The following is a 144,179-nucleotide window of genomic DNA, read 5'->3' as shown; positions in this document are numbered from 1 at the left end:
TGTTGTGTAAATAAAAGGCATGTGAAGTAGTTACAGCTTAATCCAGGAATGGAAAATACGCTCGCAAAAGGAAGGTAAGAGCAGAAGGGTTGTAACAGCTAACTAACAGCTGTCAGACCCTGGGGTGCTTTTCAGCCTTCAGCAGAGATCTCACTTCTTAAAGTTATGCCACCCCCCAAATTCAAACTCCTTTTGCCCTCCCTCTGGAACCAATGTACATTTGGGAAAACATTTTTGCAGGTGAATTTACCTAGTCCAAATTTGCTTAGGAAAAGAAAAATATCAGGTAAGCTAAATTAATAGTTTGAAATGGCTTTTGTCATTACACACGGTGTTAAAGTTAGCATTTTTTTGGGGGGGGGGGAGGAACATGCCACAGAATATTGAATGTGGCATGCAAATAACATGCCTGCCTTATGATTGTATCAAGAAGACTGAAAGTTAAGGTTTCATTTTAAGGCGTACTTGAAATTGGAAAAAGTTCCCATTTTGGAACCAGCAAAAGGGTTCTGTCTGCTATGTGGACCCCAGCAAAGTGTTCTTCTTCTCTTGGGGTTCTGTCTGCCCATTGTGGCATTCTGTAAATTCCACTTCCATCCAGGGTTAACAAGCCTATCAAGTGTCATAGGCAGAAGTGTGGGCCCACTCCAAAATATAGTCCTTTCTGTTCGTATTCAAATATCTGGGGATATGTAAAGGAGTATTCTGAACAAGGTCCCTGACATGGGATTAAACTTGCTCCTGGGCTCTAATGACTTCACTTTATTGGTGGCGAATGGTTTTTGCCCCTTCCCAGCAGTCTTGCCTATCATAGACCATGGACCTTATTCTTTGGGGGAGGACTGAAATTATTCATCAAATGGTAAAGCAGACCTTAGCACCTTTGCCAACACCAAAATAATCAAGATTCAACCTTATAAACAGAATGTTGTTATGTAAACTTAAATCTCCTCTTCAGTCTTAAAGCAGGAAGCTATGTAAATATTTTGCTCTTAGCATATATGTAGGGATACAATCTGAATTAATGCAATTAATTTGCAGTGCAAGGTGGGAGCCTCAGTCTAAGTATATTGGTAGAACAGAAATATACACTGGTAGATGTAATGCCATATTTGAGGGATAACTGTACAAATTGTCAATTCACAGGAGTTTAATAAATGCATCTGACCCAATCAGGCACATTAGGTAGGGGGCGAGCCCAATATGTTCCTGCAATAGAAAATAGACTTCTGTGTGGCTGAAATGTAGCCTACTATACAACGATAGAGGGGACATGGGTGGCACTGTGGGTTAATCTACAGAGCCTAGGACTTGCCGATCAGAAGGTTGGCAGTTCGAATCCCCGCGACGGGGTGAGCTCCCGTTGCTCGGTCCCTGCTCCTGCCAACCTAACAGTTAGAAAGCACGCCAAAGTGCAAGTAGATAAATAGGTACCGCTCCAGCGGGAAGGTAAATGGTGTTTCCGTGCGCTGCTCTGGTTCGCCAGAAGCGGCTTAGTCATGCTGGCCACATGACCCGGAAGCTGTACGCCGGCTCCTTCAGCCAATAAAGTGAGATGAGCGCAGCAACCCCAGAGTCGGCCACGACTGGACCTAATGGTCAGGGGTCCCTTTACCTTTACCTTATACAACGATAAGAACCACTGACCTACTTGTTTTTGCCTTTGCTACCCTTCCCCATTCACTAAGATTTTGTGCCTCTCTATCCCTCTGCAGCCTCTGGAAGATTGTCCATGAGAAAATGCAGTCCTTAGGATGAAAAACATTTGTTCTTCTGCGTTCCATTGACAATGGAGAAATGAAGAAGAGTCCTTATGTTACCAAAAACTCACTTTGATCTTACATGATTCTCCTTAACAGCAGTATCATTGCCTTTGGGATAACTTTTTTAAAAAAAACAATGCAGCACAAAACTGCTTTGCCAATATCCTCATTTGACTCAAATGAGTCCTTGTAGCATTGAATATATTGAACACAATCCCACTGGAAAATCCAGTTGAAGATTGTTGTCATCTAGGTAAGAGTGCCATAGGGGTAACATCTGTTTGCAATCATCTTCCCTGGGAATTAGGAACAGAATGTGCCAGCTGTTGGGGATCCAGCACAGCGACTAGCTTGGGGCACTACAGATCTCGATGGTGTGGTCCCTTCTCAGCACACCTGCAGCATGTAATAACGGCATCAAATATTATGGATGAAATATGGATTCCTTTGAAATTGTGGTTAAAGCTCTTATCAGCTCCAGCGGAGCCAGGGCTTCACCCCAAGAGTGTTGTGGGAGTGTCAAGCTGAGTTTCAGGATACGCTGATATAATGAGCCTTTTGTTTACAAAGCATGGGGTGAGTTGCCCTGAGCTAGGAACCAGCTTGACAGAAGCTGTGAAATTGTCTACCCACATCAGAGGAAAGGAATTGGCATTAAGCAGGAAGTGCTGCAAGGCTCAAAGCACGGGCATGAGAAATTATACGGCAAACCAAAGATATGCTGCCAACTGCATAAGCCCCTGGAAGAGCTCCCACAGAAACCTCCCTCGGGTTATCAGGAAGCTGAAAACCACAAAGCTCTCGGGAATCTAATCTGTCACCAGCCAGATTGCCAAACTGCTGATGCCCTGAAATTTATCTAGGTGAGCAACATTTCCATGGTACTGAATAACTATGAAGAGAAGAAGCAAAAGGAAAGAGGACACAATTGATGGCTGAGGAACGCAAAGGCAAATGTCTAAAAAACTGGACAAAACCCATGTTTTTTCTCCATCAAAGCTATCTGTGCACTTCTTAGAAGCTTGATATTTTAGTACCACAGTGTATCCGTTGCATATGGCTGCTCTGGTACACTTTTCCGTGTTAGCCTGATCACCTAACTCTGAAGGTCAACACATCTCATAAAAGCCAGCGCCTGTTCTGCATTCAGATTAGCTCTTTCAATAAATCACGGAGGTGGGCTAAAGAAGACTCATTAAATAGTCCCAATCTTCAGCTCATATGTCAAAGCTCTCCCTCCCCAATTGCCACATCTCCTCTAGCCCATCTAAATTTCTGATATCCATCACAATACAATAACCCTGCCTATTAAGTTCCAGAACATGAAGGGTTTTTCTCCCCTCACTGGTCTAAAGTGCAGTGGCTTTCTTCTAAAAGGCTTTGTGATGTGGTTGCTGGCACAAAGTAGGGGGGGTTATAGGGGGTTTGCTAGGAGCTTCAAGGTGGGGCTGGCTCCAGATGCACGGGTGCTCTTGGAAAAGTGATTTCTGGTGTGCTCCCTTGAACATTTTTGGGCATGCCCTGGCTTAGATAGCACTGCCTGTAAACTGGCTGTTACCATTTCAATGCCTCTAAATTAGGATGCCTCTAGGACCATAGTCTTCAGCCCTTTCAGACCTGAGACCCACTGTTATCCAAACCAGCATTTGGGCACCCATTTCTTTTTTACCATATGTTTGCATGGTGGAAATGACACCCACCTTGGATCATGCCTTAACCCAGTAATGGCTCTCGAACTACCTGTTGAAGATCAGTGCTCCAGGCCATTGTGGGGGAAGTGACAGCCGCTGGACCCAGCCACCTTCAGCAGTGGGACTTGCCTCAACATTGTGGCCTCAACAGCTGCCCGGCAACAAGTCTCTGTTTTACACTTTGCAATAGCTATAAGCTCACTCAGAGGTCTTGGGCAAACCGCTTTCCTTTGATCTCTCCCCAATCTGCACAATGGGACCAAAGTTCTTGCCAACCTTACAGGAATTCTGGAAGCATTATGAGCAGCATGATCCTATGCATGCTTACCCCAAAGTCAGCCCCAATGAATTTAATGGCACTTTCTCTCAGGCAAATGTACACGAGACTGTGCTGTGAACTCATTAATGTACTGCACTTTGAAGCACTATAGAAATAGTAAATATTATCATTATTACTGGTAGCAGTTGAATCAGACTGACAAACCCCTTCCCATAATCTTTTCCTCTTTCATGTTTTCCTGCTTTACAGTGTAGTTTAATTTGCTTTCTTTCATTCCCAGATAGCAACGTCATGTGGCACCTAATATAAAGATATCAAAAGGGATTTGCAATCTAAAACTATTAAAATTCTGCAACTGCATTAATTTTTGTTTAAACAGTGGCTTTCCATAGATATTTCACATACTAGGGAAGATGTTTATTCAGCAAAAGCTATCTCTGCATTAACACAGGAACAAAACCTTGGGCTGCTTATCCCCATAGAAATAAACCACACATTCTTTCCTTTAGAGGGTTTACTCCGTATTCATCTTTCAGATTTTGAGTCAGTGGCACAGTTTTATAAATAAAAGGAAAAAGTTGCTTCTGGTATTATGCAATCCAAAACCCTTTAACTCAGAAATGTGACTTATGTGCCAAAACATTTTCATTTTTACTTCAGGTAGCTGCTTCTTATTACAAAACATTTTCTTGCACACTGAGGTTTTTTTTAAAAAAAAAAAACAAAACAATGTTACCAATATTTGATTGAAGGTAACCAGTTGGGCATCTGGAAGACATGAAATCTAAAAAATCCATTCCGATACCCATTTCAGACTGATCTCAATGATATTCTCCTTCAAAAATAATAAGGCAGGGATGAGGAAACCCGTGGCTGTCCAGACCTTGCTAAGCCATAATTCCCATCTTCCCTGATGACTGGCCATGCTGGATGGGGATGATGGGACTGCAGCAGCTTAGGGTTATGGGTTCCCCATCCCTGTTAACACATCTATAAGCATTCTATTTACGTCTCAGGACAGTAACTTGAAATATATTTAATCACTAGTCTGCATATTTGACTTCCGGTTTTTCCGCCTTCCAATTCGGGTATGCCTCGTGGAGTCTCCCCGGCAAAAGCAGCTGCCAGACGGTGATTTAGGGGGCAACACGGAGGCTACACAACCCCCCAAAGGCTTTGGGGGTGACCCAGAACCAAACTCTCAACATGGAGAATGGAAAATATTTAAGGATTTAAGGATTTAAGGATTACTTAAGACTATATTGTACTAATCCTACCATATTAGCAGAACTTGAATGATATTTGTAAGTGAAAACAGGTAACAAATATTTTATTGACTAGATGGAAAAGATATAAAAGAATATAAAACTGTGTGAAAAAATAACGTCAGTACGAACAGTATAATGAGAACGATTGGAAGTTTTACATCCAGAATTTTTATTTAAGTGTTATTATAGAAGATATTGTTCTTTTCTATACATAGCATTTTCTTTCTTTTTTTCTTTTCCCCCTTCTTTTCTTCTTTTTCTTCTTTTTTGGCTTCTTCTTTCTTTACTTTTCGTCACTTCTGTTGTAATGATTTTGTATATTTTTGCATATGTTTGTATTTTAAATCAATAAAGAATATTTAACAAACAAACAAAATCACTAGTCTGCATATTTTACCAGTTTTCAGTAATGTAAGCAAAACTCATCCTTTGGACCTCAACAGAAAAGCATATATAGGCAGAGAGGTAGCAGCTTCGTCTTCAGTTGTCAATCAAGAAGACTCAGACCAGCCTGTGGCTTTTTATAGGGTCAGACAAAAACCAATTGGCCTCTTGTGTCACCTAAGAGGGAGCAGTGATGCCTACATTTGCCTCCCTCATCCTTCCACAACCTGGTACCCTCCAGAATTTGTTGGTCTATAGCTCCCATTACACTGGTCAACAACAAATTTGTTGTCTGTGTTTTTTCAGCTGATTTAGGATGAATCTGATGCGCTGAATCCAAAAATCACATTGGTTTTGCTCAATCAGGTCAAGTTTTTGAGGTATGACCACATTTTTTTTACGTTTTTGTTCACATGTACGCTTGTGTGGAGCATTTTAGAAGAAGTTGGTGGGGGTAAAATGCCATGTCGAATAATTGTTTTGATTGGAAATGATTATTTTAGTATTCAGGTCCGATAGTTCTGGGTGATTATGTCGAAAAGGGATCAGTTTGAAGTCATAAAACCTCGAAATCTTCCTTAAATTGGTGCAGCAAAGCATAAAGTTGGGGGATCAAAACTAAGTTAAGTCACCCCACGAAGTGTAAAGCTTGGGCGCCACACATGGTGTGCAAGGCATACACCGAGACTCTACGTGGGTGGACCAATGGCAAGTGGAGTCTGAACTTTGGAATTCCCATGGTTTGGAGGGAGCCGACAAACCATGTCACTGACTGCTACTTCTGCGCTGTTGATGTGACTGGGATCAACAGAAAGAACCGGAGCAGCCTCAAGTATACTGATCTTCAATCAGCACGTCGTCCTGTAGCTCATTGTGATGAAATTCCAGTGCCTATCTTCGGAGAACTTCCTGACATTAGTGACAAAGATGCCTCCAGTGTTGAAGGACATGAAGAAGAAGAAGAAGTGGTTCTTGAAGATGATGCTCCACATCCATTTTCCCAAAAGGAGTTGAATGATCTAGTTCGCGACCTCAGCTTGTCAAAGGACTCTGCCGAACTGTTGACATCCAGATTGAAGGGAAAAAACCTCCTGTCTGACAGTGCTCGCATCAGCTTCTTCCGCAACAGGCATCAAGAGTACCTCCGTTTTTTCTCGGAAGAGAAGGTCTTGGTGTACTGTGCAGATATTGCGCAGCTTCTGCTCAAGCTTGGAGTGCCACAGTACGAACCCAAAGATTGGAGACTGTTCATTGACAGCAGCAAGCGATCACTGAAATGTGTTCTGCTACACAACAGCAACCAGTTTGCCTCTATACCCCTGGCTCACTCGAGTACACTGAAGGAGAACTATGAAGCGGTGAAGTATGTGCTGGAGAAAATTGGTTATGATCAGCATAAGTGGTTTATTTGTGTTGACCTGAAGATGGTGAACTTTTTGTTGGGACAACAGTCTGGCTTCAGCAAGTACCCATGTTTTCTGTGCATGTGGGATAGTAGGGACCGTGCTCAGCATTACACAAAGAAGGACTGGCCTGTGCGGGAGGAATTGGTGCCTTGCAGAAAAAGGAACGTCATCAACGACCCTCTGGTGGACAGAGGCAGAATACTCTCCCCACCACTGCACATCAAGCTCGGCTTAATCAAGTAGTTCACCAAGGCTCTGGACAAGGATGGTGACTGCTTCACTTACTTGTGCCAGGCTTTTCCAGGATTGACCATGGAGAAGTTGAAAGCTGGCATCTTTGACGGTCCTCAGACCCGTCAGCTCATCAGAGATCCAGAGTTCGGAAACTCAGTGAACGAAGTGGAACTGGAATCGTGGAAGGGATTTGTTCTGGTAGTGAAGAACTTTCTTCGCAACAATAAGGCCAGAAACTACGCAGAACTTGTCAACAACATGCTGACTGCTTTCAGAAACTTGGGCTGCAACATGAGCGTCAAGATGCACTACCTATTTTCACATATGGACTGGTTTCCTGAGAACCTGGGTTCAATGAGTGATGAGCAGGGGGAGAGATTCCATCAGGACATGAAAGAGATGGAGACCAGGTATCAGGGTCGCTGGGATGAAGTCATGATGGCTGACTACTGTTGGACTCTGAAGAGAGACCTCTCTGCCGCTGAGCATTCCTGGAGTTCCAAGAAACGGAAGTTCAAGCCCTGAAGTTTGAAAAATGGTGAAGCAACATACAATTTACTTGTACTTACCTTTATCAATGCCCACCATTCAGTTTACAGTAAACCTGACCTGATGGAGAGAAACGGATGCCATTTCCTGATTCAGCACTGCAAAAATACCCTAAATCAGTTGTAGAAATCTAGACAACATTCAAAAAGTAAAAAAATTGTTGCCCAGTGTTATCCATGCTGGCTGGGACTATTACATTTGGAAGGCCATAGGTTTGCCATCCTTCCCCATCTAGGCGACAGGAGCCAAATTTGACAGGTAGATGGGGCAACCCAGCTGTCAATCACTTGATGTCACAATGATGTCAGGTAACCCTTTTTTTGCTTGCATAGTTTGAAATCAAACTGAGTGGGGAAATGCACAACCCACAAGGCACCTTTAAAATCTTTCTCTAAGACATGACCATCCACTGATGGCAAAGAGTTCTTAAAAAAACTAGCCATGATATAATAAAGGACACCTGCAGTTCATAGTCAAAAATCCCAAAGGGCATGCAAATCTTACACAGCTCTTTCGAACCTAGCCACCTGGTGAATAAATTCAGATGCCATACTGTGCTATCATTTACATGAACCTGAGCATTGGATTTGTATACTCTCTTCATCATTCATCCTACGGTGTGGCCACAATGAGGATCCTGGCAGCATGCTTTAACACCAGCAATGCTGTAATCTTTTGTGCATAGATACTGGAGTGGTAAACTATGGTTTATTGACAAGCTAGGATCATAAACTGTAGTTTAGACTAACCAAAATGTGTCCTTATTAGACCTAATGATATTACATGATTGATTCTTTCATCCACAGCTTTTTTTTTTTTTTTTTTTTGAACATCCCAGAATGACAAAACATCTTGGGCATTCTGAGAAAACAAAATGGTATCTCCTATAAGATGGCTGCTGAAATCCATAGCTATGAGAAAAGGCAAGCTCCCCCCATCGTTCATACTTTTACTCATGGCTTTAGTCTTGTACCATAGTAAAATTGAACTTAATGAGACTCATGTAGTTCAACTTTCCATTTGTTATTAAATTAATACCCTCAATAAATATTTTTTTTTTTTATGTGGGAATGGCAGTATAGGCAATGAGTGACTTAATATGGAAGAAATTGAAAATTATCATCTCAAAAAAACGTGAGTTTTACATCGAGTTCTTTCTTTCTTTTGCAAACTGAGTGCTTGGAACCTTCACCACTATGGCTGGTGAGAGCAAAGGATATTGTCTGAACTCTTTGCAGCATCTTTCATTGATTGCTTGTTTGGAGAGCACAATGGATTCCACAGGAGAATTATTATCCTTACAGTGAAAGGCTGACACCACTGCTAGACTATGGAAGGAAAAAGAATGCTGTGCATTGACCATTTTTATCTATGTCGGTAGCAACATACAACTCCAGGGAACCCCATTAAAATCTGCTGACATTATTTTGTTTGTGGGACTGCAGCCAAAGGAAAAATACAACAGGGTGTGAATATTTGAAGGCAAGAAAAGAAAGAACTATAAGAAACTGCAGACAGACAGCTGTGTTGTGGTCTCCAGCTGCCTGTTATTGGTCCTTTCCCAGAAACAAACACCTGGTGAGACCCGATAGAAAATCAGTCTAATATTGTGTGTAGCTTAGTAGCAGGAAAACTGCAAGGTGTTTCAAATTGCTACACCCCTGACAAAAAGTTTTCCATTGGTGCTTACCTCCACCATATCGCTTTCTATGGTCTCCAGATTTTCCTATGAAAGAAAGCCAAATGATTTTTCATTTCATTTATTAGCTGGAAAGAATTTGACAGAAAACGAAATACCAGCATAAAATAGATTTCCAGTCAGTTTTCTGGCTGCCTTCTGTAAAAGTGGGAAGCAAAACCGTATATGATCTATATGATGTATACTGTATATATTAGATAGACAAAAAACCTTATGCTACAAGCCTCAAATTGGTTGGTCAGGTTTTGCATACTATATTGTTTCACCCCAATTAGCAACAAGGAATGTTCATTTATCACAGCTTTGGGAAACCATGGAAGACTCAGATTTTGTGATGTTGCATTATCTCATGGTTGGCGGGGGGCGGGGGCCCAGGAATACTACTTCAAAGGGAAAATCACAACTTTCAGGGTCATATTTTATGCAACCCCAATGGAAACAGTGAGCACAGACTACAAATTTCTCCAGTACAAGCCTGAAGGAAATGAAAAAGAGCTGTTCAAGAACTTGAAGAAGGAAACTGTCCCCCAACGGCAAGAAATGAACAGTGCAATCATGAGAAGGATGCTGGATTGAATTCAGTGGGCCTTATCCCCAGGAAAGAAGGTCTAGGACTGCTGCCTAAATCTCCCTGGTTTCAATGGAGCCTGGGAAGTGTTAGGCCACTGTGCTTTGGATTGTGCAAAGTCACCATACAGTCTTCTCAAACACCCACTCCAAGGTTGCTGCCAAACATTGTGCCATGTTCAGTCCAATTCACTAGTCGACCCAAAATATTTTAACCATGTAAACAGGGGCGTATAAGACAAACAATGTTCAGGAGTTCAAAACCAAGTTAAGTGAATAATGTGCACAGGAAAAATGGTTATGTTGTAGTCACAGGTGGGAAATTTCAGTTCCAGGCACAGACTGTGACCACCCAGGCCTCTCTTTCTAGCTCTACCACCAAGCCACATGCCTCTCAAGCCCTGCTTTGAACACTGGATGTTTTTGCCTGGCTGGAATGTGTCCTTGAGCTTTGATGGTGCCTCTTTGTTATGTACTGAGTTGAATAGGATCCAAAATGCAGCAGTCTGATTGATCCTAGAACGATAGGATCCAAAATGCAGCAGTCTGATTGGTCCTAGAACAATGCAGCAGTCTGATTGGTCCACAGGAGCCACCCAATCCAGCTCCAGGTGGAAGTGAATCCACAACCTGATTGGCCTACAGGAGAATCCCGGAATTAGCCAATCACGTGCAGCCCATTGTGTAAACAATGTATATAAAGCAGATATTTGGGGGGAACTTTCATTCCTCCTCACCACTATGAGCTGAATAAAGAGCATGAAATCCACTCTCAACTCCGAGTATATTTCACTCTTGCTCCTCCAATGTGTTTATACACACTAGCCTACTATGCAAAGGTAACATTTGCATTCATTGGTGCACTCACTTTGGCCTCTGGCCCTGCCTACCATTGGGAAGTGGCTGCCTAGAAGGGAATGTGGTTCAGGCTGCAAAAGGTTCTCCACCCTGGTCTAAGCTGATTACCTGTTAGTGCTGAAGGCAATGTAAGGAACTGATCCAAGTGCTCAGTGGCGTAGCGTGGGGGGTGCAGGGGGGGCCAGCCGCACTGGGCGCAACATCTGGAGGTTAGGGTTAGGGGGCGCAAATCCACGGGTTAGGGGGCGCAAATCCACGGGTTAGAGGGCGCAAATTACTTGCCCCAGGTGCTGACAACCCACGCTACGCCACTGCAAGTGCTTGCTTCTTTCTGCCACCTTAAAGGCAACCAGCACTATAAGAGCAGGGACACTAAGCCTGCATTCTTGCATGCAGGATGCAGGGGCTTCCAAACGTAATATGGAAATATGCTTGAGGATGTGGTTTTACAGCACTGGGAGGATCAAGAGAAGGCAGCCAGCATTTTTCAACTTTCACCTATACAAGTCAGACTTCTCTGTTACTCTATTTCCATATCTGCATGAGTCATTTTTAACCTCAAAAGCTGCTGTGAATTCATAAATAGGCCCAGGGACGTTGGAGGCAGTCTATTACCAGTGTTTTATTCTTGTTATAGCAATGCAGAAATGGCAAATATGTGGTTCTCTCTCTCTTCCATGTGAGGATCACGGTGTTTGCCTGTTTCTTTTTTGTCTCTCTCTGCTCTGTTGTGTCTTGCAAAGACTATGCAAAGGCATAGTCTATATTTCCAATTACTTAGGGCTCGAAACAACTAGCCACTGTTTTGACTCATCAGGGCTGCAGCAAGACATTTTAAATAGGCCTCAAAGCTGCTAAACATTTATGTGTGGTTTTCAAAGGAAATGGCCCAACAGCTGCATGGTGAATGATGTACACAGCAGAAACCCAAACCTCAGGAGTCTTTTAGGGGTGTGGCTGGTAAGGCATCCAAGTGCAATTTTTACGCTTACAGATGAGAGACGCATAAAGCCAAAATCTTTATCTAGGCTTCTAAAGTATGGGTTGTGCAGATGAAAAGAGACACCACCTGCAACAACTGTTCCTGGTCCCAAAAGGGAATTGACCAGACAGAGCCACGTCCTGGCTCGTTTTTCTAAAGAGGGCAGCAGAGAATTTTCTCATGGTTTGAATACAATTGCTTCAACAGCAATCCCAGAAGGACAAACACTTTGGCTGTAGAGCAAGGAGCGCGAGAATGAAAGGAGTGAAAGGGCTGGTTTGTACCAAAGCAGCAGCAATGACCGATTGTTGTAAAATCATACCGCATGACTTTCAAGCACCATTTTTTATAAGCTGCATCAAAATCCAGTTCTTTAAGCAAAAAGACCTGTTGCGTAACCCATCCAGGTGCTAAAAGACTTAGACATGAGTTTGCTTAAAGCAATCTGTGTTATGCATTTTGAGGTGATGCAAACCCTATTCAGAAAATTCTCATCCACACATAGGACTAATAACAAACAGGCAAAGTGGGGTCATAGCTCCTGGTTCTGGCCCTACACCTTTTGTGCCTCTCTGGGCCCACACCCAATGTCCATGAATGGACAGTGGACATCTGAAGGGGGTGCCTACAAGCATTTATTTGAACTCACACAGATGCTTGCTTGGCATACAAGAAGCCTGGTTGTGAGCATGTGGAGCTGAATGCAAGCTATTTCCCTCTATGGACATTCTCAATTCAGCACATGGATACCAGGGAGAAGCTTTCAGGGCCTGGAATAGCAGTTGTGGTGCCAGAAGGTCATGTGGACCAATTTTAGCCCTGGGAATCATCTCACACAACATCTTCCTACCTGGTTGGATAGCTCAAAGAGAAGCAAGTGGGTAGCAGATGACAAAGATGTCCATACTGGTTTCTTTCAGTTTCTGATTTTTCCAGTCTTAAATTTGGTTCTCTACATGTCCAGTTTGTGACTTTGGGGGGGGGGATTTCCTCTCAAAAATTCATCAGCATTCTAGCATAAATCTCTTCTAATATATGCATTTTGTATACATTTTCCTAACAGACATATTTTTGCCAAGCAATTTCACTCAACATAATGCATTTTGGTGTGCTTTTTCACTACTGTATGCTTTCATACACACACTTTACCCTAGTATATGGATTTTTGTGTGTGCATATTGCTTGGCTGAATAATTGCATTTCCAAATCTGGGGAAGTGTGGATTTTGAAGAATAGTTTTGTTTTGATCCTCGTATTGTTTCAGAAAGTGCAGATTTGGTAACTTCATCGTTAAATGCAAACTTTATTGAATTTCTCCCCTTGCCCTGCATGGCCCTGAGGCATTTCCTATCTTCAGGTATATCCTTGAACATGCACAGGATGGGGTGGGGGTGCACACACACACACAAGTCCCGCCCCCCAAACATCCCTGAGGGCACCAGCTGCTATTGTGATGTTTGTGCAATTAGTACAAAAGTCTGGAGGTAGTTTTAAGTATGTTTGAGTGAACATAGGTGGGAAGACAGTCAGTTGAATGCACTTAAGAAGACAATCACCTTCCTCAGGTGTCACAATGGGCAAGTGCATCTGGATGTTAATCAGAAGGTTGGTAGTTCGAGCCCACCCAGGGCTGAATGTGGGCGGGATTCCTGCATTGCAGGGAGTTGGACTAGATGACCCTCAGGATCCCTTCCAACTCTTTTATTCTATGATCTAAGTAGCCAGTGTACATGGGCATGTTGGAGGTGGAGTTTATGTTTGATTTATTGCCCAAATACCTGACCACAGCCATTGCTTTAATTGGTTCCTGGTTAGAACGTCTTCCATGAGATCCTGATAACCAGAAGCTATTCACTCAGAGGAAACTGTTGCTAGCATAGTCTCTCCCTCCATCTACCAGATTCTCTTAGCTCCAGCTGGATGGGAAGGTTTGGGGAAGAGAATGAGAGGGAACGTGCTCTTCTTCCCATTCTACACAAAACCACCAACAGCTTTCATTCATTCTAGAATTGCACATTCCCTGTACCCCGTTTCCTCTATGGAACTTGGGCTCATTTACATAATTTTGAATCTTTAAAGTTAACAAATTCAGTGTCGTCCTAGGGCATTAGCGTTTGACATTTCTCAAATGGAGACGAAAAATATTTTAACTCTATGCTTTGGTTTCTGGTTTGCCGTGGTCATGCCTTTCTCTTGAATGACCATTTATTTTGGTTGGACTCATGGCATGCCTTTGCATTTAAGCAGTCAAGGAATTCCAAACATTTATCATTCAGAGTGGTGCCTGGCTCTCATCTCAGTTGTGTGGCACAGCTTTTAACCCTATGGTAACTAATTGGACAAGACTAGAATTGATTTCAAATTTTAGCTCCTTAAGTGATTCTGAGAGTTGGATATTCCCCATTAACTTCCATTGAGGAATAATTATCACAGAGGCATCACTCATGCCTGGCACATAATTCCACAGAGGTGCTCCTCATTAAACACACTTTTAAAACAATAATAAAAAATACCAATACATGCCTGCCATGTCTGTGCGAAGATATACCAAACAATATTCACAAGAGTACTGTGAAGATCTGTGTTTGGGAAAGTATCTAATCTCCCCAGAGCTATTTTTCTAGAACAAGAGATGCTGGAACTCAACATAAATGATGGTGTTGGTGGTGTTGGTGGTGATATCTTTATTGTCATTGTCCCATGCAGAGCAATGAAATTGAAAAAACTACATAAAACATCCAAAAAACCCATAAAAACTCTGAAATCCCATTTTAAAATACACTATACTATAAAAAAGGTAAAGGTAAAGGTACCCCTGCCCGTTCGGGCCAGTCTTGCCAGACTCTAGGGTTGTGCGCTCATCTTACTCTATAGGCCGGGAGCCAGTGCTGTCCGCAGACACTTCCGGGTCACGTGGCCAGTGTGACAAGCTGCATCTGGCGAACCAGCGCAGCACACGGAACGCTGTTTACCTTCCCGCCAATAAGCGGTCCCTATTTATCTACTTGCACCCGGGGGTGCTTTCGAACTGCTAGGTTGGCAGGCGCTGGGACCGAACGATAGGAGCGCACCCTGCCACAGGGATTCGAACCGCCGACCATGCAATCGGCAAGTCCTAGGCGCTGAGGTTTTACCCACAGCGCCATCCACATCCCACACTATACTATAGAGACCCCTTATGCTGTGTTTAGAACCAGAATTGCATTTGCGTAGAAATTGTTTGTCTCTCAACTCCATTCCCAGAAATCGAAACACCGAGACCTGTTCCACACACTTCCCCTCAATAATAAGGGGAATAAATACCTCCCTTGTTTTCTTTTAATGGCAATTGTATTCACCTGAGGTGCCAGAACTGAGTTCAAGTGGGTTCCAGCTGAAAAAAGCCCTGAATCTCCCCATGTCAACATCCTTACCACCCACCCAAGGAAGTCAGAGAGAAGACAGTTACACAACAAGTAATCTTCAGGCTTAAATTGCCTGAAATGTCATGAGATTTTGAATTTGCCACAGAGCCACCTGAACTTTAGAGCAAGAGGTGGGAACAGGAACAATAAAAGGATGTTTTTTCATCTAATCAAGTCAGTTGGGGCAGACTGGAAGTGCAACACACACTCACTTGACCCCTTGGCCATAGGCCACCCCACTTGGTCTATCAGCCACCACTGCAAGGGATCGATGCCTCCGTGTAACAACTGTTTTGCAGAGGCATCAATTCCAGTTCAAATTTCAACTCGCCAAATGGCTTTCATCAAGCTACTCTCTTTCAGCCTTGATCTCTGCCCTACCACCATCACAACTGACTTACCTTACAGAGTTGTTTTAAGGATTGCAGCTAGATAATGCATGTGCAGCGTTCTGAACACTTGGGAACACTAATGACTATAACACACTAGTGATAATGCATGTAGAGCATGTTCTTACAATTAAGCATGGCTTGTTGGATACCAGTCACCACTTTCCACCCATCCCTTTTGCAAATCAAAAGTGCAAGCCTAAAGGAGGACTTGAAGACTGTGTATAATTCACACATGCATTAACTGCAATCTAATATTGTGTGGAAAGGACCTGCACTATTCTACCAACATACCCACAAATGCTTAGCTCAAGGTTAATTGCAATTTCATAGTACAATGGATGGTGCATTAATCAGCAATCCTTCACTGGCGCCAGCAGAATTGTTCTAATCTGCATCAACCAAATCTGTTCTTAAAGATCTCATAGCTAATACTCTTTTTGTTTTAAAGCTTGGAGAATTTAAAACCTTCAAGTGGATGGAAGACAACTTGGAACTGCTTCAAAAAGAGAGAGAGAGAGGCGGGGGGAGAGAGAAGCAAATTACAAATGATGGCTAATTTTAATTGGCTGCATAAAGCATTTGATATCTCTGCCATCAAACACTAAAAACATTCATTTTATATGAAAGCACTCTGTGGGAGCGGTTACATCCCTGTAAAAGTGTGGATTCTAAATATCCATTTACTTGTAGTACACAGAAGGTGCAAAATGAAACTGCTGCTTATGTGAAGTGGCTAATTTGAAATCTAATCCAGCATTTCTTAAATGGTTTGATCTTGCGGCCCTTGCTTAGGAACACCTGCAGTTTATGTCATGCAACCCCCACCCCCATTCAGAACAATCTGTAAAATTGTTATAGTGTAGTCCAGTACCATGTCACATTGTGGCAGTACCTTTGATCTCTGCCCTTGGGAAAGATTTCTTCATGTGGGCAGCAGCAGCAGCAGCTGTAAATACAACAGTTAATACTATTGAGGTATTGAATTTCCCATCTATTTTGCAGGCTGAAGTCAGAAGGCTGAACTGCATTTCCCATACCGCTTGCTTTCAAGTTTCTGAAGTTTGAAGATAATCTAGTAAATGGATGGTTTTAAGATTTTTTTTTTCTTTTCCTCCAATGGTGCTACAAAGCAGGGAAAGCCCTCCTGGTTCTTTTTTTAGAGCTAGGGAAATAAACTCAGGCAATAAATCATTATCTTCCTATAGATTTTGACATTTTGATCCTTGTCTTGGTCGACTGAGAATTCACAGCTTTTCATCTTCAGCTTATCTGGAAGTAATCTGTGGTCTAAAGTTTTAAGACCAGTCAGTGTTCTGTGCAAGGCTTATCCAGTCTTATCCCTTCTGTCCAGGACGCTTTGGGCAAACTTGTATACAAGAAACCAGAATCAAATACGCTACATGGTTCTGAATTGGCTATTTCATTCTTAATAGCGCATCCTCACCATACTGAATCTGCCCCGTATTGGATCATTACTACCTACATGTCTCCATCCAATCTGGATTTCCATTCTCATAGCACCCATCAGCAAGTAGTCCCATATTGAAAATGCAGTCACTATGCTGCAATGTTTGCTCTGGCCTACTGGGGTCCCTGTTATGTGAGCACAAAGGGTATTGCTTTAGGCTGACCTCTTTTGGGGGGCAATTAGGATCCTGGACTATGGAAGCCTGCTTCAAGTAGGTTGTTTGGAGGATTCCTGTGAGACCTTCCTGTCCATTCAGTAAACCTGAAGGAAGGTGGGATCATGTGGGCTGGCCATGTATCCCTCCCTCCCTCCCTCCCCCCCCCCCCGCTAATAGGCCCACTGATTATGTTACCCATTCTTTATTTATTTATTGTAAAAGGGATCCTGCAAACATACAACTGCTTTATGTAGGGTTTCTCCATGCCACCAGGACTCTGGTTCCAATTGTGTACATGAACCATATATACAAATGGGGACCATTTCACACCCAAGTTGTCTGTGCAAACTGGTGACACAGCTGGTTAAAAATCGATGTAGGTGAGCATAGCCTTCAGGTGCCATTTTGCTTCTCCCTCAGGGCTTTTACTTGTTTGCTGATCACATGGAGAGGGGCCTCCAGTACAGATCTCTATGGTTAATATAAACAGATAAAAATCAATTACATGGCATTAAAATGACTCCAGATGATGTTCAGAACTTTGTCCTTACACCACTTTGCAAGACTTTACATTTCTTGGAGGGTGTGTGTGAGGAAAACTCCAGGTACTAGAAAATAGGTTTATTCCAAGCCTAATCCATTTCAGGGGAGCAAAACCCTTCAGGAGCACTATCAATATATTATAAATAGGAGGTAGCATAGAGGTCACATCCACACAATACATTTGAAACACTTAGACCACTTTAAGAATAATGGAATTGTAGAGTTGGAAGGGACCAGAAGTAACGTGCATGTTACTCAATTGCATGTTAACCATGTCATAGAGAGATATTCATGCTGAAAAAGCTTGCATTTCACAATAGAATTCATCACGTCACACACTGCCATAAACACAGTTCTTCTGCACAGAGATCTGTCTGTTCAGAAAATAGTATCATAACCAGCAGACCTTAGCTGCCAGTTAGTTGCTTGAAACATGATGTAGGAAATGGTCATGTTAGAAGCAACTCTAGCACAGCAACACAATAAAGGAAGAAAAAGCAATGCTGTTCTCTTTTGTTAGCAACAGAAAATAGTTTGGGTTTGAATTATGTACAACAATGGTGTGTTAATTATTATAAGTGCCTGTATTGCTTCAGTAGATGCATAGTCAAAAGAAAAGAAAGTTTGACGACAGCGATATTTTTAGAATAGTTTGTGAGCAACTGCCAACTTCTGAGGCATTGTGGCCTCTAATAACCTGCCTGAATGAATACATGCATAGTTTTGAAGTCTAGACTTTGCATTTAAAAAAAAACAAAAAAAAAACCAGCAAATTTCAGGCACCCATTTATTATCAGCTTTCTAGTTATAGCTTTTTGTTCTACACGGGCATATTATATGGCATGGCTCCTTTGATATAAAACTGTTTGTTTACAAAGTGCTTCTGCCATCTTTGGCTAAGCAACAAAGAGTGCATTTCTGAGATGAAATCTGCCTTCATCTGAAACATGCCCCTTCAGTTCTTACTGATGCTTTCATCTAAGAACCTCTCTTTTTCCTTCTTTCAATTCTGAAATAAATACAGGCTAATCAAAATTTGCATTACTACCATGTTTTAACCCTTGAGCGCCTATGAAGTAGAATATTTGTGAGAGTCATGAACATGCACCAAGCTCAAAAAAACAAAAACAAAACAGTTTTTGTAAAACTGGAGATGAACCTAGTATCTCATTTCTAAGACCCAGGTTAGCACCAGTGTCGGAAGTAATCCTCTCACTTACTCCTTCCATATGTTCTCAGGTTTCATCCATTACCAGAACAGTGTGGAAAACTAGGTGTCCCCCTTTAAATTTACATTTTAAAGCTGTATTTTAATTGAGCATCACATTTTAATTAATTTGTTACAGTTTTTTATTGTTTTATTCTGTAAGTTTAATGTTCGTTTGGTTTTGGGAGCTACCAGGGAAGTCTAGTTATGGGGCTGCTATATAAAGACAGTTAAAAATAAACAAATTCTGTAGAAAAGATGTTCTTGTGTCACTGACATAATATAAGAACTGGTCGGCAGCCATAAACTATTCAGGAGAACCCTGGATATCATTGTAATTATGCAACTACTGTAGAGGTTTGACATCAGGTTTGCTGTTTTCAGTGACATGTCCTGTATCAATCGCCTTCCCCGCCTCTTATAATCTTGACATTGCATATTTGAATATTACCTACAGCCCACATTACCATATTTCTTATTGCCCCACTTCTCCCTGTTTCCATCAGGATTTTATCTGTCATAAAATATGGCAGGGCGCCACACTTCCAACATGTTTCCCGCGAGATTGAGTTATTGGCCATTGATTTGTTTGGCAGGGATGAGTAAATTTCCTGTTCTGCTCATTCCTTATTCATAGGCATATCCCGACCCACTACAGTGTATGTAGATTTGGCCCCCTGAAGACACAAACATACAAGCACAGCCACTCACAACTCTACTGACCCAGCCAAACCTACCTCACAGGAAGGAAAATGTACACAGCACTGAGCTCAAACCCTCCAAGTGTTCCTATTTTCTGGGGATGTCACTGATTTAGAGAAGCCATCCCGGTTTCTGATTTAATTCTGGTATGTCCCATTTTTCCTTAGGATGCCTTTATTTTCATTGGAGAAATGTTGGAGGGTATGGAGTTATCTGAGCCCTGAGCTGTTTGAAGGCAATCCTGTATAGGGAAGTTTTTTAAAAAATAAATAAATGTTTTATTATGTTTTTTATATATGTTGGAAGCTGCCCAGAGTGGCTGGGGCAACCTGGAAAGATGTGTGAGGTATAAACAGCAAAATTATCATTATGGAATGGGATGTCCCTATTTTCATCAAAGAAATGTTAGAGGATATGTGGGCTCCTAGTTGGAAACATAAGAATCAAATATATGTAACACAGCACATAGTTAAAACAAATATTTTATTTCCACAAGAGGCAGCTATGGCCACCAACTCGGATGGCTTTAAAAGAGGTTTAAACAAATTCATGCAGTGTAAGGCTACCAATGGCTACTAACCATAATGGCTATACTCTGCCTCCACGTTCAGAGGCAGATGCTTCAGAACACTAGTTGTTGGAAACAGTAGGAGGGGAAAGTACTGTTGCCCTCAGGTCCTGCTTGTGGGCATCTAACTGGCCACATTGAGAAGAGGATCGTGAAATAGATGGGCCGTGGGCCTGATTCAGCAGGACTTCTTATACAATGTCAATCAGAGATAATGTAAAGCAAAACAGAAAAGCAGCCTCCTTGTTTTAATTGCGGCATTTCAATATATTTACAGCAAAGTAGTGGCTTAGTCCTGCTGGCCACATGACCCGGAAGCTGTACGCCGGCTTCCTCGGCCAATAAAGCGAGATGAGCGCCGCAACCCCAGAGTCGGTCACGACTGGACCTAATGGTCAGGGGTCCCTTTACCTTTATCTATCAAAACCAAACAAAAGGTTTGTCAACTGTGATGAACCACAAGCAAGAAAAAACACCTCTTAACTATGTGCAGCTTCACAACGTTGATGTCTGAAATGCAAACTCTTGGCCTAGCCTACTTTAACAGGGTTGCTGTGAAGACAAAAGAGAGAAGGGGAAGACCATGTGCACAGCTTGGGTTCCTGGGAGGAAAATTAAGATACAAATATACAACAAAAAGCATCGACTATATGCATTTTCACAACTCTCAGCAGCACACACACACACACACACACACACACACACACACACTTGATAAGCCAAAAAAAAAAAAAAATCCTTATGTTAAAGTAGGTAAAGGGACCCCTGACCATTAGGTGCAGTCGTGACCAACTCTGGGGTTGCGGCGCTCATCTCGCTTTATTGGCCGAGGGAGCCGGCATACAGCTTCCGGGTCATGTGGCCAGCATGACTAAGCCGCTTCTGGCAAACCAGAGCAGTGCACGGAAATGCCATTTACCTTCTCGCCGGAGTGGTACCTATTTATCTACTTGTACTTTGACATGCTTCCAAACTGCTAGGTTGGCAGGCGCAGAGACCAGGAAACGGGAGCTCACCCCATCGCGGGGATTTGAACCGCCGACCTTCTGATCGGCAAGTCCTAGGCTCTGTGGTTTAACCCACTGCGCCACCCGTGTCCCTGTTAAAGTAGAGTCAATAGGAATTTTCACTTGCTGCAGCTGAAAGTTGTCTAATTATTTTATGGTTATATTTAATTATTCATTTTGTGTTTCACATTTTGTTTTATAGTTACTGTATATTAATAAAATAGCAGCCCGGTGATGACAAGGAGACTAGTAGTGGCTATGCAGGGGACATTTTAAATCAAACCAATCACATGCCTATGGGAAGCAGGCAAGCTGTATTTGAGTGCCACAGCACTCACCGTACCTGGGTTTCCCAGAAACTGGTATTCAGAGTCGTATTGTCTCTGAAAGTAGAGGGAGAATGTAGCCTTTATGGCTAGTGGCCACTGATAGCCCTATCCTCCATGAATTAGCCTAATCTGCTTTTTAAAGTTATCTAATTTGGTGACCATCATTACATTACATGAGAGTAAATCCCACAGTTTATAGAATTTTTATTTATAGTGTTTAGTAACTTACCTTATGGAAGGCATCCTTCTTATAGGAGTCGTAGCCCAGAACTTTAAGCCTGCATGATATTTCACTTTAATGTTTATACATTTGTGTGTAGCAGCATTTGGGATTGTTAATCTGAAATGAATGTTTAAAACAACCCTACAGCATAGATTCCACTCACAGCTACCTTGTATTTCTCCCCCCCCCCCCCAGTTTCCCGAAGACCTTGCATCATTAGTTGAAGATGTCGCGATCTTCCTGGGTCAATGTCGATTGAATTTATTACCAAAAAATATATACCCTAGAATGCCATTTCAATAAGCTAGCTTTGTTGCCTGTAATTTAGCTTTAGTTAAAAGCAGGGAAGACATTCCAATCATTCCATTTAAAAAAAATAATAATTACTTAAATCTTGCCCAGGAGCAACTTTCAAGTGGAAGTAGCTGTTGATTTATAATTGATGTGTAAAATTCAAAGGGAGAAGTAAACTGTACCTTCCTTCTGCTGAGATCAGCTTACTATCACTTTCTATGAGAACTGCCTTCAAAACATTATATTATCCCTCCAAGGACTCTAGCATACAGACGGTCAACTGGAAAACAGAACTGATTTTAATATTGTACTTTTATATTAGAGGGACGTGGGTGGTGCTGTGGTCTAAACCACAGAGCCTAGCACTTGCTGATCAGAAGGTCCGTGGTTCGAATCCCCGCAACAGGGTGAGCTCCTGTTGTTCAGTCCCAGCTCCTGCCCACCTAGCAGTTTGAAAGCACGTCAAAGTGCAAGTAGATAAATAGGTAAGGTAGGAAGGTAAACAGCATTTCCATGCGCTGCTACGGTTCGCCAAAAGTGGCTTAGTCATGCTGGCCACATGACCCAGAAGCTTTCTGCGGATAAACACCAGCTCCCTCGGCCTATAGAGCGAGATGAGTGCGCAACTCCAGAGTCGTCCGCGACTGGACCTAATGGCCAGGGGTACCTTTTCCTTTTCCTTTTATATTGTTGCAACCTACTCAGGGACCTTACTCAGTCAGACAATGCATCCTAGATCCATGTAAAGTTGCAGAAAATTCTGGGGCACAACCTCCATTTGTGGCAAAAGCTGAAAAAAATGCACTGAAGTGACCAGCAAGAACCAACATGCACAAACATTTCTAGGAAAGTCATTCAACCAGCAGTCTATCATGCCCTCTAGCACATTTCTGGTAAGTAATTCACAAGGAGAAGATGCAGGGGAATATTTGTAATGCCAGTAGTTTCAGATTCTCTTTTGCTTCTAGTGATTTGAGAGTCTATAAAAAATTTCAGTTCATTATATGATTCCAGTGTGTAATCGGACTTGCACACATTGAGTACATGACATTTATCCAATTCTGTTTCTTCATGAGTATGATCATGATCATCATCACATCTTTATGCTTTGTTGAAACACCACACAAAAAGAATACTCTTATTGCTGATAGTACAATCATATCAAAAACTGCTGCTTTTTTGCCATTTTCTTAAGGTAATTGCCCAACCCTGGAATGAAAATTTGAACCATGGAGAATTCCTAATGGATTGATTTTGCTTCAGAAATACAGTCATAGAGATGGAGGGGAGCTCTAAGACCATCTAGTCCTATTTCCAAAAAACTGACTGCTACTATATTGCCAACAAGCAGCCATCCAGCCTTCTTCTAAAAACCCGCAATGAAAGTGAATTTGCCACCTCTTGTTCCACAGTTGAATAGCTCATACTATTAGGATGTTCTCCCTAAGGCTTAGATGAAAGCACCTCATAATGTAAACCCATGTGGTTCAGGTCTTATTCTCGAACTACATGAAGTAAACCTAATCCTATATCTAATCCCTTCCATCACATATAGTGTTTAAATATGGCTATTTGAATTAATTTAAGGTGACTAATATTTTGTTCAAGAAGAACCCCACAAAACTCCTTCAACATTTCCTCCTATGACCTGGCTAGCAGACCCCTCATCATTGCTGACACTACCCTCTGCCCATGTTACAGTTTGTTCAGATCTGGGGGGAAATATTCCAGATGAGATCTGACCAGGTAAATAAGGCCAGAATTGTTAACATTTTATCAATCAATCAATCAATCAATCAATCAATCAATCAGTCTTTATTTTGGTCAAAGACCAGACAGCAAAGTTAACAACATATGCCCTATCCACATGAAGAAGCAGATGCAAGTACAGTCGTACCTTGGTTTTAGTTCTGGACGTTTTGGCTCCCAAATGCTGCAAACCCGGAAGTAACTGTTCTGGTTTGAGAACTATTTTTGGAAGCCACACGTCCGACGGGGCTTCTGCAGCTTCCGATTGGCTGCAGGAGCTTCCTGTAGCCAATCAGAAGTTGTGCTTTGATTTCCGAACGTTTTGGAAGTCAAATGAACTTCCGGAATGGATTCTGTTCATCTTCCAAGGTACGACTGTACTCTAAAATCTGGAGAGAAATGCAAACATGCTCTCCCTCTGCTTACGTAACTTGATACAGTATACACTGCTAGAGATAAGTACATTTCTAAACAAGTCCAAATATCTTTAGCGGATATTTTAACACGCCTTTCAGAACTTTTGTTGAAGCATGAATGCTATTCGAATGGAATGAGGACCAAACACATTAGAAGAGATGGCTGGCCACAGCCGTTGACCATCCATCATGGCTTTACAGTAATTTCTCCCCCTCCCTTTTGTTTCACAAGCTATTCTACTTTTCACAATATATATTTTGTTATAAAGAGAAGCAACATAGGTGGGATTTGACAGATCAAAGCCATGCCCAAACCTTGAGTTAATGCTTGTTGGATTTATGGATTTGCTTTGGTAATCTTTACTTTCTAGGCCAAAAAAAGCGACTAGGTGTTGTAAGAACTATATCGTTTATAGCAATTAGATTACAGGTGGTTTTTCATTGTTCATTCTTCACTAATAATCACCAAGAGATATAATACATTGAAAGACAGAATGACTTTCTTTGACTGTGATCTTAAGCACACGTACTTAAAAGTCAATTCCATGGAAACAAATGGGATTTACTGCCAATTAAGAATCAAGGTAGCAGCTGTAATCTTCAAACCATTTACCCAATGTAGCCCCATTAAATTAACCCACAGTAAATGGTTTCAGGACAACAGCTCTGAGCAAGTCCCAAATTAATGGGCTCTTAGCTGAGACTACAGGCTAGGAAATATTTTTGAGACAACCAGTGTTTGTAGTGTTTGTAACAAAATATAATATTACTTTAGTTCATGTTATATGTTAGATATAGGCATGTACTCTGGCTTAATTTAATGGGGCCACCTTGAAGTTTACAGCTCTTATCTTGAAGCATCCCTGTTTTTCCAATATTCTTGTAGAGTGTACAAATTATTGTACCTAATAATACAGCACGCTCTACAGCTTTCTCACACTCATGACATTTGCAGGTGATGAACCTGAAGAGACTATTTAGTCTTTCTTCAGGGAATGGAACTGAAATTGCATCAGGCACTAAGAATGCAGTGGCGGCAGCAAGGCAAATGGTGGTGGCCTTCCAGATGTTGTTGAACTTCCATCATCCCCAGTCATTGGCCATGCAGCCTGGGGCTGGTGGGAGTTGACAACATCTAGAGTGCCACAGATTTCCCATCCTGACAGCTGAAAGTTGCCCATCGTACCCTTTTTGCACACTGTGGACACTCATCACCTGCAGTGATCAACTTTCATCTTAACAGTATACCCAAGCGTGGTGTTTCAGTGTCCTTCTTTCCCTCCAAGGTAAATTCCTGATACAAATAACACCTTAGTCTTCATGGGATATTTTCTAGCCTGGTTTGTGTTAATCCTAATTAGCTCTTCTGCCCTTCCAGCCTTCTCTTCCCCTGGTATTCCACACCTCCCTTCTGTCTCTGTTATTTTTAATTTTTATTATGTTTCACTTAAGGGAATGTACAGCCTTGTAGCCTCCCCAAAGCCTCTACTTAGGAAAGCATTTTATGGCATAAGGCTCCAGCGATGTGCAGCATTCCACAGGTCCCCGTGTAACTATCACAAACAACTAAGCCAATCTATCAGCATATTCCCTTGAAGAATCATTTCCCCCTCTTTTCTTTAGGAGAAGTAATATCTGCAGTTTGGTTTTCTCTTTCGTACTCTGTTTTTGTCTCTCTAATTCCCCGAGTAAGGTAGCCATATGTGATGAAGGGGCGGGTGAAATGAGCTCCTGGGTTCCCTTAGAATCAATTTAATAAGTGGCTTTCTAAGTAGAAAATGCACCAAATATTAAACTGATAAGAACAGTTCAATTAAGAAAAGTGTTTCATGTTACAAGTTTACAAAACGCCCATGCAGCAGTAGCTACAATTACATATAAAGCAACAATTGCAGACTTTGATCATTATAGATCAGAGTCTTAGTTCCATGTACAGATACACCATAAACTACAAGCATGAATTTGTAAGCCCAAGCCCAGGTTCGGAGAAGAAGAAAACCAGCAGGACCTGAAGCTCAAGTATTCTAACATACTGTAAAATATGAATGTAGACAAATAATATTCAACCAGAACGCTAGGCATGCTCATTTTAGGTTAAAAAGAAAATGCTCCCCTAATTCTATTACAATGTCAACAGTAGTAATATTAGGAAAACAGAAAGGCTTTTTACTCCACACAACTCTGGCCTAGTTTATCATGGGTGCTTTGGGACTGGACCCTTGACGTGAACTTTTACATCACTCCAAAAGTCAAGCAGCCCAAGCTAATCCATGTAGGCTTCAGTTAAGCTCTGTTACAAAACCAATATCCATTGGCCCAGAAAACTCATACGCTATCTTATCTCCAGTGCTGATTAATATCTACATGAAGCCACTGGGAGCAGTCATTAAGAGTTTGGAGGCAAGCTGCCATCAGGATTCTGATGACACTCAGTTCTCTTTCTCCATAACTTCTGAATCAGGAGAGGCTGTGCAGTCCCTGGGCCATAGCTTGGATGCAGTGGTGAGATGGATGAGGAAAAACAAGCTGAGCTTGAATCCTGGAAAGACAGCGACACTGTGGGTGAGTAATTCCCCTGTCCAAGAAATTGGTCAACTGCCTATCCTGAAAGGGGCTGCACTCCCCCTAAGGGACAAGGTTTGCAGTGTGCTGGTGTTTCTGTATCCAGCTCTGACACTGGAGCCTTAGATAACCTCAGTGGCTAGACGTGCTTTTGACCAACAGCAATTGGTTTGACAGGTATGGCAATTACTGAACCAAGAAAGCTTGGCCGCAGTAGTTCATGCATTGGTTTCCTCAAGACTGGATTAGTACAATGTGCTCTATGTGGAGCTTCCCTTGCATTGGATCTGGAAGTTGCAGTTAGTACTGAAGGCTGCAGCATGATTGCTGTGCTCAAGAGATATGCACTGGCTGCCGATCGCCAATCTTCTACCATGCCAAGTCCAAGGCATTACTATTAGTATATAAAGCCCTTAACAATGGGGCCAGTTTACCTACAAGATTTACCACATATATGCCCACTTGACTGCTTTGATTGGCAAAGTGGATAAAGGTGCCACAAAATACCCGTTCTGCATTTGTAAGAACTCAATCTTTTAGCATGGCAGCACCTTCACTTTGGAACTCCCCAACTATTGAAATTATACAGACACCTTTGCTACACTCTTTGCAATGCAAGTGTTTAGATATACCTACACAGATGTCATTGGGTTGTTGTTTTTATTTTGGTTAAATATATTGTGGTTTTTATGTTGCTCTTTTCTGTGAACCACCCTGAGACTTCCTGGTATAGGGTGGTATATAAATTCAATGATGATGATGATGATGATTTTAAAAAATAATGGAAATGTTTAATGTTCTTAGTCTATTGTTATTTTAACTTTTTCAAAATCTCATTGTTGTTAATATTTCTTATTTCTTATTTGATTGCTTTATTGTTTTTGTAAAACGCTTGAGGATTTTTACAATCAAGCGGTGTATTTCATGAAATAAATGAATAAAACATACATTGATAAATACTGTTTTTATGACGCATTAATGGTCAGGGGTCCCTTTACCTTTACTTAAAGGTACATTAAATCAATGCGATTGTGTCATTGATCTTCATGAACCATAGATTTTGCTCATGACAAACTGGACTATCCTACTGTACATCAAATCATTCTTCCAACGATCATTTCTGTGAGCAGCATGTTGATAATTATGAAAATTCAGCTAACTGGTTACCATTTCCCAAACCATCATAAGCTCCAACTCCTGACTTCTGAATGAAAACCAAAAGACTAAGTGTGCAATCCTTACCCTTTGAAGTAAATAAAAATCCAATTGATTAACACTGTTTTGAATTGCACCCTATATTTTTTTTGTTTTCTGTGTTCTCATTTTCCATTTTGGAGCAGAATTGCATGGAAGTCATTGGCAACAGTTCAAATACTATCTTTCCTTCTAGAAACCTGAGCCAGGTTGAAAAATAAAGGTGTGATTTCACAAAGGATTATTTTTCTAGGCACAGGTCTTTTACTATCATGTGGCCGCCCTGTAATCTCACATTCTTATCTTTAAGTTTTAACTCTAGAGTAATGATTAACAAAGCAGATACACAGAACAGAAGGATATTGCAAGCAAAACTGAAGAAAACCCTTCTGCAGCTATCAGATCACAAACATTACCAGGTAACTGAACACTCAAATTCTGTCGTCACCCCCCTCCCCAGTTAAGGAACAAAAAAGAAAGAAAATAATTTCCAGTACTAATTCATAACCCCTTTAAAGTTTATTTATTTCATGGCATACAGCTGCAAATTCATTTTAGGCAAGTAAATAATATTCAAGAGTGTGCAGATCATTTGCAACATTGTTGACCGATTCAAAAAGTTGTTCTTACCTGATAACTGTTCTAAGAGCTTTCTCTTGCAATTCTGCATTCACTGGCTGTTAAGCTTATGTATTGCTAATGTAGATAATTGATTTACATTTGAGCAATTCCCCCCACCCCCCAAAAAATATTTCAAATAAAGCTAAGTACTATGATGCTAAGTATGTTGTGTCATGAACTGGCAGCACAACAGGGAGGAGGAAGAGGTTCCCGGTGAGGGGTGTAGCTAGGACTGGGAAACACCAGAGCAAGCAGGGGATGGCAAAGGAAAGACTCACGGGGTGATGGATGTTGGCGAGGGGATGGAGGTCAGTGCACAGGAACCAGAGAAGCAGGACCCATCAGCAGAACCAGTGGCATCCCTGTCCCCACAGCGGACTTTGAGGTGTAGGGAGCAGCGAGAGTGGCACTCTAGGAGGCTGAGGCAGGCAAAGGTCCACAGTCCAGCTCTCTAGCTAGCCAGGTGGACCTCGCTAGCTCTAGGAGGAGAGGTGTGATTCCTCAGCTGGAGGAGGCTTGGAACAGGTGAGGGTCACATATCTCATCAAGCCCAGATGCTGGAATCCCCAAGGCAAGGTACAAAAGGGAAGCAGAGCTGAGGTGTTGTGTTAATGGACTTTGGCTTGGATGCTCCTGGACCTCTAAGGGATTAGGTTTGGCTCTGTACTGTATCTGCTGAACTTCTGACTTGGCTACTTGGATTGACCATGGACTGTGTTTCCTGACCTCTGGACTTTGCTTGTGTGGCTTGACCCCAAGACTTGGACTTTTGTCTTGACATATTGACTTGCTGCTAGGTAGGCCAGGGATTCAGGACATGCTGCTTTACACCGTACCATGTTTGCACACATGCTGATACTCAATCCTGAATACATAATTGGCAAGTTTTTTGAAATCTGCTTCCTAAAAAAGCGGAATAAGCAGCATTTAATTACTGGACTGCTTTAACTACTCTCCTGAGAAATGCAGTATGGAATATTTTGATACAGTTAAGTTTTACTGCCTTTCATAAACAACAGATACAGTGCAAGAATAATTGTTTCTTTCTCATTTTGTAGTTTTCTCAAACCATGAGAAAAGCTGTATGCTGTGGCCTTCATGATTATGGAACGAAAGGGAGGGCACAAGTACAAGGACAATAAGAGATGAGACCTCAAAGATAAGCTAAAAATGTAGATGTTCTCAAGGGAAAAATGTTTAATCCATTCAAAGGGTATATAAAGTTGTCTTCTATGCTATCTCGGAGATCACAAAGTAGCATTTTTAGAAGAAATAATCTCATTTTAGAACTCCACTCTTCTTTTCACAATGACATTCCCAAAGAAGTCTATCAACTTTACTAAATAGATAGGGCACTTCAATAAATTGTTAATTACCAAATGTGAAATTGTGATGATGCTGCAGAAATGTTTCACTGTATTGCAGGCAGTTATATCAGTGCAGGTCTTCAAAACTGCAGACAAATCTTTTGCAGATCCAGTAGAATTGGTACATTTGCATGCATCACTTCTTAGCAGCATTTAATACCTAAACATCATTTTTAAAAGAATCTTTAATACTTAACTGCCATTCACTTTTTAAAATATATATTCAAAATGAATGGGTACAAGTCTAGCTCCAGTGAAGACAGTAAAACTGTCTATGATGGTTTGCACAATCATATTTTGATAATTGGCATAGGTTTTGAAGATAGGAATGCTGAAAGCCCATTGTGATGGCCATGCATTCATCTTAGTGCAGAAAACAGAGCAACAAAAATCTCCTACACATATTTCAAAACATTTCAGTATCATATTTCTCCATATCAGCTGGTTTGTTACTCATCAATTCTGGGAATAGTTTCCCATGATATTTTAAAGCTAAATCATATATATTACTTGCATATTGACACTGGGATGATTTAAATTATCAAACAATTCATCACAGGTCACTGGAACAATGAAAGCACAACTCGTCAATCCTAAACAACACATCATTAATGGGAACAGCATCTGGACCACATCTTTCTTTTTTCTTTAAAATAACCCTCCAAACTCCACTGGCATTACTAACATGTGCTCCAGATTTCTGATTTGGGTGAATTCTACGTTTTGACAAAGGCACCTTATAGCTCCATGGAGATGTAAATATATTGAACCAAGAGCCCACTGTTGATCTGCATTCATCCTTTTTTGGGACAAATGTTCAGCCCTCCTAAAATAATGAGTACAGAACGAAAAAGAGTGAAAATACTGAGGTCTGCAGAACATATCAAGAAAAGAATGACTACCAGATTCTAGCTAATTCTAATACAAAACATCACTCAGAGAGGAAGGCTAGATATGCGATTACCACAAAGACCAAATAACCTGCACTCCACACAGTTAGCATCTGAACACAGGAACTCTTTTCACTTCTTAGGCTGCATTTCAATATGGGCAACTTTCTAGGGGTAATAAGCCAGGAGTGTGGGTGAATACTTCGTATAAGTATAGGGAATGGCTAAAATTTACTGCATGAAACCCTTTTATTCCATCAGCTTTGGGGGGAAACTTTTTTTTCTTAAGCTGAAGCCCATGGAGCAAAGGGCCAAAGTCCATGCCTGTTTCCAAGCCAGATATATTTTGTCACCAGCAAAAAGGTAAGCAGGAAAATAGAACTCATTACACAACAATATCATGCATGGAGATGGGGGGAGGTGGTTTTGTATGCACCCTAAAAAGTCAAACATTTAAGGGCCCAAAACTGTAAAATACTAAAGATTTCTACTTGATGTTTTGTCTTCTTGAAAAGTTTTAATTTCACAGAGGCTAAAATTAAGATGCAACAATAAACTATAAAAGCAGCAGCAGCAGCAGCAGCAGCAGCAACCTTCTGTATGTTTCCATTTAGGAATTTGTACCATTGGTAAATATCTAAATGAGTACTTTGTATAAGTACAGGGAATGGGTGAAATCTGTGGCATAAACTCCTTTGCATTCAATCAACTTTGGAAACAACATTATTTTAAGCTGAAGGCTCACCTAGCACATGGAGCAAAAGCAAATGTTTGTGCAATTATGAAGATTCTAAGAGTACCATGCTATGTCTTAATTTTGTAATGCTAATCTGATACCCATTTATTAGTACAGCATTAGCCAATGTGATGCCCTTCATATCTTGTTGGACTACAACTCCCATCAGACTCTGCTAGCATGGCCAATGATCAGGAAAGATGGAGGTAGCACACTGGGGCTGCCCCTGTATTAGGCCACAATTCCATGAGAACCATACAATGCTGTTCTGTTTTTACAATGTTAGTCCGATATCCATTTTTATTCTTTAACAAGCATATGGAAGTTCAGAAGACTGGACTGTTAGATAGTTATTAAATGCCATATAGGGATATGGGAAGTATTTCTTCTGTCTCCCAATGAGCACCATTACTTTGTAGAATCATTAAATACATAAAACAATACACAAAAACACAGAACACTGGACAGTATTAAAGCATTTTACAAGCAAAATATTTTACTGCTTTTTCCTAGTTGGGCAAAGGGTGGGATAAATGTGCTGGTTTACATAAAGACTGTACATCAGCAAAACCACATTTTATCAAAACTGTACTTTACATCATTAATATATTGGAAGCCCACTGCCCTTTACAAGGAAATAACTGGCATTCTTAACATAAAAAAACCCTTACACCTGCAGCAATAAATATGTGCGACTTGTTCATGACCCCATTTTATTATGTATGCAAGAACACACTGAAATGACAGCAGTGGTGGTGCTCTTGTCAAGATCTTTCACCTTCTAATTTAACAGTGAAATGTTTACTAAGAAGTAAGTGGTCCCATTGAACTGGACATCACTCTGAATATATCTGTTTAGGGCCTCTCAGTTTTGGATTTATGACTGTTTTGAAGAAACCCACATTGTGATCCATCACTAGTACGTGTAAAAATGATATTTATGCATAAATTACTGCATCAGAATGCGTGTTTGAATGCACAAAAATATCCAATCCATTGAAAATAATGCAGTATGGACAGGGAACATCTGCCTTATGATGCTTATCAGAATTATGCCACTTGCCCCTGATGCAAAATGTGATATGTATGTATGTGCAACCTTGTTTCTGTGCACATACCTCCTTATTTGGATTGAGGCACTAGGTTATGATGAAGAGAGTTTTAACAGCTAATATGTTTACTTTTTTTATCCCAGCATCATGGAGCTAGTAACACACACCTGTAAATTCAGACTAACCTGTCTTGTTTATCTTTTTACGTGCAAATGCACCTTTTAGCTCCTTGCTCTGCAGAAACAGAATTCTATATTCCTTCCCCCTTTCTATAACTCTGATTCCAAAGCCTTACAAAATAAAAAAGCAGTTTATCTAGGCTGCAATAATAATAAAAAAGAATATTAAATACCTTTGGCAAAAAATAGATATATTTAACAAGATTAGAAAAGCAAATAGTTATGCTGTCAAAAAGAGTATAAAAATGTACACAATAAAAAATATAAACAAACGCAATACTTGCAGGTCATAGTGAGAAGGATAAAGGCACTTCTTGGTTTCTGACCCTTTCCTCTTTTCTCACATATACTGACCATTCAGGTTTTCTAAACAACAGACACTTTACTGGAAGAAACCAAGAGAATGTGTCCAGTCTTTTCGACTTGCATCAGTGAAAAATTGAGTTTAACTCAGAGTAAGACAGTCTGTAGGACAATTAACACTTTGATTTGAAATGTACAGGAGTTGCTGAGCCGAGTTAAGAGAGATTCCAGATGTTCTGAACTGTAAGCCAGAAGTAAGAGACTTGCAGAAGCAAGACCACCAGGAGAGTCCAGGCCTTGCCTAAGCACTGTCTTTTCCTATACTTCTAAAACTTAAACGTTTTAAATTCAATACAAGTAAGAGAGATGATATTATATCTATATATCTATATCTCTATATAGATATAAATATAGCTATAGACATAGGTATAGAATTGGGGTGGGAGAGAAATCCCTCAATGAAGCCTTCTGTTCATCCTTAGTAACAGGTAACTGCTGTTATATGGCATACATCTCAGTTTGATTTCTTCTTTCTTTTTCTCCCCCAGAACTGTCAGTCCTGAACACTGAAGATTCTCAAAGCAGACAACTGAGATTACAGAAGGAGATTAATGCACAAGCCCCAGAAGAGAATCAGCCACTGAACGTGCTGTAAAAGAAGCACACCAAGTTCCTTTTATCCTTCTGTATTCCCTTTACATACACAGTCACACTCCTCGTGATGGTCCAAAGGTACATCTGTCAAAGATTTATGCAATCCTTTTACGCCGCTCCTGGGCTTCAGCTGCAGGACCTGCAAAAGAAGGGTTCAATATAATCTTTTAAAAATCCATCAAGTTCCTTCATTGTCAGAAAGAATCTATTCCTTATTAGTAAACTGGAAGCCATCAGTGCATAACTGACAAACTCATGCTGCCTCCACAAACTCATGCTGTAACCATTACATGGTGTGTCACCTATGGGTGTTTCACAGGCTGCTTCTAAAGGTCAGAATGTCTCTTGTTCACAGAAACGGGTCTGCTGAATGCTTCTGATATATGTCACATTCCCCAAACAGTGAGGCTTCTTCACTGCTTCTTGCAGTTCTCTATCAAAGCCAAAAATTACAATACAGTGGCACCTCCGGTTACGAACTTAATTCATTCTGGAGGTCTGTTCTTAAGCCGAAACCATTCTTAATATGAGGCACACTTTCGCTAATGGGGCCTCCTGCTGCTGCCACGCCACCAGCGCGTGACTTCTGCTTGGATCCCGGGGCAAAGTTCGCAACTAGGGGCAACTACTTCTGGGTTAGCGGAGCTCGTTACCCGAAACATTTGTAAGGAGGAAGGTACGTAACCCGAGGTTCCACTGGAGCTGTGTAAGGCACAGTTCTTATCTACACAAGTCTGCAAAAGCTTCATCAATGCCATCTTAATATGGAAACAACCGACAAGCTTAAGCTTAACCTGAAGTTAAGCACGATGCGACCATGACTGGACATCCACCAAGGCCCATGGCCCAGCAGGAGGTGTTAGGTGTTACCACTGCTGCTGTTTGCTGTTGCCACATGTTTACACATCCACCCTCTGCATACCTAGAAGGAATGTGCAAATGAACAGTGACAACAGCAAGGATGAACAGCAACAGTTGTCACCGCCACTTACTTTCTGGCTATCTTCCTAGCAAGCAAACAGCATCAAATGAGATGAGGAGTATGAAAGACCACTAAAGTAGAAGGGTACATGTTGACAATATCTTGCCTAAAGATCATGAAAAAATGGAGATGACACTGGCTTAATACCACAGCTGTACTGAGAGATCTTTTTTTTATAACCTCTCTGAAGAGTTGTTTGTGGCTTGAAATCTCAGCAGCTGCAATGTAAACATTTGTCCTAATAAAATTATTCTGCTAGTGTGTGTGTGTGTGTGTGTAAAATTTTAAACATTTTAAAATAAGAAATAGCACTATACCTCATGGTATTTTTTGGTAACCTTGGTAGGGACACACTGGCACTCACTGCAAGCATGCTGACAGCAGCCACAGTTTCCACCGCAACGTTTAACCAGCAGGCAAAGTGGCCAAAAGATGGTGTCTGTTCGCTTCAGCTCTTCCCGTAGTGACACTGAGTAGTTGCGTGGAGTACAGCTGTACATTCGTACCTCCTCCTTCAGAAGATTCAGATCTACAACTGAAGCATTTAAAAAGGCAGACATTTTTGTCACTTATTCATCAAGTTTCAACAATAAAAATACCTGCTGCTAGTGAAGAACATCAAGCTCTTTTTAGGAGACAACAACCTGTCCTCAATGCCGCCAAACCTTTCATTGAGTTACTGGACTAGTGGATTTACATTGCAGAGTTCATAAAGTCTAAATTCTGGTAACACAAATGTTTTTCTAAGTTAAGCTCTATAGGTCTTAAGGTCTATAAAGTCACAATACACAGTATTGAGTATATGTTCACCTGCCTAAGTAGTTAAGCCTTTTACTGGGATGAATGGAAACCTCCAAATTACTAAGGGCCAACTGCAACTTTTAGAATTAGGAAACAACTTTCCTTCCATTTAAAAATGGTTAGACACTCTCATTGAGTGTTTCAAGATTTTACTTGAATCATGCAGCTTTGAGGCCAGTGTTAGAAACTGAGATACAAAAGCTAGGAGCTAAATGGCACCTTCAACCTAGGTTATGGGTGCAACAATTGAATGTCTAGGCACTTTTTTTATAACAAGAATACAAAGCTGAAAATGAATGAACTGCAGCTAAAATATTATGTTCATTTGCTCCATGGTCTAGTCTTTTCCCTGCCTACCCCCCTAACATTCTTAAGAGGGTCTCTTCTCCAGTCTTCAGAGAGTAGGTGTAAGTGGGGAGGCAGAAAAAGGTCCTCCTTTCCTTCCACTTTGCACTTTTAATCTAGCTGACAGTTGTCTGTCTGACTCTAATTATTCAGCATGACTTTGATTAGATCGCTAGTCATATTCTAAACGTTAAACTAAGCTTTTTTGGCTATGCATTTTATGAAAATTGTAATAACCTTAACAGAGCTTAAACCAATATACAGACTGCATTATACTATTTGTATTTGGAAAACCAGATGTCATCACCTTGTCAAAGCACATTATTATAATACAATATGCACCTTTCTATGATACTACACTTTACATGAATAGGTTACCAGCAGTTTCACATTGTGAATGTATAATCAAGTCTTTGAAGTGAAAAAATTCCTGCATCCCTCTTTTCCTTTCCCATATCTGTCTTGCTCAAACTATGCTCTAACACAGTGTAGGGCATAAGGCTAGTTGAAAAAGTGTGTGTGTGTGTGTGTGTGTGTGTGTGTGTGTGTGTATTCCTTTACAATGTTTACTTAACCAAAAGAAAAGGTTATATGGATCTATTAAGTGAACTGAGCTACAAAACCTATTATAATTTGGAAATTTAAACACCCTTTGAACTGGGCTTCCATTCATTCATCAACTTTGACACAGTAGTCAAAAGAACGTTTCAGAAAAACCTCAGAAAGAACACAGGGTTGTTTGCAATGGCAAAGTAACTTCATGAATCAAAGCTATTACCTGAAAAACAAATCCAACCCAAACAGGGAAATGCTTAGACTGGGTGGCTTCAAATAAAAATGTTTGTCACTAACGCTAATTACTAAAAACAAATTTCTGCAAGTGGAATACATAAAAGCTTTGGCACACAGAAAAAGCTTTAGTAAGAATAAACTAGTAAGATTTGCAATAAGGTTTATTTTTTTGCAATGCCCTTAAAATGGGAAAAAATGAAAAATGAAAAGTTAATTGTAACTAACAGTTGGTATCCACAAGAGAGCTTCTATATGATGGTGCTTTTATTGCCATGCAGGATTCTAGCCTACTGCATATTGTATTTCATTACAAGTGTGGGAAGGAAACAGTTGCATGTTTGTTTGTCTTAGAACTTTCTGATTATCCAGTTATTTTCCAATGAAGCCTGGGAATTTGCCTTTACAGGATTTTGCTTTCATTCCAAGGCAGAAAACTTCCTCCTTGCATAATGGGTCAAGGACTGCCTCCCTCATTAAACATGGTAGCTAAATGAAAAACAAGTTACTAATCTACTTCTAAAAGTCATAGATCTTTAAGAGCTCCGCAACTCCCAGAATAATAGAAACAGGAAAAATAAAAACGTATGTGTCAGGGGCTCAGGAGCAGAAGCGCAGGGAAGGGAGGAAAGGGAGAGCGAAGGGGAAGAATCTGAGGGCAGCGTAGGAGAAGATGACAGTGGCCCGAGAGATTCCATGAGCCTCTCCAGCGAATCGGAATATTCACAGAAGGGGGCGCCGGTGGCCAGGGCAAGGGGGGTCCCAAGGGGGACACTCCAGAAGCAAGGGGCCAGCGGGGACTCCCAGAGCAGTAGTTGGAGATCAGGGCCAGCTTCCCCACCAGAGCATAGTGGGGGGGAAAAGTCCCAGGTATCGGGGCCAGCGTATCCCCCAGCAGGGAGAGAAGATGGGTCAGGGCTGACCACGCCTCCATCGGAGAGTCAGGCAACGGAGGGGAGGTCAGGTCCAGCCAGCATCCCAGAAGAGGGAAGCAGTGATAGAAGCAGTGTAACGGTCAGGAGGAAGGTCACTGGGTTGGCGCGAGAGCCAAGTTCAAATGTGCAGGCGCGCGGGACAGCAGAGAACGAGGATTGGGAACCAGGTCCTAAAGCCTGCCGGAGGCAGGGGGAGGAGTCAGGCGACTCAGCGTCAGAAGAGTCCAGAAAGGGGAATGCCTCAGCGGACAGGAGGACCCAGAGGAGGAGAGAGCAGAGGAAGAGGTGGAGCAGGGCTAGAATCTTAAACTGGTGTCAGGGGGGAGGAGATTCAGACGGAACTTCGGCGGTCTAGGGTTTAAGACGTAGAGCTGCGCGCTACGGCTTTGAAATGGAAACTGAACTTCAATAAAGACTTTTGTATATAACGACGACCTGGCGTTGGTCCTCTGTGAGCTGGGACCTTGGGGCAGCTCTGACAGTATGCATCATGATGACTTCTTAAGAATATGCTAGTCTTACCATGAAATATACCCCAAGGGGTGATATTCTCACTGGGCAAAGAAAAACTATAATTCAAGGTACAGGAATCACTAAATCCAAAACTCTGTCAGGCTTCTGCTACCAGGGCAGAAGATGGGAAGAGAAGGAAGCAGTTGTTCCTTTGCCTCATTTCCCTTGATGTTTTTTTTTAAAGGTCCCCACTTGGAACAACCTTCTTTTTGCCCCCTATGCTGTTGGAACATTGGCAGTGTAAGAGCCATAGTTGCAGACCCTCCTGGGGCAATTGGAGGAGGCTTCCAAATGCAGGTATCCTGGATTGTGCTCTTAGTGCAGCTTGACCATGGCATTCTTCCAGATATAAAGAGGTAACAGCTGATCTGTGGCTGGGCACAGGACTTTCCACCTTGATAGGATTTAAAGGATGTAAAGAGTCTGAATCCATGGGCATCTATCTTACAAGTTCCATGGAGTATTGCTGACTTTTGAATTAGACAAAGCATGCAATATCTGAAAGAAAACCATCCCTCCTGTCCCTATCCTAATTCCATTCAAACTGAAAGAGAAAGGGGATTTCTATTAAGGCTAGAATTAAGGTATTTTGATATTAGTATTTGTGTGAACTTATATAAATCGTGTCCTCCCTAAAAGAGGGCATGTGTTGCAGTGAGACCTGGAGACCGGACTCCTGTGTTGTGGGTGGGTAAGATTGGATAGCCACAACTCCTGATTGGTAGGTCCCTTGATGTTGGGTTCAATCTGGCCAATGGGGTGCAGTCCAAATGGATCGAGGGACCTATATATACCCATGCACGTGCCCAGAGCTTCCACTTTCGGCTTGTGCATTCAGAACAGCTAAACAGCATGTCCTCTGTGCAACCGAGAGAGAGACTTACCCTCGATGGATCGTCTTGGTGATATTTTTCATCATCTTTCTTTTCTTTAACTTTCTATAATTTAACTTTCTATTATTTATTTCATTCTTTATTGTTCCCCCCTTTTTAAGTTGGCCCCTTCCCCTTCCTTTCCCTTTCCCTCTTGCTAGCAGGGCTTGCCCCACAGGGCTTCAGCCCCTGAGAGCTCCCGGTTGCAGAGCCTGCCGCTGTCCTCCTTTTCACAGTGGCTTCTGTCCCCTTTCTCCCGACAGTGCAGGCGAAGGTGTCTGTGGAAGGCACGCCTGCGGCAATGGTAGTGCAGCTGGGAGAGAACGATTTGCCGGAAGCTCCCGGCCTGACCCTGCAGACCCGCACATAGGAGGACTTGGAAGAGTTGAAGACAGCTCTTCCTGGACTCAAAATATTTTGGTTGCAGCTGTTGCAGCGACGTGTGTGGTGAGGTAGCCAATGCCCAGCTGCCACCGAGAGGGCCAGGAGGTGCGTGCAGAGCACAGTGGCCAACAAGGTTCTGGCCTTGGGTGATCCGTCACCTGGGCATTACCTTCCATGATGCGTCCCTTTACAGGCTTGATGGGGTTCATCTGTCCGTGATTGGGAATGATTTGTGGCTGACCTCAGTGTCAGTGGGGTTAAGGGATTGGTTACAGGTGTGAGTGGTTGGCGGCGAGCGTGGTGCTCGTGTGGCAGATAGACACTGGTTCAGGTAATAGGGTTGGGAGAATGGTCTCGCCATCCCTATGTGAAGGGTATTCTGTCAAAGGAATCCAAGGACTCAACTGGTTTGGTCAACCCCCAGGAGGGCATCTGGGTGGTGAACATAGTCTGTTCCCGGCTGTTTGCCTACCCAGGTGTTCACCCTTGGCTGACCTATGCTGGTGCCCTGGGTCAGCGCTGCCTGCAAGGGTGCAGGGAGCTAGTCGAACCAGAGCCTATGCAACCACTCACCTTCTGTAATCAAAAAAGTTGTGGCCTAAATTCTGCCAAAAACCAAAACTAAAATTTGAGTCAAGTGTGACTTTATTTAGTGGGGAGGTCTCTGGGTCTGAACACGCAACTAGGGAAACACAATGTTGTATGGACCTGAACTTGTTATGGTTTCTGCCAGAAGCATCATAATATAATCCGTTGCTTGGATAATAGCAACTAATGAAATCTACAGCATTTGCAACAAAGATGGGTGTACACACCCTGTATAATTCATCCAGGTTTATTTTCACTGCTGCCAACAATAGTTGCTATGAAATTATTTACTATATCAAACAATAATGTTTAAAGCTGAAGTTGTATTTTCTGTTAAATAACATTTTCCACTCTAGTGAGATTTTTAAAAAAGGCATCACATGGTATTAAAAACCAAACACTGCATTTCTGCAACAATTATGAATGTCTACAGCAAATACCATGTCATCTCAATGGGACACATTTTCTGCCTTAGGCTGTTGCATACTCTCGTAATGCAATCTGAGGGTGGTCCTTTTAAGAGGGATATGACTATACTCAGTATGTCTTTATTTAACAGCAATTCTAATTTAGTGTCCAATTAAAAGTCTTTAAAAAGTTTTATGCTGATGGTGTTTTCTTTGTTGGGGTGGGGTGTTCACAGTTTTCCTGGATTTGGTTTTGTGTAGATGCCATCCAATGATGGGATTTTGATTTATCTAAGGTTTTAATATATATATATATTGGGGGGAAACTAGAAAGATGAAAATGAATATTCTAATCCTAATAAATAAATAAACAGAAAATGAATATTCTAATCTTAATAAATCCTATCGCGTGTCCACACATAGGATACTGTAGTTATATTTTACATGCTGCAAGCAAAAAAGGACAGAGGCAGACATCTATGCTGTGTTCTAGGGATCAAATCAAACAAATGAAATAGGTTCTTGAAAGATTCTGCCTAGATCCAGTCTTAGCATATCCTTGCAATTATCAAAACCCTATATTTAACTCTATTCAAGCAGTCATAGTTATGCTTGACTATCCTCCATGATCATGCATGAGAAGGGCAGGAATATTGTCTATTCCCTATCATTAAATATCAAATGCATGTAAATTATAGCAGTTAGTGCCTAACAGCTAAATCAGATTTAGTCTGAAACTAAATTCAAAGGGAAGTGAAAGGAAACTCTTTTTCAGTACCACTCTCATGTAAGAAAACAGGTTCTAACACGAAAATTCAACTCTACTGGTTAAACAATTTAATTGCCCACTATTGTTTTGATAAGATAGAAGAGCAGCACTAAATAAATCAGCCCATGAGGTTTAATGCAGCTGTTATTTTACCTTTCTCCCTTTCTACCCCCAGAAAGGTTAATTGCTTCACTAGTCAACAGAGCTTTAATTGGCATTTAGGAGCATAAGAGTTGCCTAGCTGGATCACAGTACAGGGGGTTTTAGTCCATTCACAGCACAATCACAGTATATGTGGAAGTAAGTGTCACTGAATTCAATGAAGCTTATGCCACAATGTGGGTACAGGATTGCAGTCTACTAGATCTCAACCACAAAATGGTTTTCAACAAGCCATGCAAAGCAGTGACCATCACCTACTACAGATTACATAGGAAAGGGCAAGAATGCAAATACATTCACTGGCATTCTGAATGAGCCAGAACTATATTCATTAAAGGACCACTCCTGTTGTTTTCCAAAATACTCACTTTTTAATCTTATTTTCTACTTGCTACAGCAATCACACTAGAAGCTATGAGTGATCATCACAACTAGTCTCTGCTGTGCCTATACAAAACATATTTTAGCTCGTCCACCGGTATTTGATATGAGGATAGCCCAGTTTCCCAATCACATTGAGCTGATTTGTTTAACCTCCACTCTAGTAAATGTTGGTGAATCAAGAACACCCAGTTAAAAGAGTAAAAGAAACGTAGTTCCAGAAAGTCCACAAAGCAATTTAATACTTGCATGCAATTTAATACTTGCATCAGCTGCTGGGTAAGGACTGTGCAAGTGTAATCACTACAAATAAAGAATACTTCATGCAAATTCCAATGAAAGATTAACATTAGCATGCCAAAACAAAGCACAAGAGATAAATCTGCTGGTTACCTCTAGATTTTCTTCCATGAATGTATGCTTTTCCAAGGAGCTGCCAGGTTGGTCTGTACAGGTCTTCCAAATCTAATTGCCATCTGTCTGGTTCAAGGTACTTGATAAGTTCCTCCACAGTACTAAATCCAGCAACAGCATTGTTTAGCAACTCTAATGGTAAAGCTGAAGGTGGTAATATTGTTGGGCTGGCAGATTCTGTCTGATGTTGTAAGGAGAAAAACAAGCATCTTAGGTGCATATAATGATAGAGGTTAATCTCTCTCTCTCTCTCACACACACACACACACACCATGATATTTGTTGAGACCAATATACCTTTAATCTCTGGAAAAGCCTTCCTAGAGAAGTTTGCCTAGAACCATATTTATGATATTTTTTGTCCCCAGGTGAAGCCTTATAATTCACCAACACCTTAAAAACTCCTGGGCTTTTCATTCTATGGCTTGTGTTTTGTTCTATATCTGCCAGAAATAACATTTGTTATGCTTTTTTATTGTTCTATATTGTATTTTGGTCTTTAAATTTCTACAAGGCAATCAGACAACATATGTTGGGGGGGGTTTCATACAAATACTGTCAATAAATGCAAAGTCAAGTGAAAAATAGTGATAATCTAGGACTAGTCTGATCATATCCATGTTTTCTCGGGCATTTTACTTTTCTCAATGGGGCTTACTCCTAGATAAATGTGCATAAGATGGCAACATATTTATTTTGCTTATTACATACAGTTTCCTCTTATTTTCATCACACAGTTCACTCTTACCAAAGCTGGGTTATAAAACAAACTATTGTACAACTTTGGCAAATATACTCAATAGACTGACACAAAGTGATAAATGGTATGTCAGTAAACAATTAGAGTTAATGGCACTCTGAGGCTTTGAAGGAAAAACATAATTCCATTACATGCAATTAATCCCTGCAAAAATGCCAACACATACATTTCTCATGTATTTAGCATTAGTAAAAGCTGTTTTGATGAGTGAGCAGAATTGGTCTATATATTTTGTTGAGCAATTATATGAAAATACCAGCAGTAAGAGAGACAATATTCTCAGTAATAGAAACCTAGATTGCAATATGCCAACAATTGAAAGCAACCGTGGCTCATGGCTCCTACAGTTATGAATGATATGCATTGAAGATTCCCCATTCCAGTTTCAAAAGGGCTGTTCAAAATCTCTTACTGCCATCAGAAGTAACCATCTGTACAGGCATGGTTCTGGATCACAAGAACTGCTACTTCTACCATTAGAGCCTGACATCCATTTTTGCCTGGTCAATGGCAGTTTGATTTCTGTACTTCCAGCTCCAACTCAAGCCCAACTAAAGGACAAATCTCAATCCATAGCTCCAGGTTGAAGAATACACATGCCATGTCTGAATTCTGGTAGGATTCACCTACACTAAGCCTTGGAAAAAATCCAGTGTTTCTGCTTTCAGGATTCTTAAATATAGAATATTGCTTTGTAAGGATTTTCACATAACTCTATGAAGATATTAAGGGACGCGGGTGGCACTGTGGGTTAAACCACAGAGCCTAGGACTTGCCGATCAGAAGGTCGGTGGTTCGAATCCCTGCAACGGGGTGAGCTCCCGTTGCTCGGTCCCTGCTCCTGCCAACCTAGCAGTTTGAAAGCACGTCAAAGTGCAAGTAGATAAATAGGTACTGCTCTGGCAGGAAGGTAAACGGCATTTCTGTGTGCTGCTCTGGTTCTCCAGAAGCAGCTTAGTCATGCTGGCCACATGACCTGGAAGCTGTACGCCGGCTCCCTCTGCCAGTAAAGTGAAATGAGCGCCGCAACCCCAGAGTCGGTCACAACTGGACCTAATGGTCAGGGGTCCCTTTATGAAGATATTGAATATTTGTTTACACACAAACATGCATGCCTTATGTGGGCACCCCTAAATTTCAATGACCCAGCCTTGCCCAGGAAGGAGACCGATTTCTTTCTTTAAGTTTCACTTTACAGTTTGGGAAATATTTGATCACAATTCTCTGTTATTGTCATCACTGAGAAGACAGATAGTGGAGATCATAGTGAGAAGAAGCTCACTGGATGAGTCAATTCAGTATGTTGTGGGGCCAAAAGATGCAAAGCCTGTGATAGAAAAGTCTACAGGAGAGCAACTGAAAATAAAGCAGTAGTCAAGAGGGCATCCTGATTTTGCCAATTAGGGCAGGATGCAATAAAAATATATACCCAGAAATCTATTTACATTCATTTAAAACATCTTTAAATACTAGATAGTTCTGAATATTTTATCTCTGCCATAGTACTGTATGGGAATAGGAGAGCAAACTATAACTCATGTATAAATACTTTAGGTCTGCCGCTGCCTTATAGTGAAGCCAAAAATGACAATTAGTATTGGATCAAGTGGAATTTCCTGTTCTGCTATTTATACAGCATTTTCCTGCACACATTTGAAGCTATCAAAATATAGTTGGCTTCAATGCAGAGAAAACCTTTTCCTGCAAGACCTTTGTGCTTTCATTGAGGGCAATAAAAACTATGCTCCGAAAACCTAAATGGAGCAAAAATATTAAAATAAAGATTGTCTTGATTATTTGTACAGGAAAACCCTTCAGAGCAAATAAAGATTCTGCCATTAGCAGCTTTTAATGAAACAGTCAAAGGACAAGGACATAATTCATTACTCCACCAATTCTGTAAGTCATATTGAAGACACCACCACTATGCTAGAAGACATTATTAGGACAAGGCAACTATGTATCTTGGAAACTTAGTTTTTTATTTCAAAGAGATGCAAGCATGATAATATTCCTGTATTGCAGGAGCCTGGACTCAATGACATTCATAGTCTCATCCAACTCTACAATTCTATGATTAAATGACTCATTTTGTAACACCTCTAAGACCCACTCCTCTGCCTTTATTGCATACTCAAGTAGCTGTCTAGCTGAACTTTTTGTATTGCTCGGGTTTTAACATTTAGTCCAGAAAATGGAGTTTTAGATCTCCCTGCGACTCATTTACAAGGCACTTTGAGGGCAAAGTTGCTTGCCTCCCTAACAATCTTGATGCCATATTTACATTCACTGCAGTCTCCAGTGAGGACTAGCACAGCATCACATTGGAGTAGATCAATGTACTCCACTGTTGGGCTGCCCTCAGGGTTGACCTAGAAGCTGCAGCTAGTGCAAAATACAGTGGCACAATTGCTCACTGGGACAGACAATTACCCCTATGTTATACCACTGCCAAAAGAAGTGTACTGGCTGCCAACTAGCTGCTGAGTTAAGTTCAAGGTGTAGGTGCACAAAGCCCTACAAAGCTTGGGACTAGGATAGCTAAAAGATGGTCTTGCCCCATATACACCCAGCTGATCAGTACATTCTGCAGGAGTCAGCCTTCTACAGATGACATCTCAACAGTAGGTCAGCTCCTTATGATATATGAACTGAGCCTTTATTGTGGCAGCACCTGCTCTTTGGAACTCCTTGCTATATATCAAACAGGAGGTGACTCTATTGCTTTTTGGTACCTAATGAAGACCCTCCTTGTTCAACAAGTGTTAAGTAGAGAACTTTATCTCAGCCTGTATCTGTACTGGATTTCATTTCATTTATTTTTACATATGATTTTTAAAAAGGTTTTATGGTTGATATTTTTACTGTGAAATCATGCCAATATATTTTATCTGCAGCAAATAATAAATGAATTTAATATATTTATAATGGTAAAAATTGGCTTTTTAATCTGGAAAGAGCCACTCAGTAGCATACCTAGATGTTGGCAAAGTGCATACGAAAAGAGTTTCTCAGCATATAATCCTGAAAGCTGAGAATTTGATCTATGTGATCCCAGCTGCTATCCTCACCTGGAAGCAAGTCCCATTGAATTCAATGAAGCTCACTTCTCAATAGGCATGTATTTAATGTCTCTGTAAGGTGGTAATATGTAGTTCTTAAACTGACAAACAAACTGGTGTAAAAAAGATAAAAATAGGAAGCAGTGCTGCCTAAGGTCAAATTTCAGTGGCTTCATTGAAGAGAGATCGATGCGATCATGGCCGAAAATAGACTTGAAGAAATATATCAGTGTTGTAGGACTGAATTAACAAAGATGCTTCCTGCCATTTTTCATTTAAGCTTTTTATCACCCAGAAGTTCTTCAACAGTAAATTGCAAAAATTAATTACTTAATAAATATATCTTGATTCTTTAATGAAAGAGCCCAATTTTCTATTTGCAGCTAATAATATCTGAATTATTACTGCTTTCAAAACAGTTTTGCTTATCTTCTGGTAAGTACATGGCCATATATTAGCTATTTTCTTGCCAATATAAATTCAGATATTTCTCATTTACAGTGAGTCGTTCTTTCCCGCTCCAGACTCTCCTTAGAGAATGTAAATTTACCTTGGGTGTCCTAGCAACACATGCAAAATATTTTAGTCTCTGAACTTCAAAAAGAAAAAAGCCTCAACTTTCCTAAGCCAAATATATACAGCAAGTTAAAAACTGATAAGATGCCTTTTCACCCAGCACATAACTCCAGCATGGTTAGTTAGGAATGTTTATAGCGCTTACTGTACTTTTATACAGTAAGAAATATTAATGCAGCATGTGGGAGGGGGAGTGTCTTCCAAGTTCATCTTAATGATATATATATATATCCCTATTTAGCTATGCCAAAGCTTTATGCATTAATCTGTATGTTAAACAATTTAAGAAGATGGAGAACTGGCATTTCTGGCAGGAACAACATTGCTGGACACACTAATGCCCTGGAATAATTTATTTAAATTGGGTTTTTTTATACTCACAACTCAATGAAACATTTCATTTAGAAAAGCTTACAATAAGGAGTTGCTTTATGCTATTCCTTTTAAGTAAGAGTGATGGGAGGAGGGAGGACTGGATATATGCTCTGCTTTTATAATGGAATATGGAGGACCTTTACAGAAAATGCACACTTATTCTAAGTAACAAAGTGAAAGGATAACCTAGAAATAAAATCTGTGACAAGGTTGAAACTGCAGGAATTCTGTGCTTATAAAATGCATCCTAACAAGCCTTGGCACTGTCAAGTACAGTTCACTCAAAGTTCTAAAGAGGTTCAAGTAAATTGTGATCTCATAAACCAAGCCAGATACCCTCTTTTTCATTAGAAATCATTATATATCTATGCATACAAGAATTAACATGCAATTTGAGCACAAAATTCTTATTTCACTTGGAATGGGGGTAAACAGGCTGTTATAGCCATGTAAATCACATCCCATTAAGATGGTGGAGTCAACCTCATAAATAGATTTTAAACAAATTCTGGGCTGGTGTCTAAGCAGAAAGCTCCAGCTGTCTATGCTCAGGCAATGAAACATATCTAGACAATCACCTCTTAGTCCAAACCCATGCAGGAGAATTTTGTTACCAATGTTGTTGGTAAGAAGGCTAACAACCCAAGGAGCTAAGGAATACTAAAATTAAGTACTTTCTTAAAGTATCTGTAAAGCCATCAACTATTTGCTCAAATAAGAACAATTATAAAGAAGCAAAGTATGGATGGAATAAAAAACAGGATTAATGCCAAATCATCGGGATAAAATGTGCAGCAACTGCACTCAGGAAACATGCCATTTATACACACACATCTCAGGCCCAGAACATATCTTTAGATACCAGCCCCATCTCTATTACCATTAACACATAAATTCTTTTCGCAACATAAACAAGCCATTCAGTGCTTCCCTTTCACTTTCCTAGTGGAAAACAATTTTTTTTTTTTCTTTCACAGCTGCCCCTCCTTCTTGCTATAGCAAAAGTTCTCCATCCCAAACATTTCCTAGACTTAATTTATGCTAAGGCTCAATAAACCTCAGCTCAGAAATCTGTTTTCAACATCAGCACTGAGTTCTGGAATGGGGGGCAGTACTTATGAGCATGTGCAAAGTGCTTTCCACTTTCCTCCAAACTACTGTCTATTGACCCATTTGGTATTTAATAGTCAGTTGTCGTCAAGCTTGTTCTTAGCAGCAGTTTTCATGAAAAGGGGGTGAAGCCACAATAATTCTCCTCAGTAATGTAGCACACACTTCAACATCCCAATTCATAAAATAAAGATGCATTTCTCTCTCTTTTTAAACATATTTTATTAGCACAGTGGAAGGAAGAACTTTTTCATTTTAAAATGTTCACCGAGGTGAAGCAAGGACTTCCCTTTTCTAGACTCCTCTTCCTTCTATGTCCCAGCCCTACAAGTTTCTGCTGCAACTTCCTTCCTTCCCTTTAACCAATTAACAAATCAGTTATCTCTTATCACCTGCCTCTTCCACCCCCTCTTTTTTTTAAACAAACTTTGTAAATTTTGAAGAAATAAAGACAATTAACCAATACTCAATGCATCTATTTTGCATTAAGTACTTTGGGAAGCTTTGAAATGAAAAGTTCAAAGGAGAATTTGACATTTGCTTTTAAAATAACACATTTTATACCAGTCTCAGGGAAGTATATTAAGAATGCAGAGGTTTGTATAGAACTTTTGTAGACGGTGTCTTCATGATGCTAATTCCTGGGCTACAGCTTTAGCTAACATAGGTATGTATTATGGTGGGGGGGGGGGACTTACAGTTGAGGCAGAAAAGTTTATAAATATACCGTATTTTTCGCTCTGTCAGAAGCACCAGACCACAAGACACACCTAGTTTTTGGAGGAGGAAAACAAGAAAAAAAATATTCTGACTCTCAGAAGCCAGAACAGCAAGAGGGATCACTGCGAAGTGAAAGCAGCAACCCCTCTTGCTGTTCTGGCTTCTGGGATAGCCTGCATTCGCTCCATAAGACGCACACAAATTTCCCCTTACTTTTTAGGAGGGAAAAAGTGAGTCTTATAGAGCAAAAAATACGGTAAATCTTTATCTCTATTTCACAGAGAACATTTAAAAGCTTACCAGAACAAACAATCCAAGATACCACTTTATTATCCTAGAAGGCTATAAATGAGCTGTACCCAGTAGTAACAAAGTCTTTGTGTACTTATATGATGGGGATGTGGTCAGCCACAATTAAAGGATGCTTTCCTTTCAAGAGCTTTAAAGAAACTACTCATATGAATCAAAATATGGGAAACTTTATCAAAGCTAAACCAAAAGTAAGTGGCTAGCTGCAATGTGCTTGGAGTCTGAGAACGTGTTTGTCTTTCTCAGATTTCACATAGCAGCCTGCTTGTGAACTGATTACTTTGCAGTGCCACTGGGAGAGAGTGATCAGTGTATCATAAACAACAGGAAGGATGCAGTCATCTCTGAACACTCATCTCAACATAAAATTGAAAATTAATTGCACTTGGCACATCCTTCTAAGACAGCCACTATATGTCGAGTTAGGCATTAATCAGCTCTAACCGTAAATCTATTTGTGAAATCCACTTCACAGAACTGTATCAGGGAGCAGGCGACAAATAGTTTATGAACTATATGTGATCTTTGGTGTACTTTCTAGAACTACTGAGATTCTTGAAATCATACTTTTATTTGTTTTTGTTTTTTAAATAATGATTGGTTTTCAAGTACTGTATTGTGTGTTACTGTTGCTTTAGCAATGGAATATGTTTGTTGGAAACAACCCTGAGGTAACTCTGTGTTATGAATGGCGGTCTGTTATTTGGTAAATAAATAAATAAAAGTATAGTGCAGCAGTGCAGGGGGGGAAAGCCCTGAAACATTAAAGAGCATCAGCTGATTTCATCCAAAGGCCCAGGATAAAAGGTATGTATTTACTTGGTGGTAGAAGTTAGTCAAAGGGAATTCCATAGCCAGTGGAAATCTCTTCAAGACTTTCATTTCCAGGACAGATAACCATATATATGCCTATTGTACATAACACATGAAAGGAAGAACAGCCTCCATTTGTTTCAACATCTGCTACTGTGCATTGAGGTTTCACCAAAATGGTTCAGAGCCACTGTTAGATCTATCTTCCACAAGTTTGCCTGCTGTTCCCCCCCCCCAAAAAAAGCAATCTAAATTACAATGAATTCCATGTATTAAATTCTCCCTCTCTTCTCCTCCTACCAATTCCATTGGCTGATCACAAGTTCCCAGAGTTACGTATGATTTAGGAGCGTTTCTCTGTATCCACTCTTTCAATTATCCACTATTAATTTGTCTAATATTTTTTCAGAGCCATATTTGGAACTGAAATCAGAGCATGCAGTGGAAATGAATTTTGTAAGTTAATTCTTCACTCAAGCCTCTCTTTTCCCCTCCCTTGAACCTACTACCAATACATGGATAACCTGGATTTCTAGTATCATAAAAAGCATATATGTAAATCATATGTAATCAAAACATTTAGCTATCTTCTGTGCCAACTTGCTCCATTTCACACTTATTTTGAACTTTAGCTGCTATTTTTGTTGGCCATATCTTTTTGGAGCTCAACAAAGTCTATTAGAATTTTACAGTCCTGAGTTATCTTGTCTTCTGTAAAGATCCTTTATATAGCAGTAATAAATATTAAAGCTTTTATTCACAAATTTTTAAAATTGGCCATTCTTCCATTTTGCTAATCTAAACTAGCAAAGTGTGGTGTAGTGGTTAAGAGTGGCAGTCCTGTAAACTGGGGAACTGGGTTCGCGTCTCCGCTCCTCCACATGCAGCTGCTGGGTGACCTTGGGCCAGTCACACTTCTTTGAAGTCTCTCAGTCCCACTCACCTCACAGAGTGTTTGTTGTGGGGGAGGAAGGGAAAGGAGAATGTTAGCCGCTTTGAGACTCCTAAAAGGGAGTGAAAGGCGGGGTATCAAATCCAAACTCTTCTTCTTCTTCTTCTTCTTCTTATACTAACAAAATTGAAAGACTAACTGGAACACAATAAAAAACCAGCTCAGAATTAATGTTCTGGATGATGTAACATAGTGCAGATTAACACTAATATTCAGGAACTCTTAGGCAAGGATAAGGGACTTCAGATCAGCCACTGTGTAAAAGCAGGAGAAAAGGTGCAAAGCCCAAGTCTCCTACCCTTCTCCAGCTATCTTTACAGCATGAAAGGACAAGAAGTTTAAAAGGATCTGGGGACTACTGAAAAAGTTTGAAAGGAAACACACGAAGGACTTTGTTTAAAAGATCAATTTGAATGTTATTGTGTTTGCCTTCCTAGGGTAAAAGAAAAACGATTTATGAAGTCTTGAGCAATAAGGGTCTGGGTCATGACATATTTTCATTCAGAAACTATTCTTGATCATCGTTCATAGAAGACTTTTTCTGTCCCCCCCCCCCCCCGCAATTTGGCTGTAAAAGCTGAATGTTTCTAGTGGTTTGGCACTTAATTCTAAGTATAGTAGTACACCCCTAGTGATATGGCTTCCTATGGTCTTGTTGTTTAGTCGTTTAGTCGTGTCTGACTCTTCATGACCCGATGAACCAGAGCACGCCAGGCACTTCTGTCATCCACTGCCTCCCGCAGTTTGGTCAGACTCATGTTTGTAGCTTCAAAAACACTGTCCAACCATCTCGTCCTCTGTCGTCCCCTTCTCCTTGTGCCCTCAATCTTTCCCAACATCAGGGTCTTTTCCAGGGAGTCTTCTCTTCTCATGAGGTGGCCAAAGTATTGGAGCCTCAGCTTCACGATCTGTCCTTCCAATGAGTACTCAGGGCTAATTTCCTTAAGAATGGATGCGTTTGATCTTCTTGCAGTCCATGGGACTCTCAAGAGTCTCCTCCAGCACCATAATTCAAAAGCATCAATTCTTCAGCGATCAGCCTTCTTTATGGTCCAGCTTTCACTTCCATACATCACTACTGGGAACACCATGGCTTTCACTATACGGACCTTTGTCGGAAAGGTGATGTCTCTGCTTTTTAAGATGCTGTCTAGGTTTGCCATCGCCTTTCTCCCAAGGAGCAGGCGTCTTTTAATTTCGTGGCTGCTGTCACCATCTGCAGTGATCATGGAGCCCAAGAAGGTAAAATCTCTCACTGCCTCCATTTCTTCCCCTTCTATTTGCCAGGAGGTGATGGGCCCAGTGGCCATGATCTTCGTTTTTTTGATGTTGAGCTTCAGACCATATTTTGCGCTCTCCTCTTTCACCCTCATTAAAAGGTTCTTTAATTCCTCCTCACTTTCTGCCATCAAGGTTGTGTCATCTGCATATCTGAGGTTGTTGATATTTCTTCTCCTATGGTCTACTTCCATGCAACCCAGTATGCGTCTCTCTACACTGAGGCACCTCTACACTGAGGCACGTTAAAACACTGCTTCTAAAAACATACATGTATTTTTAAGATAGTTTAAAACAGTTTTGGATCCTCAGTAGACTAGATGTGTTAATTCACATTTGGTGTGATTGTCCGTTGGCCCTTCACTGTCTCACACATCCCTGCTTATGCATACACTATACATGTAATTATGGATATGCAGTACTCACACGTCTTTCACATACCACAGTTGGCCAACACAGCAATACTGTTACCTACTCCCTTCTCTACTGAATCACTCTCCATTGTACATGGTCACATTTGCTTCCTAGGCTTCTGTTCTCACAGTTGTTTTTTGAGGTTCTGAGAAGCAAGCTCAAATGTTTGTTTCTCCCTACATATTCTCAGACTGGTAGCTGTACTTCTACCCCTGGCAGGAAAAAGATGCTTCATCAAGGCCTAGAGAGTGCCTGCCGCCACATACCCCTGTATTGTCCCAATAAAAATTACTTGTTCTTGGGGCAAAGGAAGCCAGTAGGAGACTCTTTGGATTTTTGAAAGCATCTGTATCTAACCACTATTGAGACAGGCCTTGCATGACATTTGAGCCAAAGTTCTAAGTGAGAATGGGACCCCTAAACCAACAAGTCAGTTGGTTTTATAGACTATTTACTATATACTGCTCTGAGGTTTTAATGAACTATCCCTGCTGGTTCTTATTTTTGCCAGTAAAGTTGAACAGTGATTGGCCTGGAATAGAAATGAATTATTACCACATCTTTTCTGAACAAACTTAGCATTATTATGACCAAAATGAGAAACAAATAACCTGGGTGAGGGCTTAAAAAAACCCTCAAAAACAAATGGCAACTGCTTTACAAAATTAACTGATCTATTTCTGGTTATCCTTCTGTCTCAACTTTCAAGTTAAAACTTTTTTTTCCACAACAAAAATGCTTATACATTCAGTATACCCACAGACTTATTCCTAATGACCTTTAAGGCATATGCTCCAAGAGAGTTGGATATTTTAATGCTAGTGCCATTTCCCCCTATTCAGGTCATAACATGTTCTGTAATGTGTAAAATTTTATAAAGCAATGAGTCGCCTAGTAAAATTTTCTCCTTCACTGAATACCTCAAGGCATACTCCTTCCCTCATCAGTACCAATATCTGGTCTTGTTGTGTTAGCTGAACCCATTTATTTCTTTAAGGTATTATTTCTTTTAATTTTATGCAAACCACCTACTGATTTTTTTTTATTAAAGGGGCTTAAAGGGGAGAAGGCCTGTAGCTAAGTGGTAGAGAATTTGCTTCGCATGCAGGAGGTCGCAGGTTCAAATCCTGGCATCTCCAGGCAGGGCTGTGAAAGGCCCTCTGTCTAAAAGTATTTTAAATAAATAAGTACAGTGGTGCCTCGCAAGACGAAAAGAATCCGTTCCACGAGTCTCTTCGTCTTGCGTTTTTTTCGTCTTGCGAAGCAAGCCCATTAGCGGCTTAGCGCTATTAGCAGCTTAGTGGCTTAGTGGATCAGCTGATAAGCGGCTTAGCGGATCAGCTGATAAGCGGCTTAGCGAATCAGCTGATAAGCGGCTTAGCGGATCAGCTGATAAGCGGCTTAGCGGATCAGCTGATAAGCGGCTTAGCGGCTCAGCTGATAAGCGGCTTAGCGGCTCAGCTGTTAAGCGGCTTAGTGCCTTAGCGGCTCAGCTGTTAAGTGGCTTAGCGCCTTAGCAGCTCAGCTGATAAGTGGCTTAGCGGCTTAGAAAAAGGGGGGGAGGAGGAAAAAACCCCGCAGGAACTTGCAAGACATTTTCGTCTTGCGAAGCAAGCCTATAGGAAATTCGTTTTGCGAAGCACCTCCAAAACGGAAAACCCTTTTGTCTAGCGGGTTTTCCGTCTTGCGAGGCATTCGTCTTGCGGGGCACCACTGTATTTCAACTTCAGAAGTGCCTTAAAGACTTTAAAAAATAAGTGTATAATTAAATTAATCATAAAATGAATGGTCTAGCAGTATATACAGAACTTGATCAAGGACAAGAAGTAAAAAAGTAAATGTACATAAAATAAAATAAAATTATAAAACTCACACAAAATACACTGAGGAACTGAGCATCTTTACGTGTAACACTAAAGATACAACAATACAGTTTACCTTGCAGACCCAGGCCAAGGGAAGAAAAAAGAGACAGGACATCAGTATTGGATGAAATAGGTCACAACTATTATTGATTACGGGACGCGGGTGGTGCTGTGGGTTAAACCACAGAGCCTAGGACTTGCTGATCAGAAGGTCAGCGGTTCGAATCCCCTCAACGGGGTGAGCTTCCATTGCTCAGTCCCTGCTCCTGCCAACCTAGCAGTTTGAAAGCACATCAAAGTGCAAGTAGATAAATAGGTACCACTCCGGCGGGAAGGTAAACGGCGTTTCTGTGTGCTGCTCTGGTTCACCAGAAGAGGCTTAGTCATGTTGGCCACATGACCTGGAAGCTGTATGCCGGCTCCCTCGGCCAATAAAGCAAGATGAGCGCCGCAACCCCAGAGTCGGCCACAACTAGACCTAATAGTCAGGGGTCCTTTTACCTTTACCTTATTATTGATTACAGATTTAAGTAGGCTTTGGCAAAGACACTAGGAATGTATGTGGCATCAATGTATCTGGCTGATTGATAAAAAAAAAGGCTGGGTCAATCCTGGACTGACACTTGCTCTATGACATACATCAAATTGGGGCAATCCCATCGGGATCCCATTTGGAAGGGTACTATGGCCCATCAGTCCTCATGTGGATTCCTAGAAAGAGACACCCCTTTCTGGACCCCTTTAGTGGGGTAACCAAGAGGCTAAGGATCCAACTCAATGCTTTATTCCCCCCCCCCAAGTTGTGACAATTGCTACGAGGTGGGCTAAGACTGACTTATTTTGATCCTGTTGATCGCAGCAGGTAGCACAAAAGCTCAGTAGATTTAATATTATCTAGAGAAGTAGTTACTAACCTGTGGCCTTCCAGGTATTGTTGGGCTCCAAATTCCATCAGCCCCAGCTACCATGACCAATGGTATAGCATTATGGCAGATGTAACCCAGGAACAGCTGGTGGGGGCATAGGTTAGCCACCCCCTTTTTTCTAGGAAGAAAACAATTTTGTTACTACAACTTTTACAAATACCTCTCAATATATTGTAGTAACACAATTGTTTTCTTCCTAAAAAAACGACAGATTTTCATGCCAACAAAGTACTACATTTCAAAAATGAATTGTGTAAATTAAGCAATTAAAATAATTTCTACTGATTCATATTTCATGAAGAATAATCAGGGAATTACTGAAACAAACAGAAGAGACATTCTTGGCTGAGACATCTCCTTGGAGTTTAAACACTTTTTTTGCTTTTTCAAAACACCCTAGTATTCCATAAGAAGAAATATCTATAATGTGAAATAAAAACATGTTATGAAATATTAATCTATTTTCATAGACAAGTCTGCAAGAGCTACATAAAAAATATCCATGTTCAGAGCCATTTTAACAAATATTTAACATGTTCTATTATGCTTACATCCCTGCTCTCAGAGCACTGAACACATAACTCTAAAGTACATCAGGGATGCTTTTTAAAATTCCTAGTAGCCCATTTTCATTGGGATTACAGTAGTGAGGGATGGTTTAATGCTTTGCTTGTGAACCATAATCCCAACAAATTTATTCCTTCCTTGTTTATTATTAGTCATGGAAAGGGATGCTCCCTTTGGCACTAATTAGAGCTTTTGCCCTTGGGTAATAGCCGTGTGTGTGTGAATTGGACTAGAAATATTATATAATATCAGACTGATACATCTAACCAACTTTTTAAAAAAACATGAGGAAAATGCATATACCATGTTTGTGTTTATTGGACTTGGCAAATCACATGAATTCACAAAGAATTCACAATGGCATATGGCATATAAACTTATAAAAATGCAAATAAAAGTTGTTTAATGAAGAAGTGTATATCTTTAAGGCAAATATTTTCTTTTGAGAAAGAAGACAGTTCCACTGCCTTAAGTTCTAGTAGTAAGGAGTGACTAATTAGCTTTATACTGAATATCTGCATTAAACTACAGCTCCTGTTGCCTCAGGCTGCGAAATGTTTCTTAAGCCAATAATAACAACCCAGTGCAAATTGCTATCTTTCTAAGTGAATGTCTGGTACATATACAAAGCTCAAAACATTTCAGAAAATACATTTCAAACTAGGGTGGTCATTCAGAAGCTTCTTGGATTTCCATCTTCCATCTCAGCTTCCATGCAAGAAGGGTAAAGTGAGTTTCTTGTAAAGAAAATTTGGCATGATCTTGAATGACAAATGACATACTACCAGGTGCCAAGATAGACTGGGGGGGGGATCTAGCTGCCCCCCCAACTTCAGCTTCAACTGGAGCTGCTTTGTTCTCAGTGCCCCGAATAATTAATAACTCCTTTGGCAATCAGTCATGCATTCCTTAATGGCACTTCAGGCATCAAGTGTCCCATTCACCCGCTCCCCCCCCCAAGTAACAATAGACTTTACTACACTGGGTGTTCTATGCCAAGCTTGTAACTGACATAATTTAAACTAAACAAGTCGCTAGAAGGAATATTACCCAGACCCAAATTGGAATTTTTTATCACGTCTGTTTACATAGCATACTGTTGCTATGTAAATCATATCAGTATCGAAGAGACTTGGGCTAGACTTTCATAACGTAATTTTTTGGCAAGTCACTTCCTTTACTGCATACCGAGGGAACCTATGTACACTAATGCTATTATGTACCCCAAGACTTAAAATGATTGCGTGGATCCAAAGATGAGTGATATGTCACCATATTTTTTGTCAATATATAAAATACTGTTTCCAAAGACTTTATATTCGAAGTGATGTTTTCAGGAATGCATAACCAATGAAATGCTAGGATGAGCTTGTGGTAGAAAATAAAATGTTTCTATTTCTCATTTATTCACAATATTATTATAAATGTCAATGTTATTAGATCGGGTGGGTTTCCGTATAAGTGTAAATGCTTAGAGGAGAAAGCAGTGAAATATTGTTGCAAAATAATGACCAAAATTTAGTGACCTCTGCTCTGCTCATTTTCCTTTTGTCTGCACTAAGTTGGCTGATTTACCAATTATCCTTCAGATGCTTAATGGACTTAGAAGTTGTTCTTCAAGAACAGTTTACTAAAATTAAAAATATTATAGCAGATACTTTTCTTTTTTAAAAAACCCACACATTCCAGTTCTGAAAGTGGTGGTAGATGTTCTTTTCACTGTGTGTGGTCTCCAATAACAAATAAAAATGCACACTGTTCAGGTTCATTTTTCTTAGTTTGTCTTTAGTCTATTTTCTCTCAATCTATTCTGTCTTTTCATCTTCAAGAATTTAAGCAGGAAGTGATGTTTTACCAGTTAGGGACAATTCATTAAAATATGTTTCTTTTTTAAAAAAAAAACATGTTATTGACTTCAGTTTAACATTTCAAAATAAACATTTTACATAATACCATATATTCAATGACTTCCCTCATTCCCCTTCCATGGTTCATTTTGTTTGTCTATTACACCTGCATATTTTAATATAACCATTTTAGTCAATTCTCCAATTGTACAACACTCAAATATTAATTAAACAGTAAGATTTATCTTAATGCTGCCAGCATTTCCAACTGTGTACAGTTGTTTTCCACATACTCAACAAAAGATTCCCACTCTTTAAATACATGTTCTTCTTGCTCTCTTATTCTGTACATTAGACCTGCTATTTCTGTATATTCTATCATCTTAAGTGGCTAGTCCTCCTTACAAGGGACCTCCCTCACTTTCCATTTTTGGGCTAACAAAACGAGAGCTACTATTGTTGCATACATAAATAAGTCTTTCTAACACTTGGGAACTTCTGACTGAACTAATCCTAACAAGAATGCCTCTGGGCTTTTTGGGGAAGTTATTTTAAACATTTTTTTCATCTCATCATAAATCATTTCCCAGTACTCTTTAACTTTTTTACACGCCCACCACAAAATATGTTTCAAACACTTTATAATGAGTTGAAGAAAATGTTAAAGATTCATTCTGTGAGAAAACCAAAAACTTTTCTTTTAGGTATAATGGGTGGGGATGTACCTATTAAACAGCGGGGGGGGGGGAGAGATTGTTTATGTATGCTACCACAGCTGCTCAAATGATTTATGCCCAAAGATGGAAGGAAGAAACAGTTCCGACTAAGGAAGATTGGCAACTAAAATTAATGGAATATGCAGAAATGGCAAAACTCACTGGAAGAATAAGAAATCAAGAAGACTTTTAAAAATAGACTGGGGAAAGTTTATTGATTATTTAAGGACATATTGTAAATAAATTAAAACATTAGCAGGATTGATATAAACATGCGCAGTAAAGAATAATTAAGGGGATAAAGGAAAATGTATAAATATATTTGAATTGGATATGCAGCAATAAAAAGATGTGAAATAAATAAACGCTGAAGGGAGAGGAGGAAAGTCAAATTAAATTTGAAATAATTTTGTTCCTTTTGTCTAAAATGTTTGTAAAAATTTAAAATGAAAAAAATGTTTCAAACACACTTCAGCTCTCTTTAATCATAATTCTGTGGTTCCTGTGTGGGGTGCATATCCCAGAGGCCATAGGATCCATCAGATCCTCTCAGAGAGAGATGGGTCTGCCCTCTGAAACAGAGATCCAGTGTAAGATGCCTGCTATGTGAAGCTATAGAAAGGTCCACCACCAGTTCCCCTCTACTGTTGGAGGTCTGACTTTGGACAGGGTGGAGAGAACAAAGAGGATGCGTTCTAGAGCCATGCCTAGAGAAAGATTCATAGTTCTCCCTGGAATGGGGAGCATAGCAGGCTGGAGATACTGTAGTTTACACCCTTTCAGTGAAACTGGCTCTCAAAAAATTAAAAACCTAGACTGCAGAGCATCACACACACACAACCTAATTTTTTGCTCTGCTAACATGAGTCCAGTGGCGGATAGGAAAAGGTAGTTTGCCTGCCATTCATTTTCCCTCCTCCTTCCATTTTTTGATTGCTCTGTTCTTAAAAATTTTATCTTTACAGCAGTTCTCAAATGTTGTTGTTCTTTCATTCAAGTCCTTCCTTGTAAAGTTACTCCAGCTTCTGCCCCATTCCTGAGGCAGAAGCACTTCTAAACGGATTACAAGAAACATTATACAGCATATAACGTTGTATTGTTACACTTATTATTATTTTTCTTTATCATTACATCTTGGAAGTCTAAGAGCTAGAAATACAAGAGGGGGGCGGGAAATACTTACTGGTACGAGGAGAGTATAATGGATACAGAATCCAGGTTCAGAAGGAAAATATTCATCAGAAACGAATCGTATTCTGATCTGGTTTCCTTTGGAAATCTGTTTTCCTGGAACAGTAGTGGAGCCGCACCACCGTCCTAAAATAGTGCCATCACTGGGCTCTTGAACTTCTACAAAGTCATATCTACAATGAAAAAATATACACTGTTTACTCAGTGATTTACTTTCTATAGAATCTTTATACAACAGAATTACATAAGAAGAAATACATAAGCTAACAATAAAACACACTACTCCACTTTCCTGGGAAAGTTGGATCTTATCTCACCAGAGTCATACAGAAGAAAAGAAGAGTTTGGATTTGATATCCTGCTTTATCACTACCCGAAGGAGTCTCAAAGTGGCTAACATTCTCCTTTCCCTTCCTCCCCCACAACAAACACTCTGTGAGGTGAGTGGAGCTGAGAGACTTCAGAGAAGTGTGACTGGTCCAAGGTCACCCAGCAGCTGCATGTGGAGGAGCGGAGACGCGAACCTGGTTCCCCAGATTACGAGTCTACTGCTCTTAACCACTACACCACACTGGCTTTAATCACCATACAGGCTTTAATCACCTCCATGCTTTATTACTGTGTGGTCCTAGCTACTGTGGGGTCCACTACTGAAAAGTGCCCATAAACTTGGAACTTGTACACATTTCTGCTGCCAAGTCGTTGGCTAGAGCTGCTTGGTTGGGTTAGAGCACATCAGCCCATTTGTTGTTGTTGTTGTTGTTGTTCTACATTAGCTACCTGCTTGTTTCAGGTTTCCATTAAAGGGCCTTAGATGGCTTGGGGCACCTTGTTGCGTCACCTCATGCCCTGCTTTCAACACTAGAAATATTGCTACATGTGCATCCTCCAGATGTGCAATGCTGTCCACAGGATTTGTGCTCAACTGCTACACAGTTTTAGTACCAGATGAAATGCTGACACTTTTGGGTGACTCTGTTAAACTGAATTTGCTTCTGTCTTTAGTTTAGCCTTGTTTTTGTTATGGCTAGCATTATGGATATTTACCCTGTTATTTATTCTGGCTTTTTTGTTTTGTTTTTGCTTATGTTTGTAGTTTATCTTTTCCTCTGCTGATTGTAGCTTAGATTCTTTTAATTGATTTGTTCTTGGTTGTTTTAATATTTGTATTTTGTAAACTGCCTTGAGTTATTTTTAAAAACTTAGTAAGCAAAGCTGTAATTTTGTTTTTAAACAACTCTGAATAAATCAAATGCAACTAAACTGAGGATTCCATTTTTGTGTTTTCTGTCTTCCAAAGAGAAGGAAAAGACTTGCAGAACAATATTAGATAAGACAAAGGAATTCTGCCACAGCATGTGGGGATGGTCGAGTAGATGCTTTGCATACTCAAAGTCCAAGGCTCAATTTACACAACTCCACCTGGAAAAGGATCTCAGGTAGTAGGACTGGAAATACCTCCACCTGAATTAGAGTAGTTGACTACATAGACAATAGTCTGACTTGGTATAAAGCAGTTTCCTGTGTTCCTAGTTCCATTGCAATTAACGTGAAATGAAGCGCAATAGCAATCAGCAGTTATTAGTTGTGCCTCACACCCTGCAATTTCAAGAGACTTGCCCTTCTCACCCTTTGCATTTTGCAAAGGATGCAATGTGGAAAAGGCACAAGAGCTGCGTCCCAGAGTTCTAGGAAGCAGAAATACTTAGTAAATCTTTTAAACTCCATTTTTTAAATAGTATTATTTTTGATTTAATAAACGACACCAGTGTTTTCAAAATAGTGGTAGTTCTGAGGGCTACAGAAGGTGGGGTACAATGACTTGAAAACACACCTTTGTTCCCTATATACATAGGACACAGTAGCTTTGGTCCTCACGTTTATTCCACCAATGGAATAGGGTTCACATTTGTGCCTTCTACATATGCCAAAAATCTACTCCTGAATATTGGAACGTCCTTGGGAATCATTTTAGCTATGAAGAGGGGGTACAGCTGGTGGAAATCACCCCTACCCTTTACATGAACAAAGGAGAACTCTGAATCCTAGCAAGTTAATGTAATATTTCTTCAAAGATTACAGATGTCTGGCAAAAGTTTTCTTTTGAAAATTGCAAGAAAATGAATGTATTGATTTGAAAATAGTGATTAACTAAAATATTGTAAATATAGATTAATGTTATGCATGACAAATGTGCCTCTCATTATACTATTAACACTATTAATTTCAACAATACAGATTACAGGACATAAAACATGAATAACTCAAATAAGAAAAGATAGCAAAGTATATTGTCAAGCAAAAAGAAAGTTGAGAACTGTTAAATATGCAAAACTGGCTCACGAGCTAGTCTTTGCCTGACTTACAACACTACTGGCAAAAATAGTTTTTGATTATCCATGTAAATTATTGTTCTTTATTCATTGCAAATCTGCTTTTCAAAGTAGCATGTAGAGATCAAACACACATTGAATCAATAAAAGTCCAGGGAAATGGAAAAGTGATATGACAGAACACCTGACACACGAAGTGAAATGAACTATCACTGACAAGAGAACCCCACATGTCCCCAGGTGATCATTTCAGAGACTTTGTAATCCCTGTAATATACCCACTGGTATTGTATTGCACAGTCCAAATCAGCATTTAAAGGATTTACTAAACCTGCTTTATTGGCTAATCAAATGTGAGTTTCTCACAGCAACATGATACAGTACATGTATAACTAAGTGGCTTATAATGACTACTTCTCAGACTTATTCTTGGGAACTTACAAAGGATTTATTTTTCTTTCATATTTTACAAACAAGTCTGTTTTTTTAAATTATAAGCACAGTGTTTTTTGTCATTAAGCACATTTATGCTTCTGGTTTTGCCTTAATAAAGCTCTAAAAAAGATACTAGGTCTACCCTGTCAAAAGTGCCTCCCAGAGTGTCCATCAGTTAAGAACAATGAAACAAAAGCATGCTAAGCAGCTGCTTTTGAACTCTTGATAGTTTTTCATCCTGGGGGTACACTACCATGAACTGCAGAATTTTGCAGGGGGAGGGATCATGTTTTTAATGGCCTGGTAAATTTGTAAATTTTGGGTTCCTTCAGTTTCTCATTTTCCCAAACTTAAGTTCAGTTCTCAATATTTCATCATGAGTTTGTGTGTGTGTGTATTCCTCATGAAAGTAGTTCATCAGTATTTTAGTGCATTTCCCCCTAATTTACACATTTTAATATTTTAAATGCAACTGTTTTCTAATAAGTGCATGCTATTTTTGCCAATTATATGCACTTTAATGCATACTTTACCCTAACATATACCTTATAGTACATGTTACTTGGCAGGAGAACTACACTGCAAAATTCAGAGAAGTACAAATGGCTGTGTTTTGATTCTCATTGTTTTGGAAAGTGTGAATCAGGTAGATTTGTATTTAAATGCAAACCAAATCAGGTCTCTAACTCATTCCTACAGATGACCAAGCCATACAGCTGAATATTTCTATTTTAAACTCTGTGGTACATAAATTAAAGTGACTGTTGTGCTCTCTGTAACTAACAGTGAGAATGAAAATAAAATTAAAAGAAAAAAAACTTTTACTTGTGGTAGCTGGCACCTCCAAAAATTAGGATACTACAAGTATCCATTGCACCCTTCCATCAGCTCCACCCATTCAAGCCTGATTGGTCCTCAAGACTCAACTGGAGGAGCAGACAAGGAATAATTCCTAGAAAACCCACATTGCACAACCTTACTAAAACTCTGGTCCATATGTATGTCCTTAGTAACAACTGAAGGGCAAAAATCTCACAGTAAGGTTTTCAAGATTTTTGCTCTTCAATGTGGTTAGTGTGCTGCACACACTGAATGATATGATGTAAGACATGAACTGTCTATTTCACAAGAAAATGCATTTACAGTATTAAGTGGCACTTTGCCCATTCGCTAAATGTATTTTGACAGCCTGCCAACTGAATCAGATGTCCACCACAACTCTCCTCGTACTGCACATGCTGACTGAAATCTAAGCTGCTGTGAAAGATCATGAATCAGGTGAAATTGCAAAGGTGCTCAGGTGTTTACAGAAACCCTGTGATGCTGGTTAAAGCACAGCATAGAAGCTAGATATGACTGGTCAGAACAACAGACGTAGTCAAAAAATACATAGTAATCAAGAGACAGAGACTTGTCAATCAGCAGTAAGTGGTAAATTCTTTATTGCATTATCCTGTAGCTTATTTTATATAATGAAAATGTATAGTGAATGCAGGGTTGAGTGCATCAATCAATATATGTCATTGTCTAGTACATATTTCGAAAAGTTGTTTCTTTGTACGTTCACTATGCATTTAGACACAACACATTGTAGCCAAATTTTGAATGAATTTTCCTGAGTTCAAAAAGCAGGTTTTGTCTACGTTTGGATTTAATTTGATATCATTTTGAATCAAGATGGTGGACCGAACCTTTCAAAACTGCACTGATTTTTTTGGTTTCTTAGAATTCCCAAACAATGTTAGGTATGAGGTTGCTAATATGCTATAGAATAATTTCAAGTTCATCACTTTATTTCCCCTTCTGCTAAGAGAGACAATATAAGGAGAGCTTCTTATATTGTATTTGTTGCTGCTGCCAAGGAATAGGTTTGCTTGACTGATCACCTGAGAAGAAACTATTTCTCCATAGCATGGAAATTATCAAAAATGCCTCAATGTCTCTCAAGAACCTTCCTCTGTCTCATAAAACTTAAATCAAATGATGAACCATTAAAAGTACTTTTCTAAGATATAAACTTTCCTCCAACCTTGAATTTTATTTATTTCATTTTTTAAAACATGGTTTTCATTTGTTAAATCTGTTGGGACAGACTGCTTACCTTGGCTTGCAGTTCAATATGCATTGTGTAACATTAACCTTCTATGAACTTAAAAAGAAGCTAATGGATATAAAACACAGGAACTCACATATAATAGAATTGTTTACATCCAAAGCTATGTTCAGATAGAACAGAAACTATATTTAGGTTCATCCCAGTTTAATAATTTGAAAACTCTGCCTCAAAGCACAGAGTTGGTGTAATAAAAGGCCATATAACTACTTCATCTAGGTTGCTGCTCCTGGCACACTTCACTAGGACTTCAATGGAATTTACTTCTGAGTAGACATATTTAGCTAAAAAGACATTATGGTCCAACCTATACTTTGTGTAGGACTGTACTATCAGAACTGCCTTGTATATAGTAATATAGAAAGGCAGCATGAAAATTAAAAGTGAAATGAAATGAAATACAGAGCCAATCATTTAGCAGTTGTTGTTGGCATCTCTCTGTATCAAGAAATAATGGAGTGCACCTCTGGGGTTGAAGTCAAACTGCTGCATTAGCAGCACCAAAGTAACTTCCCTGAAATGCAAGACTGGGCAGAGTGTAGGGAGGTCCTGGGCTGCCCAGATGACAAGGCCTCGCTGATGTGGTCCAAACAGAGCATTACCTCTGGCACCAACTTGGCTACAATAGTTGCCAAAAGGATGCATAGAAGGCACCACAGTTGCTTTGTTCCTCCCCAGTACTTTTAGTTCAGTGCAATGTAGCAACCAAACCAAGGTTTAGCTTAGCACATTGTTTGATCCAGGATTGCAGTTAAGCATTCACTTCCTTAACCATAAGCTGTAACCAAGCACAAAACATTAGCTACAACTTATGGTTAGTGAGGAACAAGCTTAACAACAAACCCATCACCCTTGACTAAGCTAGTTACAGTTGGTGGGAGTTGAGTTCAACCATAGATGGAGGGCCACGGGTTCCCCACTATTAAATTAAATGACACATGTCAGGTGGGTCTTCTTGCTAGTGACATCAATTATGGAAGTTAGAATCAGTTAGCTTCCTAACTCTACTATACACCAGTGATGTTTTAAAGGTAAGATATCCCAATTTACTATTAAAAATCAAATATTCAGATCGTTTAAAAACACCCTGCTTCATTATCTACAATCTCTGAGGACTTCATATCAGATTCATACTAATAAAATTTACCTTAATTAAATTCACTTTCACATAGTTCAAGTCTGGGTAATTTGCCTTAATATCTAATTTACTCAGTTCACGTAATTTGTTTCCTCTGTCTTTGTATAAATGAAATTAAAATGAAACCCAAACTAATTTAGCAGAAACTATTATGTTAGTCATTCATGCAAATAATCTGCCCTTCAGAATGTGATTCATTATCAACCAATCATAAGTATGTAAATACATTATGTAACACCAAATATGAACTCAAAATTCCACTTCATTTTGTCATCTCAAATTGAAATGTTTCAGCACATTCTCTATTCATATTAAAAGAGCTTGGTTTGCACCATTTCAATCTGCTAACTTACCAGTGAGTCTTTCACGGTCTAACAACTGTTACATTATTGCACTCCCCCTCTCCTCTGTATCCACATGTTTTCTCAGAATTAAGTCCTACTGATTTCAAAGCAATTTACTTCCCAGTAAATATACTTAAAATTGTAGCCTTAAGCAACTGTTTGACATTTCAGCTTTTTTAAAAAAAAAAATATGTGCAGTGTTAGTGTATTATTTGTTATTTCTGTCTAGTTGCCAAGTAGAGAATTGCCCTCAATACCAATGACACCATCATGATATCCCGCCCCGCCCCCCCATTTTTAAAGCAGCCTTCCATTTAGCCAGTCACCTGAGGCAAATAATTCCTTTTGGATGAGCATCCTTGGCAGACCCAGGAATGAAAGTGCACTGCAATAAACAGGAACAAGGAAGTAGGCAGTTATAAGGTAAATGTGATTTAGGGTTTGGGAAGCTTTTAGTTATGTCCTGCATTACTGCATTAAAAGGAAGATTAAATCTTAACAAGCCATGAGAGAGACCAACACCAGTACAAACAAGGAATGAAAGTGGGAAACTGAATGCTTGAGAGGATCAGGATTAAGTAAAATTAACAAACATGGATGATTTACGCGAAGGCGAAGGGTAGGGAATCTGTGGCCCTCAAGGTATTGGATTCAAACTCCCATCATCCTCAGTCAACACTGCCTGGTTAGGAATTATGAGAGCAGCAGTCCAACAATATATGGAGGGCCACAGTTTCTTCATCCCCACCTATTTAAAGTTGAGGGATATTCATAAATACAATACAGTGGAACCTCTGGTTACGTACTTAATTTGTTCTGGAGGTTCGTTCTTAACCTGAAACTGTTCTTAACCTGAAGCACCACTTTAGCTAATGGGGCCTCCCGCTGCCACCGCTGCACAATTTCTGTTCTCATCCTGAAGCAAAGTTCTTAACCCGAGGTACTATTTCTGGGGTAGCGGAGTCTGTAACCTGAAGCGTCTGTAACCTGAAGCGTCTGTAACCCGAGGTACCACTGTACCAGATAGTGAGGATGGAATCGGATCCAAATGACAAATTCCTTCACTCTATTACACCAAAGGCAAAAAGGTACTATCCATGAAAGCTTGGGGCAATAATGTCACCCTTATTCTGGGTTGCTAGTGTACAACACCTCTGTCTCTCATCTGGATTAAAGTTCAGCTTCTTTGCCCTCATCAGCTCCAAAACTGCCCAGACACCCATTCAGAAGAGAAGAAGAGTTTGGATGTGATATCCCGCTTTATCACTACCCAAAGGAGTCTCAAAGTGGCTAACATTCTCCTTTCCCTTCCTCCCCCACAACAAACACTCTGTGAGGTGAGTGGGGCTGAGAGACTTCAGAGAAGTGTGACCGGCCCAAGGTCACCCAGCAGCTGCATGTGGAGGAGCGGACATGCGAACCCGGTTCCCCAGATTATGAGTCTTAACCACTACACCACACTGGCTCTCAGGGAGCAGCCATCTAGAGGTATCCTGCCTCTCTATGGCTGTCTTTAATGGAAAGGAACTGCCACCCAGAAACCACAAATCTTACTTCCTTCAAATCCCTGAACCCCAGAAACTCTTTTGAACAACCACATATACCCAACTCCATTGTAACTAAGCCAAAGTCAGTTTAAAAAGTCACATATTTTTCTTCTGTTTACTGTAGTTTCCTTGTACGTATATGCTTTTAGACTGTATTCCCCTCAGAGCAAGAACACTGCACCATGTAAAACAACATGTACCTTGCAAAGCACCAGGTACATAAACAGCAACATCCAACCACCACCACCACCACCACCATCTTGCTTTTACAGATGCAGAGATAACCTGAAGGACATGTTTTGAGTTTAGACATTCTAAATATTATTTTATTATGTGCATAAATTCATACAGACTCCTCTGTGAAATAAAATAAAAATGATTCGACAGCACCAAACCCTTACTCCATATTGAACAGATTTTCTATTTACACAATATTCTGCCCCCATGGCACGGTGTAGCATAGCAGCCTTAGAAAATATTTTAAAATCAAATAAATCTAGCTACTGTTATTTTCTTAGATTACTTAACCTGAGTTTAAGAGGAAAAATAACACAGAAATCTAATATGCCACTGCATCTTCTTAGCTCCCTATGGTGTACTCTTGCACCCACAAGTACCAAAAATGACCACTAAATAAGCTGGCCTAAACATTCCATATATTAAATCAATATTTAATTAATCGTGCAATGGGGGTTAAGAGCATAAAAGGGCTCTGCTGAATCACACTGACAGTCAAATCCATCATCTTTCTGACAGAGGCCAAGAACTTTCATGTCCAAAGTGAGAATTGTGCCTAGTCTTCTTCAATCTCATGCCTTCCAAATGTTTTGGATTATAATTTATCCCTGCTGTTGGCCATGCTACTTGGGGCTGATGGGAGTTGGGCCCAAAACATCCAGAAAGCACCAGGTTGGGGGGAAGGCTGTTATTGAAATCTGATGTTGAATATATCGTAATATTTGGTGCAAAATTTAACATTCCAGACTGGAACTTTTTTTTATGACTAAACTAGTTCCTGGCTTTATGCCATGCAGACACATATTAAATAAACCTTTAAAAGACATTCATATGAGGAAAATTTCCAGTGCAAACAGGGGCCCTGAAAAGCAAACAACTCCATATTAACTTTTAGTTAAGGATATCTCCATGTTTCATTATGAAAGATCATCATTACTAGCATCCAAATTATTTTAGTCCTGCCCCAGTATAGTCACTATATTAAGAAGACAGCAATGATAGTTCTATGCAACTAGAAAAGCAGTGCTGAATATTGGAAATAAGAGAAGTGTTTGTAAGAAATGAAAAGTAAGGGGGGGACCTGGGAATGGGACAGGAAACAACTGTCTCTAGGACTAGGTGCCTGCTGTTTATGCTAATTAAACAGCAGAACAAACTTACTTCTAGAGGTAAATCTGCTCGTGGTAGGATATTTATACTATAATGAAAATATAGTGCCCAATATGTGCATAAATTGTGCCTAGAGCCCATACATAGGTAAAGGTAAAGGTACCCCTGCCCGTACGGGCCAGTTGTGTCCGACTCTAGGGTTGTGCGCCCATCTCACTTAAGAGGCCGGGGGCCAGTGCTGTCCGGAGACATTTCCAGGTCACGTGGCCAGCGTGACGAAGCTGCTGTGGCGAGCCAGCACCAGCGCAGCACACGGAAACGCCATTTACCTTCCCGCTATAAAGCGGTACCTATTTATCTACTTGCACTTAAGAGTGCTTTCGAACTGCTAGGTGGGCAGGAGCTGGGACCGAATGACGGGAGCTCACCCTGCCGCGGGGATTCGAACTGCCGACCATACGATCGGCAAGTCCTAGGCGCTGAGGTTTTACCCACAGCGCCACCCGCGTCCCTAGAGCCCATACATAGTGTGCTTTTATTATGGCTCTTTCTATGAAACTGCTTGCTTTTAACTCTTTCCTTCACCATTTATGAATTCACCTGAATTCTTGGTTACAGACCTACGTGTTCGGGTTTGCAGTGTACAACTAAAATACATAACCCAGAATAGAGTGTGGGTTTTTGTCCCTTTGCTGCACTCATGCTACTTTTAGTAACCAAGAAGGAAAATGCTCTATCAACATTAATTTTCCCCAGAATCCTCTTGACAGAAACAAGATCTGAGAGTGCACCAGTCATTTCAAAGGGAAAATAACCCTATTAAAAACAAAGTCAGCAAAAGTAACATGAAACAATTTTAGAAGCAATACAGTTTGGATTAGGTTCATTTAGCAAAATATTTTGATACTGAAAACTAGTTTACTTCATTTGAATGGGCTGTTCAACAGAGAACACTCGAGTGATGTGTTTTAAGAAATATAAAACATTATCCAAACCAGATCTGCAGATACAGATCCTGCAGATACTGTAAAAAAAAATAAAACACTAACAGTACAATCCTATTCATGTCTACTCAGAAGTACACTACTTCCAAACCTACACGGTGAAGAGCAGGATACAATTTTAAAAAATAAGAAATAAGGGGGGGGGGGGAAACCCTATTAAGTTCAGAGGGACTTGCTCTCAGGTAAATAAGTACAGAACTGCAGCCTATCACAGTATAACCCTTGCTGACCTAGATGCTAACCTTACATTGGCTGTGAGAACAGTTGTTCAAATAAATAAGGCACAGCTGTGAGCAGCAAGCTTTTAAATATTGACAGTGACGTAAGTGGGTCACTAAAATGTCTCTCTAAAATTAACCTTTCTGAAAATGTAAGTGATCTTTTCTTTAAGTTTCAATTCTGTTTATAGACATTTTTAATTTTGCTTGTTTGTTTATGGATTGGAAAGTTGATTACGTTATGAAGACTGCATTACAAATCAGCACAAAATTGACTGGACTAAAAATTAACTAATGACAAAGGTAGGGGCCTGGATACTTAGGAAATATTTTCTGTCTCCTCCCCAGAACCCCATTAGGGCTCACCATCAAGAATCCCAAGAATCCCAATCTCCAATCTATCAGGGAGTGCCGAACTCACAGCCACCTGAGAGGTGATGGAACTGAGTTCCAGGGAGTTCCAGATGCACAAAAGCCCTGCTCAGGGTTTCCAAACTTGAGTCTCCAGCTGTTTTTGGACTACAACCCCTATCTTCCCTAGCTAGCAGAACCAATGGTCAGGGATGATGGGAAAACAGCTGGAGATCCAAGTTTGGGAAACTGCACGATCTTCCACTTTTTATATGTATGTTACCACTTCAAACTTGGTACACAGCTTGCAAAGTATGAAACCTCTGTGTACAACTTGATTCATAGGACCTACCAAATAAATCTAACCCCGAAACTAAACATCTTCATCCAGAAGATTCTAAAAACATCAAAGGGACTCTTTTGAAATTTGAACACTGATTAGGTAAAGGTAAAAGATAAAGGACCCCTGGATGGTTAAATCCAGTCAAAGGTGACGATCGGGTGCGGCGTTCATGTCGCTTAAGGCTGAGGGAGCCGGCCTTTGCCCACAGACAGCTTTCCAAGTCATGTGGCCAACATGACTAAACCGTTTCTGGCACAACGGAACACCGTGACGGAAGCCAGAGCACATGGAAATGCCGTTTACCTTCCCGCCACAGTGGTACCTATTTATCTGTTTGCACTGGTATGCTTTGGAACTGCTAGGTTAGCAGAATACAATGATTAAACACTAACAACATGGAGGGAGGCTGTCTGAAACTATATCTTTTTAAAAAAAAAACTTTAAAAAGCAGTATATGGAAAGTTGGTTATAAACCCCCTCATCTTTTCCTAGGCATTGAAGGGCCACTTCATTCATGACAATCCCAACATGAGATCCTTTGAAAATCATTTCTCAAAGGCATATGTAATACTCTTACTACACTTTGAGGCTTCATTACAATCAAGCAGTAGTTTATTGTTTAAATATTCCCACACATTAAAATGGACATTCTATGAAGAGTTCATTAAATATAACAAAATATTAGATGAATTAACTCAGTCTAAATATTGGACTGGCACTCACGTAATCCATTCTAATCAGGTATTATACATATGAAGCTACCAAAAACATTGTCCTTTGATTCCTAGGTTGTGCTTTCAAACTAACCCTTTGCTGCAGATACTATACAAATCTAATCTTACTTTTATCTGCATATGACTAGGAGAATCATACAAGGGGGTGGGGGAGAACCACCACTTCGAAGCAGACACATGGTATTCTCCAAATCCCAGGATAGTTGGTCCCTAAATCTAATAAAATGTCTTGGTAGCTGCTGGTATAAAACATCAATCAAGACAGCATATGCTGTAAGGGGCTAATAAATGTTATAACCCTACATGGAGCACTGCCACATGAAAGCAGTTTTTGGCAGACTTCATATGGAGAATATAATACATGAAACAGCCCTTTTTCCATTTTAAAAATCCAGATAAAAATCAAAATTAAAGAATTAGAGCTGAATGGGTCTAGGAGACAATCAAACAGAGACCCATGAGAAATACATTGAGAAATACCTTCCTAACTTTTTGGGAATCTTCAAAGAAGTGAATTCCATAATCTCCTTGAGCATCTTATTCTATTACTAAACTACTATTGTAATCAGGACACATTCTTTAATCCTTAATATATGTCTACATCCTGCACTCTAAATATCATTGCTTTATTTTCTTTTATCCATGGATAAAGGCACTCACTCTCTGGAATCCTTTTCAGTAACTGAAAGCTGGCAGTATGTTAACACTTAATCTTTTCTTCAGGCAAAGAATATTCGCCTTCATCACTCTTGGCTATGAGCATCTTCTATTATGACTTTTATACATTTTATCAGATGTGTCATTAGCTCTTCACCTACACACCTGGGACATACAGCAGTTGCCACAGATGAGATGTAGACAACGGAGCCCATAGTTGAAAAGGCTACCACAGCATATGGGTTTGATAGTTTTACTGGCATTATTTATTCACAGCAATGGAGAGTTGTATGTCTGGTAGGGATGTACAATTTCGATCAAGAAACCTGAATTTCCCAATCCAGAGGATTGGCTTTAGAAAAACAGAAGCACTTGGGATTCAACTAAACATGTGTATACACACACACACACACACACACACACACACACACACACACATTATGATATGCAATATATTGCCAGGTCAAAAATCATGAAACCAATATTACGATATGTACTTCAAACCAGTTTTGGATGATATATCAATATATCACCCAGCCCTAGTGCTTGCACCAGTGGAATGATTATAATAGTGCTGTGCTGAATATTCCTCCCTAGAAAAGCCAATCATGGATCTACTCCTTCAAAATACAGGAAACAAAAAAGTGTGCTAAGGGAGAAATCAGAGATTGCAGAAGCCTAACTTAACTTTCTCAAGTAGTGATTTGAGGAACTGAGGCAAATAATGATGACGAGAGACAAATTATAAAAAATAACAAATCACTGGGTCCAGATAGCACCCAAGAGTTCTTAAAGATAGTCGTCAAATTTGAACTTTCTGTACTTCTAAGGGCTGCTCCACATGAGCTGTTTATTCTGCTTTCACCCTGATTTTCTTGCACAAAGCTAACATAGGGGTTCAACTCACTATGGTTTTTACTGAACATTTCTCCTGATAATTTTTTTTTTATTTTTTTTTTGTACAGGGCAGTAGTATGACAATGAGAATTCATCCTGATTTGCTTGTGGTGCGTTTACATGTTTTCTGGTTATTCATCTGTTTCAATGCATTTCACTTTCACTTTCTAAACTGCCCAAAGTCTCCTCCTCCTTTTTTTAAATGGGTTTGTTGTGCTATGGTAACAGTGCTTGCATCCACTTTAATTGTTTAAATCTAAAGTTTCCGTATGTGCATGAATATTGACAGTCTGGAGATACACCCCCCCTCCAAAAAAAAATTGTCCCTAAAATCAGTCTCCATATCTCAGGACTGGAAAGTAGCTATTGCAACACCATTTTTTTAATTTAAAAAACTGATCTAAGGGTGAGCCAGGAAATCCCAAGTTGGTTGGCTTAACATCTGTTCAGGGAAAATAATAGAATTCTGAAGCACGTAGAATAACCGGTCTTGCTGCAGCACAGCGAGGATGCCTCCTGCAAGGGTACGTCCTATCTTACTGACCTATTAAAATTATTTGAGAGTATAAACAAGCATATATAGAGAGATTATCCAGTTGATATTGCATACTTAAGGGACATGGGTGGCGCTGTGGCCTAAACCACTGTGCCTAGGGATTGCCGATCAGAAGGTCGGCAGCTCGAATCCCCGCGACAGGGTGAGCTCCTGTTGCTCGGTCCCTGCGCCTGCCAACCTAGCAGTTCAAAAGCACATCAAGTGCAAGTAGATAAATGGGTACCACTCCAGCGGGAAGGTAAATGGCATTTCCGTGCACTGCTTTGGTTTCGCCAGAAGCGGCTTAGTCATGCTGGCCACATGACCTGGAAAAACTGTCTGCGGACAAACATTGGCTCCCTTGGCCAATTAAGCGAGATGAGCGCTGCAACCCCAGAGTCATTTGCGACTGAACTTAACTGTCAGGGATCCTTTACCTTTACCTTTACTGAAGACTTTCTAAAAGCTTGATGACGTAGCTCACCAAAGGCTTTTCCTTTACAGCCATTTTTCTTCTTTTAAGTAACAGAGAGGAAGTGCAAATATGACTTCATTGTTCAGTAACGATGAATGCCTCCTAACAAATTGTTAAGAGGGGTTTTTTTTGGGGGGGGGGGAGTAGGCTATATGCCTTGGCCTCTTCTAATTCCTGAATTCCCACAGATTTGATTCCTGCAATAGCCAGACTAGCTTTCTGGTAAGGTAATGGCCTAAGTATGGGTTGTTAAGTGGGTCTGTGCCACAGTGGGCCCACCTCCCTCAACCACCTGGTACTTAGAAAGCCAAAGCCAGAGCTGAGTTGTGTGAGCTAGAAGGTCAGCTGGCAGGCAGCAGGCTGTGCAGCTGGGAGACAGAACCATGCCTGATTCCTGTTGGAAGGCTGTGGCTATGGGAGAAGCAAGACCCACTTGTGGTGTTAATGCTGTGAATCCCTCCACTGTAGGCTTAGGTTGTAAATATGTGTAAATAAACTATATATCATAAAGATACCACAGTCTCCACTGCATCTGATTCCAAATGAAACACGTACCCTATGTAAGTGCCTGGAACCCCTGGTGTCTCGCACCGCTCAGAGGTTGAGATGGCTTATACTTAGCAAAACACCAAGTAGACTCCAGCTACCTCATCCTTCCTTATTCCTGCTTGTGGTGCAACCGTAAGAGAGATAACTTAAGAGGGACTCCAGAAAGCTGTGTCTCACAAGCATGTAAAAGATGCCACACCCTGGAAAATAGGTGGGAAATAATAGATAGGGGTTACTAACTTTGCTCAATCAACAAGAAGAGAGAACTCTGGCTTTCCAATTTAAGATCTTGTTAAGATTCTCAGATATACACTGATGTATTCAGCATGAAAGGCTTAGCTCATATGTTTTTTATAATCCTTTGCTACAGTGAGCCCTCAGATATCCCAATGTTTAGTCTATTTATTATGTTTATCATAACTCACAACTCCATAGTACTCATTCAATGAACTCCATAGCTAAGCAAATAACTTTCCACTGTGTAAGTACATACTTCAAAGGAAAGTAACGTAGTTGCTATTGTTTCTGTCTGAAATATTTGTGTCACTATTCAAGGATGAGAAGCAGCTCCAGAAGCACTCTTGATCATTTTATAAACCAATTATTAAAATGAATTGGTAATAAGGTGACGTAATTTCTAAAATGACCATTTCATGACTGCCAGAAACAGGAATAAATGGCTCTCTCTTTCCCAACGACAGGTTATTCAGAATGCTCAATGCAAATATTTTTCCTGCAGCTCTTTTCCATCATCTGAATTTTCTACATTAGTGCTTTCTAATTTCCTTTATGCTGCAATTTCTCATTTTTTTAAAGTCAAGACTCTCTACACATCTTAGACCCCATTATTATACAGCTCTGGTAGTTGCAATGGCATCCTCTGCTGGGCAAACAGGCAAAACCATCAGACAACATGCACTGCTATTGCAATGGCCAGTGCAGTAGTGCTGAATGCAACATGGCACAAGCAAAATAAGCATAAGGCACAGAGCATTTGAGCCACTGGTCTACTCCAATACTACTCTTAGCTGCTAGCCATTCACTTGACCTCCTGACATTGAACTTATTCCTTGTGCTCAGTGATTTTTTTTCAGCGGGTACTCAAGGGTATGCAGTACTGGCACCTCTTTTTGTTGTTAAAAAGTGTGGTACGTACTGTAACAACTTCATGGTGAATACCGGCACCTATTTTTAAAGTGGAAAAAAGCACTGCTTGTACTATTGTTAAACAAGCTAAACTCTCTCTCTCTCTCTCTCTCTTTTTACTGGTAGAAAAACCTTTATAAGCCAGTCCACCTGCATCATTTTCTATCAGCCTTCTTCTCCTATATATTGATTCGGTTACCCAATGATTCTAACATATTTCTTTCGCTGAGGTTATCTTTTCCAGGTATCACTTGTTTTCAGTGGAACACACAAATCAATAATCAATTCCAAAATATATCATGTTTTTCTTAGTCAATTATCCAAATATCTTGTACTTTTAATTGCATTCAGTCTCATTTTCCTCACATGGAGAGTTACGGAAAAAGAAAACTGAAGACAGTGAATACTGTGATGAATGAGTTTCAGGCATGCTCCTGGAACTAGAAGGGGAAAATTCAAGCCTACAAAAAGAATGTGATGATTACAGTGACTACAATATGACTGATTTTATATTGTGCTTCTATAAAGTGACCAACGTAATCTATGGGAGAGGTTTATCAGCATTTTAAATTTTAAAAAGGGAAAAAAACTTAATAAAATGGAATCTTCCATACTGTACAGACATCAAAGATATTATTGTGGATACTGATGTCATTCACTGGACCAATCTTCCAACTTTGGTTTTATTACATGTCTTTACAAAAATTGGCTAAGGACCACAAAACACTCTTTGAAGTAGCATCAAAGAGGGGAATTTTCCTAGACTCAAAGTCTGAAATAATTTCCTTGACTCTCATGTGCTCTGTGTCTTACTGAATGTGGTTCAGTGGAAAGAAAGAAGTGCTGTGCACCTGCTTCAAGCCCATCTTGTCTCATGGTGACAAGTGATCAAGAACCTATATAATTTTTATATTAACCAAGAACTTTCACTCACAGTTGATAGGAATATATTTTCACTAAATTCCAAGAAGCATATGGGAATGCTGCTTTGGGCAGCCAACAGGGACCCCCAGGTTGAAATGTCCACTCAAACGAGAGGCTCACTGTGTGATCTTGGGCTCGTCAACAGCTCAGAGTTTAATTAGGATTGTTGTGAAGATAAAGAGCACTTTGAACTCATTAGAGTAAATGTGGACTATAAATGTAAATAAAATGAATAAACCACTTCTGATCTATCAAGGGCATCTATATTTGTCATTTTTTCAGTTTTTCTATTCCTTTTCTGGCCTACCCTATTATGAGAACACACTTTTGCAATTTGATTGGGAAAGGAAGCATTAATGACCACTTTTTCCACCCTAGCTGATGAATGATGCAGAAATGAAGTGGAGCAAGAAGACCATTTTGCAGAATTTTCACTTGATATTCTGCACCATCTGTGTATGTGTGGCCACCACATTATGTCCCATCAACTCACAAGCAATGCAATCGAGGTCTGTGGCATAGCAGTGAATGCAAAATGGCAGTTAGACTGCTAACCCAGTTGCTATTACTGTCACTTGCAGCAGAAGCACAACAGAAAAAGAAGACACTTAAATAAAAAAGAAAGAACACTTCTAAGGAAGGAAGGAAGAAAAAACAGTGGGCCCCATTCAGCGGCGTAGCGTGGGTTGTCAGCACCCGGGGCAAGGCAAGTAATTTGCGCCCCCTAACCCAGGGCAAGGGAAGTAATTTGCGCCCCCTAACCCGGGGCAAGGAAAGTAATTTGCGCCCCACGCCGTGGCGCCCTCCCCCTACCAAGCCTCTATATTCTGCGCTTGTCAGGCTTGGCTGCTGGCCCTCCGTGGCCTGGCAACGGACTCAAGAGACCGGCCGTGGCGGCGCTGGAGGGCTGGTCTGGGGCCCGAGAGAAGCCTCGGAGAGTTCTCACTGGGTTGACCTCGCAGCCTGGGCTACCCTGCGGGGCTGTTGTGAAAGGCGAAGGCGAGCGGCAGCGTGGCTCGCAGCGGAGCAAAGGGCACGACCACGGCGCCGGGACGTGCCCTTTGCTTGTGCCCCTTTGCTGGGGAGGCTGAGAAGGGCGCCCTTTGCTGCGCTCCCCCGGGAGGTCCCCCGGAAGCAGAGCCCGCTGCCTGCACTGGCAAGGAGGATGAGCCCAGCTGGCAGGCCGGCCAGAGAGGAGCCTCGCGGGCAGCGAGTGGCTGGCTCCTTGCGGGCGGCGGCGGCGGCAGCGCAACTCCCTCCCGCCGCGAGAGGCGGGCAGCAGCCAGGCCTCGGACCTGCAGCCAGGAGCGCTGCCTCTTCCCGCGCCCCGAGGGCTCCCCGCGCCCAGCAACCCGGGGAAAGCGCCGCACTTCCACCACTGGCCCTGCTTCCACCACTGGCCCCTGAACTCCAAGGCTGAGGCTCATGGCGCGCACCCCGGCTTGCAGCTCCTCCGCCGCCCTTCCAATGGGGCAGCGGCGCGCAGGGAAGAGCAGGCGCGCTCTCTGTCCCCAGCCGAAGCCGGGGGGGGGCTTCTGGTAGCCCCAGGGTGGGAGGCGGAGGGTGGTCGCTGGCTGCAGCCGCCTCCCCTCGCCTCTGTTCTCCTCTCAAATCAGACACAGACGGCTGCTGACAATGAGGAGAAGGGGCGGGGGCGGAGAAGTGCGGCGTGGGCAGCGGGAGGCGGCTGGGGGGGGCTCGCAAGAGAAGCGCGCCCCGCGGGACTGAACCAGGTGCCTCTCCTCGGCTCCCGCAAAGCGACGTGCCCGTCTTGTGCTCTCCGCAAAAGGCGCCAGATCAAAGCGGCAAACGGTACAGATCCACGCCACGCCCCCTGCGGAACAGTCGTGCCCTCCACATCACAGGCAGCTCAGAGTTAAACTCTGCGCCCGAGGCTCTTCGGCAACTCTGGAGGTGGCGAGCGCCCCCCCCCATGTTGCGCCCGGTGCGGCCGGCCCCCCTTGCACCCCCCACGCTACGCCACTGGCCCCATTCACAAGAAACTGTTGAATTACACCCCTCTCCCCCAAAATTAAGTGAAATGGTCCTCCCAATTTTTCTGTGCAGTATTAGGGTGGAGATTTTGTGCACAGGTGTCCTTTGAGATGAATTCATGATATGTACTACCAATGTCCCATGTTAAATGGATTTTGAATTATGCCAGATCTATATAAGTGCAGCCCATAACTCCAGGTGCAAACTGTCAAATTATTCATAAGGTGCTTACCCTATGAAACAGATGCCTTCTCTCACAAGGGGCCTCAGTACCCTCTGTTTTTATACTTATGCACATTGTAAATATGAGCAGTGACTGACTTTCGGGGTAGAGAATTAAAGGTGTAATCAGATTACTATTATTTTTAAGCTTTCCCCCCATTACATTAGGCATGCAGAGTCTTAGATTGCAGTGCACTTGTACAGCGTATTTCAGTCCTAACCACTGGTTTACTAATTTAAACCTAAGACAGTGTGTGTGAAAGAAAGAAAACACTAACCCATATTTATCTGCATCCTTTTCTGTTTAAATGATTCAGGTACAATATGCACAAATCCATTAAAGGTGGTGCATGATTTAGTAACCTTGATATAAATGGAATTGATATGTATATAATTCTTTTTGAATTGCACCCAGTTGCAAGTCTCTTTCATATATAAGCTGTGGATATTTCATCAAAGGGCATTTAGCAATTTATAGATTTACTTATAAGCAGGTGTGTAAACAATACAGGAGTACCCATTTTCTCGCATCAGGGATAATCTGAAAATATGGATGATGTGAATTCATTGTGTCTGTAGCACACAGTCATTTGAATTATATATCAGTCACTCTTCCAGTTATCTAAATTTTTAACTATTCAGAGGTTTTATGTACCTACTGTGTAATGTGATGCACTACAGAACTTTTTCAAAGGTGTTAATCATTTCCTCAGCAATAATTTAATTTTAATGGTACACAGCTATCTGAAATAACACTGATGAGTAATCTCATTAAACCAGTAGGTCTGCTGAATAATCAGGTTATTCCCCAAAGTACATAACAACATATTTAACTCTTTGACTTCACATGTTCTGCAAGAAAGGATAATTGTATACGTAAGCAATTTTAACCCCACTGTGAAGGTTATATCAATGCTCTGTAGAATCGAAAGTTACCCACAAATGCCAACAGATATTATTGTGTTGGTTTTTTTTAAAAAAAAAATATGGCCCTGGGTTTATATACATAAAGGTTTGTAGACGCTATGCAGGGTGTAGAGGTCTAATTAAAAATTTGAAATGGCAGACCATTGTTGAGGGCAAAGTTTGTAGTACGCCATCCATCACCACTTCTAATAGGCTTATATGAACTCAGCAATAGTAACTTACTTGCATATGTCATCTTCTGGGTCCTCAAGCCCAAACCTTTCATCAAAAGTGAGCTGTATCAACACATTCTCCTCAACTGCTACTAATCGCCACACCAGTACTGTGTTACGGGGATAAGTATATGGGAACTTTGGGCTATGAATACTTCCATTAGCAGACACTGTAATAATCTTCTCATGTTGTGGTTCTTGTACTCCTATAACAAAAAGAAATACACAAAAAATAGAAGCATCAATGATTTGTAAAATGAAGAATACACTGAACAAGATGATCCAGAAAACTCCTTTAGATGCACTTAATGGGATTTTGAATTTTTCTTTTCACTTGTAGACACCAAACCATATCAATTTCCCACTTTCAAAATAGGTTTAAGATGCTGCTTGAGAATTAAGTTCAAATTTCTCCTGGATGCTCAGAACAAGTCCCACTGTTTTTAGAATTAAAGATGGCATTACCACGTATAAAATAGACAGAAATAGAAAACTTCTCCCTTTGTTTCTTAAAAGATGGGGATATATTACCGAAAACAAAAATGCAAATACTAATATTTACATGGTAAAGAAACTATAATATTCAGATAACAGTGCTGATCATCAAATAAATTATGTTTTCTGTCTCTACTCAGTTAATTTAGTAGTACGAAGAAATTCTAAGCAATTTGGGTTATTTGGGTTATTTGAGAGAACATTTGTTTCCATGTCAACCTGCTGTTCTGTTCCATGGAGATGCCCACCACTACAGATGGGTGATGGCCAAAGCAGCAAGGAGGTCAACAGTCCTAAGGATCCAGGCAGTCAGGGTGGTGAGGAAAAACAAGATCAGCACTTTGGAGAGAGACCAAGGTAAGGGTTTCAGGACCACGGTTAGTGATCTTGCAGCTGAGACAGAACATGCAAGTTGCCTCAGTGGTGTCTCAGTGGTATCCTTTCTTATCACAGCTCTACATGGGACAGATTAGGGAATAGATCAATCTCCAGCTGCCTTAATTGTTGGACTTTGCACCTGAGGATTCCTGGTCTGTGACCATGATACTGCAGCTATTTTAATTTCCTATGTATGACCTACACAGCAAGACACAATAATGTTAGGGTTCCTTAGGATATGAAATCAGGATCAGATGACATAGCTTCTTCCTGGCCAACAAGATATATCAGAATGGGATTGTTACATCTGAGCTGATCCAGTGATATTTGGTGTCAGGAATAGTAATTATTTGTTTCAGTGGTTATTGGTATCAGGAATAGTCAATTTAAGAATTCTTAACTCTGGCATTTAGTTATGACATTGTCAACCTCCAATCTCTAACCACAGCACTCTCTCAAAAAGGGTTATCGTACTCTCACTTGACAAGACCAGAATGCAAAGTTTTACTTACCTTTCATTATTTTATTTTTTTAGTTAACATGAAGCATAAAATTACACTGAGAGAAATAAAAAGCAACATCTCTACTGATTCATATATCTGCCTCAGCTGACATAACATGTCAGCATATTTATGTTACTTGGTTACAGATAATCTATAACAAAAAGGCAGTCATTCCTAGGTCAGAAATCCAAGGAGCTACTTTACCTCTTGGTCAGAAAAATGCAGCATCAAATTCATCTTTTGCCAGCTCAATGATTGAACAGTCTTACAATAGCTTTGATGGCATACTTATGGCTGTGAATTAGCCCCAGGCCACAACTTGATCCAGGATGATAGAATAATAGGTCAGGCTTGTCATCACTGGTAATACACATCTGGGTGTTTTGAAACCATCTGGGATTATCAGAAATAATTGTGAGGAGTGTAGCCTGACCATTAGAACTTGTATGGCATTGAACACATTTACAGAGGATTATATGCAACTTAAGTATAAGTATGGGTGTTCATCAGTATGCGGGATGATACCCAGCTCTACCTCTCTTTTAAATCAGAACCAGTGAAGGCGGTGAAGGTCCTGTGTGAGTGTCTGGAAGCGGTTGGAGGATGGATGGCGGCTAACAGATTGAGGTTGAATCCTGACAAGACAGAAGTACTGTTTTGGGGGGACAGGAGGCGGGCAGGTGTGGAGGATTCCCTGGTCCTGAATGGGGTAACTGTGCCCCTGAAGGACCAGGTGCACAGCCTGGGAGTCATTTTGGACTCACAGCTGTCCATGGAGGCACAGGTCAAATCTGTGTCCAGGGCAGCTGTTTACCACCTCCATCTGGTACGTAGGCTGAGACCCTATCAGCCTGCGGACTGTCTCGCCAGAGTGGTGCATGCTCTGGTTATCTCCCACTTGGACTACTGCAATGCACTCTACATGGGGTTACCTTTGAAGGTGACTCAGAAACTACAACTAATCCAGAATGCGGCAGCTAGACTGGTGACTGGGGGCGGCCGCCGAGACCATATAACACCGGTCTTGAAAGACCTACATTGGCTCCCAGTATGTTTCCGAGCACAATTAAAAGTGTTGGTGCTGACCTTTAAAGCCCTAAACGGCCCTCAGTCCAGTATATCTGAAGGAGCGTCTCCTCCCCCATCGTTCTGCCCGGACACTGAGGTCCAGCTCCGAGGGCCTTCTGGCAGTTCCCTCACTGCGATAGGCCAAGTTACAGGGAACCAGGCAGAGGGCCTTCTCGGTAGTGGCGCCTGCCCTGTGGAACACCCTTCCATCAGATGTCAAAGCGATAAACATCTACCTGAAATTCAGAAGACATCTGAAGGCAGCCCTGTTCAGGGAAGTTTTTAATATGTGACATTTTAGTATATCTTTCATCTTTGTTGGAAGCCACCCAGAGTGGCTGGGGAAACCCAGCCAGATGGGCAGGGTACAAATAATAAATTATTATTATTATTATATTATTAGTATTAAAACCTTAAAGTGAAACTCAGGAAAACTAATAAAGCTAAACTTATTTCTGTATTAAGTACTAATTTAGTATTAATTTTTCCAGAAATGAAACATTAATTGAGAAAAGGCATATATGGTTTTTTGACCCCTGCACAAACTACCTGCAATATTTATTGGAACACATCATATGAAAATTGTCTGGTGCAAATTAAGAATGCTGCTGAGTTTTGTAATTCCTTGGCTCAGAATACAGACTTGGTAACTAATGCAATGAAAAGATACTAAGCCTCCAAGTGGACTCCAATACAAGAATTATTTCCCCCACCTTGTAGCTGCTTTGAAGCAACTCCTGTAATAATGTGTGCACGGAAAGAGGAAAAACTCCTCTGCGTACGCCATGTACCCTGGAAAAGCTACACTTCCTAGACCTTCTGGTGCCAGGAATGTTTTCTTACAGGATTCTAGGTGCCAGGAAGAAGGAAAGAGGGAGACATGCACACATGAACACCACCCTCCTGTACGAACAACCATCACCAGTTAAAGATAATATAGGGGCTCATCAACTATAAAACCAATTTACAAGTCTCAATGAAAATGAGAACTTCTTCCTAAGCATTCTCTGCTTTTAGTTGTAATTACTCCTGTCAATCTCAACTGATCCTGGGGCAGTTCACCTGTCACTATTGCATATATATCCTTGGTTAACCTAAGTAGTATCAAGGTCCTGTTCATACAGGCATGCCATCAAATAGTGATGAATTTACATCCACATGTGAAGGAGCCTTTAGAAAGAAATCTCAGTGAGCAGCAATTCATTGTGTTGAGTAAGCCAACACAAGGTTTCCCTTTAAGATACTCTGGTATAATTACAACTAGGGCAAAATGTGGGGGCCACAGAGGTTATGGGAGTTACAGACAAAACACATACAAGTTCCATTTTAACAGAATTTCACTGGTTGCCATTTTTCTGTGCCCACTGAAGATGCTTACATTGATGCTTAGAGCTCTGGTACCAACCTCCCCCATGCCTTAAAGTCTGTGGAGAAGCCCAACTAAGGGTCCTTGAGTAGGATGAAAAGTACAGGTGCCCTATTTAGTGGTGCTTCTAGTTCTATGGAATGTTCTCCCTACTGTGGTGTACCTAGCCACATCATTGTTTTGTTTTGTTTTGGCACCAGGTGAAGATTCATGTCTTCCAGCAGACTGCTGGAAGAAGGAAACTGTGACTGAGTAATTTATGGATAGTTTGATGCTGCTGCTTTTATTATGAGCTGTACTAAAATGTTTTTGTTTTGTTTTTTAAGTTCTTGTGTTCTGCCCTTTGCTGTTTATTATGTTGTAATCCAACTTTGTGGTCTTTTGGTGAAGGGGGCATATAAGTTCTTAATAAATAAATAGAAATTAAATAAATAAATAACAGATCATATTTGCATGTGTGATCCAACCTCAGTTTCACTGAAGTAGTGTGGATATATGAAAAAGAAAATAAACCACTAAGGCCCCTGTGGAAATAAATTACTTCAGGATTGTAGCGCAAGGCTGGTATTAAGTGTGTTGTTCAGCATGTCATCATCAATTCCATTAGGAACAAGTCTGAGACACAGGTAAACACAAATCCATCAAGAGTTTTCCAGAATGCTCATATAATCTGTTATTCTATTGCAATTGGAGCCAGTATTTAATGTGGAAATATTAGCTTAAATATCTTCTGAAGAAATGTTTGACAAATTTGACAGGTACAAAGCAAATGAGGTACCTGAATTAAGAATCTCCTCCTTGTACTCTGTTTTTGCTTCATAGGCAATATTATTTTAGTTGTTTAGCTTAAGGCCATCTGTGTGCATGCTGAGAAAACCGATTCTTTAGGTAGAAAACACTTCTCAACCTGAAAGCAGCACAAAAAATTAGGGTTGCCATATGTCTTCTTTTTCCAGGACACGTCCTCTTTTTCATGGGTATGTAAAATGAGAGTCATCATAGTGATCCATTGTTAAAAGTAGAACAGCAAATGTGCCCTCTTTTTTGCTCTTCAAAATATGACAACCCTGTAAAAATGATCCTTAGAGTTCTAGCAGATATCTTAGTGACCTATTTTAATGTAATTAAGGTATCTGGTTTCGGCATTTCAACACTTGTCCTGTACGTGTATATACTGGTAAACAAGCAGACAAACACAACACACTTGTGAGCACCAAGTATGCTTGGGGAAGGGCCTTAGAGCAGTGGTGGCACATCTGATTTGCATGCAGAAGGTCACAAGTCCAATCACCAGCAGCTCCAGGTCTGAAACCCTAGAGAGTCACTAGCAGTCAGTGTGGACAATACAGAGCTAGCTATACAAATAATATTACTCAGTTTGAGATACACTGAAGATTAATGATGCAATCTTATGCATACTTCTCTGACAATAAGCCCCGCTGAAAACAGTGGGCCTTACTTTAAACGAGCATGCATAAAATTATACTGGTAAGAAAGGAATGAAATATTTGAAAGGCAGATATATTATGCCAATATAAATCCTGAGATGGAGGGGGGAAATGCAGTGGTGCCGTTTCTACTGGTTACTAGACTGAAAGAAAACCTACTTTCCATTCAAATAGCAGCTTTTCTTTTCAGAACAAGTGACAACGGAACTTTTGTAGGTATAGCATATATCACTGAAACCACTTTGGAATTTCTTTAAAGCACTATTACACATTGGCTTCATAACCAAGCAAAAAAAACTGAAATCATGTCAGGTAACAGAATTAGATAAGCCTTGCTATCGTAAACAAAAGCTGAAAACCTTAACTGGGCAAGTATAGTCATGTCAATCTCCAAGTAGGTCTCTTCCCCCTTAGGCACCATTTATTTCAGAAAGAACAGGCCTCATATTTGGAAAGACAAACAGCCATTGTCATCCTATATAATCATTATAATCCTCATTATAATTCTATGAGGATTATGGTGACAACTCCTGAAAGTATATCAACCTTGGTATGAAGCTAAGGTTGAATTTGTGAGAATAAAAGATGGAAAAGATACTTCACAGTATGAAAGTGGATATATTAATGAATATGCATTTTAAAGTATTTTAGAGCATTTCTGAACTGGAATTTTTTTAAAAATGGCAAAACACAGGCTAATATTTATGTTTTGTGGTATAAAAGTGACAATTTGGATTTTTACATCGTACAATAACTCCTACAAGGCATGGTCAGGAATTACAAGAATGTTCCTTATCTTATCTTAATTCAAAGAAAAGTATTTGTGTACTGTTCCTAAGAAACAGTTCATGTGGATGTGGCAAACCATTTCTATGTCATGACCTGCAATTTTACCACCACACTGCACTGCTCTGTGTGTGCGTTGATAAACTGTGGCACAGTTAAAGATTCAACGACCACATGAGAGATCTTCACACATTACAATCAGCGTGCAATGCTGTACAATTAAATTTTATCTGATGTGTTGGGCTGCCAAGGCAAACATAGATACAACATGTGTAGAGTATTTATCTCACATCCACCAGCAAACAACAGATTTTTCTCCCTTATTTCCAAAATAGAAACTGTTTGTATAATATGTTGAGAAATCTATCCCTAGAAGAATTCTATATGGAACAATGCAGTCCATAATGAACAAGAATTTTAACATCACCCTAGCCACAGATACAGACATGTTATGCCATATACCCAATCCAAATATGATGGATTTTCCTCAATGCACCAACTTAATTCAAAAAAGTAATACAGTGGTGCCCCGCAAGACGAATGCCTCGCAAGACGGAAAACCCGCTAGATGAAAGGGTTTTCCATTTTGGAGGTGCTTCGCAAAACGAATTTCCTATGGGCTTGCTTCGCAAGACGAAAATGTCTTGCGAGTTCCTGCGGGTTTTTTTTCCTCCCCCCCTTTTTCTAAGCTGCTAAGCCGCTTATCTGCTTATCCGATAAGCCGCTAAAAGCTGCTAAGCCGTCAATGGGCTTGCTTCGCAAGACGAAAAAACCGCTAGACGAAGAGACTGGCGGAACGGATTAATTTTGTCTTGCGAGGCACCACTGTATGGAAGACCAGAATCAGATTTCATTCTAAGTAGATACGCATGCACACATTGGCTGAGGCACATTGGCTGTCATTCCATCCACTTTTAATGAAATAGTGGAAAGACGATCCTGGTTGCCCCCTGTGTGGACAGATCTTCTGCTGTGACTTCCCTTTCTCAAATGTGTGACTTCCTAAGTCAATGATAAGATTGTCTCCGTTTCCTATTCTGAATCTGAAGCAAACTCTGGACAATACATGGAAGGGAAACACTTTTAAAAAATATCCTTAACTAAAAAGTGTGCTTTCACTTGCTACAGTGGCTCACCTTTGACAACCCCTTGATTTAGATCATGCTTATTACTAGAAAAACAAACAACTTGCCTTTTGATTCCAGGTAGTAAAATTAACCAAAATGAGCTTAAAATGTGTAACTTTTAAATGTGTTGCCAACTTTCACCTTATTTTCTGGCTTTCCCTCAAAGAAAAGGAGGGCAATCAAAACAGGGTTTCATAACAGTGCTCCAATAAAGTAACAGCTCAAGGTGATTCCAAACCAAATTCATTTGAAAAACTATTCTTTTGAAAAACTATTTCAGCCCAAAGCTCCCCAACATTCTTTCCCCTTAGATAATACATAATATTTGCTACATTTAGGCATTTTGTGTGTGTGTGATGTGGCACATTATACACAACTAGAGCAACCATGGCTTAGCAATGAAAAAGCAAACATGAAAGCGATCCGAGGAAAACAAAGCCACTTTGCTCCTCCGCTTAAATGCGGCAAACCACACACCCCAGCCAGCCGGGTTGGCTGGCTGTGGGTGCGACGCAGGCTGGGACTCCCAATGACACCGGGGGCTCGTCACACCCCCACTATACGCGGGAGAGTGCGGGGCCAGTCCACAACCCCACCGTCCTGTGAAGGAGAGCAGCCTTCTCTCATGCTCCCCCTAGGCTAGTGATTTCTCAAGACTGATTTTAGGTTAATCACTTGCCCACATCTGTAAAATGGGACCAATGTCCTCCAGATTATACAAATGCAATATACTCCATACATGTTTTGTATGTATTTTAGTAGAGACTACACTGACTTTATCTGCTGTGCCTCTCTTCATCTTTAATTTTTTACATTTTGTTTTTAATGTTGTTGTTTTTCTTACCTACTGGAAACTATCCTGAGCACTGTATACATATATACAGGCGGGCAGGCAAGCATTTTCCTTGCACCTTTCCTCATATTGAGTCATCTGCTTGATGCCACTTTTATCAGTCACTTTCTGCTTGTTGGCTCCATTAATGTTTGCCAAGACAAACTGCTCACTAACAGGGCAGTCTCTCTCAGTTTTCATTTGTGCAGTGTTAGAGAGATAAGCATGCCATAGAAACAAGACAATCCATACAATAATTCTAGATGGGTTTGCATATGACTGGCATCATTTTAGTGTACTTAGTTCTCAATGCAACAGCTGTTTATTAATATTGCTTATTATTTAACAACTGTAATGCATTTTCTGCAAGAAGACATTATATCAGTGTATATATATATATATTAGTATATAAGTTATAACAATTTTGTTTAACTGACTAGTAATTCATTTTATTGTATCAATGGAAGGAGGGAATCCACCATCTTTCCTGCATTACAGCTGACATCTCTTTATGCCAGCTGCTTTAATCTCAATTAGTTTTTAATGACAGATCTGTCAAACGGGATTACGGTAACAGGACACACAAATTCTGAAATCAATGACTGCTTCATTGTTTCTCTCTAGAGAGCTGTATAAATATAAAACAATTGCCTGAAATTTCAACAATGTGTGTTCCAAATCAGCTATGGGTTGTCACTTTAAATATGAATGTGGAAAAGCTGGAAAGGCCTCATTTGTCCATATTAAAAGTGGCCATCTACATATATACAGCAACAGTGCAAGCTTCACAAGCTGCTTCTGCCATTTCCAGACAATGATTGGTTACCAATTAGTTGATGCTGATATATTCTAGACTAGAGCTGCAAATAAGTCCTCAGAAAATACTAGCCCACAGTCTTCCCTAGCCTGCTGGTATATTATATAGAAGTGTTAGGTCTTTTATAGTCCTCATGTAACAACTGCTGCTGCTACTACTTTTGGAAAGTTTAACTTGTTTTCTGGAAGCAACTTGTTATTACTGTCAGTGACCAAAAATGTGACTGTTTACAGGCTTACGTAGAATATAATGAACTGAACACAGTTTAGTTCTGTGTTCAACCAGAAGTGGATTGTTTTGGTCCTCTCTCTCTCATGTGTACTGGCTGTGTTGACATAACAATAAGTTAAGAGCACTGGCATAATAAATTGTGCAATAAACTTTGCCAGGGCATGCAACCCCATTGTTCCTCCTTCTGCATGAATTGCTAAACAAGCCAGAAAGTGGATAGCTTAAAATGATGTTTGCACCCAGGATCACAAAATGAAACACACACTCCTCTTTATCCTGGCTTTTGACAGGTAAGATGCGTATCTTTAGGATTCACCTGATTTCTGTGATTGTAAATTGTTTGACACTGTTTTCAACATAAGAGTTTTAATACTTGTAATCCACTCTGCAACATTAAGATCAGGCTTCCTCAACCTCGGCCCTCCAGATGTTTTGAGACTACAATTCCCATCATCCCTGACCACTGGTCCTGCTAGCTAGGGATCATGGGAGTTGTAGGCCAAAACATCTGGAAGGGCGAGGTTGAGGAAGCCTGATTAAGATGAAGAGAGGTTAAAGAATGATGATGATGATGATGAGTCTGTCTTTAACAATCAGTTTTGTCTTATGAATCCTGCCCTGTTAGGGAGAAACATACCATAATCCCAAGTACTTGGCTCGTGTGACTGCAGCCAGTGGCAACCATAAAGCACAGAACAAGAAGTAGCATTTATAGAAAGAGAGCAAGCAAGGTAGCTGCGCATCATTCTTGTATTTGATTACCAACCTTCTGCAGCAGAATGCAACCCTTTTATCATTATGGGAGAGGATGTGGGTGAGGAAGGAGGGACTGAATCACCCTTAGAACACAAGCATCTAATAAACTTTTATACCTTACTTTTGTTTACACAATCCACCATGGCACTGCATGAAAGAATCCCGAGCATTTCCAAACATTTAAGAGCAGATCTGAAACAATTATTAGGTTGCGTACATAACTGAACCAAACATTTTATTTCCAAAATACCACAAAGTCAGTTTTATTTTAAAAAATAAAATGAAAATCAGAGAGCAAAAAGCTATAACAGCTGTTTAAAGTAGGAGGCTTCAAGAAGGGATTGTAATATGCCACATTAAAGTAAGGTATTATCTATACATCAAAGCACTGCTGTCAAGAAAGAAATATGAAGTGTTGGATGCCAAATCTACTCTGTCTGAATCATAAATTGGGGGCAGGAACTAGGTTGCCCAAGCAAAAGGTTTGTTAATGGCAGTTTTTAAAAAAATAAAACAATGTATTTGCATTAAAACCAAATGAAAATACACATAACCTCCTGGGCTCTAATATAAGGGGAAAGCTCTAGTAAACAAGTTGTAAACTTTATTTTTGCCCCCATTTGCTTTTACTCTCTTTCACAATAATTTCAGAGAAAGGTTTTTATCATTGCTGCTTATTGTATTTCTTTTGTAAAATAGAATACAGAAAATATAAATCATTTCTAACAGGTACTTTTGTAAACAAGCAAGTACACTGTATATTTATGAACACGGGTGATGCTATGGGTTAAACCACAGAGCCCAGGGCTCGCCGATCAAAAGGTCGGCGATTTGAATCCCTGTGACGGGGTGAGCTCCCATTGCTCAGTCCCTGCTCCTGCCAACCTAGCAGTTCAAAAGCATGAAGTGCAAGTAGATAAATAGGTACCGCTCTGGCGGAAGGTAAACGGCGTTTCCATGTGCTGCTCTGGCTCGCCAGAAGCAGCTTAGTCATGCTGGCCACGTGACCCAGAAGCTGTATGCCAACTCCCTCGGCCAGTAAAGCGAGATGAGCGCCGCAACCCCAAAGTAGGCCACAACTGGACTTAACTGTCAGGGGGTACTTTACCTATATTTATGAGTATCCTAGGATATTTGAAAAATGACATTTTATTGAAGCAACGATTTTTCCCACAACAATCAATTGTAAACTTTCAAATCAGTACCCATATTTTTGTACTTGTCAATTTAGCCATGAGAGTCAAAGCCCACATATTGCCTATCCATTCTCTTCCTGGTGATACTTTTGGACTCTTTTTGATAAAGTGTTACTTTGTTTCACGTACATGATATTTTTGTTTCACTTACATGAGATTTAGAAAGATTGCATATTAGACATTTATATACACAAATCCATATTTTATAGCCATCTACCGAGATATGGAGATACACACATGGTATTCTGAGCCCTATCTGATTTGATTTCCTTGCTACAGTTAAAGGGATAAACATGGATACTTTAATAATTAATCTTTTCCTACAAAAAGTATGGCTCCTTTATTTATTTATTGCATCAACATCACTGCTTATTCAGGCAGTTCACCCTTCCATTTTTATATATTTTATATAAACCTGCATTCCTGTACCCGTGAAAATCTACGAAAGCAAATATATATATATATATATATATATATATATATATATATATATATATATAATATTGTTTTATTTTTCTTCAAACAATTTCAAACTGTTTGGTTCATACAGCCAACTCCTGATCTGAATTGAAAACTTGCAGCTTGACGTGCTGTTGTGTTCCCTGGTTGTCAATTTAGGATCTGTTTAGAGTATCTATGTCTCTGAGCAGGGAACAGTACAACAGGCAGATGAATAAAACGCTCTTTGATTTTAATATTACCACTACCCAAAAGCAGCTTTTTTTAAAAAAGTTTCCCCAAGCAGATTTTATACAGCCTGTATTTGGTTTGGGGTTTTTTTTTTGCGGAGTGTGTGTGTGTGTGTGTGTGTGTGTGTAACTTCAAAGTGTTTTTTTTTTTTTTTAAGCAAACCCAACCCTTATCCCTAGTACCTACCAGGCCAACAGCTCTTAGGGTCTCTTGACGCATATATTAATGCTCAGACAGGCTCATAGGTTTGTAGGCCTACATGTCAATATAAGTCGTAGCAGCAGGCTGCCTTGCTCTCTACTCTGCCTGACTCTTGGGTGGTTACAGTAAGGCATTGATAATTTAATCAACATTTGCCCCTTCCAAAGTGCTATTTCCTCTTGGCAAAGACAGATAATCCACCTATATTTGCACCTAGACAAGTAAAGCAATGCATATTAGGAAACCAGGAACTGGCAAACTAACACACTTCCTGAGGCATGGATTAATCTCCACCCCAATCATGAAAGAAAATCTTATTTGAGGAGACCACCCAGTTCCTAATAGGAAACTGACTAGTATAAACCCCAGCCCACCTTCTAGATGATTGGAGAAAAAGCTTCGTCCTACTACACCATACAGAGACTTTGGCCAAACACACTTCTTCTCCACTGGAGAAGGCCACCCTCCTTGCAAGCTGTATTCCTAACTTGGAGCAACTGCACGGCACAGTTGAGGATCACACAAAACCTTAAAAACAAAATTCCTCGCTCACACTGTTGGTTCTTCCCAACATGCACACAACACTGCTTCAAAAGCATTTCCAAACACAGGATAGGATATGTTCTACTCTATTCTATCTCCTCCTAAACATCTGCTCAGGGTTTTAGCAGCTTAGCTCTACCTACCTTTTCTACTATCTAGAAAATTGGTATCTAAAATGCCACCTACATAGTGACCAGACCATACATTATTACATTTCTCTCTCACACACACAGACCAAACACCCTTCCCTCCCTCTTTAGAACATCTACCCTCTCAGTCATTCATTTTCACAGACCGACACACATACCTTTCTCACACAGACCACACACAGAGACCTCTCCCCCACACACACTCTGCCCAAGTGCATCTCTCTCCCACCCCTTTCACATAGGCACACACCTCCCTCCTCTCTTTCTCTAAGTACCCCAACTTTACATGGAAACCAGTTTGGTGGCATCACAAACAAAAAGCAGTAGATGCAAGATGAAAGAAAGAAAGAAAGAAAGAAAGAAAGAAAGAAAGAAAGAAAGAAAGAAAGAAAGAAATCTAATGATGCATTGACCACTGCCAATATTCATACTGCAAATCCAGCCCTGACTGATTTCATTGCCAGTAAAGACAAGCATCTAAGGGAGAAGATGGTAGGCCTCAGTCCTCCAGGAAGCATTTCATTTTGTGCAACCTGAGGAGGCTGACAAGTATCTAGAACAAGACCAGAAGGTGTCATGGCTACATTCATCTCTAGCTCTATTTTCCAAGTAACAGCAGATATGAACAATTACAAAACACAATACAAATTTGTCAGAGCAGGTATTTGGGGATAAGACTCTTCCCACCCAAATTCTCTTAATGATCAAGCATAAAATTGGTCTTTCATTCCTACAGAGGGTAGAGACAATTTGTAACTCAAACTTGAGTACACAGTGATATCTTCATAACAAGAGAGTCATGACCAGCCCCAAATCATGTTTCCCAGTTTTAGTACAGAAGACTTTTGCTAAGCAGGGAGCTACTATATAATCTGTACATCTGAGAATGATGGTTACAGCGGGTAGAAGTGTGTGTGTATGTAGAAATGAAATATGTTTAATAAGATGTTCTCAGGATCTGGGAGAAAGGAACAAGATTGTGAACAAATGTGTCAGCTGCTCCTGCCTGCCCTCAGCTTTTCTGAATGCAAGCAAACATGCACCACATCCTTTTGTTGATTGTGTGTGATGCCATTACTATGTTTTAAATAAGACATAATTGAAAGGGGGGGAATGAAGGGAAACATGAACAAGATCTTATTAGAGTGTGCTGGCTGAAGTCTCTGAAACACATTACTCACTAACTGCTCATGATTATCATCCACATTTTGTACAAGAGGTCTAGATAGGGAGGGAATTATAAAACTACTGTACAAGATAACCATTGTACAGTTAAAACATTACTAATTAACGGTGGAGCAGATGCAAACCTGAACTCTTTAGAGTGGCATTTTCCCACCAGAAACCCCCATCACAACAAGAGGAAAACACCACTGTAGCCTTCATAACACTACATATTTATTTTGTTGTAGTTTAGTTGGCTTTGAAATTGTTCTGTGGGCTGCTATGGGAGCCTTTGGCAAGGAAGCATCTCAAAAATAGTGTCAGGTACAACCATTGAAAGAAGTTTGCAATCAAATTTTGGAAGGGAAAAAGGCTCCCGAATCGTGGAAGGAAGCATTCATCTCACTTATACCGAAGACAGAAACTGAGAAACATCAAGTTAAGAATTACCGCCCTATATCACTCTTGAATGTGGATTATAAAATTTTTGCAGACATTTTAGCAAAAAGATTCAAAAAAGTTTTGTTAGAGGAGATTCACAGGGACCAAACTGGCTTTCTACCAGGCAGGCAATTGTCAGACAATGTGAGGAATATTATAGACATTTTAGAACTTCTGGAAACTGACATAAATAGAAAAGCTGTTTTGATTTTTGTGGATGCAGAGAAAGCCTTTGACAACATTTGTTGGAGCTTTATGAAGAGGAATCTCCAAGGGATGGGGGTAGGCAAAAACTTTGAAAATGGTATAAGTGCAATTTACTCTGAGCAAAAGGCCAAACTAATTGTAAATGGTATGGTTATGGACGAAATTCCAATAGAGAAAGGGACACGACAGGGATGCCCAATTTCCCCTCTATTGTTTATATCGGTACTGGAGGTTTTCCTAAATATGATTAGAAGAGACCAGCTGGTTAAAGGTATACAGGTCGGAACTAAACATTATAAGTTAAGAGCATTCGCAGATGATCTAGTCTTGACATTACAACAGCCAGAAACCAGTACAAAAAGAGTTTTGGAACTTATTGAAATATTTGGTCAGGTAGCAGGTTTTAAATTAAATAAACATAAGACAAAGGTGTTGGAAAAAAATCTTACGGTGGGGGAAAAAGATAGTTTTCAAAGAGAAACTGGTTTGGAAATTACTAAAAAGGTAAAATATCTGGGGGTGAATTTAACATCTAAGAATGTGAACCTATTTAAAGACAATTATGAGAAATGCTGGGCCGAAGTGAAGAAAGATTTCGATATATGGTCAAGATTGAGACTTTCCTTGTTAGGCCGAATTGCTGTTATCAAGATGAATGTATTGCCGAGATTGTTGTTTCTGTTCCAGACATTGCAAATTTTAGATAAGATGGACTATTTCAAGAAGTGGCAGAAAGATATATCTAAATTTGTCTGGCAGGGCAAAAAACCCAGAATAAAATTTAAGATTTTGACTGATGCAAAGGATAGAGGGGGCTTTGCCCTGCCGGACTTAAAACTTTATTATGAAGCAGCGGCTTTTTGCTGGCTGAAACCATGGCTACTTCTTGAGAATACAGACATTCTGGACCTGGAAGGTTATGATAATAGTTTTGGTTGGCATGCATATTTATGGTATGACAAGGTAAAGGTACATAGAAATTTTAAAAACCATATTGTTAGGAAAGCATTGTATAATGTATGGAATCGATATAAAGATTTGCTTGAAAGTAAAACCCCCAGGTGGTTGTCACCAATGGAAGCCAAGGCGGTAAAAAGACTGAACATGGATACAGAGTGGCCAAAATATTGTGAAATTATAGAATATGATGGTGAAAAGTTGAAACTACAGAGTTTTGAGAAATTGAAACCTAAAGTTCGAGATTGGTTACATTATTTCCAGATCAATGAAACTTTTAAGCAGGACAGAAAACTAGGATTTCAGAAGGAGAGGTCAAAGTTAGAAACAGAATTGCTAGAACCCAATACCAAGAATTTGTCTAGAATGTATAATCTGCTGCTAAAATGGAATACACAGGATGAAACGGTTAAATCAGCTATGATTAAGTGGGCACAGGATATTGGTCATGATATTATGTTTGCTGACTGGGAGCAGTTATGGACCACAGGTATTAAATTTACGGCATGCAGTGCCCTGAAAGAGAACATAATGAAAATGATCTATAGGTGGTACATGACTCCAGTCAAGCTTGCAAAGATATATCATTTGCCCAATAACAATTGTTGGAAGTGCAATGAATGTGAAGGAACTTTTTATCACCTTTGGTGGACCTGCCCAAAGATTAAGGCCTACTGGGAAATGATCTATAATGAAATTAAGAAAATCCTTAAGTGGACATTTGTAAAGAAACCGGAGGCTTTTCTCCTGGGCATGGTCGGCCAATTGGTACCAAAGAAAGATAGGACCTTTTTTATGTATGCAACAACAGCAGCAAGAATCCTTTTGGCGAAGTATTGGAAGACTAAAGAATTACCTACTCTGGAAGAATGGCAGACCAAGGTGACTGAATTTATGGGACTGGCAGAGATGACCGGCAGAATTCGTGACCAGAGGAAAGAGACAGTGGAGGAGGACTGGAAAAAATTTAAAATCTATCTTAAAAATTGTTGTAAAATTTCGGAATGTTAAGATGTCAAGGGATTGGATACAAAGAATTACAGCTATAAATTGAAATTTATAAAATAGAATTTTTTTAAAGAGAATTAAATATAAAAATGGGATGAAGAATTGCTAAAAATTTTTAAAATATGGATGCAGGGAAGGGGAGGTTTGGGGAAGTCGTGTTATGTTTATTTGTTTTTTGTTTATGTTGTAAAATCAATAAAAATTATTTTAAAAAAAAAAAAATCAAAAATAGTGTCAGGTAAACTGTTGTAGTCACAGATAAAGCAAGTGTCCACAGAGATTCATTTCAACTCTGTGAGTTTAATGGTTATTTACCTCTGAAGAAAGGAAAGCTTGAAAAATTAATTGAAGATTGAAACTATCACCCACTCTTCTGAAATTCCTATGTACACTGCCCATGAGTTCACAATCTGCCTGGGCTTGCAGATATTTATTAAAACAATAAATAATTAGCAAAATAATAGTTCCAGCCTACAGAGCTATTTCCCTATCAATACCTGAATGTTTAGGCTAGCCTCATAAGTTTGATGACACAACTTACTGGAATCCCTCTCATCTGCCATTGTTTTCTTTTATTCCATTTACACTACAGCTGGTACTGTGGATGCATTCCAGATGTCACATAAAACACAGCTGCAAAAACTGGCCTGTGTCTGTTCAAAGTCTCAAAGCATACTCCTCAGCAAAGGAGTGTATTAATTCTATATATGGTAAATTAAAAGAAAACTGATAACAAGGGTCAGTTTTAAAAGGACACACAGGTTGTATGTAATGTGATATCAAGGCAGTAACCTAACTCAAGATTTAATTTCAATTGCATACATTGGATGCAAGGAGAAAAGTAAACACAGGATCCAAACCTGTGTCCACAGTTTGCAAAATGCTGAAAAATACCCTTTAAGAGCTAATTACTGTTATAGCTCTGGCTCCAGTTAGTAAACCCAGCTGAATTAAATCCAAGTGTTCAAATTTTATGGAGAGGATATAGTAGTCTGTAAGGATGCTGACAGTTAAGGAGCTCAGGTGGTTTCAGTGACAAGAAAGGGAATCCTACAAAGAGTAGGTGGGATTTTCCCACCCAAATACAAATCTAGATGACTGCCCGAGTTGGTGATAAGGCCCCCAGTATTATCTTGGGCCAAAGGAGTGCCAAGACACTTGGATGACCTTAAAGGTTTACATGAAAGTTGCATAGTTACCAGCATCTGAGACGCCTATGAACAAAATCTACATATTGCACAACACAGAAAAATGTAGACCTATCTTTTTTGTATTGGGGAAGGGGACAAAACAGCAATACATTCTTACATCATATGAAATAAATGCTTATTACCTGCATCCAACTTTTAGCTAGGAAAAATTAATACATTTTTCATTAGACCCGCTCAACATCCACCATTCATCTTTACATGAATCAAATTTCAAATTTTGGACACTGCTGCATAATCCCATAGCTGCCCATACCACATATTGTCCTCCTTCCAGTATTTTACAAAATTCTAGCTGCTACAATCCCAGCAGTCAGCAAAAGGTTGACAGTGTAATTCAATACATGTCTGATTTAATGAAACCTACTCCTAGATAAGTATAGACTGCAGCCTAGCATAACATCCTGATCATCCTATAGAGATACAAATAAGTTATTAGTAGTATTAATGGCAGAACAATTGTATGCTAATGGTGGGAGCAAAACCATAGTGGAGATACTACCACTTGCTAGCTCTTTGCAGCTGAATGTGTGACTGCTTTCCCCCTCCCTTCTCCATATTTTTTTTTTTAAATTCATCCCATTGACATGGCTGGAGGAACTATACTAGTCCCAGGACTGGTGTAGTTAGTAGCCATTTTGAGGTGTATGGATTCAAGACTGCGTCTGACATTACCTTTTCCCTTCCTTCTGGCTCTTGAAGGGTTTGTGGTGGTGGTGGGATGCTCCTCAGGGATGTATGTGAACCTCATCAGCAAAGTCTTGTGTCTTCCAAGTTCTTTAACATCTTTATGAAGCCATTTTTCAAGGCTTCAGGAGGCTTGGATTAAGACATCACCAATATGCTGATGACGTGCAACTCTGTTTCTCTTTGCTATGTGAATCAGGCTGCTCAGGAGCTAGGCTAATGCTTAAATCTGGTAATTCACTAGATGAGAGACAATAAGCTGAAGTGAATCCTGTCAAGACAGAAGCATCAATCCTCTGACATTCCTTAGAAACAAGCATACATGGAACGCTCTTGGGACTGTATCTTGGTTCCAAAATGCACAGCTATTTTAACTATGTGGGTGTGCTTGTACATTAATTCCTGCTTCTCAACAAAATATTTTTTTTTAATCTTGAAAGAGATCAGAGAGAATAGAAAACAAAAGAACAGATGTGTAAACCCTGAATTATTTTTTCTGTATTCAATGTTTTTATAAGTGCCGTTCAGAAAAGGTCTCCATCAATAACTGAGAGAAGTTGTTGCATCTGAAAATATCACAAGTTTCTGAGGTTCTGCATCATGTCTGTGTGCCAACACAGGTGTACAAATGGGTTTCCTCCTTGTATACCCCCTGCCGACGTCAACAGTGCCCAATAATGTAGACATGGTAAGGCTAAAGGAAGACTTTAAATTCCAGAATGAATTTAAATGCTGAATGAACAGCAGGCCCAATTAATATATTTTAAATATTTCATCTTTCACCCTGTTGGAAAAAAGAGAGGCAATTACCCCCCAAACCTCTGACTAAATTTCTTATTCTGTCTTACCCCTCCACAGCAGATATTGAGATGCACAATGTCTGGCTTTGATTGTGTGTAATTTGTATTCAAATCCAGAAAATAGACAAGAGATCCTGCAGGTGTGATATCTTCCAACTGCCCAAGTGATTTCCTGTTTGAGTTGGTAGGGATAAATTTGGGTGTTGTGTTACAGGGTGGTTAGGTTGATCATTCTGTATAAGTTCAATATTTATCTCTAGACACCTTGCATGGCACAGCTCAGAACTTTACAGGAGTCTCCCATCCAAGGTTGAATTGGGCTCTGCACGTGTTAAAAGGATATGCAGATATGCTTTTTTGTACAGGTTGGATTCTGGAATTCCAGTAGTTGGTGAATATTGATACAGGTAAATCAGTGTCATGGTTACATCATCCAAACTCCTTACAGCTTCTGAAAATGGTTTTCATGTCTCTGTTATCTCTCTCCCTATCCTTGAGTTTTTAAACTTTTTATGACGCTCTGCATTAAATGAAATTGTGTTGTCTAGGCCTTAGAAAATACCTCTTTGGGGTCATTTGTTAGCTCCCTCTGAGCTTTGCCCAAGGATTAAACAAAAACTGTATTAAACTAAAAACACATTCTGCACATGTGCAGGATCCCATTTTTCATTCCAAGCTGTAGAAGAACAAAGGGCAATTATATGTTATTAATTATACATGCAGACATTACAAGCCAGACAGATCTGTATTCTCAGTGCAGGCAATTGCCAGGTTTGACAGAATGATCTTCCTCTCTAAAAGCTAACAGTCCTCTGCTAAAATGCCATGGCTTGCCATGCTCTGAATTACACCTCCATCCAAATTACCCACATTTTCAGAGTTAAGTATAAATTCTGATGCAGACTACGATCTGGGAGACCAGGGTTCAAATCCCCGCTCTGCCAGAAAGCTCACTGGCTGACCTTGAGCAAGTCACTACCACTCAGCCTAACCTACCTCACAGGGTTGTTGTGAGGATCAAATGAGGAAGAGGAACCATGTATGCCGTCTTAAGCTCCTTGGAGGAAAAGCTGGATAGGGGTCTTGACCAATCTATGCAATTAACTATTTTTGACATAGATCGATATAGTTCCGATAGCATCCTTTTACTAGTTGATTAATAATCATTTCAAATTTCTTCTCAGTTCCTAAAATGCTTATCAGATACCTTTACTTCCATATGGGTGAAAATGATGTTTCATGCCGTTACATCTTTGAGATCAGTACTTTTAAGCGGATGTAGAACAGTATGTCACTTTTTCCCTACATATCTAATCAAGACTTGCCTAATTTGAACTGACACCAGCCTACTCTGAGCACTATCTGTAATTATATAAAATTAATGGCCCCGTTTACCTATGCCTTTTTAGAGCCTAATACTATGCATGTCTAACTAGAAGGAAGTCCCATTGAGTTCAATAAGGGACTCCCATCTAAGTACATAAATGACTGAAATCTTTAAAAAGTGGCGGGTTGCAGTTTTTAAATCTATTTGTCTTATGGGGGTGAACTTTATCTTTAAACTTAAAAGCAAAGCAAGACTTTCTACTAGCTCCACTATTCTATGCTGAGTTTATGAACTCCTTTAAATAAGGTAAAAGTGAAAGCTGAAAAGAAAATCTATTGCTATTTTCTAACACTCAATATTTATATCATTGGGAAGCTGTTAACTGCAATATAAGGTCCGCATATTGGCCTGTGGCCTACAACTGCCAGAGTGCAGACATTTTGATATCCATTTTGGGAGCTTAAACTCAGTTTGACTTTTCCCCTGTATAATGTAGTTCACAGAACAAGCAATTACTTTGAAGAGAGACTCAAATAAGCAGCAGAAAAACGCACCTAACTGTGCTGAAGAAATGGGGGTGGTAATAAAAGGCTTTGTTCTCTGAAGCAAAATTGTACTGTGAAACAAACACATGAACCAACTTGCTCATCAACAGACCTTTAAATTATATTGACATAAACAATGCAATTCATCAAATGGTGCTTTATATGAGGAACAGAAGAAAAATTATCAAATAAAAAGTTGCTTAAATCTCTGTTTATTTTTTTCTCTCACAGACACACCCCTCAAGAGTTTAAAACGTTCAAGTTCTTAATCTGTCCTCTTCTCCAAATATACAACCAAATAATGAGCTTAAGATCTAACACTATAGGACAGTTAAGGGAATCACAATGGCATATAACTAATACTGTGCTAATAACTGCTTTCCTCTCTCTTTCGTACTAAAAAAAAAAAAATCTAGAGTAGGAGCTGTGTTAGTTTTCTGCTGCAAAATCACAGCGTCTTGTGGCATGTCTTAAAAGGTGTTTTTAAGGTTCCAGAGGACTCTGTGTTGTGTTACTTCTTGTTCAGTGCTATGATGTAATAAGTCACCCAAGGCAATTTGCTCCTGAATGGCAGACTATAACTTTAACACTTAGGAATGCCACCTTCTTCTTCTTTCCATTTCCTACACCATCCTATTCCCACCCCCAAAATATAACCAAAACACATGTCTGCTACCATCCATCATATTAAATCTACATGCACTCACAAATGGGGAAAACATATTTTGATGACAGAATTGTACCGTCTGAGAAAATGATAGACATGTTGCATATTGTCGGTCTCTGGTAAGAAAGGGTAGTTTGCAGCTGTTGTGATCAAAAAGCCATAGTCACTGAAACTACTGTAAACACATTCATCAGATGCTGACAGCTGGAAGATGAGTTCCATGTTAAAATGTTCCATTCACTGCAAAGGCTGTGCAAATATTTCATTATAAGACCAAGTTACCATAAGTGCAACATTTATGTTGGAGAGTCAAATCACCCTTCTACGTGCAAATGTCCAAGCTCCTATTCAAGACAACATCATTATATCAACTGGCGCAGTGGGTTTTTTTTTTAAAAAAATCAACAACAACAACTGCAAGCATATTTGCAAAGCTAAGCAGGGTTTGAAATGGTTTGAAATTGAATGGGGCACCGTGTGTTGAGATTCCAACTCTATAATTCTGGATTCTATGATTTCCACCACTGTCTTGCTACTACAGTGGTACCTTGGGTTACATACGCTTCAGGTTACATACGCTTCAGTTTACAGACTCTGCTAACCCAGAAATATTACCTCGGGTTAAGAACTTTGCTTCAGGATAAGAAGAGAAATTGTGCTCTGGCGGCGCAGCAGCAGCAGGAGGCCCCATTAGCTAAAGTGGTGCTTCAGGTTAAGAACAATTTCAGGTTAAGAACGGACCTCCGGAATGAATTAAGTACGTAACCAGAGGTACCACTGTACTTCAGTTTGGTAAAATGATCCAGTAATGAAACTAAGTGCATTTATTTACATAAACTTTTAATTGTACATTTATAGCAAGTTCTTATAGTGAAAGCTAGCAAGACACTCTTTGTTAGGTTAGCTACCACCATTGGTTTCAGTGTCACAATCATTGATGTGGACTAAAGTCAAACACTCCACTAATAAGCATCCATAATTACCCTGGCTGTACGGATGAACGGGTAAGCAAAATGTGTTAGCATCTGCATGTCATTCTGAACATTTTCAACTACATTAAAAAAATAAAACATCTTTTTGTCGCACTATGCTTGACAATCCTACAACACCAAAGTTGTTGAATATTAAAAAGTACACTATTTTTCCTATCTCTTATCATGCTCAAATTCATATGCTAATACTTTGTAATGGAGCCAAACGTAAATTTGCTGCTACAAAGCTAAACAAAATGAACAACAGGAAATTACAAAGTCTGAGGTTACTTTATAATGAACCACTGACCACTCTGCAAAGTAGACAAAACAAAATTTCTTAGACCTGTAGTCGCTGCAACCATGCCCCATTAAACATGGGAAAACAGAAATGTTCTTCAATCAGCTTCACTTAGATTTTATTTCCCTGAAATCCAATTAGTGATTAAATACACACACATTCTGGAGGTCACTGTGTCAGAATGTATGCATAACAGCTATGAGTGTGAACTACAGTTCTACTTTGTGTTAGGAACTGTGTTATGCTGCTCAGTTTGTATCATTTTATTGAAATTGTCTTTTGTTTTTTCTATTTGTAATGTTCTATGATATTTGTAAACTACTTTGAGAGTTGCCAAAAGATAAAGTGGTATGCAAATTAAATAAATAAAATAGCAATATTCAAAGAAGTGTGTCACCCCACTGATAGCTGCATTCTGAACATAAATTTAAGACTGGCATATAAGGCCAGTTGACTTTAAAATGTGGACTAAACAAATTTCTCCTATGTCCCTGTTTATAACTCTTCCTATTGACATGTACGGCGTTTCCGTGTGCTGCTCTGGTGCCGGTTCGCCGGAGCAGCTTCGTCACGCTGGCCACGTGACCCGGAGGTGTCTGCGGACAGCGCTGGCTCCCGGCCTCTAGAGTGAGATGAGCACACAACCCTAGAGTCTGTCAAGACTGGCCCGCACGGGCAGGGGTACCTTTACCTTGACTATTGAGATGTACAGGGAGACTAGCATAGACAGACCATTGGCAGAATATACCCTTACACAACTCTTTACACTCCTCTCACTCTGAAAGCAATATATTTAGCTGAAATGAGCATGAAAGAAGAGTAAGTAAAGGTAAAGGTAAAGGGACCCCTGACCATTAGGTCCAGTCGTGACCGACTCTGGGGTTGCGGCGCTCATCTCGCTTTATAGGCCGAGGGAGCTGGCGTACAGCTTCTGGGTCATATGGCCAGCATGACTAACCCGCTTCTGGAAAACCAGACCAGTGCACAGAAACGCCATTTACCTTCCCACCAGAGCGGTACCTTTTTATCTACTTGCACTTTGACGTGCTTTCAAACTGCTAGGTTGGCAGGAGCAGGGACCGAGCAATGGGACCTCACCCCGTCGCGGGGATTCGAAGTGCCAACCTTCTGATCGGCAAGCCCTAGGCTCTGTGGTTTAACCCACAGCGCCACCCAGAAAGAAGAGTAGATACGTTTAAATAGATTCGTCTTCTACTTAAATGATGATAATGACGACAGCACATATAAAAATTTCTAGAGAACCATGTACATAATTTAACACTGATCAATATACATAAACTGCTTAATGTGCCTAGCATCAAATATTTGTAATCCACAATATTTGGAGATTTAAAAAATCATCAGCACAGCTTTGCTTCCATACTACTTTTCCAAAGTTTCAGTGTATGAATATAGCCTCTCATTTTCCAGTGTCAGTTTAGATTATGTAGCATTTCATTTTACACTTCCAGAAGATTAATTACATGACAGATGCTGGAATGGGACCTTTTCCTACATTAAACTAATTATGTATTTGATCTGAAAATGAAAGCATATTTTTCTCATAGATGCACTTCATTCTTTGTAAACCTGACTATTTCTTAATATTTTGCCATTCTTAGTACTTTCCCAACAAATCTGTGAGATACTCATCATGCAACTCTGATTACTAAAAGGTCATAATAAGCATGCATTAATCTGATCAATCTGATCATAGAGCTTAGTCCTGATAATTCAGTGTTCCTTCTCTCTTCTCCCTTCATACACTATGGACATGCTTTAGGAAGGACTTGGAAAGGAGTCAGAGAACAAGTCATTTGGAACAGTCCCGGGTCATCATGGTGTGCTACTTTACTCCTTTCCTGTATGCTAAAATGATGAGTCCAAAAATACGCAAATTTGGTCAAAAGCTGACAACCACCAAGTAACACTGGTACTTGAATAAACATGTCCAATTACACCAAGTCCAACAAGACATATGACAAAGTTTCTGTGAATATGGATGAGCACAGCCAATGCATAAAATAGGGAGTGGGTGTCTCCAGAGGTACGTGTGATTTAACACTTACCTCACTCAAACATGTCTCTAGCATAATTAAAACAACACTTTTAGAATCACAAAAATGTCTTCAAGCATAAAGAAAATAACTTCCAAATGCAATCTAAATTCAAACCACTCATCAGTCATATTAGCACATGAAAGTGTAACTACAAGCCCATGTTAGAAGAGAATAATTTGGAATATGTGTTACACTACAGGGGAAACAAGCTATGTTTGGTATACTTTTTATAAACTGTATCTTGCCCTTTATTTACAGAACAGCATTTAGACAAACTAAAGTGATACATTTGTTGAAAATTGGAACAAAAAATTACTGTAAGATGAAGAAACAAATAATTGGATCTGTGAATACTAATATCCACAATTACTCAGCATTAAGTTGAACGTATTACTACTCAAGACATTCTACTCTAAACTAGGTTGTAATTTCAGTTTCGGCCAATATGATTTATACCCAAGTCCGGCAGCTCTTGACCTGCACATTTTTCAGTTCGCTCTATAACCTGAAACTACATTTTTAGAAAGAGATTTTGCTCAGTAATTTCAACTGCAGGACACATTTAGTATACTACTCATTAACATATGCCCTAGACCACAAAAAGGAGAGGAAAAGCATCACTTTCTAATTAGATACCACATTTATATGCCATTTTGTGAACCATGCCATTAGCTTTGCCCGGTGCAGCTTATCCTTCTCATCAAGTCAAACACATCAAGTGGAATCTTTTCATTCCCCTCTAGCACATTTTATTGGGTACAGCTATAACATGGCTGGCCTGTTTGGATGGGGAAAGAAGCCTAACATTTCAGTAACCCTTTATAAGACCAGAAGAGCTTTATGTTCAAGTAATTAATGCTTATAGACAAGTTATGCAACTGCATCTCACTCTCTCACACATCTTGCTGCGTGAACACAAACACAAGCAGAGCAAACAGCAAAATAACAATAAAAATGAAGTGCATATTAATAATTCCATTTCCAGCAAAGAGGTCAAGTACACGATTCTCACAACTATCATATTTTATCATCACAACAATATGATGAAGCAAGTTAGGCTGAGAGAGTGGGTGGCCCAAGGTCATCCAGGGAGCCTCCTGATCCCAGATCGCACCAGCCTCAGTCTGTCACAACATCCTAACAGCCATATTGCCCTGCCTTTATTACTACCGTCACCCAGTAAGCTCAATGGTTGAATGGGAATTTAAACTAAGGTATCCCCAGTTCTAGTCTGACACTCAAACCACTATGCAACACTGGTTCTTGAAACTGCACCACCAGTAGCAGTTTAGGTGCTTCTTTGCTACAGAAAGATGCTTCACTAAAGTGCCTAAATCAGGGAACAAGGATAGGGCCAGTCAGCAGCGGAGCAAGCCGATTGGGCGCCTGGGGTGGCACTCATGCCCTGCACCCAGGGGCGGGGCCAGCTGCCTGCGGGGTGGGGCAAGCCAGAGCAGGACGTTCCGCGGGGCCTCCGAGGAGTCTGCCTGCCTCCTCCCACTCAGCTGCCCTGCTGCTGAGGGGGAGGCAGCGGGAGGACCATTTGGGGCAGCAGGGAGCCTGCGGGCGCACAAGCCACCACATCACTCCCAGGAGAGATGTGTGGCTTGGGCATGCTGCAGGCCCTGCGGTGAGTGCTGCCCGCCATTTTGTCACCCCCCTCAGTGGTGACACCCGGGGTGGCTTGCACCCACCACACACCCCTTCCTCTGCCCCTGGGGCCAGTCCTGTCATTAGATAGACTTAGCCAGTTTCCTTAGGCAACACATTATGGAAACAGTGATAGTACCCTCAAAAAAATGGGGGAGAGGTCTAAAAGAATAGCGTAGTGGCTTTTTTCGTTACAAAAATGCCGAGTGAGTGTTTTTCACTAATAAAGTACTCACTGGCACACAGCAAATTAATTATTATTAGCATGCTGGTGGTTATTTGGCTGTGTTTCCTCTGTTTAAAAGAAGTTTCAGAATCAGCCAGGTAACCCCTGGCATGGATACACAAATTGATTCATTTTATGTGATAAAGGAACACTACTAGCTAAAAAAGAACTACAGAAGGAGTTCATAATACAAGAGCAAACTATTTGAATTGGTGGAGAGAGCAGAGATTTAGATGAGAATATAATCTAGTTTAAGATTTAGAACACCAACTGCGCTCAGCAGTAATGTTTATCCGGAGAATTTCTGATTTATTGCTAAGATTAAATAAGTCATTTAAGGAACTTTTAGTTACTGTTACTTTGGGGGAGATCAGAAACTGAACAGAATGTGGTGGGTCTCTGGTGGGGAATGTGGGGGAGGAGAAAAAATATAGTTGATATGTTGGGGTCAGTGCAGATTAGTAAGGGAGCAACCAGAATACCCTGCCATTCTTCACTACTCTATTCCTCTTTAAAAAGCTAACAAAAATTCAGCAAGGCTTTAAACCAAGATGAGCTGTGCAATTATTATGCAAGTTTACTCAAGCGAGTCTCACTGTGTATGAGGTTCAATGAGGCTTAGTGTCAGACAAGTGGGCCTGTGATAGAAGGCTCAGCACTGTTCCAGAAGAATTTAATTCAATATGCTGTATATAGCAGGGGTAGGCAACCTAAGGCCCATGGGCCAGATGTGGCCCAATCACCTTCTCAATCTGGCCCATGGATGGTCCGGGAATCAGCGTGTTTTTACATGAGTAGAATGTGTCCTTTTATTTAAAATGCATCTCTGGGTTATTTGTGGAGCATAGGAATTCATTCATCCCCCCCACCAAAAAAAATATAGTCCAGCCCACTACATGGGCTGAGGGACGGTGGACCGGCCCATGGCTGAAAAACATTGCTGACCCCTGGTATATTTTCATCAGTTCAAATTATATTGAAAATAAAAGGGAATAAGAGTAGGTTTCACACAGAAATTAGCCAGCAAAAGTCACGCAAAACAATGTGCAAGCGATATTATGAATGAGAGCTTCTGAGCTTCACAAAGAACTAAGTTATAGTACACAGAGTACAAAAATACAATATTAATATTGTATCATTGTAGCTTTATAAGAAATTTGGGTAGTTACCCAGGCCTTGACATGTTCAGGCTATAAAAGAGAGTAGCTTTGTTTCAGTTTCAGGGCTGCCTTGTTCTATAATAAGAATGAATTAAGAATGAACAGTAAGACTAATACCAGCAGTTGGAATATCTAGGAGGCTGGGAAAGAGGACTGGTTACTGCGCCCCCCCCCCAGCACTTTTTTTTGTCTCTGTCCATCATGCTTTGGAGGTGAGATGAAGGAGCCAGTTGTGAACCATCTACCATGGCAATAAAACTCTTGAATTGTATTTATAGCACCTTGGAGTGCAGCAAGACTAAGAATTAGGAGTATATATTTGTTTTTATTTAATTATTGACCAAATTTAGCTCTGGTGTCTGTCTGTGTGTGTGTGTGTGTGTGTGTGTGTGTGTGATTGTAATACTGAACATGTCCTATGTTTATTGAATTGCTGATTTTGTCTTACTTGAGTTTATGGATATGTTTTGTTACAATTTTGTTTTCAGACGTTAGGTATTTTGATGTTCCTTAGGCATAATGCACTGCAAGAAAATTTCCAAAAGAGAAAACCCAAGTTAAGAAGAAGCGGTGTTGCAATAACCAATGGGGTGAATTACAACTGGCAAATGTTTGCTTTCACATTCAACCTTGATTAGATAGCTTTGATCATATTCTCCATTTCAAAAGGCCATGCAGGTGTTAGAAAATCTATTGTGACACACACTGTCATTATTCAACAAGGAGCTTTCTACCACTCCACACCAAAGGCCAAGCTTTTCATGACTGATCAGAAAGTTAAGCAATGTTCAAAAACATTATCTTCAAAATATATAACAGCTGTCCTGTACAACTGAACTGGTTTGTTTCATAGAATCTTAAAAATGTAAGGCATTAAAAGTCCATAGCCCAGTTTCTTGGTGGGAAACGGGTCATACAAACTCTTGCCACAATCAATCAATAAAATCTAATATTACATTAACAACAAAAATACACCAACATCAGCGGATTAACTAAATCATTCCAAAAAATTGAGAGAACTTATGTTTCATGCTGCTGCCAATGCTTTCACTTAAATGGGAGGAGACACCCAATGATAATACAAACCCTTTAACTTTGAAATCCAATCTTCTGACTTTTCCTTTGTCACTGTGGCCAGTTTCATTTTCACAGATATTTCCTAAACAAGACCTAATCTGTCTGAATCAAAGCAAACGCACTTCAGCGACTAAGTTTGATCCTTTGCAATTTGATCTAGGCAAGCCTACCATCGCACTGAGCACAAACATGGGTGATCCTAATCACTTCCTGGCGAACCTCAGTCACACCCATTAAAAAGGGGATTCTAGAATTATTTAACAGACATCAGACTCTAAAGATTACATAAACAAAGAAGTTGTTTTGTTTTTTAAAAAAACAATATAGAGTGGGTGGGTGTTTCTGGGAGGGGGGTTGTGGGGAAGGATTAAAAAGTGAGAATTTTGGAAAACCAGGAATTTGCTTATCACATTTTGAAATGGATAGCAAGCAGTTTAAAGGGAATGAGCAACTGCATAAGTTTCTTAATGTGTAACTAATGCACTGATTATTTAAATAGAACAAACTATATTATATGAGACAGATCATGTTTCTGGACCCTTGTTCCAAACCATTAGCTTGAGGTGGGGCTGTTCCACCCCAATGAAAAAGAAAGTCCTGTGCAGCTTTCATCTGAGGGGAGGGGGCATTTGGTTCCTGACCACAAGGTAGGTTTTGGCTAATGGGCTTGGAGGAGGCTTGCTCCTCCTGAGTTTTCCTCCTGATTCGCAGCAACATCTCTTGGAATGCTGTGTTATTGCTGAGTGCAACCACTGGAAAGTATGGCATCACATTTCGGTAGCTTTGGCCTGTGCCTTGGCCTGTGCTTCCTCACTTTCCTTCACTGATGTTTTGTGTATTTAGAGAAGCCCAGCATTAAGGTGTGGCAACACACTGGTTTCTGGCTTTTGTGCTCCCCGCATTGCTGATTCTTACACAGCACAGTGTTCTTGAGATCCTTATTTTGTGAGCCAGTGGTTTGGCTTTTGCCTTCCCCATGTATCTCCAGGTCTGCAGAGGCATGTTGAGCCTGAAATCTTCTAGTTTTATGTTCTTCACATCAAGCTCATGGGGGAGGTAGGATACATAGTGTGGCCATTTTGAGGCCCTTAGAGGGCTCTGCACTGTGGACCTTGGTGCAACTGTTGGAAAGTGCAGGAACATAGTTGGAGCTGCATGGGCCTGCATCTTCCATGCTTCCTTTCTTCCCCTAGTCATTAGATTGCATTCAAGAGAATGAATTTATGATTATAAAGGGGGGAGATTTACATTTCATTCCTTTTTGACTTGATTGCTTGAGTTGATCAGTAGGTATGCTGGGGAAATAAATGAATTTATATTTATAAATCAATCAATGCATATTTATAAATGAATAAATTTCTATTTGATATCTTTTGAATTAATTAATTGGATTGATCAATGGGTATATTGGGAAAATAAATAAATGATGCATTATTTATACATAGATTCATGTTTCACAGCTTTTGAAATAAATTACTTCAGTTGTTGATTAGTGGGGATACTTTGGGGAAATAATTAAATGAATTTTTGCTGCTTGATTTTAGCACATTTGTTCTGCTGGATGAGTCCTGCATTGCAGTAGCTTGCCTGAAGCAGTGCTGCAGTGTAGAGAGATTGTGCTTTAATAATTTGTTTTTCTCTCAACTTTCTCCCAGACTTCTGGGTATGCCTAGTTTTGCAATGCTTCCCCCAAAAAAGTCAAGCAAAGGGCAGGAGAAGATTTTACATCCACCTGCTAAGAAGCCACCCCCTACTGTTCTTTCTTCAGATGAAGAAAATGATGTTCCTGGTGTTAGAGCTATTGTTTCAAGGCTCAAGGCGATTGAAAAAGATTGGAATGGATCCTGAGATCCAGGGAAAAGACAGGGGGCAAGGTTCCCATTCAAAGGCTGAATTTTTACATTCCCTCAGCTCAGATCCTGGTATAGGAGAGTGAGCCCCTGCCCATCATGTCTGCCACTGCCCCACCACTGGGGGTGGCTGAAAGACCCACCACTGCCAATCCCAGTGCCATAGGTTCTTGCTCCATCAGTGGAGATATCTCCTGTGGCATCAGATGGTGAGTCTCTTTCTCTTGAGGTCATGGGATTCTCAGGGGGTACCTGGGTCATAACTGGGTGTTTTGGTTCAGCTGCCTGAGGCTGCCTAACAGGGAATGTGCTCTCTGCTGCTGGCCCTGCAGGTTCCTGAAGTGTCTGCCACTCCCCAGCCGGCATAACTTGCCCATCTGCCACCTCAACCTTGGTGGTTTTTGCCCCTCCAGTGCAGCATTCCTGCAGCTGCAGCCTTAGTAGCACCAGTGACTTGCCAAATATCTCCAGCCTGGAGGTAGTGTAAAGAAAGCTCAAGAGCTGCCTATCCCACTGACCACTTGGAGACAATCTGTTCCCAGTGATTAAGGATAAGACATGGAGCAAAGAATCTATAGATTTATTCTCCTTGTTATTTTGTGAATCTGAAGTGAAACCAACGGAGAAACGGCAGGAAGACTCGTAGGGAAAGAACAATTTATGGTGTATGGCCCAATTGGCTCAATGCTTATGCAATCAATATGGTAGTAATGATGGAAATGTACCCTAGTAGGACTGCATCTATGACAAAGTACCCTGTTCTCAGTCTTCGTTTTGTTTTAGGGGTGGAGCAACTTTCCATGTTTCTTGCAGAAATTTTGGCTTTTTCAAGTTTATATATCAGCTACAACATATCAACATATCATAAATGGTTCTGAAAAGTCTCAGACGCTGAAGTATGTAAGCTGAGCATGCAAGATCATCAAAATATTACTCAGCATTAAAATGTACAAAAATGCTTTTCTATTTCAAGTGCAAAGCACTGGGCAATCAAAACACTAAGCAATCTAACATTCCAAATGTAGGAATGTGACCTAGCCACAACAGTAATACACAAAAAAAACACCTTTCAAGGCTCTTCATTACACGATAGAGTACAATAATTGTTGGAAAGAAAATTTCCCTGTGCAGAGAAATCTAAATAATCATATCATGCTACCAAGGCTATTATACTCCACCAATGTCACCTCCAAAAATTAACACACTCAGAGTTTTCTTGACAACCTCAGAGACTTTGGGAGTTTCATGTCTGAAAAGAGCCATTTCTCCAGCTCCCTAAGTACACCAAAGTGATCAGAATAAGTTAGTAGCTGAAAGGGTAAGCTCTTCATTTGTTTTTAATTCCATTCTTAAGACAAAAACATTCAGTTTTCAGAGGCCTTTACTATTTCCAGCTCCAGAAAAAACCCAATACAGTAATAGTTTCAAGGCAAAAAACTGATTTCTCTCTCTTTCTCTCCCCAACAATGAAAAATGTGGGTGGCTTCTTTTACTCATTTTGTAAAATGCTCAGAAGAAATATTGTTAGAGTAAATTCAACTAGTAAATGTTCTTAAGAACAAACCCAGTTATGAAATAAAATACAGCTACATATAACTTCATATTGTAATTTATGCTGTAAAGATTATGTACTATATGGCATTTTACTGGTGTATTCTCATCCAAGCAACAACACTGTTAGGACCATTAAAAAGACAGATAATGAAACTGAGCAATAAATAGGGAGAACTGAAGTCAATTGAGAAATGAAAACATAATCACAATTACCTTAAATACACTATAATCACACCTCTGTTAAACAAGATACATTATTCAAAAGCAAAACTACATACTTATTATTAATGAAGAATTACCACTGTCAATTCCTATTGTTTCATTACTATCAGAGCAATTATTTTGATTTAAAAAGTTACATACATTATCTGCAAACTGAGAACTCAGTTCCTTCAGGGGTTGATATAAGCTTTATTTATTTAAAAAATCAGTTTCATATTTGTTTTTGTGTAACATTTAACATACAAAGATATACCACACATGCCAACTATAAACAAAAAAAGCAGAATTTATGTATCACAAGTTTTAAGTTAGTGCTAAAATAATTATAAAAACCTACTGGCAATTGTTACAGACACAAACATAGCTGCTGTTCTTGCAATTGGTGTTCAATTGTATCGTGTTTTCAACCATGACACTAATAGCCTTTGAGCCCTTTGTAAGCTATTTGTGTGCATCTTTGAACATTAATAAAATGCAGAAAGAGAATGAATCATTTGTAAAACCAATATTGCCAATGTAGGTTTTATACTTGAATTACAGGTGCACAGCGTCTGCATTCATTGCTGCAGTTCCGTTTGCACAACAGACTTGCAGACTCTTTTAGCACTTACAGTATTTACTTTCTGGGCCTGGCATTACCTACCACCCAAAATTCTGTGAAGGAGTCTGGACATCTTAAAATTTCTAGTTTATTTAATTCTATTACTTTTTTGAAAACCAGAGCTACGCTCAGCATGCAGATCTCTGTCCCATCTTTAAGGACTGTATCCAGAATATCCAGATCTCCCATCTTAGCACAAAAGATTTCAAGCATTCTCATTTGAACTAACAATTGCTCTCTCTCCAAATATCTTTGTCACATGCATTTTCTGGCTATAGCTCTTTGGGCCCTTTGACCCAGTATCATGCCCTGTAGTGCTGACAAGTTTCACCACAGTTCCATTTGAATGAAGTAAAGTATTTTACATCCACGGGGCAAGATTATTTTTTTCTTTACACAAATGTACCAGCAACTTGGTTCACTAACAGTGTTAATTAGCTGCTGCTGCACAGAGGTAGGCCAGCTTGACCCTACCTGGAGTGATTCAGGATGGGGAGAGATAAAGCCAGGTAAGCTGTAAGCGATGACAATGAACAATCTTGGGAGCAAGGGGAAAGGTGTGTTAGCTGGGTTATCAAGCAAAACAAACGCCAGACACCTTACTCCCTGTCCTTTATAACAGAAGCTATTTTCTATGACCACTTAACTTTCTATTCTAATTCATGCTAGTAATCTGGTGCATGGGGCAGTATTAAATAGTTGCTCCTACATAAGGGGAAAAGGTAAAGGGACCCCTGACCATTAGGTCCAGTCGTGGCCGACCCTGGGATTGCGGCGCTCATCTCGCTTTATTGGCCGAGGGAGCCGGCGTACAGCTTCTGGGTCATGTGGCCAGCATGACTAAGCCGCTTCTGGCGAACCAGACCAGCACATGGAAACGCCGTTTACCTTCCCGCCGGAGCGGTACCTATTTATCTACTTGCACTTTGACGTGCTTTTGAACTGCTAGGTTGGCAGGAGTGCTCCTACATAGAGGCAAGCAAACTGGTCTCTACCCACACTCAGGGTGTTTCAGTATGGAAAGGGAGAAGCTGGGCAAGCTGCAGGCAGTGATAGGTTAATGCCGGGGAGTGGGTCACCTTGAGGGGGAGTCATCACAGGGAATTGCTACTTCAGTGCCTCTCCTTCTGGGATGCCATTAGGGGGCCTATAAGAAAGTGACAGATAGATAGTAGAAAGACATTGTGAGGTGGGGAAGGGGACATCTTTCAGGGTGTGAACCCTCCCAAGTGAGAGATGGGAGGGCCTGTCATTTCCAGGGTGACGGGTGTTAATAGCTAGCTTTGTATACTATAAAGGAAAGTACACTGCTTCTGTATTTTATGTATCCCCTTGCTGATTTTCCCTCCCTTATTTTTCAGGACATTGCTGTAGTTAAATATGCATCATGTTTTAATCTTGCACCCAAGAAAAGTAGGTAATAAATTATGACTTTGTATTTTACAAGCATTATGGAACTTATTTGTGGGATGACATTGTGTATAATGTTGATATTGCAGCATCATATGCATTCATTATGTTCATTATGTATTGCATATTATTTATTACTACATATTACTTATTATTATGACTTGTATTTAAATAATTATTTTGTTTGTTCCATATGGATACTATGTTTTGAATTGACATATATTGTTTATTATGTTCTGTGTTGTAAACAGCCTTGTGGTCTTTTGATGAAGACCACATATATTCATTTTATTTAACAAAGGTTAAGTAGAACTTAATGGTAAGAAAACATCTAAGCGGTTTAAATTAAATATTAGAATTATCAATCAAAACAGCTAAAACAATTGCAAGCATCTAAAATGCCATTAAAAACAGCAGTAAAAAGAATTAAAGCAGGTCAATGTCTATGAGTGTGAATAGGCTTGTCTAAACAAAAATGTTTTAGGCAGGTGCCAAAAAGAACATAGCAAAGGTATCTGCCTGATATAAACTGGCACGTGTTTTTGAAAGTGTAGGTGCTGCCACACTAAAATAATGTTGTCTTACAAGTGTGGAAAGAGTTTGGTGTTGCTCCTTTAACAGGCAATTTATCAGTTTCTCTGACATACATATAAATGTTATAAATAAATCCTCATCCTTAGGGATGATTCATACCAAACTGGATGCTTCCCAGCTCCTTTTCTTCAAAGGTCAAGCTGCTCTACAACTCTTGCTAACATTAAGGCATCAACGGTCTAAATGCATTTCAGTTAATGTTGAGCCTACCCCTTTTATATAGGCTCAGCTTATGCCAAAATATTCCATTTTACCCAACAAATCTAAAACTATTCTCCCTGACACAAGTCTCACCACCTGCCTTGCTGATCATGTACATGGAAAAAGCTCATGCTGCTGAGAATGCTTGTGTAGCCTAGATTTTAACATCTAGCAACTCAATGTTTCTTTGAGGTCTTCACATGTGCATTTCTTGTTATTGCTGCCCAAATGCGTATGATCGTCATTTCCTAGCTAATGTGACCTGCCCGTCTGCCCAAAGGATTTGCAGTGTCTGAAACCTGAATGGCACGCAGGAACATCATCAACATGAGCACAGTCCCAGTAGCACTTGCCATTGACAAATTATAAGTTATTTTTATGGGATGAACCATATGCTCTGTTACATTTTGACATTTGGTGAATGAACTCTGGGCTTTGTACTCACTTCTTCCTCACCTCTTCCCTGGAAAAACCTTTGGTGTCCATGTTTACGTGGAGCAGCTTCACTGACACAGTAGGACCTTCCTCTTCTCCCCCATGTAGCCACCCGTGTACCCCCAACATTTGATCTGGAGGGTTGGGGATGCTCCAGAAGAGATTTGAGCTTTTATCTTCCAAGCAAAGCACAGGGGATGCAGATGGGAGGAGAGGAAAAGGAAGTCCTATTGAGAAATCAGAATGCTTATGCAACATTGGCTTCAATCCAATATGTTTCATAAAGAATATTGCTGTAAGAGAAGTGGAAGTATTACCAAATTACTAAGGTATTTTCCATCAATAAGTGTCTGGTACCTGAATCAATCAGTCCTTCACATAGCAAAGCATTTTTTTTAAGCTGCAAATATTCATACTATGTATATATTTAATACCTTCCAAATTCTACCCCTCCAGGGCCTTTGGGGCTTATGAAGGGTTCAAGCGTGCTCAAGTTACCTTCCATTGGATGTACATGCACACACCACCATCACCACCAAGCCAGTTTTAGAGACTGTTACAGGGAGAATGCTGGCAAAGAACCGTGATGAAGCAGTTACAGGATACATCATGTTTCCTCCAGTTAATGCTGCATTTGTCTCTCTATTGCCATATTTTGTGAATATAACTGAACCACAGAAAATACCCAGAGTCACTTCTTTGAACTTGTATAAACTAAGCATGGCTGTCTGTTTTATATCCTATTTTAATATCCCACATTGTTTTATTACCGTTGCAGAGGAAAAGCAGCCATTAGTAAATTAAAGGATTATCATATGTTCTCTCTAACACTGCATATCTGCAAAGTCTTTCCTTTTATACAAATTGCAGCTAGCCACCCACTAATCCTTTATCTTTTTGAAGCCTTTAAGATCCCTGCTGCCTTCTCACCTAGTTAACTGCCTTTTCAAGCAGGCTCTGTAACTGATTTATTAACAGACAGATACAAATGCATTTTCTCAGCAGGATTAGTTATATAATTAGCTAGTTTTGCAATTGGCACATACACAATATGCTATATTTTTCCTTCATCCATTTTCCTTTCCATGTAGGTTGCCAAAGCACACATATATTAAAATGCTTCAAGAAAAGTTTATCTTGGTATCATATCATATCCATAGATAACCTAACAGAAAAAAGAAAAGTCTTGACCTGAGAGCAAACTGTGCATCTACCAACTACAAAATTAATTTTAGAATTTAAAAAAAAAATATTCTGGAGGACAGGCAAGAGCAGAATTCTGGATGGAGCAAAGCTACAGAACACTAATTGAATGGATTGGGAAATATCAGTTTATCCCTAGCTATATGCCCTGGAAAGAGGTATTTCACAACTTTAATCAAGTGCTCTCTTTATAATACTATTACTCCTAGCTACTGCAAAAATACTGCTAGACTGTCAAATCTATGTAAACAAATGGGGGGGGCATTTGTTTTATATCCTTTGATATAAAAGCAACTGAACTTATTCCTGCTACAACAGCAACTTAAGAATCCTGCTAGAAATGTAAGATTCAGCCAAACACATGTTTAGTTGGCTTGGCTTGCAATTAGTCCGGGTCACGTTGCCTGCTTCATACATACCTCATACATACCTCACTTCTTGACCCAAACCCACAAAATTATATTCTTTGAAATATTTGCTGTGTTATTTTATTTTTTATCTATTCACAAATGCAAAGAGGCTGATCTAAATGCATGACAGACTTTATTTCTGAGAGTTGCCTAAAGCTGCAGAACAAATGTGTTGGCATGCCTTCCTCTTCCTCTTCTACAATTAAGGAGAATTAACATTTCCCCGAAACATTCCTGCTAGCCTAATACATATACAGTGGTACCTCGAGTTACAAACACCTCAGGTTACAAACACTTCAGGTTACAAACTCCGCTAACCTGGAAGAGTTCCCTCGAGTTGAGAACTTTGCCCCAGGATGAGAACAGAAATCATGTGCCGACAGCGCAGTGGCAGCAAGAGGCCCCATTAGCGAAAGCACGCCTCTAGTTAAGAACAGTTTCAGGTTAAGAACGGACCTCTGGAATGAATTAAGTTCGTAACTAGAGGTACCACTGTATTTAACCATTTCAATTAATGACATACAGTCTACCTTTTAGAATAGCTTTGTACAAAATAAAGGCCAATACAAGAAGAAAATAGATATAAATGAATACATATTCACTGAGTCATTAAATTATCTACAAGTTATTTGCAACTTATCCACATTCAGCTTTATGCACTTGGCAAAAACATAAATAAATAAAAAGGGAGCAGGCGTCTTGGGGGAGGGGGCTTTGGCAATCCTACCCACCATTGGAACCAATGTGTTTTGACTATACATGATTTTTGCTTTAAGCGCTACCCCTGGAATGTATCTCCAGCCTAAGCTGACAGTTGCCTGTATATCCCATCTTCCCAATGAATGATACTCAAGGAAGCTAAAACCATCTGCTGATAAACCAATTCTAATTAAACTATTCAAAATAATAATAATACAACCAACAGAAGATCAAAACTAGACAGCTAAACAAACAGCAATGATAAAAGAAAACAACTTTCTTGAAAAGCTGCATTGTTGTCACTCATTAAAACACAAGCATCATAATGGAAAGAGAACTTTCCATAGGGAAGATGTTGTGCAGCAATCAGAAAACAATTTAGAAACCAGCGTGGGTTTCTAAAGAACATATAATGCCAGACCAACCTTATCTTCTTTTTTTAAGTTAGTAGCTGGGTAGAGCAGGGGAATGCTGCAGACATAGTATATCTTAGTTCAGCCAAGATTTCATCCATGTTCTCTGCTGATTTTAAGATAATGGTACTGCAGCTACCAGCTCACTTAGAGTCAGCTGACACAAGATGTCAAAAGGATTCCAATGTGGCTTGTTAAAGCCAAAACTTTATGTATTGGTAGCTTAGCATGAGCAATTCAATACTATGGCAAAAAGTCAGTCCCTGCATATAAGAACATATTAGCCACCCCCTGAGCTCAGAACGGGGATCATGCTGATGGGAGATTATGGTGTCAGTCTGTCAGTCAGGAAGGTGATGGCTGGGTGTGTTGCTGCCTCTCCCTCATCAGTTGTGGGCTGCAGACAGTATGGGCTTCAGCTGTGTTGCTGTCAAGCTCCTGATTAGCTACCAGGAGTCCCATTTTTCTGCCTCCTGCATTATATGGTGACACTTGTTACTCTGGTCTTTTGGATCATAGGTAGCAGGACATGCAGTTAGGTGGTGAAAGGTTGGTTGGAATGCCATCGCAGGCACCCAAGAAATAGGTACTGTAGTTGGTGAAGGACTGTCACCAACCTGTACCACTCCTAGCCAGCTTGAGAAAAGTGGGAGGGTACTAACCCTTGGGAACCACCTAATTCCCTTCATTAAACATCAGGCAGCACAAGCAGGATGGGCCAGCAGTGCCTCCCCAGTTCACACTTGTGAAGAGGCAGTTCACAATTTGGCTGGCTGAGCCAGGTGGGTTTCTTCAGAAATGTTGATGGCTGAGGTAAGAGGCCTCCAGAGCTAACAGCCCGTGTTTTTATGCATAAGTTGCAGTTATGGTGTTAATAAAGCTTTGAGCTCTTCACTCAACTTAAGTGTCTCATGTTTTTATTCTGGGGTAGGGTGGGAGACAAACTGGGTTCTTGAACTTACCATCTTGGCATTTTGTTTGACATATTGCAAGCTTCCCATTTCACCACCAGGCTGCCAGTTCTTACATAGCCATATATAGAGGTCAGCACAGAGGACTGTTTTTAGCAGCCTTCATATGTAGGCATTAGTGTGCAAATTAGCCCTAAAACCACTAATTAGACCTTATTCTTATCTTTATCATAAGTTAGTAATGCTCCTACTACAACTATTTTTTAAAATATTGCTTTACAGATACACACAACATAATAAACCAAAAGTTGTACATGTGAAAAAGCATCCATGCAATTTGTAAAGGAGAAGAAATATAGTCAAGTTCTGTTTAGATCCTATTTTTAGAAATAGAAACAATGATTCAACTCAAATAAGCAGCAACAAAGAACCAGAGCCTTATTTTTAGAATATGCTCATTGTTAGAGCAAAGTCTATTCAAACAGGAAGGAAGATAACAGGAAAAATTTTAATAGTGCTCCTAGTCTTTTTTACATTTTTTGTTACATTCATTAAAAAATACAAATTAAATTAAATTAAACAGCATACTTTATCTGGTTTCATCAGTAACCACCACAAATATAGAGGGGAACACTCCAATACTGACCATAAAAGGTCAATGTGCATGTTTTAAAGTGGAGAGAAAGAGAGAATTTACAAATGTATAAATACATGCCATTCTTTTGTGCTCATATGCCCTCTTGAAAATGAGCCAGAAAAAGCAAGGGAAAGCAGACAAGGTCAAAAACAATAAATAAATGTATCCACACAGATTAGTATTTTATCAACATGTGTTTTCATATCATGCCACTTTAATTCTAACAAAATGTAAGCATACTGTTTAAAACATGTTGATCAGAAATTCTAATACTTGAGTTGCAGTAAATTATTATGTGGGAGTACAGCTTTGCCCACTAGAGATATATCTTTCCTTCACTGGCCATATTTGTATGCAATGATAAACCATGGTTTAATGCTACATGCAATGATAAACCATGGTTTAATGCTACATGCATCAGCAGGAAGAAGCCTCTATGAGCCTCACTTCTTTGCTCTCTACAATGGTCTTCTCCTCCCGCATATGCGATACAAGTGAAACTACAGCAGAGTTTAGTTTCACTTTCTATAAAAATTGGCTTGTTATTATGCACAATCCAGAGGCCATGATTTAAAACAAACTGATTGGTTAAACAAGCCAGCTTCACAGCCTACACAGAAGAAGAGAGAAGCATGTGACTCACAGTGGCTCTATCCTGTTTATGCCCATAGCGCTAAACAATGGTTTAGCATGGATGTGCTAAGTAAACCACTGTACATTACAAGAGAATGATACAAGCCATAATCTAGAGAGAGGTGTGCAGATCTATTTTTGTAATGAATTCCTGATGTTTCCGTAGAACCAAATTTGTTTGTTAAAGACTTGTGTATTCAAAAAGCAATTTAAGAAATTTGTGCGAGAGCTTTTAAAAAGGAAAAGTGAAACTGATACAAAGATATTATGTCCCCACAATCACTAGGGACGAAGAATGGAAATGGAGGAATGGAAATGAACTATTCTGGTTTGGTATTCATTGAATTATTAGGAGCCAAATCAAGACCAATAAAATATTTTGCCCCAATTTAGAATGGCTCATTATCAAACTTCTCATATACCAGTTGCCCCGCCCCGCTGCTACCATCTTTTCCACTTTCAGACACGTACCAAGTTGGAGTGGGGATGAGCAGGGAGAGAGAAAACAGCAGCTTAGGCTAAAGCTGGGGGATGACATCAACTCTGGTAAATGTTGAAAGACCAAAAAATAACCCCAACCTCTGGTAAATGTCGGGTTTTTTCCCTCCTGACTCAGTGACTAGGAGACATCAGCGTGTGCCACAGTTAAGCAGAGCACTGTTTTCTAAGCAGTTTCTCACTCTGCAATTAAGTTTTTTGAGCATGCTCAAAGCCTGCATTGCAAACTCTGGGAAATGCAGTTTCTATTCTTCCTGACTCATTTACTAATAAAAACTACAATTTCTAGAATTCCTGTTGACATTCAACCACACTAAAAAAAGTCCTCACTGTAAACTTTAAGACACAACCCTTGGCTTCTGCAGTTCCCCCTTGTACACCTTCTCCAGCTGCAAGTTTGAAAAGTTTGGGAAAGTAAAGGGAGGGAGGGAGGGAAAAGAAGGAAGGAAGATGGCAGACAAGAAGGTGAGCAATGGAAGAGGAGCTACCTAGGCTAAATCCAAGTTTGGAATATCTTCATTAAAGCCAGCACATTTTCCTAAAGCATTTTCCAAAAACGCTCAGAGAAAACTACCAAACTCCTTCAAGCATTCCTCATAAGGCTTGGTTTCCAGACTGTTCATAATCTCCTTTGCACATGTTCCAGCTTGTCAATATCATTCAAAGCAGAATAGTGTGATACTATTACTTCTGTTTATCTGGACAGTACTGTTGATGCAACCTAGAACTGCATTAGCTTCTCTCTCTTTTTGCTACTGCAAGTCTGTGAAGGAGTCAGTGGGCTTTCAAGCCCTGAAAAGGTAGGGTCCATCCCATTAGGAAGGCAAAAGTTGAATGCAAGGCTTATGAAAGTTGAATAGAAGCTGCCTTATAAGCTCATCTTGAGGTAAGATGGGAAACTACATCAAGGTCATAAGGCAGCTCCCCCTTGTCTGTTGATAATGCCTCCTAAGGAACATAAATCTGCCCCATTAGCATCCTGTCTAATTCCACTCAACCCTTGAAAACCTATCGAAAAACTTTGAAGCCAGCTTCTTTCATGGCAAACCAGAATCAACAAAATTGCCTATTCCTATTGGAGACACAGCAGGAGGACTAAAAATCATGTTCCATCTCCTAACGGGCTGGCTACAATATCATCAATTAAATGAGGTTTTTAAGATAGACAGGGAAAAGGTTTTTGCAACTGAAGAATAAAAAATAGACAAAGAATTAATACAAAATAAGAAAAGAGTAATATCCAGAATGTACAGGCTTCTTTTAGAGTAGGAGGTGAAAGATGAAGAGCTGAAAGAAGTAATGATTAAGTGGGTGAAATTTTTTGGTAAAAATATCCAATTATCAGCATGGGAAAGATAATGGAATGAAGAATGGAAATTTACAGCCTGTTATACACTAAAGGAAAATTTAGTGAAGATAGTTCTATAGGTGGCCAATATATATAAAATGAGATCTAACATTTGCTGGAGGTGTAAACAGGCAGAAGGGACACTGTATCATATGTGGTGGGGCTACAAAAAATTAAAAAGTTTATGGGATGTTGTTTATGAGGAACTGAAAAAAATGTTCAAGCAAACCTTCATAAAGAAACCAGAAGCCTTGGGCATCTTAGACTCAGATATCCCAAATGAAAAAAGGAGAATATTCTAATATGCCTCAACTGCAGCAAGAGTATTAATTGCTAGAAAATGGAAAGGAGAATTAGTACCAACAAAAGAGGAATGGCAGGATAAATTATTTGAATATCTTGAACTGGCAAAAATGACAGAGACAATTAGGAGACAGCCAAACTAAAAATTCAAAAGAGTGGGAAACCTATAAAGAATATCTAAAAAAACAGTGTCCTCAAGTCAATACCTGGACATGCTTCAATTAAGTTTTCACAAATTACAAGAAAGATTGTAAGTATAGCATTCAAAAAATTAAAAAAAATGGGAAAATGGTCAAAGAAGCAATATAACAAAAAGATGAGACAGACCCGCTTTGAGGAAGATAGAAGTCTATTGAGAAAGATAAGTAAATGGGAATTAAGAATATGGTGGTGTAAGTTTTCTTGTAAGAATTTATGGATTTATGGAATTATGTATGTTTTTCTTTATGCTATCAATTTATCGTTTTTGTTAATTTTGTGTGTGTGTTTGTTAAGTAAGAAAACTAAGAAAAAGCTTACTAAAAATCACATTCCACCAATAAAGTTAATGTGTTGGGTTTTTTTAAATCCATCCTACCACACCATTTGCAAATAGCCCAGTTCACTGCATCCTGGATCCAGATGGCCTGAGCATAACAGTGCATGGGCCAGGAACATGATAAAAAGTCAATGTACCAGAAATGAGAGTTCTCATTTAATTGTTGGTTACTACTGTCCTAGAGACTAAATATTTGATTCCTCCTTCCCCACTTCCTGATAATTACTCTCTAGATGTTGTTGAGTGTTACAAGACAAAACTTTTTTTTAAAAAAAACATATTGCATAACATTTTTCCTGAGCATTTGAGCTTTTGCTTCGCTTTCTCAGAAAGTGTAACTCTGTGTGTCAGCTTTCTGATATTACTAAGCCATCAGTCATAAATGGCTTATTTTCCAACTTTTTGCAGGCACAATAAATTCCTCACTTTGCTTGTTGTCAAGGCCTTGTTTCCCCCTCGACTAATTTACAGTGTCACAACATACCAACCTAGAAACTAAACACTGAATTCAAATACATTTCTCATTATACTCTCTTTATCCTTGAATACTTTTAATGCATGTTGTGGCCAGATAAAGTAGGAGACCTAGGATGCTACAAATGACAATGTTCTTTCAGTCATTTTCAGCCACAATTCTGCTTAACTTTACAGAACTCTCCACTCCCCACCAACCTTGCTCTTTAAGGCTTCCCAGGAAGGCCTTTATTTTCAGTTTACTTTTCCATCAACTAACATCCTTATTTACTCCTGATGATGTCAAGGGGATATGTTTTCAGACACTTTTAATGACTCTTTCAGTTAGTGTTCATTAAGCAAACAAATTGCTTCAGTTTAACTAGTTCACCAGTTTAGCAAATACTTATGCATCCTACTTTTTTCGGGTCAATAATTTCAGGAGAATAAAGTTCCCACAGAAGGAAAATCATTCTGGTACAAAGTAAAGGAAGGGTATTAAAATAGACTTTATGACAGTGATGGCAAACCTGTGGAAGACTGCAGCTGGAAATGGAGCCCAGAACATCTGGAAGGCTCCAGGTGTACCTTCCCTGCTTTATAATCTGGCACATTAATAGAAAGCAAGGCAGCCAAATTGCCATAGTATTAAAAGAAGACCGTTCACAAATGGCAACAGTGTTAAAGTAAAAAACAAAGGAAGAACACTGAGAGAAAGCATTTAACTCTAGGTCAATCAACCGCTATTATCAAATATTCAATAGCTTATTGACACAATTTTTCTACTAACCATTGCAAGTCTGAGAGCTTGAATGCCAGGGCCCTGTGACCCACAGTCCCCTAGTGGATAATAAACACAGAGACATGAGTATTAGGTTTATGGGTTCAAATAGGCCATAAATTTATTGGTTACAGATGTGAGTGGTTTGGTTTAGGCATTGGGTGAAGCCAGGCTATATCTCGATTCCCGTCTGTCTGCAGGGAGTCCATCTAAAGGTAAACCACCAATAGGGGGAGCCCTATGACTTACATCAAACAGGGGCACTGTGAGGGGTCCCCGCTGAGGTTGTGGCATGGCCCTAGCCCATGTTTATGCATCAGACAGAGCCCACACCCCCAGATCCCTTTAACAGGATACCCTTAATGAGGAGGGGCAGGCGGAGGCTACAACCCTCCATTCAAACAAAGACATACCCAATGCCTAACCTCACAAAGTTGTGATGATTGTTACAAGGTAAGCGAAAACCAAATGGATGGTGCCAATTTGCCAAGTGGAATTAATTCCTACCTGGCCCCAACAATGTGGTAGATGATATTTGTCCATAGAAAAGTCATGTCATAGCAAAGCATTAAAAAAGAGGGTGGGTGGGTTTAGGAGATACAGTGATGGACAAGAGAGGAGGGGGCCCCAGCCATGCCGTGGTTTAAATTCCCCATGGCCAGGCCCCTACTGTCACTGATTAGTCAGCGGGGCCACCCCTGGTCGTGGTCCTGCCCAGTGCTGGTAACGCAGCCAGGATAGCACGAGAGGAGCATCAATCTCCCCACCGAGAGGAGCATCAATCTCCCCACCCCCATCACTGCAGGGGCCCGGGTGCCTGGCTGAACAGTTGAACAGACTTCTAGAACATGACTGTGTATGTGCTATATTTGGTCTTCCAATTCTAAGAAATTTCTTCTAATCAAAGGTGATTCTCATTCCAAAGAGAATCCCATGAACTGAATAGCTACTGTCTACTGAATCATAATCCACATCTCAAAACCAAGGCTTCAGTTTAGGTTCCCCCTCCCCTTTCTTCCTGGAATTCATAATCCTCCCATAATTTATCTCTTTAGAACTGTTAAAGAAAACCTCAAGAAAATGACTAATATGTTTGCCACAATAGTTAAGTTTTAGCACAATGGGAAATGAAATATTACCACAATTTCATAATAATGCAGTTTGTCACTCTTCATCTAAATAAAATGACTAAAAGAAAATTATGTCATGCCTCATTTTACAGGTGAAATATAATCAAGATAGCTGTAAAATAACCCAGACTCTTGAGTTTGGATTTCATATCCATCACTTAAACGTCTAGTAAATGACCCAATTTGTTTACACAACCCTGCAACTTTTTATAGTTTTTCCATAAAGAAGTTATTGCATCCATTCCTTTTATTTTGTTTTAGAGTGTTTGAATGAGGTCCATAACCACAAGCAAGTTGAACAAGCTCTTTCCTGATGGAAGTGGCCTCATATAAATTCACCACCACTGGTGAAATGTTTGCAACAATGCTTGCACATGGTTTTTGGTATTTTGTAGATGAAAACACCATATAGAAACACACACAAAACATTTCCTGTGCTTTGTCATTCAGAGAACTCATCATATCTACTGGGGGCTGCTTTCTGTTGAAATCCTATGTCTGGAATTCAAGTGCCCATGTTAGGTGGGAAGGGGGATTCAGCTCTCTATTTAATGGCAGTCCCTGTTAAAGCCACCCAAAGGTCAGAGAACCCCCCAGAGCAGCATTTCATTAGACTTGTTAGGCTGCCAGGAAGGGAAAATCAGTACACTCCTTCCCGGCTCATATCCCAGACTTCACTGGATTGAAGCCATTGAGAATGCAATCCATACTAATTTAGGAAACAATACACTCACATTATAAACTTCTCTCTTTTGACTTCAATGAAATTACATCAGTGTAAGAGATCACCCAAGAGCTGTCTCGTTAGGTGTGCCAAGAAACTGGTAGAATGCATTGTTTCTTAGGAGAGAGTTAAGAAAAGCAATTTCTATGAATGATTTGACTCTAAACATGATCTTACTGAATATGGGTGTAGCAAAACTATTTTAGTACATCCGAATAATTGTACCTAACCAAAGTACACACTTAGAACTATTGATGACCAAGAAACAAAAGATGCATTTCAAATGTGGTCGCGCTATCCCTTCTTGCATTTGTCACACTTTAATCCCAAGAAACTATGTGGTCCTCAATGTCCTCTGTCCATAAACAGAGCTGCCAGGGAGATTTAACCACAAAGGATCATTGGGAGAAGTATTGTACAAATGTATCTAGACACTACACATTGCACATTCATGAACGTGCTTTGCAATAAGAGGGATTATTGGGCTAATGTTAAATATGGCTGTAGTGCAACATATAGTCTGGCTCTTCATAGTCCACAAATGATGATACTGAAAGCATTTGCAATGATAAAAGATTAGCATTTTTATTGCCCTTGTTTATTAATGGTGTCTCAATGTGATGTTTATGATCAGTCTTCAACAAAACTTCCCCTGGAATAATCATGACTTTGATTTTACCTGTTCTGGGAAGTAAACACAATGGGAAATGAAGGTTTACTTTTGCTTGTGAAATGTCAACACTAATTCCAAAGGCGTGGAGAAAGATGAAGCAGAGCCAGTTACTTTGCTGGTAAATGCTTTCTCAGGATCTATACCTCCAGTTACAGGGTGGTATATAAATTCAATAAATAATAATATCTACACTTAGTATCTGGAGCAAGCAAATAACCCCAATTAAAAGCAAAGCTTTGGGAATGAAAGATGGAGCCTGATGCTCTGCAACCATTATGATATAATCAGATTATAAGACTAGGATTCACTCTACCCTTTCCCAGAGTTCCTCCCTCTCTCTCTCTACTCTAAAAATGCCACCCTATTCCCCCCTAGAAAATGGAGTAATAACAACCCCAAGGTATCAATTTACTTCTTCCTTGTGAAAAATGCATTTTGTGGTGTGGCTAATGAATTATTTCTGAATAATATCATACCCTTCATTAACTGTTGAATTACTACTTCTACCACCACCAGAAATATGTCAGGGATATGCGCTGTAGTCTAACAACATCTGGAGTGTGCCACACTAGTTACTGGTCCTAGAGGCTCCCTACCCCTTTTCTTGTAAGTAAGACCATTGACTCACTATAGTAATAATACTGACCGGACTTCCAAATTAATAAAGAATTTAACATTTGCCTTGTATAACAATATACTGCATTGCTAAGCATTTTCTGTAGATTTAGCCAAGTAAAATCACACCCTCCTGTAAAATATTTTATAGATGGTGCAACAAAATGTATTGAGCTGGTCAGAAAAGCAAGAATGAAGAGAACTATAGGGCTGCATACAAACTGTACCTTTGAAGCACATTCAAAGCAGATTTCCCCTCCTGAGCACTGTGGTTTGTTAGGGGTCACGCTCTAAAAGTGTGGTGTGTATGCAGCCTAAGTTTTGCACTATTTATTCTTCTTTTGACACGACATATTCCAATCTCTTTATGAACATAGAATGAAGAGCATGCCACCCACTATGAATCACTGACGTTGTTGGCAAGATGTGGATTTACAGTGCTTATAGTGCTCTTAGTTAGCATTCAACTTTCAACAACTACATTCCTTACATTTTTATTCCATTACGTTTCTTTGAATGGATATGATAAACAAAGAATGCATTGCTCTTTCCCTGCTTTGAAGTTTTTGATGATATACTAGAGTCAGTGACCATTCACCAACTAACCTCAATGTAGGTATAAAAGTTATCATTAAATGGAAAGATACACTTTCATTCTTACTCTCCAAGTTCACTCGCTCTTTTCAATATTTCTACTCTATCCAGAAGGAACAGCTAGCTAGTCATTGCTGATATACATACTTTAATGTATTAATTAGGGATCAGCTGAAATGGCCTCCACTCTCAATTTTATCAACCAACTTGTGAGTTACAAAAAAAGTATATTTTTTTTTTTTTTGTAAGGAGAGAGCACTGAAAACAGGGCTAAAGTGTTTGCTACACTTAGGCTGTGTATATACCATACATTAAAAACACATTGAAAGCACATTTCCCTACACCCACTACTCAAGAATCTGGGGAACTGTAGCTTAAAGGTGCTGGAAATTGTAGTTCTCAAAGAGGTAAAATACAATTTCAGGAATTTTGAGGGTGGGGAATGCTTTCCAAGTGCTATAAATTATGTTGTGTGGCCTTGTTGTCATGCCAATAGTTCCCCCTGCTGCTGGTTGACACCATTTTCTCTTGATGACTCAAGAAGATGCAACAGAAAAAAGTAACGACTTTGGGCTACAAATGATGGTGTTTGCAATCATTATCAGTGCTGCAACAATGTTTCCTGCTTTCACTGGCATTTGAGAAAAAATGTAGAAAAAAACCAGCATAGCACACAATGTTAGAATCATGCCAGGATCACAAACAGGCAACAAAAGGCAGCGAAAATATGAGCAATGAGAATTTTTATGAAAAAGAAAACTTTTGCCCAATAACTTTTGGTTCAGTTCTAGGAAACAAAGTGTTCCACTGAACACTTTCCATGTACAGATTATTAACCATTTTTAATTTAGTTTTAAATTTCTTCTAGAAAAGAAAAGGAATGCGTAAAAACTTGACTGGATGATACAAAATACCTGTGTACTTTCCTACCGGGCAGAAATTATTAGGTATTTTTTTCATAACTCAGTGAAAAGAAAATGGCTACGTTCACACATAATGTTGAATCATGGTTTAGCAACACATGGGCAAGCAAGAATAACCCAAGTAAAGCACGACCTTGACAGTAGTTAGTTTCATTTTTACAAATCCACGGTTGCTGTTTCAAACCAGGGACCCCAGTTTAAAAAAATACTCTTGCAAGTTTCATAACAAGCCAGCTTCAAAGCATGGGTTATGAAGTAGTCTTGTTAAACTAACCAATTTGTTGTAAACCAGGATTGCTGGTTTACATTAACCATAACCCAGGAACAGCTGCCCACTTCCAGGTCGAAGGAGCACTGGAAATAGCTTGTGTGCATGCACAAGCAATATTTCTGGTACACATCCGGGTTAGAGGAGGCCCATGTACATGCGCACAAGCTATTTCCGGTGCTCCTCCAACCCAGAAGTGTGCCGGAAATAGTGTGTGTGCATGCGTATGGGCACGTGCTCCCCCGCCCTCCGGCCTGCCACGTGATCAGTGCTGGAGACACCGGCCCGAGGCACAGTAAGTTTGCTGACCCCTGTAATAGACAGTGGCCACAATTTAGGAGGCAGTCGTAGAACATATGCATTGCATTCAGAAGCCCCTAGGGCAATTTCTGGCATCTCCAGTTAAAAGTATCTGATAGCAGGTGATGTGAAAGACTTGAAACCCTAAACCATAAAATTCAATGTCAGTCCACATACTAGGCTGGATAGGCAAATATCTGACCAGATACAATGCAACATCCTATTTTCCCTTAGAGAACAAATGTATAGAATTAGGATCAGACTGTGACACTGCAATCCTATGTGCATTTCCTTGGAAATGAATCTCATTGAACTCAGTAGAACATGCTTTGAAGTAAAACATGCTATCAAGCTAGCAGACACCCCGCCCCCCAAAAAAAACACCCTTGATAGTACTGTTATTATGACGGTATATGTAATAATGCCATGAGAACAGCTACATTACAATGGCAACTTCAAGTAGTTTTACTTGCTTCGGGTAGCTTAATCTAAGAGGCACAAAGCATTTTAAGTCGAAGGGTGCAAAAATCACTCTAATTATGGTAAGTTAAAATAGTCCAACTATAATTAATGGGTTAATAAATAATAAATAATGTGATAAGAATGTTAAGTGGAGGTTTAGGCTAATTTTTACATTACAATCCATGCTGCACTACCAAAGTAGAGACTATAAATCAACATAGCCTGCAGTTCAGATATATAAACAGACCTAAGACAGTATAATTACAAAAAGGGGTGTTTTTGTGGTTCATTTATTTACTTAAGGTTCACTTAAGACCCAGTGATGCCACTAGTATACCTCATTCCATGCCAGGTGGAACTTGGGTACTGAAGTAAAAAATACAACTATCGAAACTATGAAGTATACTATAGAAAGTGCTACTATTCTAGTAATTTTTCTACTCTATTATTTTGCTTACAAGTTTACATATGAACCAACCCAGACCCTTCAATCGTCATCTGAGGCCTTTCTTCGTGTGCCTCGTCCGAGAGCAGCAACATGAGATTGGGCCTTTTCTGTGGCAGCTCCATGCTTGTGGAATGCTCTCCCCAGAGAAGCTCGCCTCTCACCTTTGTTACATATCTTTATGGAGGTGTCAGGCAAAAACAGCCCTCTTCTTCTAGGCCTTTGGTTAATTAAACAATAAAGTAAAAGTAAAGGGACCCCTGACCATTAGGTCCAGTCATGGCCAACTCTGGGGTTGTGGCACTCATCTCGCTTTATTGGCCGAGGGAGCCGGCTTACAGCTGGTCATGTGGCCAGCATGACTAAGCCACTTCTGGCGAACAGAGCAGCACAAGGAAACACATTTCTTTTAATGGGGGTATTGTATTTGTTTACTATGTTATGCATTTTTGTGTTTTAATATTATAAACCACCCTGTGATCCCCAAATAAATGTCCTGTGAGAGTTTCTGGAGGCGGTTGGAGGATGGATGGTGGCTAATGGATTGAGGTTGAATCCTGACAAGAAAGAAATACTGTTTTTTTTTTGGGGGGGGGGATAGGGGGCAGGTGGGTGTCGGGGACTCCCTGGTCCCGAATGGGGAAACTGTGCTCCTGAAGGACCAGGTGTGTGGCCTGGGAGTCATTTTGTACTCACAGCTGTCCATAGAGGCACAGGTCATTTCTGTGTCCCGGGCATCTATCTACCAGCTCCAACTGATATGCTGGCTGAGACCCTACCTGCCTGCAGACTGTCTCACCAGAGTGGTGCATGTTCTGGTTATCTCCTTCCTGCTTGGACACCTGCAATGCACTCTACATGGGGCTACCTTTTAAGTTGATTTAGAAACTACAACTAATCCAGTATGTGGTAGCTAGACTGGTGACTGGGAGCAGCCACTGGGATCATATAACACTGGTCCTAAAGGATCTCCACTGGCTCCCAGTATGTTTCTGAGCACAATTCAAAGTGTTGGCTAGTTGGGCTGGGGAGACTCCTGAGACGTCAAATAGTGATATCATATAACACTGGTCCTGAAAGACCAACATTGGCTCACAGTACGTTTCCGAGCACAATTCAAAGTGTTGGTGCTGACCTTTAAAGCACTAAACGGCCTTGACCCAGTATACCTGAAGAAGCATTTCCACACCCATCACTCAGCCCAGACTCTGAGGTCCTGCTCTGAGGGTCTTCTGGCAGTTTTGTCACTGCGAGAAGTTACAGGGTACTAGGCAGAGGGTCTTCTCCGTAGTGGTACCCTCCCTGTAGAATGCCCTCCCATCAGATGTCAAGGTGATAAAGAACTACACAACTTTTGGAAGACAACTGAAGACAGCCCTGGAATGGGAATTTTTTAATGTTTAACATTTTAATATGTTCTTATATGTGCTGTAAGCAGCCCAGAGTGGCTGGGGAAACCCAGCCAGATGGATGGGGTATAAATTATTAAAGTATTATTATTATTATTCAACTCAGGCATATTGTCATACAAATATATCTTTAAGGGACCTTATTGAAATTGCCTCCTTCAGCAGAAAAGACAAGATGTGGAGGTATTCATCGCCAAACTCCTTGGGGAAATACAGTTTACACATTTAACCAATAAACAGGGGGCCCTGTTTTGTCTCAACTAAGGATGAAAGGGTAACTTTAATCTCTTCAGCCCACATCCCATGTGATTACAGAGGCAGTGCAATCCACAAGCAACATCAGCCACCATGTTCATTCTCCCACAAAGCTAAACCTGTTCAAGAGGAATTGTTCCCACTGGAATGGTTAGCAGAATCACAGTATAATATAGGTTTTCTGTTCATTGGTTATCACAGAATCCTGTGAAACCCTGAAACCTCCATCCCACAGAGGAACTGGAGGGCAATGAAGGTGAAGAAATCTCTACTGTCGTGAAAGGTAGATGCTTTCCTTAGCTTCAAATACAAAGGTTGGTGTGATTCGTTTCCTGTGGATGTAGAGTTGGGCTTCTGACTCTTTTGATCATATTCCCATGGCCCTCTGCAGTCACTCTGATCCTTGGGCTGTTCTTTGATCAGTAGCTCTAGCACTATGCAGGTGCCATATGTCATCACATTAGAAACCAACAGCAATATGAATCCCTCTTGCTGAATTTAATAGCACAAGGCACATTCTACAAATTCATATAACAGTGGGGGACTATTTGGTTCTCTGTTAACTTTGTAACAAAAAATCCCTCACGCAATATATATGGAGGAAGACCAATTTTCAAGGAACACAAGGGATTTTCACTGGTCTGCACTGACATCTTCAAAGCTGATATGTCATTCAATACTACATTCACTTTTTCCTACTGCAAGTTTAAGATCTCCCCCCCCCCCCCCGCCGCCCTTCTTACTGATGCCTGTTTGGCTAGTTTGCATCCTGATGAAATCACATCTTTCTAGCTAGCAAGGAAACTACTAAAACATTTTCCCCTTACATTAGCACACACCACTGGAAAACAGGGTGTTTAATAGCCTAAATTTAGGCAGCCTACATTTGTGGTGCGGTTTCATATGGCATATAACATTTCTGTTTGCAAAGTATTCCTTTAAATGGCTTTGTAATAGAAGATCAAGGGGGGGGGGAGGCCTTCAAAAATCTGAATAATGTAAATCATATGGAGTTCGGAGGCTAAGCAAATTACACACACTGAAGCTGCCCCTCTCTATGAAAGGAGCCTTTCTCCAGGTCTGCTCAACCCCAGCCCAAAGGAACTTGCATTTGAGAGTTTTCTAAACATTTCAGGTACACTTGAAAGCTTTAAAAAGTTACTCTCATTTCCTATGCAGCAGATTAGCTTGTTTCCAGCACGTGCAAAGGAAGAGGTCATTCTCCAGGAACCCACACTATACAGAGGCATATTTGGGGGGGGGGGGTGGAGTGCAAAAAAAAAGGTAATTAGAACAGGCACACCAACCAATTCACAGGGAGCACTTTCAAGGAGGGAGGGGGGGAATAGTTAATAAGTTCCCTATCTTCTCGAGCGCTTAATTGGTGCCCTTTTTACCTATCCTGCTCTAGTTAACGAGGTTGACAAGTTTCCTGGAGTGACAAACACGCCGTGAAGTCAGACCTGCCAAGTCTCATTCATTTTGGCTTCAGTCTTTCCAGGCTCACTCTGGCATAGGGCGATGTTTTCCCTCCCAGTGTGCGAGTTTCAAAGGAGATCTTTACAGCCTCGCTGGAAACAGTAGGGAGGGCTTCTTGTTTCCAGCGTGAAAACACAGGCGCCCTTTAAAAAGTTGTCACCCAGCCGCTCCACGACAGCCCAACCCCTGAGGCTCTTTTTTTCTTTTTTGCAGAAGCAGCAAGAAGAAGGGAATGCAAAAAAAAAAAAAAAAAAAAAAAAACCTCCCTGCCCCGGCGACTCCTCCTTCTCCCCCAGCGTGTGTTGCTCGCTGCAACTACACTTTTATTATGCCTTCTCTCTAGACACAACAAAAACACGCACGCCAAAGAGAGAGATCTCGGGTGATGTGGGGGGTTTTCCTTACCGTTTTGCTCCTTGGCGCTGGAGAACTGGAACTTGCTGCTGAGGTTGGACTCGCCTTGGGCTCCCTGTCTTGGGCTGACCAGGGCAGATGTCAGCAAGAAGAACCCGAAGAGGAGCATTTGGCAGGCTGGGGGGGGTTGAAGCTCTTCGCAGGCACACAACGCAAGCCAGGCACTTGCCGAGAGATCAGGTCCTTTTCACCACCTCCACCAGCCCGCGAAGCCTGCAGCGCTGGCGAGAAAGGAGGAGCAGCAGCAGCAGCAGCAGCACTGAGCCTGCTCGAGCAGCCGAGAAGAGCGGGGTAGTTTCCACATAATCCCATCCAAAACTTTTCTCTCCCTCGGCAGCCTTTTCCCCTCCGCGTCTCCAGGGTTCAACCCCCCCCCCCCTTCTTCTCCTTCTTCTCCTTTTCCTCCTTCTTCTAAGGTTCACAAACCAGCTTCCCAAGGAGGACGCAACAATCCTGGAAAATAGTTGTTGGGGGAAGCAGAAGAAGAAGAAAAGGGGGCGCCAGAAGGCACTGCTGGATCGGAGGAGCACCTGTCAGCTTCGGGAACAAGAAACTACCCAACAAACCGAGGGAAAGGGGTGGGGAAAAGAGCTCCCTTTGGGAGGAAAGGAAGCGGGGAGGGCGACACACCACACACACACCCCCACACACAAACACACACCACCTTCTCGGCTTCTCTTGCTCTCTCCCCGCGACTAAGCAGCCTCGACGCTGCCAGGCGAGCCAGCTTCTTTCACCCCTGGCTGGGAGTCCCGGGGTTTTTTCTCTCCTCGCCTTCACGTGTTTCTGCCATTCCCCCTCATCGCTCCTGAGGAGAAGGAGGGAGGGGGCGGAGGCTCGGAATGGGTGGGAAAGGAAAATAAAAGTGAGCAGCAAGCCACGACCCAGGCAGGCAGGCAGGGAAGGGGGGAGGGAGGAGAGGAGGAGGAGAAGCGAGGAAGCGAGCGAGCAAACTCACTCCAGGCTCCCCGCTCGCCTTTCCCAAGGAGCAGCACCTGGCTTCACTTTGGCGCCCCAGAAGTTTTGCTTGGAAGGAGTTGAAGAACACCAACGTAACGCGACAGTCCCCTGAAAAGCAACCTTTTCCTTTCTTTCTTTTAACCTCAGAGCTACTTTCTGTCTCTCTCTCTCACACACACACGCGCGCGCGCACAGACACGAGCGCGCGCGCGGCGCCTTGGTCTGCTCCACCCCGAATTCTTGCGCGCCCTCCCTTCTCGCGCCAACTCTCCTCCTCACAGAGCCTTCTATGGTCTTATCACAGGCCAGTTCTGGAGTCTCCTTCGAGCTACCCAAAGATCCTCCTTTCTTCCCCTCCACTCGCAGTTGGCGGCCCCAACCTGCCCCGCTGTCGCCTCCTACTCTTCCTCCTCCTCCAGGTCTGGCGGGAAAAGGTGGTTGTGGTGAGAAGGAAGCCTCCCCCCGCCTCCCGCCGCCACTGCAGGAAGGGCCGCCGCCGCAACAGCAGCAGCAGCAGCAGCAGGAGGAGCGCGCAGGAAGCCCAGGCAGGAGCGGCCAGTCAGTCAGGCGTGCCCGGCTGCGGCGCAGGGTGACGTTCGCTCTTGTTCAGCAGGCGGCGGCGGCGGCGGCACCAGCAACCGAAAAGTCGTGCAAAGTTCAAGCGAGCTGCTGGACTCCCGTGCGCGCTCCCTCTTTCTCGACGGCTGCCAACTGGCCGCGTAAGAACAGGTGCTGTAAAGGAGGAAAGAGCAGCGGACGATAAGGCGCGTTGTTGGGCCAAGGGTTCCACCGCTGACTGCTGCTTCTGCGGTTTCTGAAGCTGCACAGGAGCGCTGTGTCTCTGTGCGTAAGCAGAGTGCATTTTCTCCAGCCGCAATCCCACCCTCCCCGCATCGGAGGTTAGGAGCTTCCATGTACCCTCGCATCTTCCTTTTTAGAAATCAACTATTAGAATGGCCACTCGGTTTAGCTTCCTTATCCAAACAGGGGGAATGTTTCGAAGCAAAGGGAAAAGGAGGGGGGCATGGTAGAAGTCCCGCCCCCCCCCCACGTCAAGTTCAGCTCAGTGGGCTCTCTTGCACTTAACAAAGCTGACTTGGTAAACTATGGTTTGGTGTGAGCTTTTCCACCAACACACACTGTCCTCACCCCTCTTTGCTCCTCCCCAGCTCTTTTCACATACTAGGATTGGTGTGTGTGGGTGTGTGAACCCTGCTGTCCTTTGGGTCCTGAAGTTCCCTGGGTGACCTTGGGCCAGTTACTATCTGTCAGACTAATCTACCTCACAGAGTTGTTGTGAGGTTGGGGAAACCAGGGAAACAACCGTAACCTCCTTGGTGAAAAGGTAGGATGTAAAACAAGTAAATAATTAAGCTTTGGCAATTCTAGTCCTGGTTTGTTCAATCCAGAGTTCCCTGTTAATGTCTGAAGTGAGAAACTCTGGGTTTGCTATAGATTTGCTAAAACGTATTTAAGCCAGTGCTATTTTTCTAGAAAAAGAGATGCCGGAACTCACCATGAACACCTCCCTCGTTCAGTGGTGCTCACCTGAGAGGTCCCATAACCCACTTGAGAGGAGCCGGAAGTGAGTTCCTGTGAGTTCCCCCTGGGGGGAAGCCCTGATTTAAGCCAAGATCAAATCTCAGACTATGTAGTACAGTTTGGCCCTTTGTGTGAAATCTCGCCTCACTGCTCTGTTGGCCATCCTTGCCCTTTAAGATTGCTGAGGTGACAATTGAAGTCACAGATTGTGGAATTGCTCTTTTCAGGGACACTGGCAACTGCAGTTCTTGGATTGGCCAGCAAGACCAGTGAAAAATTGTTGACTAGTAAGGCTAGTTAGAAGGGACGCGGGTGGCGCTGTGGGTTAAACCACAGAGCCTAGGACTTGCCGATCAGAAGGTTGGCGGTTCGAATCCCTGCAACGGGGTGAGCTCCCGTTGCTCGGTCCCTGCTCCTACCAACCTAGCAGTTCGAAAGCACGTCAAAGTGCAAGTAGATAAATAGGTACTGCTCCGGCAGGAAGGTAAACGGCATTTCCGTGTGCTGCTCTGGTTCGTCAGAAGCAGCTTAGTCATGCTGGCCACGTGACCCGGAAGCTGTACGCCAGCTACCTCGGCCAGTAAAGCGAGATGAGCGCCGCAACCCCAGAGTCGGCCACGACTGGACCTCATGGTCAGGGGTCCCTTTACCTTTAGGCTAGTTAGAGGAAGCGGAAGATGCTGCTCCAAAGCCTCATAGAAAACTTCCAGAGGCCTGCTATGCTTTGCCCATCTCTGTTCCAGGGTCTAACGGAGCCCCCTACCTGCCACCAGGTAATTTTGGGTAAGAAAGGAGAAGTAAAGGATGGAGTGCCAAGCTGAATCATTTCATTTCAGTTCCCTCTGAATCAAGTCTCTGAAGCTCCACTGGTATGAGTCCAGTCCTACTAATTACTCTGTAAACCAGCCTCTCCAACCTGGTGCCCTCCAGATGGTTTGGATTGGAACTGTCGTCACATGCTGATAAGAGTTGTCATTCCAAAACATCTAGATTACACCAGGTTGGTGAGGTCTGCCTTAAACAAAATCCTGAAGGACAAAAATAAGGAAACCAATGTATAGGAACATACACAAATAGGGGTGGCGAGAGGGGTTCAAGCCAGTACACAAGACACAATATATGGCAAGCAGAGTGCCACGAATGTGTTCGTCGCAATATACTTGCTACTACAAGGCATACAGGGACACGGGTGGCCCTGTGGGTTAAACCACAGAGCCTAGGGCTTGCCGATTAGAAGGTCGGCGGTTCAAATCCCCGCGACAGGGTGAGCTCCCGTTGCTCTGTCCCAGCTCCTGCCAACCTAGCAGTTCGAAAGCACATGAAACTGCAAGTAGATAAATAGGTACCGCTCCAGCGGGAAGGTAAACGCCATTTCCGTGCGCTGCTCTGGTTCGCCAGAAGCGGCTTAGTCATGCTGGCCACATGACCTGGAAGCTGTACGCCGGCTACCTCGGCCAGTAAAGAGAGATGAGTGCCGCAACCCCAGAGTCAGTCACGACTGGACCTAATGGTCAGGGGTCCCTTTACATTTACAAGGCATACAGTACGTGCAAGCAGTACTCCAGAACCATCAAAATAAATACAATATTGCAATGAATGACATATTTTCATTATCTCAGATGCAATTATTGGGAGCAGCGGAGTAGCTGTAGCAAACAGGACTGGCACCCAGGGATCCCAGTTACAAAGACAAACCCCTTCAGCCTGTAAAGTTAACAAGGTCCCACATTGGGTACGTGTAGAGGCAACTGCTGTGTGCTGGCAGAGCACAATAAGTTAAAACCAAAACGGCAACATTTTGATACTTGCAATCCAACAGCCACCCTCTCTGCTTCTGTTATACCAATGTGCATTGCATTAATATATTATTACAGTTTTATTATTTGATATACAGTTGTGAAATAATCACAGTTAAAGACTAATGAAAACAAAAGTATGTTCATACATGTGGGCCATTAGGAATATATCCTACACAGAGTTTAAATATGCAACCTGTAATAAATAAACCAACCTTAACTGTGATCTAAAGAGTTTGTAAATCAGGTATAGATGCTTTTTAGCAAAGGCAATAAAATTTAATTATACATTCCTGCCAAGTATGTTCCAACAGCAATTCGTTTCAGTCTAATACTAGTGTATAATTTATATAGTAGACGAGCCCAGGTCCTAGGTATTATATAGGATACTAGCTGTCACTCCCAGAGTCAGAAATAAAAAAGGAATGTGCTGTTCCTAAGTAAAAAAATGTATATGATCATAAATTATTAGTAAATGTAAGCTGCCAGACTATTTTAGGACAGTATGGTTTCAATAAGTTTATCTTCATTTTTTTTAAAAAAAGAATAATAATCTACAGTAGAAAGCTCATTCTGTTTTAGAATGTGCATTTTCAGTAGAACAATCCCACTAAGGATTATACCAATTTACATCATTTGATAATTTGAACCATCTGGATTAGCTTCTATAAAGTATGTGTAGATTCAAAAGTCTGCTGCTTTTGTCTGCTTTTTCCATTCTTAAGATATAAAGTTTTAAATACGATCAGTTTCAGTTTGTGGTGCTGGAAGGTAAAGTCACTCCGCTATGGCTTTGAAAGAAACAAGCCACAAAGAAACTGTAAGAGACTTCTGGAGCAGAAGCAATGTCTCAACATCATCTTTAGCACGGAGGGAAGTTCTAAAATTAAGCTGTATTACCTAAGGTTGTTTATTTAATATGTACTTCACATTAAATCCTTATGTAGTCATGTCCTGCAGATTAAAGAAACTAACTTAGCTTTAACTCTTTCTTCTACAATATTGCATCAAGAGAGGCTGTTTCTAATATGTATTTGGAGGGCCTGTCATGTAGAGTTAGGAATATATTAAGTTGTCAGAGTTACATAAAATCCTCTATAAATTTGTGCCTTTCAGTGGCCAAAGTTGCTTCAGTTTCTAATAGGTCAAGATGCATGTGACTAACTACTGCTTACTTCTGGTTTATGTTTCTCATAACCCCAGACAGTATCAGTGCCTCCAGATGTTTATTGGCAACTCGATTCAGTGAATGTGTATTCACTGAACTAGGACAAGTCTGAACTTGCCTGGTCTATTAATCTATCAGGGAAGGATCTTGTAGTTCCCTGAGCCTGTTAATAGCCCAATCTTCTTATAAAGATAGCACCAGATGAATTGTTAAAAGCTTGGAATTAGGTCTTCAGTCAGGTGAGGGAGAAGTTGGATTCCATGAAGTAGCCCCTTTCAGGACATTTTTTTTTAACAAGCAAAGGATGCGAGAGATTCTCCTCAGCTTCTCATAAATTCTCCCCTCCCTGTGAACTTGCACTGCCCTCCACTTATACCTTTTTAATTTTGCTTCGCCCAATTTCCCTTGCTTCCCGCTAGACTCTGTTATTTAGGATTTGCCATCCCTTCTGAAGCAAAACCTGTACCTGTGCAACCCATAAGGCTTCATTAGGTCTGTTACCCCTACCTCAATTTCACTCCCATCTCCAAGCCCTCTGCTAGCTGCTTTCCCCTCCCCAAGAGGAAGAACTCTCCTTAGCAAAGGTAACAGTGGCACCAGTTGGCATGACGCTACAAAGAAGATGAGAGAGGACTAATTGGTCTCCATGACCTCCTGCTTTCCTGCTGGCAGAGGTGGATTTAGGGGAGCACGACTGGTTCGGTCACACTTGATGCGGAGCCTTGAGGATGCCACAACAACGATTTACAATGGAGCATGAAAGGCAGAGGGGGAGTCAAATTTTGGTGTTGCACAGGACACTGCTGAAATTTGAGACCCCAAGATCCACCACTGCCGCTGGAAATTGCTGAGTTTTAGTTCAGTCCCATGATTCTTGGGTATAAATAAGACTAAAAATATTAGTTACCTAAAGGGCGAGGGGCTCTCTCATCCTTTTTTAAAATACAAATTTCAATTAGCTGCTACCAAATTTGCTCTAACCACAGGAACACACAAACACATACACACACAGAGAGAGAGAGATAGAGATGTGCAAAAGGTAGTATGCAGCTGAGATCTTGAAAGTTCAAAGGGCCCCATTGATTTTGGAGGGAAGAGCAAGTTACAGACTGCTTGCCCATTCCTAATGGTTGCAGTTGTGACTGTTATCCCACATTTCTCACATGGGACTCGCACACATCTGTATAGGTTTCCTCAGGCAAAATCCCAATCAGGTGCAGACCTGCTTAGCTTCAGCAAGCTTAACATTGTGATGAGCCTTCAGACCAAAGGCTAGGATACCATAGTTGTGCTACCTTTTAAAATTTTCCAGTTCTTCTTCTTAGCTGTTCTGTTACCTTTATGCAAAAGAATGCTGCCGGTATGGAGTGGTATAAACAAAATGCTGGCAGGATTTATATCCATGTCTATTTGCCAGTCAGACTTGGAATATCAACAAGCCAGAAAGAATGTCTGACTTGCAAATAGACATTTTTTTTTTATCAAAGAAATTATTTATGGTGCCTTTACATGGGTCAAATGAGTAATGTTTCAAGCAGCCTCGACTCTTAAGACTGGCCAAGATTTGTTACATTTGCAAAAGGTAGCACAATATAAGAAATGAGTTAATTCCATATACATGGGTGCCCACATTCCTTCGTAAGCTTAAAGGTAAAGGGACCCCTGATCGTTAAGTCAGGTCGTGGACAACTCTGGGGTTGCAGCGCTCATCTCGCTTTACTGGCCAAGGGAGCCGGCGTTTGTCCGCAGACAGCTTCCGGGTTATGTGGCCAGCATGACTAAGCCACTTCTGGCGAACCAGAGCAGCGCACGGAAATGCTGTTTACCTTCCCGCCGGAGCGGTACCTATTTATCTTTCAAACTGCTAGGTGCTTTCAAACTGCTAGGTTGGCAGGAGCTGAGACCGAGCAACGGGAGCTCACCCCGTCATGGGGATTTGAACCACTGACCTTCCGATCGGCAAGCCCTAGGCTCTGTGGTTTAGACCATAGCGCCACCTGCATCACCACTGCTTGGAGGGTCCCCAATTACAAATGAGGGAAATGAAGTTTAAGACTGAAAATATGTCATTGTGGTCAGCTGCGGAACTGAAATGTCATTTCCCCCTAAATAGTGTTGGAGCAACACCTTTTAGAGTGCTCCAGACAGTGGCAGAGCTTCATGCTCCAGCACTGGGGGGCGGACAGCAGGCAGGAGCGGGGGGGGGCAGCCACGATGGCACCCCACTGGGATCGCACTGCCGGGGGCGGTGTGTCCCCCCCCCCCACTTCTCTTCTTCCACTAGTGGCTCCGGAACAGAGTTTGGAATAGGGGTAATATGTCAGGTTATCTTTGGCCAGTGGAAGTTCTGCCAGCTTCCTATCCTTAGGATTGCTTTGTTAGTATATGTACCTTAGACCGCAATCCAGTATACACATTTACTTATAGTAAGTACCATTGAAGTCAGTTGGACTTACTTCTGTTTGAGATGGCATGCATGGGATTGCAGTACTAATAAGCAAATGGCAAAGGCCCCATTTGAACCATGGCTTCCTAATTTGTAGCTCACCACAATATTACACTGCTCTCTGGTGTACACAAGCTGAATAAAAAAACTTATGACAAATTAGTTGAATAATTAATAACGTAAATAAAAAATAGTTGAGTAAAAAGTAAAACTGCATAACAATATTCACACCACCACTTCCAGTTTGGCTGAGATGTATTCAAAACCAGGACATTTAATTCTGTCTAACATATCTTTGGCTGCCCAAACCATCTCCCTTGGTGCATGTACCAACTCTTCCCTAAGACGCTTGTTTTGCCGGCTGTCACAATATCCAGTAACACACTGCGCTATCTATTTCTTCCCCCTTATCTTTTTCCCCAATTGCATTTGAAAAATGAATGAGGAGACCCATCCAGGCATGCACTATAAAACCTTTGTAGTAAAATATTTCCAACTTTCTGCAGAAAGTGGGTGGGAGTTCTGTAGCCACTGGAACTGCTAGAGTTTTCTTTTTAATATCAGCGATAACTATAATTCTTCAATTTTAATGACAGAATGGAGCAGCATTTTTCCATATATACCCCAGAGGTGCCCCACATTTATGTCCTGGGTTTTGTAGTTATCCTGTCTCATTTGATGCAGTATATCTGGAAAATATATATTGTTTCACTAGCAGCTTTGATATTTCAAGACCTCTTTCCCATGCTATTAACAAAAGTGGGTTGTTGTTTTTTTCCATCCAGTCATTTGGAAGCTATATGGAAAAGGAATTTATAAAAGCGCAATAAGACAATATCTGATATTTTCAATTGCCAAGAACTGCTTGCTTGAATACCATATTTGCCTGCGAATATCTTCCATTCTGTCAGTAGAAGTAGAACTGACATCTTCAAGATCCAAATAATTTCTGCTGGGTTAAAGGAGCCCTGCCAACAATGGATGTTTGTGGAAATTCAGCACATAGGGCTAGAATAGTTTCTAGATCTGAGGTTGGAAAAGGTGGATCTGTTTTCAGAGATCTGCAGCATAAACAATCAAAGGATCTATGATTTATGTGAACCTGCTGTCAGATTCCCATGTCCATGTCCCAAAATGATAATTCAAGGGACATTTGGAGAGAACCTGATTGATTCTTTGCGAGTTGGAGAGGACATTTGCTCATTTATAACGGGAGCAGCAAAGGTAAAATCTTTCAACTGAAATGAAACACCATTGTGAAAGAATGCAGAAAACACTGGCTTGTAGACATGTGGGATTAATAAGGATGAGAATAAGAAGATATATGTTCTCTGTGTTAGGTCAAGTCCAGATGGCTCTAATTTGGGAGATTGTGTACACTGTCTCACCACTTCAGGTCCTTCCAGTCCAGATGGCTGGGAACTTCAGTCCATCCTTGACCATCCATTAGCTTGAATGGGTGGTAGGATCCCGCATTAACTGTGCACTCTTCATGGCTTAGCCTCAGAGAGTAAGCATGGGAATGCCCACCTCCACCCCCCAAGGAAAAGGTTTTTTTCTAGAAACTTTCCACACTGCATGAGTACATGACTTGAATGCATGAACTGCCCGGCACCTCAGCCGAGACCATCTTATTAATATGATGGGTGTAATTCAGCATTGTGCTAAGGTAAACATTCCATCAGGGCAGGGAATTCGGCTTGTGCATTCTCCCCCTCTCCTCTGCCATGTGCCTCCTAAACCTGTTCTAAGAGTTCCCTCAACCCTTGGGGGCTGATTTGGGGCAGACATGGGGGTGCATATGGAAGGAGGAAAGCCCCATTGTGCAAGTGGAAATCCTGGCACTGGTGGGACTCATTGTCGTAAAGAAGAC

General features: G+C 40.6%; 1 protein-coding gene and 2 long non-coding RNA genes across 5 annotated transcripts in view; 2 read left to right on the top strand and 1 right to left on the bottom strand.

The window, feature by feature from the left end:
* The window catches only part of LOC309349351, a 14,970-nt gene extending 10,101 nt beyond the window's left edge, over positions 1 to 4,869 (top strand). For both annotated transcript variants that reach the window (XR_014159866.1, XR_014159867.1), the window contains exon 3: positions 1,716 to 4,869. This is a non-coding gene — a long non-coding RNA (uncharacterized lncRNA). The remainder of the gene's footprint in view (positions 1 to 1,715) is intronic.
* A 27,111-nt stretch (positions 4,870 to 31,980) lies between these two features.
* Positions 31,981 to 135,819, bottom strand: PDGFC (platelet derived growth factor C). Its single transcript, XM_081875465.1, has 6 exons — positions 134,386 to 135,819; positions 79,978 to 80,173; positions 59,514 to 59,694; positions 42,020 to 42,221; positions 34,998 to 35,215; positions 31,981 to 33,837 (listed from the first exon to the last, which is right to left on the bottom strand). The coding sequence occupies exons 1-6, from the start codon at positions 134,501 to 134,503 to the stop codon at positions 33,721 to 33,723; spliced, it is 1,032 nt and encodes a 343-aa protein (XP_081731591.1). The 5' UTR covers positions 134,504 to 135,819; the 3' UTR covers positions 31,981 to 33,720.
* LOC309349496 lies at positions 65,247 to 84,166 on the top strand. Of its 2 annotated transcripts, none has more exons than XR_014159971.1 (3): positions 65,247 to 65,433; positions 80,603 to 80,819; positions 83,978 to 84,166. It is a non-coding gene; the product is annotated as an uncharacterized lncRNA (long non-coding RNA). The 2 variants fall into 2 exon arrangements; XR_014159972.1 differs by lacking the exon at positions 83,978 to 84,166 and adding an exon at positions 82,903 to 83,970.
* Positions 135,820 to 144,179: the final 8,360 nt, after the last annotated feature.

This window comes from Podarcis erhardii (assembly GCF_964252035.2).
Source record: "Podarcis erhardii genome assembly, chromosome: 9".
NCBI classification, from domain to species: Eukaryota; Metazoa; Chordata; class Lepidosauria; order Squamata; family Lacertidae; genus Podarcis; species Podarcis erhardii.
This window is presented reverse-complemented; position numbering and strand designations above follow the sequence as displayed.

Bases quoted from the DNA above. Each gene is read 5' to 3' on its own strand.
- PDGFC (XM_081875465.1), bottom strand. From the start codon at position 134,503: ATGCTCCTCTTCGGGTTCTTCTTGCTGACATCTGCCCTGGTCAGCCCA. The intron at 42,222-59,513 runs GTAAGTATTTCC...TTACAACATCAG, and splicing joins ATTATACTCTCCTCGTACCA to ACAGAATCTGCCAGCCCAAC. The intron at 33,838-34,997 runs GTATAGTGCTAT...CTTCTTTTGCAG, and splicing joins TTACCAAAAAATACCATGAG to GTCCTGCAGCTGAAGCCCAG.